This window comes from Lepisma saccharinum, chromosome 2 (assembly GCF_977018435.1).
Source record: "Lepisma saccharinum chromosome 2, izLepSacc3.1, whole genome shotgun sequence".
NCBI classification, from domain to species: Eukaryota; Metazoa; Arthropoda; class Insecta; order Zygentoma; family Lepismatidae; genus Lepisma; species Lepisma saccharinum.
In genome coordinates, this window is record NC_139230.1 from 167,236,394 (window position 1) to 167,380,572 (window position 144,179).

Genomic DNA, 144,179 nt, shown 5'->3' on the forward strand with positions numbered 1-144,179 from the left:
CATTTCCGCGCCGAGAAAGGGACAAGCAATGGAATTCTGTTTTTGGAATTTGAAATGCATGGGGATATTTTTTCTGAACCATATTAACCCAGAAAGTTCTAGCCACCCTTAGCTAAATCTTCCTGTTTGTGTTGTCTTTTCGGCGCCCATTGTGCCAGTGCAGGGCCAGATGAAGAGAAAGTGCGGGTTTTGGGGGGATCCTGGATCTGGTGTGCAGCAGGGAGGAAAAGTGCATTTTCAATAGGTCTCAGACTTCCCTGACCTGGGCGGACCACAAAACCATTAACTGCATCCCCTCCCAATACATCTGTTTGTGTTCAACAAGCAAGAAACAGGGAAATAGGAAAGAAATGTCTTGCTTGGGTTCGTGCTACTGAAAATTGAAGAAGTGTTTCAAACTGAAAGCAAAATTTACTGAATAAATATTTTGCAATATTTGTCATCAAAGTAAAATTTCCAGCAAATACAGAACAGTTTCCCAAGGCCACGTGGACGTTTGCCGGGGCCAGTGCCCCCGCGTGCCCCCCCTAATGACGTCCCTGCGAACAGGAAAATATATATAGAGATAAGACTTGTAGTAGGTAGGAGACAGCCTAATTTCTTTCCAGGGGCGAATCCTCCATGTAGGAAGTGAGGAACTTCCTACAGTTCGTTTATTCTTGCTTCCAGTTCTCTACTCTTTATGGGTTTAATAAGTATATAGATATATGGGGGGAAAGGTTGTAAAAACTGGTTGATGGATTTGAAAACCTGCCCCCCCCCCACTCCAAAATAAGTTCCGACGTCCCTGTCCGCTGGGGAAGTAGAAATAAGATTTGGACATAATTTTATTTTCCTGAAAACATATTCCTTTGATTTCGATTTCCCTCTCCCAGGGATTGGCGTTTGCAGATTATGCTAGAAACGGTGCTAAGTGCCAACAAAGATCAAATTGTGCTTGGTTTAGTAACATTTTGTTGAGGTTGGCATCGCTGATTGAGGAAAATCTTGGTGGTTCCTCGATTCTCGCCAATCTTCGTAACCTTTCCCCACTCCCTTGCACTGCCCCTTCCACCCCCCCCCCCCACATCTGTCTGTAGGATGACCGCGGAGGTTCCTCAGCGAGCGGCCGAAAAGACTGTGCGTCCATCGTCTTTGGACTGTTACTGGGGGAGCGAGAGCAGTAAACTCTTGACACTGACAGTAGCTAACCTAGGGAATTGTACGTACATTGCGCTCATAATTTTATAACACGCATTAAACCATATGATTAAACTCCTACAAAATAGAGAACTGGAAATAAGTAAAAAATGGACGGTAGGAAGTTCATGGAGGTTCACTTCCTACATGGAGGAGTCGACCTTGTCTGAAAAATGAGCATCGATTGCTATGCGAAGTGCTGACGCCACTGCACGTCACTGTTTGCGTATTTGCAGACGTGAATACAAATAAGTAAAAACAGGATTCTTGGTTGAAATAAATATATTATATCGTCTGTATTGAAACAAAATTGCAATCTATGCATTTGAATGTTTGGGGTCAGGTTGCAAGAGCACCCGCAGATGGGGCCAGGGGGCACTTGCCTCGCCCTTGAGACATCTGCAAAACTTTAAATATGAAAGTGTAGCGTGAAACATAGACGAGTGGTGCCACAAAAGACAGCAGATTAAGTGGTCTCAGATATCTGTGCATCGTGAAAAAGTACAAAAGACAAAGAATTGTTAATCAAAAAAGTGATTGATGTTTATGGAAGGGAAGCAATGCGATCCTGTTTCTATTTTAATGGTGGACTCAAGTCTCAACGTAACAACAACGCCAAGGTTTTTGAATTCTTGTTTTAAGTCCACTTTGTGCACTGATAGACTCATCGGGACTGGACCTACAATTTAAAGTGGGATCCAAACCACTGTGCAATGTGCCTCCATCGGGTATCGAACCCGGGATCCCTTGATTAGAAGGCGACGATGTTAACAATACTAAGCAATTTTCAATTTTTAATTGTAAATAATAATAATAAATTATAAAATATGAGTTCTATGATTGGAGCGCAAGATTAGAAATCTCACTTATTCCTTAAAAAAAAAAAAGTCATTTGGGTGCCTGACTACCATGCGAGAGACTCCGGGTTCGATCCTCGGTGGGGGAGAACCGAGATTTTTCCCACCTGTTGAAGCGGCTCTAGCGCCCACCCAGCGTCGTATAAAGTGGGTATCTGGAGGACACTTTGGGGTAAAGGATGCCAGGGATGTGGTGCTCATCACATCAACCACACCTTCGGCCATGATGAAGAAAGGGTGGGGCTCTAACTTCACACCCCTATACGCCTTCATGGCGTGGCGCTAAGCACAGGAGAGCACTTTAGTTTGTAATAAATATAAATATACGAAAACTTATAATATGTACCAGTAACGTAAGTAAATGACATGTTAGTCTTCACAAAATATTTTATTACAATTAATGATCGATTTGTGTAATTTGGTTGCAAGAAAATTTTCAGCAGAAAGTAACTGCAGATGTAACTTACATTTACTATTGAAATACATGTAACTGTAACTGAGTTACTTTTTGAAACGAGTAACTGTAACTGTTACTTTTTTTAAGGAAGTAACTATAACTGTAACTAGTTACCTTTTTAAAAGTAACTTTCCGAACACTGGCAGCTTCCAAATGCTGACAAGTCTCTACATAGTGCTCAAGTTTGCTGCGACAACACTGAAAGCTCAAGAAAAGTTTACGTGCAATATTATCAACAACAGGGTTATAGAACATTCTCCGTCTTCCTTTGATAAATATTTCTCTCCTTAAATTATCGTCACATTATTCAAGAAAGTGAAAATCCTAATTTTATCTCACCTTGGATAGGCGCTTTTAACAATAACAGGTTTATAGAACATTCTCCGTCTTGCCTCGATAATTATTTCTCCTTAAATTATCGCCACATTATTCAAGAAGACAAAAACCTAATTTTATCTAGTATAAACTGATAAAAATTCTGGACTGCTCGAGCCACCTGATCCCACCTTGGATACGCCGTAGTAACAGTAACAGGTTTATAGAACATTATCCGTCTTTTCTAGATAATTATTTCTCTCAAGTTATGTTCACTATATTCAAGAAGCCTAAAGCCTAATTTTATCTAGTGTAAACAGAAAACATTCCTGAAGTGGGGGGGGGGGGGTGCTCGAGGTCCCCTGATTCCCACCTTCGATGCGTTATATTAACAATAACAGGGTTTCAGAACATTCTCCGTATTGCCTCGATAATTATTTATCTCCTTAAATTATCGTCACATTATCTTATTTCACACCACAAGAAACAAAAAACCCAATTTTATCTAGTGTAAACCGAAAACTTTCGGGAGGGCTCGAGCCCCCTAAGCCCCCCTGGATATGTGCCTGGCGTCATGTTGCCATCTTTTCCTGTCTTTGACGATTTTTTTTAGGCCGAGTTTGCTGACACGCGCGTGGCAGCAGTAAGAATAAGCGTCAAATTTGCTCCTGCCACGTAATTCGTCTGCTAAGAGGATGTTACAAATCTTAAGAACAGATTAAGACGAGAGAAATGCAAGTTTATGATTAGTGGGAATGAATGTGCAGGTAATTTAAAACCTTTTTCTTTAGAAAGCATTTAGCGATATTATTTTAATGCTAACAGAACCTAACTACGAGAGCATTTAGGTTTATTATTAGAAGAATGCTAAGGGACCTAATCTTAAAACATTTTTGTGTAAGTAATATGCTAAAACTTAACACTATGTGTTACAGACGTAATTGCATACTTAGCATGATGAAATCACGATAAAACAAAGACCGAGTCTGCTGCCACGCGCATCTTTTTTGAGGTTCCAGCAGAAAAAGAACGTGGCAGCAGACACTACCCTTTTTTTTATAGGAATGCTAGGCTAAAATTCAGTTTATGACCTCTACCACTTCTACCAACCCCTCTTTGGTACGCCACTGCACAAACAGTAGATAAGATTCTAAAGTACACTCCGGAAACAATATCATGCCTGCCAGCTGAGAAGTCACTCTTCTTCACATTCTCCTCCTTCATATTAAACATTATTTATTTTATGGTAATATCCATATAAAAAAGAAGAAAAATAAACTAGGATTTACAAGAGTGAATTACTCGATCATGGTTGGCAACGCTGAGTAACTATGATGACTTGACCAATGTGACGTAATAACCGGCATATGATTAACCAATGAATAAAGCAATAAAGCCGTTCATGTGTATTCCATGCAAATATTTATATCAGAAGCATTAGGTGGAGCAGGACGTTCCGTCACCACGAGCTTGAAGGCCGGTAATTTCGTCTGAAGTTGCTTGTTTAAACGTAGAGAAACATTAGGGACGGAAAATTGATAAATCTTGATTAATTTTTTCATCGCAATAATAGTGAAGTAGCTGGCGAAAGTTCACTCAACTCAACTACCATGGGAAAAATAACAGGTTTGTTACTGTATGCTTACTGGTGTTTCTTAACCATATATTGCATCCCGAATTAAGAAAAAATAACTTTTTGTGCTATTTTGGTTGCTGCTTATATGTAGACTTAGTTAAAAACATAGTTTCATTTATTATTTTGAACCTGCCATTTAAAACTACAGAATGTTCTTCGTGTGTAATATTTCCTGTTTTTCTCTTAATTTAAACCTAACGAACTAATAATATTAACTTCTTATTTATAATCGTTGATAGAAACAGTGCAGAATTTCCTTTGCACTAATCCAACTTCGGCTATGCCGAGTCATTAAAATTTATGTGAAGTGGAACGAACAATACTTCCGCAATGACGAGACATTTTTTAGATTTCAGTGTAATAGGGCCCACAGTAGTTTGAAATATATATACATGTCAATAAAACTTGCAGAGAAATCCGACCTCAAACACCCATGCATGGAAAGAAATAAAATACACTGATCATGACTATGCAACTTTTTTTTTCTGTTAATGGCACTGTGCTCACCACATAGGTGTAAATTCTTTAATGTGTATTCACGTTTTTTTGATCCAAGTAATTGCAATTTTTTTTTTAAAAGTTTTTTTTGTAACTGAAGAACGTACGTTTCCGCAAATGGTTTGTGGGGCTATGTGTCAATGGTTCGTGGGGCTCTACGAGAATGGTGTGTGGTGCTACACATATTTTTTTCGAAACCAATTTTTAACTATTGTAACCTATATGTGACCCTACCTAACCTAACCTTACCGAAAATGGTTTGTGTGGCTATGCGTCAATGGTTGAATTTCTGCTATGAAACATTCCCATATCACACAAAACACCTTCCAGATGTTAGACAATGCTACAGGAACTTATTACCGTAAGTAGTTTCTTTTGTAAAAATGAAGAAATCTGTCCGGGGAATATCAGATTAGTACCCTGAATAAATCATAGGTTATGCAAAATGTTTGCTTAATTGGTACGCTGTGTGTAAATAAAGTAAGGTATGTGTATGTTACGTGGATAAATTTACGATCTTAAGTGTTGAGCACCTTACGGGCCCAACTTCCGATTGCTGGATGCTTTTGTGATGAAGTTTGGATAGTTAGTTTACTCTTAGCCTTTAAGTTGGGCGAGTCGATTTTCATTAGGTTTGATTGTCTTAATATTTCAGATTGACCTTTCCACTTCTTTAGATACAGTTTTTAATGTGCAAAAAATTATGTCAACATCTGCAATTAATGTGTGCAATAGCTTCTATAATCCACTTTTCAGGAGTAAATGTCTTCGAAAGTAACAATTTCCTTGGGCCCAAGTTCCTTTTGTTTTATTGCAATTTCATCATGCTATGAATGCAATTTTTACATGGTTCGATTTCGATGTACATACTGCGGAGTTTTAGCATTTACTTAAGGTTTTGTGCAATATATGCTTTCGTGGTTAGGTTCCCTTAGCATTAAAATAAAGTCCCTAAATGCATTCTACGAAGGTTTTGATTTACTTCTACATTCATTCCCACACTTCTACGATATTTACTGTCGCTTGTCGACTGAGAATATCTTGTCCATGAGAAGTGCGTAAGGTGATTTTCAAGTTGTTTTTTTCAACATAAATAACTCATTACTTTAAGGAAGGATCAAATTTCGTGTGACAATGATTTCCAAAATTCTACGATAATTAGTCTTTGTGCTAGGAGAAATCATAAAAGAATCGGAACTGTTACAGTTTAATGATTTTTTTTTTGAAGTCTCCTAGGACAAATAGTAATTATTGCAGAATTGTGGCAATGATTGTCACACTAAATCTGAACCTTCCTGAAACTAATTAGCACTGTTTAGGGGTACTATTATAGTATAAGGGAAACACCTATAAATCATATTTTTTACATTGCTAACATACTATTTTGGAATGTGGAACATTTCCTAAGGTGAAATAATGCATTTCTAACTAAGATAATGTATATTTCTTACATTTACGAGTACTTACTGTTACTTGTTATTTCGATTCTGTAACACATTATGGTGGGCGACAGCGTACTAGTTCAGGATGCGTTGTGAGAGTGTTTTGTCGATTTATGCAGTGTTGCAACCTCGTTCACTGTAAAATACCTACATTCTAGCCTGGATTTGAAATTATGCTAATACGTCTCAAACCATTGACGTTAGCCCCAAAAACCATTTTCCATAAGGTTAGGTGAAGTTAGGTTAGGCAAGCATAGTTAAAAAAAAAATACTCGACACGTCATGTTCTAGTGAAAACACGGTGAGGCTGAAACACTGGTGTTGCATCATCTTAACACACGGAACATTGTACTCTCGTGCAGAAAGCAAATGGTGGCAGCAAAAATAGCGTGTTTGACAGATTTTCTCAGAAAATGACATTTTTTCGCATTAAAATGGATCACAACTAGATTCACAAACTTCCACAACGCTACAGAAAATGATTTCCGTAAGTACTTTCTCCTGTAAATTTGAAGAAATCCGTTTCCCTTATACTATAATGTTACCCTGTTTGGGTTTCTGGGAATAGGTATTTATGGTCGAAAAAAAAAAGAAACAACTTAAAAATTACCTTATGCATGGCTCCATGCTTCCCATGGACGAGGCAGTCTCCATTCATAGAAGATAGATGAAGTAGCGTAGACTAGTAGGAATGATTGTGGATGTAAATTGGAAGCTTCCTGAAAGTAATTAGCACAGTTGGCTGTTCGAAGAAGTCCAAGTTATAAGCAAAAAGAAGACATAAGAGGTACCTTGCTCAAAGATTGAAATTCAAATTTTCTTTATTAAAGGGCGAGGTTCAGCCTGTGGCTGTTCTCCCACAGTTTCGCATCTGCATGCTACTGCTGTTATTCACTTGTTCCTGGGGTCTTTCTTATCGCATGTAGGTCAAACACCTTCACAGTTATGTGAGGTTAAATTCTTTCATTGTTAGGCTAAACGTAGTGTATTTATGCCAAGAGATTTATACCTAACAATCCTAACCTAACGTTAAGTCATTCTGCACTTGCATGAAGACGTAAAATACGGTGGTTAACCAAGATGATATTTAACTTACGTGCGATGAATCATACCCGTAACTACGTACAGTAGACGAATTGCTGGTGGCAAGTTAATAATTGTATAGGAGTACATGAAAACCATTCTCAAGGAATCACTGGAACTCCACAGTATGTGTTAATGGACATTATTCTGGTTCTAACCACAAAATAATGTGTTTGTAGCATTGTAGTGTTTGCAATTAAACAAAAGGAACTAGGGCCACTGTAAGTTATTGCAGACATTTAACCATGCATAACTGATTTCAAATTACATCCCAACTTTGAAATGTTCGATGGTGATCTGATTCTTGTACATGCTTAAGTTCTACATAAACCAAGTTTTTCAGCATGCTTGTATGTACTTATTGAACAGGTATGATAAATCCTTACTAGAGTGCGCGTCAAATCTCCTGCATATGACCTTGAACGACTGAACAGCACCAGCGAATCACGGATGTGCAGCGTTGCCTAGTTCAGAAGCTGTTTCACCTCGCTACTAAATCGTGTACCTGGCGCTCGGATATAAATAGATTATTTCAAGTGTCAGTAGTTCAACAGATGGAAAGATAATGAATTCGCGAGTATGTACGAAAAACAAACGTGATTGTAGCTTATACCGTTCCCTCTGTAGAAGCAATGTTATTATAAACGTATTTGCATTGTATCCTTTTTGCTCTCCCTTCGTTCCTGTTGCATTCTGAAACTTTCCGATTAGCTAAGGGAACAGGGCACGTTCATTCCCAGTGATGGCAGAAGAAGTTGATGAAGAGGATACCGTCATTGTTCGTTTTTTTTTTCATGCGTTTAGTGGGTGTGTGCAGCATGTCGTTGAGTAAACCAAGTGGTAGTGATGGCGAGAGAAGAGGGAAAAATACAGTGTTGTACGAAGCCTGGCACGACAGGTGATTTTTCAGGTGTACATTTTTTTTTTAAAAAAAAAGTGTTCGAGTGACGAACAAATAAGTAAAATTGACTTTAAGAAGTGCCAGGATGTAACAGCTCAAGCGTGTGGTGTGAATCAAGCTACCGTTTCTCGGATATGTTCGGGGGCAAAACAATGTGGATCGGGGCCTGCTCCAATGTTTCAATAACCTAGACTAGAAAGCACATTAATATACCGAAAAGAACGACAAATTTAGATGACTTTGAAAAAAGACGTAGTTCGTAGAACAGTCTTTGAAATTTACGATCGTGGCGAATTTTCTACTACCAAAAAGATAACGTACTCTTTACGGGACAAAATATCTTACAAAGGCTCTACAACTTCCACCTTGAGAATATTGAAAGAATTATGCAGTCCCTAATCAGGTATGTTCTTTTCTCCCATTATGTTTATTATATGTTATATTATCTAATGTTCCGTGCTCTCCGTGACAAGGCGTTTCGCTCGACGACGCTGTCTCTTTCCGTGTGAGATTTCGACATGGCACCGCTGCAGTGCGCTGCTATTGGCTATCGCCATATGCAGGAGATTTGACGCGCACTATAGCTACAATTTCCGTGCAGAAGTCTTTCTGTCCTATACATTTCCACTTAAATGTTGGCCCAAGTTCTGATTTTATCATGGTACACAGCCAGTTTTTTCATGGTTCAATTTCTATTTTTGTGATATTACTTTTAGAATGCTTCAAATTTACTTAGCACCATTTACAGTTCTGAAAAGTCTTGTTTTTTTGGCAAAAACAAGATTTAAGAGGTACATTACAAAATATCGGCACTTCCATTGACAAGGCATTACACAATACTACTGGTAACAAGAGGATTGAAAGGTTGTCGTGCTTGAGAACAGCACCATCATGATGAAATATTGGAAGCATTTGGGGAAATGGTAACACTTTCATATAGGTGAGACGGATTTCTTACTTTTTACAGGAGAAAGTACTTACACAAATCATTTTCTGTAGCATTGTGGAAGTTTGTGAATGTAGTTTTGATCCATTTTAATGCGAATGCATATTGTTGTCTGCGAAAATCTCTGTCCGACATGCTGTTGCTGCTGCCGCCATTTGCTTTCTGCATGAGAGCACAATGTTCCTTGTGTTAGATGACGCAAACCCCGTAGTCAGTGTTTCAAACCTCACAGTGTTTTCACTATAACATGATGTGCCTAGTTTTTAAAATTTTTTAAACTATGCTTGCCTAACCTAACCCAACCTTACAGGAAATGGTTTGTGGGGCTAACCTAACCCAACCTTACAGGAAATGGTTTGTGGGGCTAACGTCAATGGTTTGTGGGGCTAATGTGAATGGTTTTTGGTGCTAACATGTATTTGTAGGACTACCCAATACTAAAAACAAGTTGTTTCGCAAAATTGATGATGATGGTTTGTCGACAAATTTTAGAAATCTGAAAGTTAAGAATTGTGTGTAAAACCTTTCTGCCCTCACCCTACTAAAATTTCATCACGATCGAACAACTTGTTTTTGATTTTTAGAATTTCAGAGAAAGTGATAGTTTGCAATGCTAAAAAAAGGCACTTTTATTGTTCTCACCACGATAAAAAATAGAAGGCATACTCAAAAAAGATTTGATTAGCATAGATTAATGCAGAATTGAGTAAGATAAATTTTGATGTAACCCATTTTTATGTAGGTCTACTGGTTAATTTTTAATTGGAGTCCAAACTTTGAGTACCTATAATTTTTAGTCTGACAGTAGTCGAATGCTTTTGTATTTTTGCACCTTTCTTTCCTCTACATGAATGCAGTGCTTTGTAAGTGAAATAAAAAATATTCAGAGAACCGTGATCTATGATCCACTTTTAGGGTTGAAAGTTCTCCAACCCTATTATTAGTTGCCACAACTTACAAATTCAACACTATTTTCAACATAACTTAATTGAATGTTCTTGTGGCATCCTAGTCTTTAGCAAGTGCAGCACTAATATTTTTTTTCTTTTCTTTCGCACAGCTGGACCTGTTGTAGATATTCTGGGAGATGAAATGACAAGGTATGTATGAGTATTGATACATCAAATTTAAGATTGTTGCTTGACTTATTACAGTGAATATTGCTGCTGTTGCTGGACTGTTTAGTACTGAAAAAAATGGGGGGGGGGGGTGAGAGGCTGCTAAAAAAATTAAGTGTAAAGTGCAGGATGCAGGCCTGAACTTCATGTGTTCATATTGTACCATTTAATTCAGGAAAAAAATGGTTCGACAAGTTTTCAGACTTTAAAAATTGCAATTTTTATTTGATAACAAATTGGAGTAGCTATGCAGTTCAGTATACAATTAGCAGTGTGATACGAGACAAGTTCACAACCAAATAGTTACTGTTGCCAAATTTTAAGCATTGCTTTCATGGCATTACTACACCTACATTTATTTATTTAGGAGTGTAAAATGACTTTTGAACCATCTTGTATATAGAACTTTGTATAATCCTGTTTGAATTCAAATGATTTCAACTAGGATGACAACATTATTAGGGTTTAGTTCTGTTTTTGTACTACTAATTGGCATCTCCCCTGAAGAACAAGACAGCATTTTACAGAAATTCCTTCATGGTTACTGCTACCAGGGCGTGGAACCTCCCAAATAACTTAAGAAACTCTGCTTCTCTCAGCCAATTTAAATCAAAATTAAGAAATCATCTTCTGTTGGAGTTAGGAGTACTGGAAATAAAATAAAATTAAACCTTTTCGTGTAAACTTGTAGGACCAACACCTACTGACTTTTTCTGTAATTCGAGTATGTTTGTTATGTGTGTGTGTGTTTGTTTTACATGTATTTTTTTTACTTTTCTTACAGTGTATATGTATTTTTCTGTTTTTTCATTTTCTTTTTTGTGTTTTTCTTTTCTCTTTTTGAGTGTTTCTCTTCTTTTGGTATTTTAATGTTTTTTAGTTTTTATATATTTTGCAAACAGTTGGCTATTATAATCAATTTATAAAATGTAAAGTAGAGATGGTTAAGTGGAAGGCATAGGCGTAGCTGCGGGGTGTGCCGGATGTGCCTAGGCACACCCTAATGGGTTGATTTATCAAAGAAAATTAAAGACAGATATTTCAATAAGAGAGAAAATAAGCGGCAGTTTGTAAGAAGTTGAAAATGTCATTACTTGGTACAAATGTGTGCATTATCGCTGATGAAACGAGTGTGTATAGATTTTCGATTTTTTTATGTCATTGGAGAAAAAAAGATATTTACTGCATTCTACTCTGTACTGCAGTGCCTTTCTTCTATACCTGTCGCAAGCTGCACGTGTGAGAGAGAGCTTTCTCCAAGCTTACCAAAGTTAAAACTAAATTAAGAGCAACTCAGAAGCAGGATAGATTGGAAGCCCTGCTCTTGCTATTTGTGGAACAGGAAAAAGCTTTGTCTATTGATATAAATGAAGTTATTGATGAGTTTAAGAACATTGTATCTTTTGCCAGACGTCTCTTGTTATATGTGATGTGTATTTTGATGTATTTGTTTGTAACATTTATGAACATTTTGTGTGTGTGTAATTTCTATGCAATTTGATTTTTTCTACTACATATATTCAGAAATTTTCAACACTGTCATTTAGTGAATTTATATTCCTTTACAAACATCAGTGCAGTTAAAGAACCAAGTGATTGTGTTGCAAAATATGCTATTAAATAGGTACAAGACCTTATTTTTTAATTTGTGCACACCCAAATATAAAGTTCTAGCTATGCCTATGGTGGAAGGCCTTAACTTTGCCATCCAAAACAAGAAATAAATAAAATAAATAAGAGTTTAGATCAGGGCATGAAATTTCAAGTTTGAAGTCAGTCGCCGGACTAAAATCTTTGGTTGCCACTATTTTATATTGATAAATAATAAAAATATGAGCAATTATTAAAAAGAACATACCTTAGGAATTAATGTTAGTGTAGTTCTGTTATTCTGCAGCTGCTGGGTCAAACTCTGATGGTGGGGGAGGGGGGTCCATTTACAGAAACTCAGAGCAAATCATCCAGTGTCTCAGTCTTCAGAGAGTTCCTGTAAGTAGTCTTGAATCAGTTGTGACAGCTGAAACCTCTCTCACATGAAGCTGTTCTCACTGATAGAACAGCACAAAATGTCAAAATCTGGAGCAAATTGGGGAATCTTGTTGAACACTCCTCACTGTGAATCATCTCCAGCATCTGATTCAAAGTCAGAGAAGGAAACAAAAGTTTGTATTCTGTCCACTCTGCTAACAGAACATCCATTTTCTCATTATAAAGGCTCGGGTTCAAGTACATGTAGAGCTTCTTTATTTCTTCTATCTCAAACTGAAGAATATTTTGTATGGGAGGCCAACCCAAAGTGTCGAGAACATGCAGAGATGCAATCACATCTGTTGATATAGATTGCAATCTTTCTGTGATGTACACCTTTGCATTGTTAATTAAGTTTCCTCTAACAGTCTGAAACTCTTGCTCTCCATTTTGAATGTTTGTGAGCTGCGCATCCCTGTTCTTCCCTGAAATGGATACATGGTCCAAGAAATCTTGTTTGCTTGGTCCAACATTAGATTCTATGTCATCCAATGTTCAATTCTTATTTTCAGAGATGCAATCAAAAGATTCTTATTTTGTAGTGCCACGCTTAAAGGGTTCAATTTCCTGTAGAAATCCAAAAGGAAGTACAGAAGCTTAACAAATTTAAATTGCTTCAAACTTTTCAGTAAACCCTTAGGTTTAGTGCCATCATTATCTTTTCCATGGGCCACCTGTTCAAGATGGGTCACAACAGCTTTCCATGATTGCAAGAGAGCTCTTACAGCACTTTCTTTGCTGGCTAACCAACTATTAGTGTGGATATCATTCAGTTTTAGAATTTCTTCTATAACTTCTGTTATTTCTCAAGAGGTGAAGTCTTTTAGCAGAGCCATGGTAATACTGAAAAATATTCCTAATCACAGAATCAAATGCTCTAAGATATTCAACTTCACACGCATCCAGCTAACTGGAAATGGTGTGCAAGACAGTGAATATTTATCATTTTATTACAAATAGCTTTCATTTGCACAGCCAATCCTAATTTGTGCCCGACCATATTTGCTGCAGTACCCAAGCCTACAATGTAACACTTGTTTCTGTATTTACTTGAACCTATTGCCTTATCTAAATAATCAGTTATGGCTGTGAAGTAACCAGCAGAAGTAGAGTTTGGAAGCTCTATTACTCCTAAAATGTCCTCCTTGATGTGACCAATCATTTGCATCCACATATCAAACATACACATCCATCAATCAGAAGGCTGATGTATGTATTTCTCTGGAACCACTTCACTCACAGGCAACTACCACCAAACAAAAAAAAAAAGAGATAAACAGAACGAACGTTACTGCCACATCAACCAACGTTCACGAGTGCATTTATCACATTCTTTTGTCAACAAAGACTGGACACTGGTGCGCGCAAGAGCAGTTCACAACTGTGAAAACAAGATTTTTCCATGCACAAGCAAGGAGTCTCGGTTGGGCCACGGTCTGCTCCACTCTACCCCTCCCCTCCCTACCTCAAGTCCGCGTGGTCTACGTTGCACACATACTTTCTGCAGTGTCATCAATTGGAATAACAGAGTGGAGGAAAAGCAAAGCAGGGAAAATGGGTGGGATTGGGTTGCATGTGCATTCAAAGTGGTAGCATCCCAACAGTTGCAGAAATATTGTGCCGATTATATGCTGTCGGCGTTGAGTGGACATGGGGGTTTTCAATTGGCTCGCTTTCCAAAACCCTGTACAAACGTTGGATTGAGATGTTCGGGCGTGTTTGACACACATTTGAAACAACGAAAATTTTAGTCGCCAGCCACAAACGTTTGGTCGCCAATGGCGACCTGGTGACTGGAAATTTCGTGCCCTGGTTTAGATGATGTGATGTATGTCATAAAGTATGCCTCTTCAATAATTCAGTTCCATATCCACCTTGTATTCAAGGGGTCCTGGGTTTGGTCTCCAGTGGAAGAATGTTACATAGTGATTCAGATATCATTTTAAGCTGTAGGCCCTGTACCAATTAGCCTATCTGAGCTAAACTCTGTACATCATTACATAAAGAAATAGAAAAAGAAGTAATTTCTCAACCTCCAAGTATGAGGGATTTAACTTTTTGATTATGTGTTAGTGTTAAGGCCAAACATCTATGTAAGTGGAATAGGGTGGCTACTTGCTGGGAATTCCGGGAATTATGCATGAATTCTACTTGAATGTTTCTCCGTAGACATGAAAATTTACAACTTTTATTAATCCAAACCCTATTCAAGTTATACATGCCTGAGGCAAGTTTTTCAAAGTTTAGATTTCATTTTTATCTAGGAAGGCAACGAAAGCTGTGTGAAAAATAAAACAATCCATTTACTTTGTTACTGTCCTTTCCAGAACAATCTGACAGATGAAAGATTAATTGCAAGATATCTTGAGGTTGCTTAGGTAAATTTGAGTTTGACAATTAACACTTTTTTGTAGATTAGTACGTCTCGTAACATCTGTGACTTGTGTTTGTAGATGTATTTCGAGTCTGATCATGTGAAATTTCAAACAGTGGCGCAACTACAGGGGGCATTGTCTCCCCCAACCTTGGATGGAAATGAGTTCTGGGGGGGCAAGGGAGACAAACATTGATGGCCAAGTGTACCTGCAGGGGGCAATTACCGCCCACAACTTCACTTTTTTCATGCAAATAAAAATTATTTTCATAAAATTTTCTTGCTTGATTCGCTCGCATTTCCTGCTTTTCTTAGTCTTATCAAGTTTATAAACATAGCTAGGGGGTGGACGGAGTTGGTCCTGGGTGCCGATCGATCTAAATGAAAAAAGTTATAAAATTGATGATTGATTGATTTGTGGTTTTAAGTTCACTTTATACACAGAAAGGCTAATCGAGACTGGACCTACATTTTAAAGTGGGATCCGAACCACTGTGTATTTGCCTCCACCGAGTATCGAGCCCCAGGACCCCTTGATCACAAGGTGACGATGTTACCGCTACACCATCGGGAAGGCACAAAAAAGAGAGAATGCATTGGCATCCCGTGAAATTATTTATGCCCTATTAAATCAATATTGATTTCAGCCTTCCAAAGTTTAGATCCAAAAATTTTCTTCCTCACTTCACTCGCATTATTTCATTGTTCTCCATAATGCATTGTATTGTAAATTATCAGACAGAGAAATAAGACTTGTCTTAATTGATTCTGTTTTAAATGCATGAACAATTGTTTTGAGGAAAGGAGAGTGCACATTTGAGAAACAATTTATGTTGGTTGGTTGGTTTATTGTGAGATGGATGAATTGGTTGTGCAATGTAAAAAAAGAGGTAAAGTGTTCCCCTGTGCTTAGCACCATGCCATGAAGGCGTATAGGGGGTGTGGGGGTAACACCCCACACTTTCTTGATCCGGTCGTGAGTGAGGGTGATGTGATCAGCATCATGCCCCTGACTGCCTTTACCCCCCAGGGTTTTCCCCAGGTACCCATGTTATTCGACACTGGGTGGGCGCCGGGGTCGCATCCAATGTTAGAAAAGTTCCCGAATTTGAACCGGCCAGGGATCGAACCCGGGACCTTTAGCATGGTAGTCAGACACGTTACCGACTGAGCCACCGTGGCCACAATGTATTTAAATAATACAAAGGCTGTATGGTTTCGGCACTAGTCGCGTCGTGTGGGATGACTCATTCTGTTTCCGTACCACATGTTGCAAAACGACGTTAGTGAGCAGCCGTGTTGATTTACGTGGAACGTGTTTCCTTTACCCCTCCAGGTTTTTGTGTATAACATTCCTTTTCATGATGAGTATTCAAGATGAACAGCAACATGCCATAAAATTTTGTTGGCGTGTAGGGAAAAGTGCTGCGGAAACATATGCAATGTTTCAACAGGCATATGCCGACAGACTGAGTAGAGCCACAGTATTACCAAGGAGTCATTGACACACTGCGCCAGTACGTAGCAAAAAAGAGGCCGCATTTGAAGAACTCCTTCATATTGCACCATGATAATGCACACCCGCATACGGCGTGGGCTTTTCAGGATTACACGACAAAGAGAAAAATAGAAATTTTCCCACATCCAGCATACAGCCCTGTGACTTTTGGCTATTTCCACTTTTAAAGGCTGCTTTACTTGGTCGTTATTTCATGACGAACAAAGAAGTGATCACTGCAGCGCAAGTTTCTTCAGTTCGTTACCTGACGACAAATTTTCAGACATTCACAAAGTGGCAGGAGCGTTTGGACGCTTGCTTAGCTGTCAATGGTGCCTATTTTGACAAAGATGTACGTCTACTCGATATGGCTGATTCTGAATAAAAATTTTGTGGTTTGTAATTTTTTGTTTCATTTTAATGATTGTTGGAGGGTTCCATGTACATGCTTGTCTTTTAACTGCTATGCAGTCACGACTTTTTGACCTATTGCGCTCATTTTGGTCTCAATCGGCAGCTACTGAACCAAATTTTCACCCTAGTACATTTGCTAGCCAATGGAGATCACTGTTTTCCTATACATGAATTAGTCTCACCTTCTCTGAGACAGCCTTTGTATATGTTGTATATAACATGTATTATAGAAACTTTGAATATGTACACAATTTAGTGTCCACATCTCTCCATGTTAAATATATGTGAAACGTATATCGTGCATGAAAGTTATACATGTTAATGTAAAAAATAATTAAATTTGGAATGCATTTAGCACTTTCTGTCTCAAAAATAGTTTGTGTGCTTGTTTTCCATTATTAATGTGAAATTGAACGTGTTAAAAAAATAATTCAAGTTGTTTGTTCGAACACAAATGCTTTAGCATCAACTTCTACCCCTTTTTGCATAATTTATGATGGTAATAATGTCTTTGATGATGATGATACTACTACTACTATGACTACGACGACAACGACTACTACTACTACTACTACCACCACCACCACCACCACTACTACCACCACCACCTCCACCACCACTACTACTAATAATAATAATGTTGGTCTTGGGTTCTAATCCCAGCTTGGGGTTGGATGTTTGAGTGTGTCCATTCATCAATTTCATTATATCATCACTCATCCCTATTTTTAGCCAAAAGTGGCAAAAGAAATGAAGTAAAATATAGCAAATCAATAATAATGTTATAATAATAGCATTATTATGAACACTAATATTAGTAGTAGTACGTTTATCCTGGCACTTCCCCCCCCCCTGCCATACAAAAATTTGTGGTTGCACCTCTGATTGTAAATAGAAACTCAGCACCTTAAACATGTATTACATGTACTGTTTAATTGAATTAGAATTTTTGGATGTTGGAATCACATAGACCCTTTATATTATTAAGATATTTGTGTGTCGATGTTGAGAGGCGGTAATACGTAAGGTCGAAATAGAGAAAACATCTGCTTGAATCTTTGAAAACTGGGAATTATACTTGAATTTTATCATGGTCCTGGAGTAGCCACCCTGAATTGTCCAAAAGTTGAAACAAAACTTAACATATCATGATACAAAGATATTCAGTTTAAATGTTAGAGGGAGTAGATAGATTACATGTTTTGAAATAGTATATACACATTGCCATAGGAAGTTTCAATTTATTACAGGATTATTTGGGAATTAATCAAGGATAAATTGATATTACCCTTTCTTGATGTTGAGCTGCACACATTTGATCTAGGAATTGAGTCTAGGGACCGCACACAAGACAAAATAACTATCGAGTGTGCTGAAGCCATTAAGAAATACAATGTGGGTATAAAATGTGCCACTATTACTCCTGATGAGAAGAGGGTGGAAGGTAAGTGACTGAATGTTTTTAATTGTTGAGAAAATGTAACATAATCATACACTCCTCACAAAAAGTTTGGAATATTGTTATATTAGGCAGTAGGTGTTAGACACAGCCTTGGAATGCAACAACTCATGGTATCTGTCTTGTCTGCTAGACATTCTTGTGTTTTCGCCAACATATGCCACTGTGCCTACCTAATATAACAATATTCCAAACTTTTTGTGAGGAGTGTATAATTGAAGGGCTCTGGTGTAAAACATGGTGACATTTTGGTCATTTCTGAGTTCATTAAGAAAAAAGGTTATTAGAAGCTATACTGTAGATAAATTGTTTAGTGTTGTGTTCACCAATTTCAGAAAGCTTCACTGGGTCCAATGCAAATTGTGCAACAGGGCAATTTCACTTGAAAATTGAAGGATGGCACATTTTACGTCGTAACTCAAAAACAACCATATTGTCACTTACCTTCAATTATTATTTATCATGAATTCTGCAAAAGTCTATGTGCCAGTCTGTGGTATGACCTTGTAGTGGGACCACAGACAAAAGGACCTACGCAGAACCATGTCTCCTGTGCATCACATTTGTTCATGGAGGGGAAGGGTAGAGTGGAGAAGTCTTCCTTATGTCCTGAGTTGAGTGGATGGAGCGGAAGGTTTTTGGCTGAAGGATCTTTTGTATGTGGTCACTCTATACCTTTTCATTTGTGGAGAGCTATAATGGTTAAAATAGGACAAACATTCTTCACTTCTGACACAAACCTGTGTTGTTTTATAATTTTATAGTTACACTTATTGGTATTTTTGAAGATAAAGTTTTGATTTTAATGTTCTATTTTTCTGTTTATTTAACATTTATAAGTTTCTGTGGTGTAAACGAAGGCATATAATATTTTTTTCCAAATCTATAGGCTGTTCTATGTGAAACTAGGGATGGACAAATCCAGATGTTGAAATATCCTGGTCTCTGGTAGTAATGTATCCGAGTACCTGAAATTAAGGTATCAGATTCTTAAGTTTTGAATCTAGGCACCTGATTTTTGGTTCTCTATTCTGTTACTAGATTCTTGGTTCAATATCCTGGCATCCCGATTTTTGGTTCTGCCTCAGGGTGCATGATGCATTCCAGATCCAAGTACATGATTCTCGGTTCCAGATCCCAGTGTACGTGATTCTGAGATCTGAATATGCAGTTCTTGCTTCAGATCTGTATAATCATTCATTGCAGTATTTTTTCTGTTGCCAATGTTCAACTTGTTGGTTTAGTTTCTATTTGTGTGCATAATGTACTTTACTATTGAAGCCTGTTCAGTACAATATTAAATATGAATGGTGGCTGAACATAATTATAAAATGTTCACTTCTGAAATGGAAGTCTTCACAGATCTACTTATTCCTAGATCTGTTTATTCAATCCTTCTCTTGTTGAGATATCCTTTAAGTTTAGCTGACTTTCATAAGCATATTTTTTATTTTGTAATTCAAACCAGTGTTCTTGTGATATCATCCAGGTTAAGTATGCATTTATTTCTAACTTTTCAAGCTCAATCATTGCCCTCCCTCCATCAAAATCCTCTGCAGATGGATATGTAAATGAAGATTGGTTTTGACTTGGTATCAAACATCCAGTTGCAAGCAAGCAATGTGAATAAGCTGCACTCTGCAGTGTTAAATTTGACCCTAATGGTTTTCTTCTAAGTTATTCAATTTCTTGTGATATCATCCAGGTTAAGTCTGCATTTATTTCTAACTTTTCAAGCTCAATCATTGCCCTCACCAGGCATTGTAAGTGGAGACTGAGTGAAAGTATTAATATGATTGGGTAAACGTATTTATACTCACAAAACCATGCGTCCCTCATTGAACAAACAGGATACATTACAGAATAGTGTTCTACAGAACACCAAAGCTCCAGGAGACTGTTCCAATGGGTAAAGTCAGGATGAGCAGATCGCAGGATAACAAAGTGACAGGGTTTAATTTCAGACACCAAAATCATAGCCAAATATGCCAGTTACTGGAACAGAAGAGTAACCCCAACTCTTTGCAAAAGCCTGAAACCCATCTATGAAACATGGGAGCAGAGCAGTCGAACCACAGGTCACAACCTAATCTCCACTTTTATATTCCCTGAACATTTCCGAGAACATTTCTTTGTATCACATTGCCAGGAAAACTTCAGCTCCTACTGTTCTGGAATTTTTCTTACATGCCTCTGTTTGAGTCTTCAAATCCTTTTCTTGTACTTTTGCTATGTTGTAGTTTTCAATTAATTTGTTTCCTCTGCAGATGGATATGTAAATGAACATTGGTTTTGACTTGGTATCAAACATCCAGTTGCAAGCAAGCAATGTAAATAAGCTGCACTCTGCAGTGTTAAATTTGACCCTAATAGTTTTCTTCTAAGTTATTCAGGTTCTTATAAAGCACCATAAATAACACTGTTTGCATCTTAGTGCTCAACTCGGGGAAGGACAGGTTCATGGATATGCCATGCTGTCTCCTGGAGAATGTATTTGTTGTGGCATGTGTGCAGTGTGTTGTGATTGCTGATGAAATTCTTTATTACCAAAATAGTATAGATTTTTTTAATTTGCAGAATTGTGGAATCATTTTGTAATAGAAGTATTTTTATATAAGAAATGCACATATCATCATTGGTTCAACAAGGAAAACACACTAAAGCCATCATGCAAATGCTCACTGCACTGAATAGCTGATAATTCAGCTTGGTTATCATTGCTCACCAGGTCTCCAATTTTTGGTTCCAGATCCATGTACCGAAGTCACGGTTGCATATCCAAGTACCCAATTCTTTTGGACAGATCTGAGCATCCAGTTCTTGCTGGGTCCAGATATTTTTGGCTTTGGGTAATGTGGCTCCAAACATTTCTGTCCTGTCCATCCTTACATGTAATGAGATGATTTCATCCTTTTCAAATTTGTAGTGATATTGTTATGCATTTTTTCTTTATCTATCCAAAAAGCAGTATCCTTGAGCAGAACTGCCCCCTCCATGTAGGACTGCCTTGACGGGGCGAGGGGGCTTAGTAGGGAGGTCATTTTCATCTCATCATTTCACCCATTCTTCACATCCATATCTCACGCTTTCACCATTCCATCACGTCATTCATCTCCATATCTTTGACCTCCCTATAACTAAGGGTCCTGCTAGAGGAGACAACCTCGATAAAAAACCCCTATCCCAAGGTGTGAGTTGCACGTGCCGATGGGACAGTGTTGGCTGCAGGGGTAGGTGCAGTCGCGAACGTGGCCTCGGGGATTTCGGTTTGGTCCTCGAGTAGCCTCCATTTTTGGGGGTAGGCCTTCCTCGGCATAGAGGGCATGTCGAGGCGACATTTTATGGACCCTCCACTTAAAATATTCTTTGTATATGGGTACAAAAAACAACTCAAACGGGGGGAAACCCCCAAAACGAGCGCGGCCTTCGAGCCCGCTTCAGGTAATGGAAAAGACAAGTAACGTGCCACGTTATCTTGTAATTAGTATAGTGCAGAAGACCGATAGTAACGATGAATCTGCAACAACCAAGAAACATCCAGCAGCTACATTAAAGGACTTGTCACCATTTCTGATCAAGAAGCAGCTAGACTACGCCGCTGGTTCAGATGTACCAGAAATAAAAAAGCTAAGAAACGGGAGTCTACTGATCCAGACCAGCACAGATCGCCAGACAAACAACCTTTTAAAGCTAAGATCTTTGGGCGACTTCCCTGTTAATGTTGAACCTCACCGTCAACTTAACAGTAGTAGAGGTGTGATTCGCCACTGGGATCTGCTAAATGCTGAGGAGGAAGAGATTCTTGAAGCACTCTCAGACCAACATGTGACCGCAGTGCAGCGAATAAAGACGCGTAAGTCCGGAGAACTAGTACCAACTGCTTCACTCATAGTGACGTTTCAAACGACCACTCTCCCAGATATTGTACGGGCAGGATATTTGAGACTCAAAGTCCGTCCGTACATCCCTAACCCGATGCGGTGTTTCAAATGCCAGCACTTTGGGCACACTCAGCCTTCCTGCAAGGCCACTACCGCCCTTTGTGGTAAGTGTAGTAAGCCTGATCATGGGACCGAACCTTGTTCTTCAGGTCCCAAATGCATTAACTGCCAAGGCGAGCACCCAGTCTGGCATCGTGACTGCCCCTCTTTCCAACAAGAGAAGAAAATCAGAGAGTTGGTCGTCACAGAGAAAATCTCTGCTGGTGAAGCAAAACAACGTCTCCGTGACAGCATACGCACTAGTTTACCTGTGCCATTCGCTTCAGTTGCTGCAGCTGCTCTTAGCCGTCGCAGTGTAGGTGTACAAACCAGCGACGTGTCCACTCAAACAACAACGCTTCCTGTAGTAGCTCGTCCTGCTTCGAGGAAATCAGCAACCACTCCTCGCTCCACGGAGAAAAAGTTCAAGCAGGTACATAGTAAAGAATACTTCCTCAAGACCAGTAGCTCTCCAGTCAGGGTGGCAGCCACCACCCTGAAACTTAAGGCGCAGCTCAAAGCTGCCCGGCGGGCGCTCAAAGCACCCGCCCCCACTCCCCCTTCTTCATCCCCTTCGCCCTCTGTGTCCTTACCTGAGGACATGATACAAGACGAAGCCGCGGATGAAGAATTTATCAAGGTGACAGGGCCTAGAAACAGAGTACGCCTCAAAAGGTAACTATAATACCTCCCGCTATGGCTTATTGTCTCCAATGGAACCTTAACGGTTTCCGTACACATCTCGAGGAACTGCAAATCTTAATATCTGAATTTGACCCTGCCATCATATGTCTCCAAGAGACACATTTTCGTCCAAATGAATCAGTGATTCTCAACGGATACACACTTTACCGCACCGACAAGCTTCCTGAGGGTCGTCGTGCACACGGTGGTGTTGCAATCGGTGTTCGAGATAACATCCACTCAACGCCAATCTTTCTCACCACCCCCCTCCAAGCGGTCGCTGTGCGGGTCCATCTACCACAGCCAATATCTGTGTGCTGTGTCTACATCACAAGGGAGGAGCGATTCTCTCTTGACGACCTCCTTTCTATTTTCGACCAACTTCCGTCTCCTGTAGTTCTTTTGGGCGATTTTAATTCCTACAATCGTTTGTGGGGCTCCGTTCGTACAGAGCCCCGGGGTCAAATTGTAGATCAATTCCGTGAGGCATCAGCTTTAACGTTGCTGAATGATGGGACTCCCACATATTTCAGTCCTTCCTCAGGCACACACTCTGCGTTGGACTTGTCCTTCTGCAGTCCCAGCCTTGCTCCTACCACATCTTGGAGCGTTCACCCTGATCTCTGTGGGAGTGATCACTTCCCTCTCATTCTTACCTTCGAACATCTTCAGCACTCACGTGAACAACACCCTCACTGGCATCTCAGTCGGGCCGACTGGGATGCCTTCGAGCGTGCAGTGGACCTTGAAATCGATCTTGCGTCGACTCTACCACCAATCGACGCCTTAGATGTCTTTGTGTCACGAGTGCATGATGCTGCACGCGCCTCCATTCCACATCCATGTGGACCTGCGAGGCGACGACCAGTCCCATGGTGGACTGCGGAGATCAGTGCAGCCATCAAGGAACGCAATCATGCTCTCGATCGATTTAATAGAAACCACACTGCCGCAAACCTAGAGCAGTTCCGCATTAAGCGTGCCCGTGCCCGTCGGCTCATCCGAGCCAGTAAGAAGGCGTGCTGGGTCCAATACGTGTCTTCCCTGACGAAGCAGGCTTCGTCGAAAGCCGTTTGGACCAAAGTACGTCGCATCCAGGGGGGTGCATCTACTCCTCTGAGCGCTCTGCAGCACGACGGGACGTTGCACACCGATTCTGGAGACATAGCTAATATCTTGGCCACGCAGTTTTCTGATGCGTCTAGCTCTGAAAATTATGAACCACGTTTCCGCCGTGAGAAGGACCGTCAAGAACGACGCCCTCTAGTTTTTCGAAGTCATAACAACGAGCCATACAACTCTCGATTCACTGAACGGGAGTTCGATCAGGCGCTTCGAGATTCAAAGAATACAGCTCCTGGAGTGGACAAGATCCACTATGAGATGCTTCGTCATCTGCCCATTGGAGCAAGAAATTTCCTTCTGGCGGTATTTAACAGGCTTTGGTTGGAGGACTCTTTCCCCACTTCCTGGAAAGAAGCTATTATTGTTCCCATCCTGAAACCAGGTAAACAACGCACCGCAGCCTCGAGTTACAGGCCTATTGCCTTAACTAGCTGTGTATGCAAGTTGATGGAACGCATGATCAACAAGCGTCTCACCTGGTTTTTGGAGGAAAACTCATTGATAAGTAATTTTCAATGTGGTTTTCGCTCCAACCGTTCCACACTGGACCATCTGGTTCAGCTGGAAACACACATTCAGGATGCATTTCTCAACAAGGAACATTTAGTTGCAGTTTTCTTTGACCTCCAAAAAGCATATGACACCACGTGGCGCTTTGGCATCATAAAACAGCTCCATTCTTGGGGCGTGCGTGGCCATATGGCGTACTTTATTAAAAACTTTTTATCCGATCGTTTTTTCCGCGTACGTGTTGGGAACTCCTTTTCGGAGCTTCACGAACAACAGAACGGTGTTCCGCAGGGCAGCGTATTAAGTGTGACTCTGTTTGCCATAGCAGTGAACAGCGTTATGGCAAGCATTGTTGCCCCTGTACATGGTCTACTGTATGTAGATGACCTCACGATCTTTTGTCGCTCACGGAATCTCGCGTCAGCTTCTCGTCAACTCCAACTGACGATAAACCGTTTGGTTGAGTGGTCCTCCCAAACAGGTTTCACCTTCTCATCCGAGAAATCCGTGTGTGTTCACTTTTGTCGTCAGCGTACATGTCATTTCGATCCTGACCTGTACATGGGGAAATCTCCCCTGTGCTTCGTGAATGAGGTCCGCTTCCTGGGCCTCATTTTCGATAAGAAATTAACATGGCTCCCTCACCTTCGCCAGTTAAAATTCTCTTGTCTTCGAGTTCTCAACCTTCTACGCGTTTTATCTCATACTTCTTGGGGTGCTGATAGGACGGTATTGCTTCGCCTATACCGTGCACTCATCAGGTCGAAGCTAGATTATGGATGTGTTGTGTATTCTTCTGCCCGCCCATCTAGACTTCGCATCCTAGACACCGTCCACCATGCTGGTATACGTGTGTGCACTGGTGCCTTTCGGACCAGTCCAGTCGCCAGTTTGTATGTAGAGGCATCTGAGCCGTCGCTGTCTCTGCGAAGACAGCGGCTGGTAGTTAACTACTTCCTCCATCTTCGCTCGATGCCTTCACATCCTTCATTCCACACCATCTCAGACGAGGGTAGGCTGGCAAGGTATCGGCTCCACCCTAGTGTCACTAGACCATTTGGTGTTCGTGCAGACGAGATCCTGTCAGCACTTGGTGTTGACAGTGATCTTCCTGGCGTCTCTCCACTCATTTCGCCTCTCCCTACCTGGGAGTTTCCTGCACCTTCTATCGATTTTTCTCTGACTGCTCTTCCAAAGTCAGAGACACCAATGGTTGTATACCAGCAACGGTTTTTAGAACTTCGTGCCAAGCACCCCAATTTTAATGTGTTTTACACGGATGGGTCCAAGACATTCGAATCAGTTGGTTGCGCCTTCGTCCTAGACTCTCAAAGTTCCAGTTACTTGCTACATCCTGCCTGTTCCATCTATACGGCAGAGTTGTACGCCATTCTAAAGGCACTGGACTTTGCAGACGTCAATGGTCTGAAGAAAGTCTTTGTGTGCTGTGATTCGACCAGCGTGTTGCAGTCTCTGGATTCGCCGTATTCCCGGCATCCCGTAGCGCAACGCATATTCAGACGGCTTGTGTCCTTATCTGCCAGCACAGACGTACACTTCTGTTGGGTCCCTAGCCACGTGGGCATCCAGGGGAACGAAGCAGCTGATGCTGCCGCGAAGTCTGCTGATACAGATGGCGACGTTCTCGTCCACCTTTTGCCAGCTAGCGACCTGCAGAATGTGTTCCGTTCTCGCCTTCTTGACACTTGGCAGACCGAGTGGGATGTGGAAACGGGGAACAAGCTTCACGCTGTTAAGCCCACCATAGGTGTTTGGCGTTCCTCGTCTCGTCCCTCTCGGCGAGAAGACGTTATTCTTACCCGCCTGCGTATAGGACACAGCCGTCTCACGCATGGTCACCTACTGCAAGGGCTGGACCCTCCGTTGTGTCGTACTTGTAATGTTATTTTAAGCATCCGACACATTCTCGTTGAATGTGTCGATCTTGCTTACCTCCGGCAGACTTTTAACCTTTCCGGCTGTCTGTCATCCCTCTTGGGTGATGACAGCAATATTTTATCAAATGTTTTTAGTTTTTTACGAAGAGCTGGACTCTTCCACCGTCTGTAAGGAGGTTTTTAGTTTGTTTGTTCTGACTTTTTAATGTGTTGTGTTTGTATCGTGCAGGTCTTTTTACAACCTGCACTTTTATTTTTTCCTAAGGGGCTATTTACACCCCCTTTTTTAAAATCAAGTCAGAATTTTAGATAAGGGGCTATTTCCCCGTATACATAGAAGGGTGCAAAATGGCCTTAAGTGCCGACGCACCCAAACAATTTTAAATCAATCAATCAATCAATTGAGCAGAACTGTTGTCTAGTCCCAAATAGGACATGGATGTCGAATTGTGTATGATCTTTCTTCTATATATTAATATCCAGTTAACGTAGAGGTAGAAAAGTGATACTAAATAACTGTAATAATGCAAAGAATACAACAAATGAAACTGTGGCTTAGAACTTCATTATTGAAGCTCTCCAATGAATGTATGTTCTCACTGTGAATATTTTTGTGTGACTAGTTGTTTTTCATGCCCATATTTGGCTTTTACAAATGACTGTTACACTTGGTCTCCACTCACACTATTCATTAACTAGGCCGGGTGTCTTTTGGGTGTTGCAAATGGTGGTGGTGCAATCTTAGGATGCAGGAACAACAGACCAAGGCAACCTGATCCATGCCATAGAGAAAATTGCTCACATGTAAGTGACATATGCAGCTAGCCATGATGCTTCAGATCGAAAGGATGCATTGATTACTGAGAATCAGTTTCGAAGAGGCGTGTGTCACTTGTCGGCTTTGGTCTGAAAGCCCCGTGAAGCTTCAGCCATGATGGTCCAGTTGGTGAGAGACTTGGATGCAATTCTTGAAGTGAATAATCTCAGGTGGAATCTTTTCTGACAGTGTTTCTTTATAAAACACCTCATGGGACCCACCCAGCCTCTCATCAATATATACAAGGGGTCAATCCTGAGAGGGGGGTGGGGGGGGTGGAGGCAGCATGGAGGCATGGTATTGATCACATTATCTGTACTATTCGCCTTCATGGCATGGTGCAATGCATGGAGGATAACGAAAGAGAGTTCTGGTTACTGTTCAAAGGCACCCTAGTTTGGTGGCAACTATTTTGTTAACTTGCTCTCTGGAGGAACATTGGTCTTTCACTGTCCTCTTTCATACTGTGTGTTTAGTGTAACACATATTTCATTTTTTGTAAAGCACTTTTTTCTTTGCCTTTTTTTTCATGGCAAGAGAAAGTTTGGATTTTGACCGCCATTTAGACAATGTATTTGTTAAGCTTCCAGTTGTATGAAATAGCCCTTTGGAAAATGTACTAATATATATATATATACTACACACACACACACACACACACATATATATATATATATATATATTACTAATAGTGACAAAATTCTCCCTCAAGGGGAAAGATGAATAATATTGTAGGTTTTCTCATATCTACTCTTCAGCATTTACAGAAAATGCCTCAGTACATATTACACATATTGGATTTGCATTTGTACACTCCTATTCAATAAAGTGGCACATTTTATTAGGTTGGACAGTTGAAGCTTGTGCCACTTTTTATGAACATGAGTGTACAAAAAATAATGTTGTTGACTGTAAGATAATTAATAATTGAAAAAAATAACTAATATGTTTTTACCAATAATGCTAAAGGACATTCTTCAGTTTAAAATGTTGCATGCCACCATGAAGTCACTACTCTTGAAAGCTTCTTGCTGTAGTATTTTTGATAGCTGGTTAGCTTTTGTTTCTGTTGTAGGTTCAGATTAATGGAAATGTTGTAGCTTATGTGAAATTTTGAGATTTAAAAATAAATTTCAGTAATCAGTTGTTATTCTTTCACATTTGAATTCTGTAAGAAATATTTTTTCTTAGAATTTCAGAAGTGTGTAAGTTGTGCGCTTGAGTACTGCACTTCTGTATAGTCATGACCTCAGAATTAATAGCAGTGTCTGAGAATCTGACTCCTCCTTGTCAATACATAATGTCAGACTTAATCAATTATGAAGGCACATTTTATTGCACACTAAACTTTTATATGCTAGGCAATTATTGGAAAGTACACCATGGAATCACATTTTTTGAAAAAAATATTTTTGTGTGTTTATTTTGTCCATTTTAGTATAAACCTATATTATATATACTGTAATCCTTAATGTATGTGACAAAATGCCTGAGAGTTTTTTTTTTTAAAAAAAAAAGAGATAGAAACTGTTTAGATAGTTATTCAACAATAAATTTGCAGAAAGTAATTATGGAAGCAAGTTGATTGAAGCTTAGTATTGAAAAATGAATTTTGAACATTTTGATTAAGAACCAGAGAACAGTTATACTTATTTGTTAGTGAAGCTGAAATTGGTTATATTTTGTATTATCTTTGCATTAGATTTGAAAAATTTAGTTTATATTTTCCAAATTTGTACATATATTAGGTTTTGGCTCATATTTTACATAGTTTAGTTATTTTTACCCATTGTTTCCATATTTCAGAATTTTTCTCAATTGGGTGAAGTTCTTACAAATAACTGGCAAAGTCCAAAGTGACGTTAAACCAGCAAAAGTTTATGACCTTTTTTATATGCTCCAATTGTGTTAATTACAAGTTTTCTGTCATCCAAACAATGTTTTTTTTTTACTCCTGTTTATTTACAATTGTCAATAATAGAGAATTAGGGCTTAAGCATCGGCTCCTGGTTGTTACAAATGTTATTTTGGCAACGTTGGAAGAGAATCCCAAGTTAGCCCATTGCTAACTCCACCCTCGCTACTAGTTGTGTGCCTAACAGCAGTGCCAGAAGCAACAATTGTGTGGCACACGTACAGGATTCGCTTCTGGTTTCTCTTCAAGACAGTCACGGTAATAGTTACAATGATGAGACTGTATTTTATGTAGCTCATGTAGTGTCTTTTATTATTAAAATGATAAATTTTACAGTTTTAAGTCCATATTTGACTCCTTACATATTTAGCACATTTTTACTACATTGAAATCCACTCCTTGTTCTTAACAAATATATACCATTAACTCCTTGAATCCCAGCCTGTAGATAGAGAGCAGGATCCCACGACCATGATAATTTAATAAGTCTCGTAAATGTTTCTCACATTAAAGTAATGGATAACATGATGGTCACTTAGTATTTATTTCTTTTTAATGCTGACCTCCACTGCGGGTTTGTTATAACAGCATGCTATGATGACCAGGGCCCCAGGTTCGTATCCCTCCCTGGGCTGTGGTGGCAATTAGGGGGGTGAGGGGGTAGTTGCCTCCCCCGAAACACACTTTCACCACTTTTTCCACCGCACTATGCTAAATCTTATATACAAAGGGAAATATACTGTCTTTGCCCCCTCCAGTTTTGCCTTCGTCAATATCATCATATCATCGCTCCTCCTCATCTTCTCAATTGGCCAGAAATGGCAGAAAAGCCAAGTAAAATAACTAAATCTATCAATCAATATTTCTTTTTAACTCTATTATTCACATAATTATTCTTTTTGAAAAAAGAAAAATACGCAGAATTCTAACGTGCATCACTGAAAGGATCGTTCACGTATGTCCAATCTCAGACAGACTTTGCCTAGTCTTCCACATCGGATATATCTGAATATTCAGACTCACTACAGTCACTTTGTTCTTCTTCCAGAACATAATCCGATGAACTACTATCCTACACTTCCATATTTTTCTGCTTTTGTTTAACAAAATATGTAACAAAACAAAAACACACAGGTTTCCTCAATAGCACTGTTATGTACTTTCAGCAACAGATGGTGTAACGAGAGTGCTTTGCTCATTGCTTGCGATAATCGCATTCTCAAATGACTTACAGCAACACGTAGACTTCGGTCCTTCCCAACCAGAGGCATTCGTATGTTTTCTTGGTCATTGCCATGCAAGAATATTTCCTTGTCAGCCAATAGTACCAGCTACGTATGGGTCATATGTAGTGGTAGGAGAGCATGCAGGCTCGACTACATATACGGGCTGTACGTAGTGGTAGTCAAGAGGTTAATAAGATATGAAACAGTATGTGTAATAAGACTTGTACTTTTACTATCAATGCTTTCTGAATTCTAGATTTTCTGAGTGTAATTATTTTTATCCAATTAATGAATAAATACTTAGTGTTTTAACTTTATGATGATAAACTGCAGGCAGCAAGTATGCAATCATTAAAGCCTTGTTACATGATATTACTCACATTCTTCATTTCCCCTTGAATTTTTGTGGTAGAAATGTTATATGAATAAAGTCTAAAAATCCATATAATGACATCCATGTACAGTAAAAAGAAATACATATATGCTCCTGTTCAAGTGTGAATATATTCAATGTAATTGAGTTTTCCATCCATAACTAATCTCTATATAACCAATTATATTGAAGACTATCTGCGTTTGAACATTGTTTTTCTACTTATGCATTGTATTATACAGTTCATATTGTCTTTGCTTGGTATTTGTGTCCAGGTTTTATGTCATTCAATGTGCACAGAACAACAAATGCAAAGAAAAATCGTATGAGATGGTTTATATTGTTTCTAGATTGTGTACATACCAAATAGTAGGTTGATAAATCTTAATACTCTTATTAGTGGTACTGAATATGAAACTGTCTAGACATGATAAAATTACAAGATGAATTTATTTCATTTTTGCAGAATTCAATCTGAAAAAGATGTGGAAGTCACCTAATGGAACTATTCGTAATATCTTGGGTGGCACAGTCTTCCGTGAAGCTATAATATGCAAGAACATACCAAGACTTGTAGTGGGATGGAATAAGCCCATAATCATAGGAAGGCATGCCCATGCTGATCAGGTAAGAACATTGTATTCTCAGTATTATTAGATATCAGTGATAAAAGTAAAAATATCTTGTGAAGTGCAAAAATGCAAATTTGCATAAGAATGATTAAATATAGCAAAATTAATAATATTTTGACAATTTACATAAAGAGGGATTGGTATTTTAGTTCAAAACCTGGATACTCTGCAGTGTAGAATGTGATTGTTGTTTTGGGAAAAGAAAAATGTGGTAGCAAATTATTACTCGCTTATGTGCAAAACTGGATTTTAAAAAGTTTATTAATTTCGATGGTCACTGTCACCATCCTCTTGGGCAGTGTTGTGTTGTTTAGTGAGTGAGTTTGCCTTGTGTTTAGTTTTGTGTACTGTGTTGTGGGAAAGCATCGTTATTTGTTGTTGCCTATGCACATTGCTACCTTAGTTTTGGTAGACATTCGGTACAATTTACAGACAAATCATATCAAATTATTTTTTGTCATTTTTCATGGGAAGCACCACATGAAAACTAAAAAACACTCTGTTAGGTGTGGAAATTGTTATAAAGGCATTTTTTTTAAAAAAAAAGAAAATAAAACTAAAAACAATCAGAAAATATTGCACAACAAAGTTCTAGTATTTAGTGGAACCACCATTGTCCTTAATATCCTCAAAAATTCTCTTAGGCATGGACTGGATGAGTGTGTGTACGAGATTGCTGCCCACTCTGACCAAATCACATTTTTCAGCTCAGCCACAGTCTCAAACTCCTATCCATTGCTAGGATACCCCATAGATTCTTACTTAACTTTTTATCTGAACTTCTTGCTGGCCAACTCAGAACTTTCTTCTGAAACCACTGTTTTGACTTAGCAGACATGTAAATTGCAGCATTGAAAACTTGATTATCTTTGCCAAATTCTTCATACATCCAAATCAACTCGGCCTCGAGCATCTCCAAGTATACATCCGAATTCATCCTTGTGTGCAACCATGTTATGTTTGACTTATCTTTAGTGCAGAACACTGCCCAGATCATACCACTTGCCCCACCAAAATTTCTACTCCTCTGAACTTGGTCGTCTTTATGGAGATCGTGCCAATAACACTGAAAGCCATCTGGCCCATCCAAATTAAACTTCATTTCATCACTGAAAATCACTTTATTCCATTCTGAGGTCCAAGACACTTGTTCTTCAGCAAATGCCAAATATTATTCAGCCTTCTTATAGGCATCGCTTATAGGTGGTTTCCCCGAGTTGTTTCTTGAATGCAAGGTTATGGTCTCCTGCCAGAATTTGTCGCACTCTCCTGGCAGTGACCAGTAACTGCATATCGGCTACGATTTGAGAAGAAAACATGTTATTGACTTTTGCTTTATGCAAAATCAATAGTTTTGTGAACTCTGACAGTTTTCTTGTCTGACCATATTTTCCTTTTTGCCTATACTGTGTGCCCAGTTTTGACAAAATTGTCAATAACACAACTCGAAAACCCTAATTTCTTAGCAATTTGATGATTGGAGAGTTGCATCTCCTTGTAAGCAGTAATTCTTGCTTTCTCGTCACCTGACAGATGCTTGCCATGAGGCATGTTGCACTAGTTACTACCCGATGCTCACACACACTTCTCTGCCACTACCAACGTCAACACAGCCCACAAAGTACAGCAACCTGCATCAGCAGCAGTGTTGCCTTTATAGCAATTCCCACCCCAACAATGTTTAGTTCATTCTTATGCAGTACTGCCACCTACACACTGACACAATTGGTGTGATATGATATTCCTAAGAATTTTACAGAATACATGTCACTAATACGTTAGAGCCATTTGTATGAATGAATACCATATTTACGCGTGTATAATGCACACCTGGTTTTTGATAGGGAAAAGTGACGAACAATTATATCTCGTATATAATGCACAGTACAATCCAGGTTCAAGAAATTGCTTTCTTAGTTGTAGGTCGTAAAGCTGTTGCTATGCCGATCAGCAGTGAATGACATCATACCTATTCAATGAGTCACCTGTTGCTATGTGGACCAAGAGAACATTACATTACGAAGTGAAAAATTGTGGCACATGCCCTTTAAACTTTTATAAGTGGTTTTGCTAATTTCCTCTACTTTTTTTAAAAAAAGACTTCAAAATATATACTTTTTCTATGACTAACGAAACATTTATAGGAGGCACATTCAGGACCCTCAAACTAGCAGTTAGCAGCACAAGATTTCTTCCATTAAGGCATTTACACGCTCCATATATGTCATATTATTTGGCCAGTAATACATTTTAATTATTTTCTTTTTCCTTATCTTTTTTTCATACAAAGTACCATAAAAATCAGAATGTTCCTTCATTATGTAATGAGCTTATTTCAACCGCATTGCAAAAAAGTGTCACCATCTTGAATGGAATTCTATTGCCATATTCAGAAACTGCAGAATTCAAGCTTTACAACGATATATAACATGATAAGGTTCCATAAACATTAAAAAATTATTCCGTGCATAATACGTACCACACTTTTTGGGGGCAAAAATTTTGGAAAAAAGGATGCATTGTACATGAGTAAATACAGTAACTTAGTTTTCTTTTTCAAAAAATTGAAGTGCCTTTATACTAATTTCCACCCTAATTCTTAATACATGTAAGAAATGTTGCTACAAATGTTTAATATTGGAGTTTTCTTTTACTTTGTATGTATATCAGATTGTATAATTCACTTCTACTGAGAAGCTACACAATCAATCTAGGTGAGAAAATTTTATCAATAAAATTTCTTTTTACAGTATAAGGCAACAGATTTTGTTGTACCTGCAGCTGGAACACTTGAACTCAGCTTTAAGCCAAGTGGAGGAGGAGAAACTATTTCGTACACCGTTCATGAGTTCAAGGGAGCTGGTGTGGCCCTAGGCATGTTCAATACTGATGAATCCATAAGGTAATTCCTTATTTAGCAAAACATATTTCAAAAATCAATCTCTGTGCAAGATACTGTAGTTCATCTAATTACAAATTAAAACAAGCAAAAACTATACTTAACTGCATTGACCCTTTCATCAGGCTAAAGCATACTTTTGTGTTCATATGTAATTAGATTTAACAATATTGAGGTTGACAAACAATACACAAATTATCTAAATTTTCTGATTATTGCTTCAATAGATGATGCACACACATTTCCGTTCTGCTAAAGTAATAAAATATTTTGCATTTATAAAACTGCTCATTATTGAAACTTGGGATCATTTTGTTTAGATGTGTGCTAACATATACATGTTGTATGGGGGCTTCAGATGTCTACTAAACACTTGGCACTCATATTTCCATCTTTTATTTAACATATAAAAGTATTTGAATGTATGGTATCTTGCCCAGGGTGTGAAGGATGTTAAAAGTCCTGGTCGAGTGCCTTGCTTGACGGTTTTTAGCAATGATCAGTAATTGAAATGGAATCTTTTCTATTGTGTGCAAAATTACATTTCTGTTTTCCAAAACCATTGTAGACATTGTCACACACAAAATTATTAGGTGTTCACCTCAGGTGGTTTGTTTTCCCACTCTGTTGGAGCACGTATTTTGAAGAAATTTTTGCACGTGTGGTGGTGTTTTGGAGAAAGTATGTATAGCAGGTGTGGTTGGCCTTATAACACACACGAGCATTGAACATCCACTCATAATCATCCTTCGCCGTTTCCTGCCTCTTCCTGGGTTGGCATAAAAGTCAAGCCTCCATTTTTTCCTGGTCTTCCACCACTCCTCTCTTTCCACGGTGTCCTCATCTCCTAATAATCTCTGTTATCTGCTCTTTCCACTGACATCTTGGTCTCCCCTTGGCCTTATTTTCACTCCTTGTGCATGGTAAGCTCTTACTGGTAGTCTTTCTGCATCCATCCTCTCATGTGTCCAAAGCATCTCATCTGTACCTGTCCTGAAGCTTCACCACCCCCACTGTCTGTCGGATCTCCTCATTCCTTATTCTGTCCCTTCTAGTCTTCCCCAATGTACTCCTTACACATTTTGTCTCGCTCTGTCATTGTCCAAGTCTCTGCTCCATACATAATTATTGGCACATAGTATGTATTCATTTCTGTTCCATATTAATCTTTGAACTCTTCGATACAATCCACCACCCATTTGTCCTCTTCTGTTTACCTCCTCGTCTATTCTTCCACTCTCTCAATTATGCTTCCTAGATATTTGAAGCTCTCTGCTACCCTGAACTCTTCAGTGTCCATCTTTATTATTGGTTCATTTCTGGCTCTGTTTCTTGTTGTTATTAGCACCTTGCTGTTTTCTGCACTGAATTTCATTCCTGCTCTTCTGATTTCCTCATTCCAACTATCAAGCTGTCTGTACTTCTTCTTCCCAATTTCCCCATATTACCAAGTCATCAGCAATCAACAGGGCCTTCATCTCTTTGTCTCCTATCTTCTTCCCCAGCTCTGGTTGGCCTTGTATGTGCTGTTCACTCTACACACTATCTCTTCCTCGACTCCTTTCTATCTTAGAGCCTTCCAAATCTTTGTTCTGTCCATGCTATATCTATATCTAGGAATGCCATAATCAAATTATTTCCATACTCGTAGTGCCTTTCTTGCATTTGTCTAATGGTGAATATCAGATCTACTGTTGATCTGCCTCTTCTAAATCCATACTGTTCCTCTCTCATGTTCAGCTCTGTTACTTCCCTTATTCTTTTCTCTAATATTTTCTCATACACCTTTGCTGAGTGGCACATAAGTGTTATTCCTCTGAAGTTTTTACATTCATTTCTGTCCCCCTTCTTGAATATGGGAACTGTTATCTTTGTCCAATCTCTTGGCACTTCTCTCTCTTGCCACACAGTTTTCATCACTCTGTACAGCCTCTGCACACCAATCACTCCTGCTCCTAGTATAATTTTCACTGACACTTCATCTACTCCAGGTGCTCTACCTCCCTTCATTCTCTTCAGTGCTTCCTCCACTTCTTTCCATGTGAGATTCTTTTTTCTTCACTTCATGTTCAATTCCTTCTTTCATGTTCAGCAATTTCTCAATGTTTTCTACACATTCTCCTTATTTCTTCATTCTCTTCTACAATGTTTTCCCTTTCATCCCTTGGCTTACAACTGTCTTCTCTTTCTCTTCTTCTTTCTCTCACTAATCCATACAATACTTTCGTGTTCCCATCTACATCTTCTAGCACTTTAGCCCATTCTTTCCATCCACTTTCTACTTTTCCACATACTCTTTTCATGCATTTTGTGATTTAAGTTTAAACCATTTTCAAAATGCATCATTTTTGTTTTTCATTCTCTCTCTATTCTTTCATTCCACCATGGTGTTTCTTTTTTTTTCTTGCTTATCCTTCTCATACCTTTTCTGCTGCCTCTACTAATTCTGTTTTAAATCTTATCCATTCTGTTTCTACTCCTTTGGATTCATTTCTTGGCACTTTAATTTGCAATATTTCTTGATATTTCTATTATATCACCTTATCCTTCTCTCTTGTTCCTCCCATCTGTCTTTTATTTTCCATCTCCTCATATCTCCTACTAGTCGCCTTGTGGTCACTGTCTTAAGTTCTCACTGGGTATTACTTTAATATTCATTATCTTCTTTAATTCCTTGTTAACCAACATATAATTTATTACAGACTTTTGTTCATTATTTCAACTGTATCTTATAATTTTATGACTGTCCTATTTCTTCTTAAACCGGCTCTTACCTACTAACAGTCTGTTTTGCTTACAAAAGTCCAGTAGGGTCCACCCCTCTTCATTTCTCTGTCCCCATCCATCTGCTCCAAGTATTTTCATATACCCTTTCCTATCTCTTCCCACTTGTGCATTATAATCACCTATCACAATTTGCCATTCCTTTCCTACATGTTCTTCCAAGTCGTCTTCAAATTCTTCTTTCTCCTCCCTTGTACAGTTACGGAAACAGGGTTGTAATGATCCTGTTGAAAGTCAATGGGATTGTTACAACCCAGAAGTGTCCGTGACTGTACATGCTGTTTGTGGGGCATACACTTGACTTATTTCTATTACTTTCTCTTTTACATTCATTTTTATATATATTCAATGTCCCTATTCGTAGCCTGCGTCATCTCCAATTTCCAGTCCAGCTTGCTTCTTTCTTTTCTTGAATTTTTTATGTTTTTGGCTGTTGGCTAATCAGGCCTGTCACAGCCTACACCTGTGTGGTGGGGCTGCCACCTGTGGGTTCTCAGGTACACCCTTGTCTTTCTGTCAGGGTTCCAACTCCCTTAACCTTTCTGGATCCCTCCAGGCCCACAAGACATTGGGGCCAAACACTTTTATGGCTGTTTATTCGCCATGACACAAGGCTGTCGGTGGGTATCTGTGGTATTTGCTGAGTATGCCCATGTCACTGGACACCCTCGGCATCCTGATAGCCTTGCCACCTCGGTCTGGGACTGCTTATTTCGATTTCCCCTTATTCGCAACTTCACCTTGTATCTGAGGGAGGTTTCACTATCCGCCACCTGTGACCTGTCCAGTAGCTGAGGCTTGCACCCAGTAATATACAGTATTCACTTTGAGAATGAACAATAATCTTTACCTTTTTGCAATTTTTTGCTAAAATTTCGATGCAACAAGTAAGGTATTTGTGGCCATAACACAACAGAATTCTTTTGCTGAATAAAAGAAACCACGAGTCATCAGCTTGGGTGCAGTTTCTCAGTTGAACCCCCACAGGACAACCCCTGCCATGGTGGAAGCATTGTGTGGCAGGCAGAAGGTTGAGGTGGGTATACAGAAAAATACATGCAAACCAATAGTGCTGAACCTTCATCTCTAAAGAAACAGATGTGTGTCATTTGTGCTCTCACAAACACTGTAGAAGAATGCACCATCCTCACTGCTTTCTCCCATGCATTGTTGTCCTGTCCTGTCAGCTTCAATCTTACCTTTGTATCACGTTTGTCCCAAACTACTTAGAATAAATTTAAGAGTAATGCAGAGATACATGAGTAGCAATGAATGAAAGCTGGAATTCAGAGATGATGAATTAAAATCAAAGAGATACATTAACAAAATAACTCATTTCACCATGGTTTGGAGAAACTCAAATTGCTTAGGAAGTTTTCCTCTGTAAAAGTGCCAGTATAAAGTACATTGTCATCATATTTGCTGCATTAACCAAGGGATGTAACAGGTGACACAAAATAATCTACATTCAAACATTTATGGTTATTTATGGTGGATGCGGTAAACGTGGTTTAAAATTACTTACATGAAATTTTGAAATTTCATATTTCTGCCTTGCACAATTTAATGGTTAAATTCTATTAATTTCGAAGACTCTCTGTCTTCATTCACTAAGGGTATGGTGTTTGGAGCGGAAATGGTACCGCGTCACTGCTTTGTTTGTTCCTGGGTGGTGGTAGTTGAAATTTCTGAACCATCTCTGCTCCAGATGCCGTACCCTTAGTGAATGAAGCAGTCTACAAAATTAATAGGATTTAACCATTAAATTGTGCAACGTGGAAATACGAAATTTCAAAATTTCACATAAGTAATTTATGGTTATGTTTTCTCTCTTTTATTATTCATGTACCTTCTTCAGAACATGATTCTTTGATGATTTAATGATAATGATATATTTCAGCATATAATGTTTATATTTTTGTTTCAGGGCATTTGCTCATTCATCTTTCCAGTATGCTCTGCAAAGAGAATATCCACTATATTTAAGTACAAAGAATACTATTTTGAAGAAATATGATGGAAGATTCAAGGATATTTTCCAGGAAATCTATGACAAGTTTGTATACAATTATTTTCTCTAAATGAATGCCTTAAAATTTTGATTTTTTTAAAATATGAGATTGTCTTGAATATCCTACCTTGAGATTCAACAAAGGGCACACATTTTAAAATATACAGCATGTTAAAAGAAATAACACTGTTAAGCCTTGTTTCCATGCTTAACCTTTTGAGTCCCAAGTATCTCGATCGAGATACCCAAAAGTAAGCCTCACGGTCCCAAGTATCTCGATCGAGATACCCTGTGTCAAGGTCGTAGTTTTTACGTTATAACTTTTCTATTTTTGGCTAGAATTTCGATCTTTTTTTTTATATTGTTCCTAACACATGTATTTAACAGAAATGTTTATTGCACCTTTTTTTTTCTTCATGAAAATGGAGGTGAAAAGGTGGGAAAAGGGACTTCTCTTTTGCGTCTCTTTTCAAGGGAAAAGATAAATTTCAAACATTTCAACAATTTTTTAAAATCATTTTTGGGGGTTTTCTCCCTTCCCCCGTCATATGTACGCCGAATGTGCATAAATTATATATTGTCTGAATCTGTGATTCATTCTGCGTACAACGGTATATCTTTCATATCTCTAGGCCATTTAGTTTCTGAGCTATAGTCATTTCAAGGTACCGCTGCATTTTGAAGCTTGAATCAGTGGCCATTCCTTTTGGGGGTACAACTCAAGTTACATTGGTCATACGACAATGATGCAAATATTTTTCTGTTTCTTACATGCCAGCGATAATTTCTATGTGCATTTTGAACTTTTCATATCCTTTTTTTCGGGGGGGGGGGGGGGCGAAGGGGGGCGAAACCCCATTTTTAAAAAAAGTATTTTCAGGGGATTTCCCCCTTTCCCCCTCCATATCTACGCCGAATGTGCATGAATTTCTGGTTCATTCCGCGTACAACGGTATATCACTCATCTCTCTAGGGCAATTAGTCTCCGATCTACACTTATTTAATTGAAACTCTGCATTTTGCTCAAAATCGGCTCGGGACCGAGAGGCTTACATGTGAAAATGGCCTTGGGACTCAAAAGGTTAATAATGCTGACCAATGCAGAAATTTATTTAAAAAAAACACTATACAAATCAGATTTAAATGTTTGTTCTGAGTCTGAAGAAGACCTTCTAGAAGGATGAAACATCACGTGTATAGTGTGTTTTTTAAAATAAATTTCTGCTTTGGTCAGCATTTTTAGTGTGTTGTTAAAAGGAAACATTAAAACCTTTCTGGTGTTTTGCTGCTTTTCATTTGGCATCATCAGGGTGAGATGACAATAGCATGCAACAAAGGAGTGTTTTACCCAGATGTCAAAGTTCAGCTGATGCGATATTGTAATCAGTTGGATTTGGCAACTGCTCCATATCCCTTTTCTCCTGTATTATACCAATTTAAAAGCAGCAGAACATCACAATATGACTTTTAATGACAGCCAAGATGAAGAGATCAGCATAATGCATGCCAAATTTATCTAGTTAATTAAGGATTATACATAGAATTGTAAAACTGTAGTTTATAGTTTACAGAGTGTGATGTATGGGGTGCTCTTCAGAAATCAACCAAATGTCAACCTCTCTTCCACGTAGTACACTCTGACAGTTCTGTACTATCAGACACCAGGAAGCCAGGGTCTTGTTTACTTGCTTGTATTTCACATAGGTGGTTATGATTTTTGTGTACCAGATATAACTTAAATCAGTTTTGAGAGTTCATTAACAATTATAGTACTGAAATGTAGTTTTATACACTGCTTTTGAATATGAAATGTGCTCTGCTTTGTACTGAAAATTTCATCTTTGTTTCACCACAAATGTGTGCCTCTTAAATATGTGTAAATTAGTGAAATAAACATTTCATTCATGTTACTTCAGGATCTTTATTTATTTTATTATTATTTTTGTAGAGAATACAAGAAAGCATTCGAGGCCAAGAACTCGTGGTATGAACATCGATTGATTGATGATATGGTAGCATATGCTATGAAATCTGAAGGTGGTTTTGTTTGGGCCTGTAAGAACTATGATGGTGATGTACAGTCAGATTCAGTTGCTCAGGGATATGGTAAGTATGCTTTGTAAACTTGTCATATTTTATGTTTTATATGAAAAAATATGTTCCTTGATATTTAATTGTCCTAAGTAGGGACCTTGATTTTTTGGTGTAATATTTTTTTCTTCAAAAAGTGGCGTTATTTTTTCAGTTTTATTTTTACCAAAATTTGCTTTTTCACTTTAGCACACTTTTCTGCCAAATAAACCTAAAATTTTACCTTCAATACATTTTTAAGCTCTTCCCTAGGTGGCTAATTTTACTAACAAGACTCTCGTCAGTCTTCTTACACAAGTAACCCTGCAAAAAGGGAAACAAAGAACTATTAACTCTCCATGAGTTGATCAGAATATGTTCACCTACGACCAAGTCACCAAATTTAACTTTAAGCAGTGCCCTTTTTCTGAAAGACAAGATCTCTGTACTCTTCATAAGTAAAACTAATGGAAAAGCAACAAAAATGGAATAAAGTTTTGTGTATTCAATTTTTTAGTTTTATGAGGAAGAAGTAACCAGGGAAAAGTAGTTAATTTTAGATCACTTGGTTATAAAACATGTTTTGAGATTTTTGTTTTTGTTTTTTGGGATTTGACCTTTGGTGACCCGTTCTTTTCACAACCTGTCCTTATGCTACAAAGTGGTTTTTGGGATTTGGCCTTTGCCCACCTGTTTTTTTAGCAACCTGTCGTTATGCGACACCCATACTTTTTGGTGACCCATTCTTTTAGAATCCTGTCCTTATGCTTGTCTTTTTGTGTCATTTCCATATGCTTATACAGTCTTTCTTATACTCGTGCTTTGGAGACCTGTCCTTTTAACGATCTGTCCTTATGCTACTCAGTCTTTTTGCGGCCTTTCCATACGCTACACATTATTTTTGAGACTTGTCTTTTGGCGACCCATTCTTTTAGCGACCTGTCCTTATGCTACAAAGTGGTTTTTGGTGACCTTTGGTGACCCGTTCTTTTAACAACCTGTCCTTATGCTACAAAGTGGTTTTTGGTGACCTTTGGCGACCCATTCTTTTAGAATCCTGTCCTTGTGCTAGTGCTTATGCTAGTCTTTTTGTGTCATTTCCATATTCTTATACAGTCTTTCTTATACTCGTGCTTTGGAGACCTGTCCTTTTAACGATCTGTCCCTGTGCTACCCAGTCTTTTTGCAGCCTTTGAATATGCTACGCAGTATTTTTTAAACTTTTTCTTTGGCGACCCGTTCTTTTAGCGGTCTGTCTTTATGCTACGCGGTCCTTTTCCTGTCTATCCATATGGTACAAAGTGTTTGTGAAACTTGTCCTTTGGCGCCTGTTCTTTAGCAGCCTGTCCTTCTGCAACCCAGTCTTTTTGTGGCCTTTCCATACGCTACACAGTATTTTTGAGACTTGTCCTATGGTGACCCATTCCTTTAGCGAACTGTCCTTATGCTACAAAGTGGTTTTTGGGATTTGGCCTTTGCCCACCTGTTTTTTTAGCGACCTGTCGTTATGCGACTCCCATATGTTTTGAAACTTGTCCTTTGTCGAACCATTCTTTTAGAATCCTGTCCCTAAGCTACACAGTGTTTTTGAGACTTGTCCTTTGGCGACCTGTTATTTTAAGGACCAGTACTTATGCTACATTCTTTTTGAGACTTGTCTTTTGCCGACACGTTCTTTTAACGGTCCATCCTATGGTGACCATTCTTTTAACGGTCCATCCTATGGTGACCGTTCTTTTAACGGTCTGTTGTACGGTGACCATTCTTTTAACTGTCTGTTGTATGGTGACCGTTCTTTTAACGGTTTGTGCTATGGTGACGGTTCTTTTAACGGTCTGTCCTACGGCGACCGTTCTGTTAACGGTCTGTCCTACGGCGACCGTTCTGTTCACGGTCTGTCCTAAGGCGACCATTCTGTTAACGGTCTGTCCTAAGGGGACCGTTCTGTTAACGGCCTGTCGTACGGCGACCGTTCTGTTAACGGCCTGTCGTACGGCGACCGTTCTGTTAGCGGCCTGTCGTACGGCGACCGTTCTGTTAGCGGCCTGTCGTACGGCGACCGTTCTGTTAGCGGCCTGTCGTACGGCGACCGTTCTGTTAGCGGCCTGTCGTACGGCGACCGTTCTGTTAGCGGCCTGTCGTACGGCGACAGTTCTGTTAGCGGCCTGTCGTACGGCGACCGTTCTGTTAGCGGCCTGTCGTATGGCGACCGTTCTGTTAGCGGCCTGTCCTATGACGACAGTTCTTTTAGCAACCTGTCCTACGGTGACCATTCTATTAATGACCCAGTTTTTTTGCTACTTGTCGTTTGGCCACCAGTTATTTTATGGACCTATACTTATGCTACCCAGTCTTTTTGCGGCCTTTCCATATGCTAGGGAAGATTTTTGAGATGCCCTTTAGCGATCCATTCTTTTAGCAACATGTCCTTATTCTTCCAACTATTTTTACGATTGTCCTTATGGTAGAAAGTATTTTTGAAAGTCTTATTTTGGCGACCCGTTCTTTTAGTGACCTGTCTTTATGCTACTCGGTCTTTTTTTGGCTTTGTCATATGCTAAGCAGTGTTTCTGAGAGTTGTCCTTTGGTGACCCATTCTTTTAGGGACCTGTCCTTATGCACTACAGTATTTTTGAGACTAGTCTTTTGCCAAACCGTTCTTTTATTGACCTATACTTGTGCTACCCAGTTTTTTGCAGCCTTTCCATATGTTAGACAAAATTTTTGAGATGTCCTTTGGCGACCCGTTCTTTTAGCGATCTGTCCTTATGCTACAAAGTGGTTTTTGGGATTTGACCTTTGGTGACCCATTCTTTTAACAACCTGTCCTTATGCTACACACTCTTTTTGAGACTTGTCCTTTGCCCACCCATTTTTTTGCGACCTGTCGGTATGCAACTCCCATACTTTTTTAATCTTGTCCTTTAGCGACCCATTCTTTTAGAATCCTTTCCTTATGCTAGCGCTTATGCTGTTCTTTTTGTGTCATTTCCATATGCTTACACAGTCTTTCTTATACTCGTGCTTTGGAGACCTGTCCTTGTGCTACCCAGTCTTTTTGCGGCCTTTGAATATGCTACGCAGTATTTTTTAAACTTTTTCTTTGGCGACCCGTTCTTTTAGCGGCCTGTCTTTATGCTACACGGTCCTTTTGCTGTATCCATATGGTACAAAGTGTTTGTGAAACTTGTCCTTTGGCGCCTGTTCTTTAGTGGCAGCGGCCTGTCCTTCTGCGACCCAGTCTTTTTGTGGCCTTTCCATACGCTACACAGTATTTTTGTGACTTGTCCTATGCTGACCCAGTCCTTTAGCGATGGTGGTTTTTGGGATTTGGCCTTTGCCCACCTGTTTTTTTAGCGACCTGTCGTTATGCGACTGCCATACTTTTTATACTTTTTGAAACTTGTCCTTTGGCGACCCATTCTTTTAGAATCCTGTCCTGATGCTAGTGCTTAAGCTAGTCTTTTTGTGTCATTTCCATATGCTTATAGTCTTTCTTATACTCGTGCTTGGGAGACCTGTCCTTTTAACGATCTGTCCTTATGCGACCTAGTCTTTTTGTGTCCTTTCCATACGCTACACATTATTTTTGAGTCTTGTCTTTTGGTGACCCATTCTTTTAGCGACCTGTCCTTATGCTACAAAGTGGTTTTTGGGATTTGACCTTTGGTAACCCATTATTTTAACAACCTGTCCTTATGCTACACACACTTTCTGTTAACGTTCTGTCCTACGGCGACCGTTCTTTTAACGGTCTGTCCTACGGCGACCGTTCTTTTTACGATCTGTCCTACGGCGACCGTTCTTTTAACGATCTGTCCTACGGCGACCATTCTTTTAACGGTCTGTCCTATGGCGACCATTCTTTTAACGGTCTGTCCTACGGCGACCATCCTGTTAACGGCCTGTCCTATGGCGACCGTTCTTTTAGCGGCCTGTCCTACTATGACAGTTCTTTTAACGGTCTGTCCTACGATGACAGTTCTTTTAGCAGCCTGTCATACGGTGACAGTTCTTTTAGCAGCCTGTCATACGGTGACCATTCTATTAATGACCCAGTTTTTTTGCGAATTGTCGTTTAGCGACCAGTTATTTTATGGACCTATACTTATGCTACCCAGTCTTTTTGCGGCCTTTCCATATGCTTGGGAAGATTTTTGAGATGTCCTTTAGCGATCGATTCTTTTAGCAACATGTCCTTATGCTTCAGACTATTTTTACGATTGTCCGTATGGTAGAAAGTATTTTTGAAAGTCTTATTTTGGCGACCCGTTCTTTTAGTGACCTGTCTTTATGCTACTCGGTCTTTTTTTGGCTTTGTCATATGCTAAGCAGTGTTTCTGAGGGTTGTCCTTTAGTGACCTATTCTTTTAGGGACCTTCCTTATGCACTACAGTATTTTTGAGACTAGTCTTTTGCCAACCCGTTCTTTTATTGACCTATACTTATGCTACCCAGTTTTTTGCGGCCTTTCCATATGTTAGACAAAATTTTTGAGATGTCCTTTGGCGACCCGTTCTTTTAGCGATCTGTCCTTATGCTACAAAGTGGTTTTTGGGTGACCCATTCTTTTAACAACCTGTCCTTATGCTACACACTCTTTTTGAGACTTGTCCTTTGCCCATCCATTTTTTTGCGACCTGTTGGTATGCAACTCCCATACATTTTAACCTTGTCCTTTAGCGAGCCATTCTTTTAGAATCCTTTCCTTATGCTAGTGCTTATGCTGTTCTTTTTGTGTCATTTCCATATGCTTACACAGTCTTTCTTATACTCGTGCTTTGGAGACCTGTCCTTTTAACGATCTGTCCTTGTGCTACCCAGTCTTTTTGCGGCCTTTGAATATGCCACGCAGTATTTTTTAAACTTTTTCTTTGGCGACCCGTTCTTTTAGCGGCCTATCTTTATGCTACACGGTCCTTTTGCTGTCTATCCATAAGGTACAAAGTGTTTGTGAAACTTGTCCTTTGGCGCCTGTTCTTTAGTGGCAGCGGCCTGCTCTTCTGCGACCCAGTCTTTTTGTGGCCTTTCCATACGCTACACAGTATTTTTGAGACTTGTCCTATGGTGACCCATTCCTTTAGCGACCTGTCCTTATGCTACAAAGTGGTTTTTGGGATTTGGCCTTTGCCCACCTGTTTTTTTAGCGACCTGTCGTTATGCGACTGCCATACTTTTTATACTTTTTGAAACTTGTCCTTTGGCGACACATTCTTTTGGAATCCTGTCCTGATGCCAGTGCTTAAGCTAGTCTTTTTGTCATTTCCGTATTCTTATAGTCTTTCTTATACTCCTGGTTTGGAGACCTGTCCTTTTAACGATCTGTCCTTATGCGACCCAGTCTTTTTGTGTCCTTTCCATACGCTACACATTATTTTTGAGTCTTGTCTTTTGGTGACCCATTCTTTTAGCGACCTGTCCTTATGCTACAAAGTGGTTTTTGGGATTTGACCTTTGGTGACCCATTCTTTTAACAACCTGTCCTTATGCTACACACACGTTCTGTTAACGGTCTGTCCAACGGCGACCGTTCTGTTAACGGTCTGTCCTACGGCGACCGTTCTGTTAACGGTCTGTCCTACGGCAACCGTTCTTTTAGCGGCCTGTCCTACGGCGACCATTCTTTTAGCGGCCTGTCCTTCTCCAACCGTTCTTTTAGCGGCCTGTCCTACGATGACAGTTCTTTTAACGGTCTGTCCTACGATGACAGTTCTTTTAGCAGCCTGTCATACGGTGACCATTCTATTAATGACCCAGTTTTTTTGCGAATTGTCGTTTAGCGACCAGTTATTTTATGGACCTATACTTATGCTACCCAGTCTTTTTGCGGCCTTTCCATATGCTTGGGAAGATTTTTGAGATGTCCTTTAGCGATCGATTCTTTTAGCAACATGTCCTTAAGCTTCAGACTATTTTTACGATTGTCCGTATGGTAGAAAGTATTTTTGAAAGTCTTCTTTTGGCGACCCGTTCTTTTAGTGAGCTGTCTTTATGCTACTCGGTCTTTTTTTGGCTTTGTTATATACTACACAGTGTTTCTGAGAGTTGTCCTTTGGTTTACCCTCACACCCCCTATACGCCTTCATGGCGTGGTGCTATGCACAGGGGAACACTTTACTTTTTTTTTTTGTCCTTTGGTGACCCATTCTTTTAGGGACCTGTCCTTAGCACTACAGTATTTTTTAGACTAGTCTTTTGCCAACCCGTTCTTTTATTGACCTATACTTATGCTACCCAGTTTTTTGCAGCCTTTCCATATGCTAGACAAAATTTTTGAGATGTCCTTTGGCGACCCGTTCTTTTAGCGATCTGTCCTTATGCTACAAAGTGGTTTTTGGGATTTGACCTTTGGTGACCCATTCTTTTAACAACCTGTCCTTATGCTACACACTCTTTTTGAGAATTGTCCTTTGCCCACCCATTTTTTTAGCGACCTGTCGGTATGCAACTCCCATACTTTGTTAATCTTGTCCTTTAGCGACCCATTCTTTTAGAATCCTTTCCTTATGCTAGTGCTTATTCTGGTCTTTTTGTGTCATTTCCATATGCTTACACAGTCTTTCTTATACTCGTGCTTTGGAGACCTGTCCTTTTAACGATCTGTCCCTGTGCAACCCAGTGTTTTTGCAGCCTTTGAATATGCTACGCAGTATTTTTTAAACTTTTTCTTTGGCGACCCGTTCTTTTAGCGACCTGTCTTTATGCTACATGGTCCTTTTGCTGTCTATCCATATGGTACAAAGTGTTTGTGAAACTTGTCCTTTGGCACCTGTTCTTTAGCGGCCTGTCCTTCTGCGACCCAGTCTTTTTGTGGCCTTTCCATATGCTATACAGTATTTTTGAGACTTGTCCTATGGTGACCCATTCTTTTAGCGACCTGTCCTTATGCTACAAAGTGGTTTTTGGGATTTGACCTTTGGTGACCCATTCTTTGAACAACCTTTCCTTATGCTACACACACTTTTTGAGACATGTCCTTTGGCCACCAGTTTTTTTATCAACCTGTCGTTATGCGACTCCCATACTTTTTGAAACTTGTCCTTTGGCGACCCATTCTTATAGAATCCTGTCCTTAAGCTACACAGTGTTTTTGAGACTTGTCCTTTGACGACCTGTTATTTTAAGGACCAGTCCTTATGCTAATCTTTTTGTGAATTGTCTTTTGCCGACACGTTCTTTTAACGGTCTGTCTTCCGGCCACCGCTTGTTTTAACGGGCCATCCTTGGTGACCTTTCTTTTAACGGTCTGTCCTTTGGCGACCGTTCTTTTAACGGTCTGTCCTATGGTGACCGTTCTTTTAATGGTCTGTCCTATGGTGACCGTTCTTTTAATGGTCTGTCCTATGGTGACCGTTCTTTTAACGGTGTGTCCTACGGCAACCGTTCTTTTAACGGTATGTCCTACAGCGACCGTTCTGTTAACGGTATGTCCTACGGCGACCGTTCTCTTAACGGTCTGTCCTACGTCGACCATTCTGTTAACGGTCTGTCCTACGTCGACCATTCTGTTAACGGTCTGTCCTACGTCGACCGTTCTGTTAACGGTCTGTCCTACGTCGACCATTCTGTTAACTGTCTGTCCTACGTTGACCGTTCTGTTAACTGTCTGTCCTACGTTGACCGTTCTGTTAACGGTCTGTCCTATGGCGATCGTTCTTTTATCGGTCTGTCCTACGGCGACCATTCTATTAATGACCCAGTTTTTTTGCGACTTGTCGTTTGGCGACCAGTTATTTTATAAACCTATACTTATGCTACCCAGTCTTTTTGCGGCCTTTCCATATGCTAGAGAAGATTTTTGAGATATGTCCTTTAGCGATCCATTCTTTTAGCAACGTGTCCTTATGCTTCAGACTATTTTTACGATTGTCCGTATGGTAGAAAATATTTTTGAAAGTCTTTTGGCGACCCGTTCTTTTAGTGACCTGTCTTTATGCTACTCGGTATTTTTTTTTGGCTTTGTCATATGCTGCACAGTGTTTCTGAGAGTTGTCCTTTAGAGACCCATTTTTTTAGAGACCTGTCCTTATGCACTACAGTATTTTTGAGACTTGTCCTTTGCCCACCCGTTTTTTTAGCAACCTGTCGTTATGCAACTCCCATACTTTTTTAACCTTGTCCTTTGGCGACCCATTCTTTTAGAATCCTGTCCTTATGCTAGTGCTTATGCTAGTCTTTTTGTGTCATTTGCATATGCTTACACAGTCTTATACTCGTGCTTTGGAGACCTGTCCTTTTAACGATCTGTCCTTGTGCTACCCAGTCTTTTTGCGGCCTTTGAATATGCTACACAGTATTTTTTAAACTTTTTCTTTGGCGACCCGTTCTTTTAGCGCCTGTCTTTATGCTACACGGTCCTTTTGCTGTCTATCCATATGGTACAAAGTCTTTGTGAAACTTGTCCTTTGGCGCCTGTTCTTTAGTGGCAGCAGCCTGTCCTTCTGCGACCCAGTCTTTTTGTGGCCTTTCCATATGCTACACATTATTTTTGAGACTTGTCCTATTCCTTTAGCAACCTGTCCTTATGCTACAAAGTGGTTTTTGGGATTTGGCCTTTGCCCACCTGTTTTTTTAGCGACCTGTCGTTATGCGACTCCCATACTTTTTGAAACTTGTCCTTTGTCGACCCATTCTTTTAGAATCCTGTCCCTAAGCTACACAGTGTTTTTGAGACTTGTCCTTTGGCGACCTGTTATTTTAAGGACCAGTACTTATGCTACATTCTTTTTCAGACTTGTCTTTTGCCGACACGTTCTTTTAACGGTCCATCCTATGCTGACCATTCTTTTAACGGTCTGTTGTACGGTGACTGTTCTTTTCACTGTTTGTCGTACGGCAACCGTTCTTTTAACGGTCTGTCCTACGGCGACCGTTCTTTTAACGGTCTGTCCTACGGCGACCTTTCTTTTAATGGTCTCTCCTACGGCGACCATTCTTTTAGCGGTTTGTCCTATGGCGACCCATTCTTTTATGGACCTATACTTATGCTACCCAGTCTTTTTGCAGCCTTTCTATATGCTAGACAAGATTTTTGAGATGTCATCTGGCGACCCATTCTTTTAGCAACATGTCCTTATTCTTCAGACTATTTTTACGATTGGTAGAGAGTATTTTTGCAGCCTTTCCATATGCTACACAGGATTTTTGAGATTTGTGCTTTGGCGACACATTGTTTTAGCGATCTCTCTCTATGCTACCCAGTCTTTTTTCGACCTACGCATATGGTGCTCATTGTTTTTTAGACTTGTTCTTTGCAACCCATTCTTTTAGCAATGTGTCCTTATGCTACAGATTTTTTTATGACTTGTCCATATGGTACAAAGTGTTTTTGAGACTTGTAGTTTGGCCACCCGCTGTCTTAGCAATGTTTCCATATGCTACCGACTACTTTTACGAATTTCCATGTGGTAGAAAGTATCTTTGAGACTTGTCTTTTGGCGAACCGTTCTTTTAGCGACCTGTGTTTATGCTACCTGGTCTTTTCAAGACTTTTCCTTTGGATACTCCTTCTTTTAGTGCCCTGTCCATTTGCCACCCAGTCTTTTTGCGGCCTTTCGATATGCAACACAGACTTTCTTCGACTTGTCCTTTGTCGACCTATCTTAGTGACCTATCCTTATGCTACACAGTCTTTTTGAGACTTGTCCTTTAGAAACTTAGCAGACTATTTTTATGACCTGTTTATATGTAAAAATGTTTTTTCAGACTTTTGCTTTGGCCACCCGTTCTTTTAGCGATCTGTCCATATGCTACCCAATCTTTTTACGACCGTCGATATAGTACAAAATATTTTTGAGACTTGTCCTTCGCAGCCTTCTGTTTTAGCAACATGTCCTTATGCTATACAGTGTTTTTGACACTTTTCTTTGGCGACATGTTCTTGTAGCGGCTCGTCTGTCCTAGTACGACCCGTTATTTTAATGGTCTGTCCTAGTATGACCTGTTATTTTAACGGTTTGTCTGAGTGTGACCCGTTTATTTTAATGGTCGATCCTTATGCTACACTGTGTTTTTGAGACTTGTACTTTGGCTACCAGTTCTTTTAGCGATTAGTCCTTATGCTACCTGGTATTTTTGCAGCCTTTCCATATGCTACACAGTCTTTCTGAGAATTGTCCTTTGGCAACACGTTCTTTTAGCAACATGTCCTTATGCTACCAACAATTTTTACGACCTGTCCATATGTTACAAAGTTTTTTTGTGACTTTTACTTTGGTCACCCGTTGTTTTAGCGATCTGTCCATATGCTACCCAGTCTTTTTACGACCTGTCCATGTGGTACGAAGTATTTTTGAGACTTGTCTTTTAGCGACCTGTCTTGATGCTACATAGTATTTTTGTGACTACCGTTTTGTTGGCTACCCGTTCTTTTATCGACCTGTCCTTATGCTATTCAGTATTTTTCAGACTTGTCCATTGGCGACCCATTGTTTTAGCAACCTGTCCTTATGCTACTGACTATTTTTAAGATTGTCCATATGGTAGAAAGTGTTTTTCAGACTTGTCCATTGGCGACCCATTATTTTAGCAATTGTCCTTATGCTAGAGACTATTTTTATGAGGCCTGCCCGATGGCACAGTTGTACAGTCGTCGCCTCGTAACCAAGGGGTCCCAGGTTCGATTCCCGGTGGAGGCACATAGTGGTTCGGATCCCACTTTAAACTGTAGATCCAGTCCCAATTAGCCTTACTGTGCATGAAGTGGACTTAAAACAACAAAGCAAAGCAAAACTATTTTTATGACCTGTCCATATGGTACAAAGTGTTTTTGAGACTTGAACTTTGTCCACCCATTGTCTTAGCAATCTGTCCACATGCTATCCAGTCTTTTTACGACCTGTCCATATGGTACAAAGTGTTTTTGAGTCTTTAACTTTGGCCACCCATTGTGTTAGCAATCTGTCCACATGCTATTCAGTCTTTTTACGACCTGTCCATATGGTACAAAGTGTTTTTGAGACTTATCCTTTGGTAACACGTTCTTTTAGGAACCTGTCCTTATGCTACCCGATCTATTTGCAGCCTTTCCATATGCTACACATTCTTTCTGAGAATTGTCCTTTGGCGACCCATTTTTTTAGCAACATGTCTTTATACTACCGACAATTTTTATGATCCATCCATAAGCTACAACATGGTTTTGGAGACTTGTGCTTTGGCGACCCATTCTTTTAGCTACCTGTCCTTATGCTACACAGTCTTCTTGAGACTTTTCTTTTGCCGACATGTTCTTGTAGCGTCTCGTCCTACGGTGACCCATTATTTTAACTGTCCTACGGCGAACTTTTATTTTAATGGTCCTACGGCGACCCGTTATTTTAATGGTCTGTCCTAGTGCAACCTGTTATTTTAACGGTATGTCCTACTGCGACCCGTTCTTTTAACGGTATGTCCTACTGCGACCCGTTCTTTTAACGGTATGTCCCACTGCGACCCGTTCTATTAATGGTATGTCCTAAGGCAACCTGTTTTTTAACGGTATGTCCTACGGCGACCTGTTCTTTTTACGGCCTGTCCTCCGGCGACCCGTTCTTTTATTGGCCTGTCCTACTATGACATGTTCTTTTATCGGCCTGTCCTATGGCGACCAGTTGTTTTAAAGGTCTGTCCTATTATGACCCATTCTTTTAATGGCCTGTCTTTCGGTGACCCAGTTTCTTTGCAACCTGTCTATATGGTACAAAGTCTTTTTTACTTTACCTTTACCTTTGGCGACCCGTTCTTTTAGTAACGTGTCTTTATTCTACCGACTATTTTTATGACCTGTCCATATGGTACAAAGTGTTTTTGAGATTTGTCCTTTGGCCACCCATTCTTTTAGCGATCTGTCCATATGCTACATAGTATTTTTAGACTTTTCTTTTGGCATCTCGTTCGTTTAGTGACCTGTCCCTATGCTAGAAAGTGGTTTTTGGGACTTGTCCATTCAGGACCCATTCTTTTAGCAACCTGTCCTTGTGTTACAGTCTTTTTGAGACTTGTCCTTTGGCGTCCCATTCTTTTAGCAACCTGTTCTTATTCTACACAGTATTTTTGCAATCTGTCCATAAGCTACAACATTGTTTTGGAGACTTGTCTTCTGGCGACACATTCTTGTAGTGGCCTGTTCTAGTGCTTCCCTTTTTGTTAAGAGCCCTTTCTTTTAAGGGCCTGTCCTATGGCGACCCTTTCTTTTAATGGCCTGTCATTTGGCGACCCTTTCTTTTATTGACCTATCCTTATGCTACACAGCTTTTTTGAGACCCGTTCTTTTAGCAACCTGACCTTATGATCTACAACCTTTTTGAGACTTGTCCTTTGGAGTTTTGCGACAGACCTGGAAATCTGGAAGAGGTCAGGGAATTTTTGTGTTCATTGACATTTTTTTTCAGATGTCGTTATGAAGTACTGCATTGGAACAGGAAATCTTGTCAAGTCTTGTCATCAACTTTTAAGTCTCTTTTATGCACAGCACAACCACGGTGCCAAACACCAGTGATGGTAATGGGGAAGGGGGGAGGGAGAAATTTCCAGAGGGGCAGAGAAAAATTGATAAGCCTCAAAATATTACATGAAAAACATTGAATTTTTATGTTTTTGTTGTATGTATGGGAGTAGTAAGGGGACAGAGCTGTCAACAGATGGAGAGTATTGTGGGTTAGGTGCACACCACCACTGTGCCCCTGTCTTATAGTTGTCGGACATTCTGAGGGACCATGGAAACAAATAAGGAAATGTTGCAACCCTAAAATTTGTTGAATGTCGTGGTACAGCATTTGTCAGACAAACATTTAGTCTGCATTGATGCTTGCAATTTTTTTTGCGGATATCGCTGTCCGATTAATGTCGAACTTTGACAAAATGTTTCACTACAGCATATGACAAAAATCACATGCATGCACTCTTATGGAATTATTTTTTTGTTGAATGTCTTCAGACTGCGACATCTGACAAAAATCACATGCCTAAACGGAGCCGGCTAGGACTTGGATGTTTGTGTTCATCTGTCCTGATGATAAATGAGAATTAAGAGAAATTGATATGTATGATATGATAGTGTAGGGAAGGCTGTCACATAGTGGTCTTTCTTTTAGAAAAAAATATAATAAAATGTGGTAGCGTCGTTGACTTGAAGGCAAATCAAGGTGTCCCGAGTTTGATACTGTGTGGAGGCACATAGTTGTTCGGATCCCACTTTAAACTGTAGGTTCAGTCCCGGTTAGCCTTATTTATTTATTTATTTCGAACACACAGGCACATGCCCAATTACAGTGTTCACAGAGTATTATGTAAACAAGAAAGTAATACAAAAAGAATATTAAATCTAGTGAGAGATACGACATTTCAATCTACAACATACTTATAAACATGACTGATTTCATACACTTATATTTGTAATAAGTTATACAGAGATAATCAGATTATATACATGTAAATAGTAGTAGTGTAATAAATATATTGAGTAATAAATTGCACATATAAGACACAGAGATAAACATACGACAGTGAAATTATGAACATAACCTTCATTATGTCCTGTTTATATACAGTGTTCACAGAATATAATGACTTTTAAATCTGGAAAAATGGATACTAGGGTTATTACTAGACATTTCTGCCATGTTGGCTCTTCCATGTGAGATTTTAAAGAAATTATTCTGGGTCTTAAAATAGCGTTTGGAACATAAAAGTTTAGTTGTGAGAGTAGATCTATTTTTCCGTTGACAAGTTTGGATAAGAAAGTCTGTCGATGCATGTTGTCTTCTTTTTTCGAGTGGTGGAACACTCAACATTTCACGCAACATGTTACCCGAGGTGAACTTTGGAATATTCACCACTGAGTTTAAGTAACAGATACCTCAAAAATTTATTTTCAAGTTTCTCTATTTTGTCTATTTCTTTCTTGACTAGAGGGTCCCAAACAACTGAGGCATATTCAAGTTTCGATCTCACAAACGCATAGTGGCTCTATGCTGATGTCCCGCTTCTGAGCATGCAAAAATCTGATTACCGTACATACCATCTTTCTCCTAGCACTGACCTAATGTGACTGTGCTGCGATTGCAGCAGATTCTTGCCTATAGATTTCTTGCCTTAAATTTTTAATACAATACGTAAATACCCTTTTCGCCAGCAATAATGGTATAGCTGTGTGTTGTCAATTTCACAGTACATGGATATACTGTATGCTGTGAATGTTTGCACTGAAGGAGAAGTTCCATTGATAATGTAAGGAAACATAACACTTTGTTTTGTACAATTCCATTGTTTCACTTTCAGAACATTTACTCCCGAGAATCAGGTTTAAGGGATTTTAGGAGATTTGGTGCCAAGCAGATACTATGTGTTGCCATGTGTGCATCGAATAAGTCACGAATTTGCCCCATCTAAATCTCGCTCATATGTGCAAAGGTTAAGTTGTTTCATTTACAGAGAAAAGAGAAGTATGATACAAGTGTTAATGCATCGAGAAATGAGTCTGCACTAATGGGTCTTGCAAACAGAGGGATCTGAATCTCAGTGGAAATATCAACATATAATAATGAGAAAGTCTAATGAGATTGATAAATTACTAAATTTCTTTTTTCATTGATAAATTACTAAATTTCTTTTTTCATTGATAAATTACTAAATTTCTTTTTTCATCAATGGCACTTCACTCAAATCTCATTTAGTCACAACTTTTAAAATAATCAATTTTCTTTTGTTGAAAACTGCCTGCATGTGAAAAAAATCCTGTAATAAATTCTCCCTAGCTTGTGAATTGTAATAATTTTCCAACTCCACTATTTTGCAGTTTCAAATCATAGAGAAATGAACTCTGTTTCTCTCAAAATAATATTGGTACTTAACACAATCCATACCTGGATCTGTATGTGAGTTTGTTATTTCCATTTGTAAAACCATGGATTTAGTTTACAATTGTCGGAAAAATATAAAATTTGTCCTGGAAAACCTGGAAAAGTCAGGGAATTTCATTTATGCTTGTCTGTAGCCACCCTGATGTTCATTTTGGGTCATTGTAGGCCAGAAAAAGGTGCGTTTTATTTGTCCTTTTTTGCCTTTTTCGGCATTTTTTGGCTTATTGGTCCTTTTTTAGGTCTTAACGGTTTTCTTTTGAAACTTCACCTTCTTTCGACTACGCTTTTACTGCCTATTCTCACTTCGAATCATCATCAGTTCATCACCTCTTAAACATCCCTTCTGTAGTATAGAAATAAAAAAAGAGAGAAATTAATATATTTGAACCAATCCCTGAAACGAGAGAAAAACATTTTTGGACGACTGAAGCAGGTACGGTACAAGATCCTTTAACCATAACTTGTCTGGAAGGTTGTGCTGAAAGTGGCAACTTTCTCTTGTTTTGAAGCTTTCAGCACGGTGTATACGACCAGACAGCACACGCCTGCAAAGATCTCAAGGTGCCGTGCAGAGGGAGAGGCTGGAGAGGTTAAAACTGAAGTTATTAACTAATTTGGATCACATTTATACGTCCTTTTTTTCATTTTTAGGTCCTTTTTTTATATTTTTTGGTATTTTTATAGGTCTTTTTTTGGCAATTTATAGGTCTTCAACTTCCGAGCCCTAGTGATTATATTTGCTTGTATTTGTCCATGTCCCAATTATTTATTTTGCGTTTGTCAACTGTATGATTTGTGGAAATAACTCATTGCCATGTGAGAGATTGTAAACCGGCTGAGCAGCAAAAATTATTTCGATTCCCAACAGATCCATATATATGCATAAATCATTCATACTCCCTAAATAAATAAACAAATGGTGGGTTAAATATAACTAAAATATGCTAAAATATCAGTATATTTGGCCTTATAGATCGAATAAAAATTCACATTTTAAATCCTGTTTGTGGTTTTTTAACAGACTGCCATTTAGCGTTGAAAAAGAGAAACAGTGGGATACAAGTAACTCTTGTTCTAATGGATAGATGTCGCTAGTGGACAAAGACCCAGTGAGGACCACATAATTTAACTAAGAGAGAAGGAATCTCCTATTGGTTATTTTATCTATGGGTCCAGTCCTGATTAGCTTTACTGTGCATAAAGTAGACTTAAAACACCAAATCAATCAATTGTAATTTTCTCAACTGTTGTTGACTAACCAACTGGATTCAATGTTCTTGGAGTCTTCCTGGATGATTCAAAAGGAATGTGCTTTCCTTCATAAGAAAATCGATGTATTTTTGCACAATACCATTATATACTTTCTGTTCTTTTTATTAATGTTTTCATTAATTGTTTTTCAGGTTCACTGGGGTTAATGACCTCTGTTCTTATTTGTCCAGATGGAAAGACTGTAGAAGCTGAAGCAGCTCATGGAACCGTAACACGACACTATCGTATGCATCAGCAGGGCAAGGAGACTTCTACAAACCCAATAGGTAGGGACATTGAATTTTCGCGATGCGCGAAATGTGAAGGAAAAAAAATGCAATTTTGAACATTCTGCACGTAACTACACCCCCAATGATGAAATATGCATGAGTTTTATTCGCAAAGTAATGCGAAATGTGTGCTTTATAATGAAATGAACGCTTTTTTGCGAAATAACAGTGAAATATCATCAAATTAAGTAGAAAACACGCAAAAACCGGCAATCGAGGTTGTGCGCGCAAACTGTCGATTTGTAACGAAACGTTTCCTACCACTTGCAGCTGAGGAACGTTTTTTCTTCGATCACATCAGGAAGATACTGCAAATTGGTATTTCCCATGCACATAATCTCAGTTCGAAAACTTCACTCCCTGTCAAGCTGCATTCCTTTCTTCCCCCGAATATGTAATTTAGAAATGAAGTGATTTTGTGTTGATGTTTTCTTTTTGGTTCGACAGCTAAGTACTTGTGTATGTGTACAGTATATAAATATGAAGTAGTTTATCAATTTATAGCTCTTGCTGGCTCCAAAGGTTTTCCCCTTTTGTATTTTTTAATCGGTCTCAGCGTACATTCCTACATTGATCACACCTCCCCCCCCCCCCACCCCGCTACGAATGTTTCTTAAGAAAAGCGGCGATTATATTGTGTGCATTTCCTTCCAACATTGCTCTGAGTGTTGAGGAAGTTTATTCTTGTCAGATGCAAATTAAAATTTACAGTTTTGCTTATCAGAAGGTGCAGAACATGACGTTGTTTTAACTCTTGTTTTTATTTCTGGAGATCTAATTTCGTTATCATCAAATCAAAACAGCTTTGCGAGATTCAAAAGAATGACTTTTTCCTTTGCGCTGGATGAGTCATTGCTGTTATCTGCAAGGGACAGCTTTGCAGGCACTAGACGAAACACTGGCGCCAGCTGCAGTGTAAGAACAATGAGACCGGCTGAAAGTTCGAGTAACAGGTGGCGGAAGAAAAAAAAATCCCCGTTATTTTAAAGATAACGCAACTGTCAAAGATGGAACTTATATCAGCAGTGTAAAGAAGAAAGAAATTACCCTTGTTTTACCATGCAACAGACAATAATACGGGCAATATTTCCTATGCAGACAACAGTATTAAAAAAAAAAATAGGACCTGAATTCTGCAATTATTACATTGCCATGCACACCAGTGGCAAGAGAATGGGCTGGGAAAAGGGTGGGTCACTTTTTTTTTTACTTGTTCTATAGTTTTTGTTCATTTTCAAGAATATATCCAGAACTGGTTGCCCCACCCTCGCCTGTAATCAGCCCATTTGCACACACAAGCAAGAAAACAGTGGCTGAAACAATCGGCATGGTGCCCCCCCCCCCCATACACACACACAGGTTTGCTGACAGGAAAAGAGGGAGAAGTCACTCAGCCAACGGAAAAACTTTTTTGGCAAATATTGTGACATCGACACAGGAAAAACTGGAGTTATGATGCACGTAAGATCGAAGTAAACTTTTGCAGAAACCTGGATGACAATGCATTAAGTGGGTTGACATGTGTGGCCTATGTGGCTTTGATTATCTCTAACAGTTTCCCTTTTGTATGAAGTGTTACAAGGAACAAAGAACACATTTTGAATGACACTATTATCTCGCTCTTGGCTTACCTTTAATATTCATCGCCCCATGTAATAACTAGCCTTTGTTTAAAATGGAATTATACAAGTATTGGTATCGGTATCGGTGAGAGTATCGGCATCAGTATTGGTTCAGAGTGGTATCGGCTCAGCCCTAATAAATATCTGATCAGAGGTTGAACCTGGGAATTTTTGGCTACAAGCACATTAAGCTGGCCAGTCTGCCATGGAGACTGGCTTGTTATTAATTACCAAAATTACTGTTATTACACTTTAGGATCACTCTGTGGTACTTTGGAAAATACACCACCATGAGTATTCAGAATCACAGCTGTGTTTCCTTCATCCATCCCATGTTATTTGTGATAGGTGATTCTCTAACGCTGCAACTCTTTATCATAGGTGGCCATCTTTTTTGGTATTGTTTAAATCATAAAATACCTTTTATGCTTATCATAGCATGGCTGTGAAGCTAGGGGTCCTAGGTTCCAATCCTTGCGAAGCTATTAATGTTGCTTTGTGTTTCTTCCTTCATTTATTGTGTCAGTTCACCATTCATCAATGTTACCTTAAGAATGGAACTTGTTTGAAAAAATGTTGTAATCCAGGTTTTGGAATTGGTAATTGTAAATTGTAAAATTGTGTATCAGTCTGTAATTTCCTTGCTTAGCATTTTGTAGGTTTGGTGTGTATTACTCACAATTCCAGAATATAAAAAAGGACGTTAAAAATTGTACTTATGTATGTGAGTATGTTGTTCCAATATTTCTTACTGTAGAACGACGTTTCGGAGATTAACTATCCCCTTCTTCAGGTTCGTATGAAAAAACTAGGTACATGCAGGGTTTTTAGTTTTTTAACATGAGAATAGGTTTATTGTGCAAGTTTTTTTAGTGAACGACGAGCATTTTATATACCTCTAGTGCGAGGATATAATATTTTAAATGTATCCACACTTACCCTTGTCCACAATCCTTATATTACATTTAGACATGGTACTATGCTAAGTACCTAGTTTTTTCATACGAACCTGAAGAAGGGGATAGTTAATCTCCGAAATGTCGTTCTACAGTAAGAAATATTGGAACAACATACTCGCTTACATAAGTACTGTTTTTAATGTCCTTTTTTATATTTCCTTGCTTAGTTCTCATTGTTTTTATGTTTTTTTAATTTTAATTATAGCATCAATTTTTGCCTGGACACGGGGCTTGCTTCACCGTGCTAAGTTGGATAGCAATGCACCATTGGATGATTTCTGCAAGAAGTTGGAGGCAGTTTGCATTGAGACTGTGGAAGCTGGCTTTATGACGAAGGACCTTGCAATATGCATTAAGGGAATGTCAAAGTATGTACAAGATTTTTATTATCCCCTTAATTAATGTTTACAAGAGTTTGACTTATTTTAATTGTTTTAAGGCTCTGTAAACTACCAATTTACAAGTTATATTTAGAATGAAGCCTGCTTTTTGCTTTTCTGAATTAGGTTAATTGCTGACATTTTGAACCTCCATTTCTCTATCTTCTGTGTTGGCTGTGTCCTGTCCTTCATTACCACACACTATTTGTCTGAAGAATTAGTAAACAGACATTCCATTTCATTTTTTGTACACATTGGGGATTGGGCAGATTAATCAGTACTCTTATCAGTATTGGTCAGTATAGGCACGTCAATTTCTGTCACTCTCACAAAAGATGCCCCCAGCATATTGACATTCCTCACCCCAAACCACCCACTGACTGCACCTCCATCTTGAACCTCTCCAACCACAACCTCACAACCACCGAAATTGACATTCTTTCCAAAGGTCTTACCTTCTCCCCAGCCTCCACCCCTAACAATTTCCGGCTACTATTTGACATACAAACTTTCGCCCGCAGACTTAGGTGGACATATTTTTGGGCCAAGAATCCCCCCTCCAATGCTAATCCTCCAGACATACACCCCAGTCTCCTCCAATTCTGTGCCCCCATCCCCCCATGATCCCCCCTCCCTTTCCAACAACCACCCCCTCGAAAGATACATCACTTCTGTTGTCAACAATGTTTCCGACAGTACATACCTCCAAAACTCCTCTTTCCACCACAATCTAACCCCAGCCCAGCACCAAGCCCTCCGATCCCTCTGCAACAACCCGGATATCAAAATCCTTCCTGCCGATAAAGGGCCCACCACAGTAGTCATGAACTCCTCTGACTACGTGGCGGAAGCCTCCCGCCAACTCTGATTCATCGACCTACAAGCCCACCACGGTTGATTCATCTACCACACACCTAGATAAAATTCGGGATTTTGTCCTCCCCTGAGGACCCCCTGAAGGCCTATCCAATTCCACCATCTCCTCACTCATACCTGACAACCCCCGCACCCCCAATTTCTACCTCCTCCCGAAAATCACAAACCGAACAACCCCAGGAGACCCATTGTGTCCAGCTACAATTCACCCACTGAATGCATATCAGCCTTTCTAGACTCTCACCTCCAACCCCCCGTCCAAGCCTTGCCCTCCTACCTCCGTGACACCAACCACTTCCGTAACATCACCCAAAACGTACCATCCCTACCACCTAACACCACCTAACACCATCCTCACAACAGTTGATGTCACATCCCTCTACACTAATATTCTCCATGCCCATGGCCTCCGTACCACAGAATCATTCCTTAACAGCCGACCCAAACCCCACAATCTCAGCACTCACTTCTTGATACAAGTAGCCAACCTTGTGCTTACCTGCAACAACTTCTGCTTTGGTGACCAACATTACCTGCAGATACGTGGCACAGCTATGGGTACCCGCATGGCCTTCTCTTATGTCAACCTGTTCATGGGCAGGCTGGAACAGGAATTCCTTGACTCCCAGCAACTGAAACCACTCCTCTGCCGAAGATTCATAGATGACATTTTCCTCCTCTGGACACCTGGCGAACCTTCCCTCACTACATTCCTCAACCAACTGAAGGACTTCACTACCCTCAAATTCACCTGGTTCCACTCCAAAGACCAAGTGACCTTCAAAGACCAAGTGACCTTCCTAGATGTGGACATCCACATTGCGGGAGACCACGAGGAAACTTCCGTACATATCAAACCGACCAACCACCTCCAGTATCTCCACTACTCCAGCTCACACCCCTACCACACCAAGAAAGCCATCCCATTTTCCCTTGCTCTCAGAGGCCAGCGTCTCAACTCATCCCGCCAAAACTACAACCTATGCCTGCATCAAGCCCTAACCAACCGTGGCTTCCACTTCACCCTAATCAACAAACAAATCACTAGAGGCACCTCCCCCAAGTGCACCAAACAACCCAAAACCAACCCTCCACTCTCTCCTCCCCATCCTGCACAGTGATCCTGACACCAGGGACATCTTTCGGGATAAACCAAGGGTCGTCTTCCATCGCCCCCCCCCCCCCAACCTTCAAAACATCTTGGTCTGAAACACTCCCACCCCTTCCACACCACTCCCCCCAGCTCACAGGTGCAACAAACCCAGATGCAAGACCTGCCCCATACTTATCACCTCCCCCACCCTCCTGATCCCCACAGTGGCAGGTGAGTTCACCCTTCACCCTAAGAGCACCTGCCAATCATCCAACCTAATTTACACCCTCATCTGCCAAATCTGCGGCAACTTCTACTTAGGCGAAACCTCCACCCCCTTGAACCTAAGGATCAATAATCACCATTCCTCCACCCAAAACTCCGATTTCACAGTTGCCATCCACACCAACAGCCATAACACCACCTTCAATAACTGCTTCCGTGTTGCCATCATCCATCTTTTACCCCCCCCCCCCCCCCCGACATCTTTCCGCAGGCTATGGGAAAGGGCCTATATAGCAGGCATGCACGCCACTATACCCCCCGGACTCAACCTAGCCAACCAGTAACTCTTTCCTCTCCTCCCCGAAACTACCCACCCACCTTACAGTAAACACTGGCTAAAGGAATTTCTTGCATAAATTACCCTTTTCTTTTAATTATGCCGATATCGAGATTTCATGTCAAAATTTTACTTTCTCTGAAAACCCTCGCCATGCTGTTCAGAATAAAATGAACATTAACTCTACAACTATTGGTTATTCAATGATTTTTTTTAAAAGTTGATATCCACATTTGAAAAGCCCATTCTTTAAAATTCAAATCGATTATAAAGTAAATACAGCTTTTGACAAACATACAATACTTGTAGTGCATTACAATTTGAGTATGTCATACTTTAATATGTAAGAGACAGAACTGAAGTATCACCTCTAGTACTGGGGAAAATGACATTTTAATTGCTGTCACTTGGTGTAATCACAGACACTTCTGGGTTGTAATGATTCCATTGGAAGTTAATAGCAATGTTACAACCCAGAAGCATCCGTGACTGTACCGGTACACATATGTATCAGGCTATCTTCAGCAGTTACATATGTGTGCCGGGTATCTGCTAAAGGTTAAGTTGGTTTTTGTTTTATGTTTACTAATATATACATTTGTTTACAGTGTTCAGCGTTCTGACTATCTAGACACATTTGCATTCTTGGATAAATTGGCAGAAAACTTAAAGAAGAAACTAGGACAGTGACTATCTACAAGCTCATTTTCAAAGTTATAAATGGTGATATTGTACGGTGAATGAAAACTTGAACTTGCTTAGTTTTTGTTGTGAAGGTGCAGGGGTTGGAATTGTTGACGTTTTTTTCATAACCGTATACCATTTTTAAAAAGTGAATTCTGTTAAGTACTGGTGAAATTTTAGTATTTATAAATTACTGGTTTTGTTCATTAGTATCTAAAAATGTTAAATATTTTTACTATTTGCTACTTTTCTATTTCTAATTGTCTCATTCATAAAATATCAGTATCTGTGTCACTTTTCTTTTCTTGGAATAATTGTTACTGGAATTGAATGGTGTCATACACATACAATCATATTTACGCATTTGGTATTTGGGGAAAAGGTAGAAAAAGTAGAAAATTTAAATTGGTTAAACTTCTTGAATTTTCATTGCCATTCTGAAAGTGCATACTGAAAGTAAAATTTCCTAATATTATTTCTTAGTTTCTTATTATAGATATGTTATCATTTTTAAGTTTATTTTTCATACATGCTCATACTTATTTGTTGTTCCTAATTGTGTTTGGTAAAAAAATAAATCCTATGACCACTTTTCACTTATTAATCATACCAGTTACATGATTTAGATGGATGATGATGTACTATATGCATCTATTCAAGACTGAACATTTGAAATTTAAATTCCATTCATTGCTATGAAAACAAAGTGAAATAAGTGAAGAGGCCTTAAAGCTTGGAATAAGCTGCTTTAATTATAATTGTGTTAAGGTCAAAATTGTTAAAAAAAATTAATTGCATTCATTCTAAAAGTACGTTCTGTTCTTGTGTTAAAGTTCATGTCTTATAATTTACAAATTTTGTTCACTTGTATCTCAAAATAAAATGGTTCTTGTTTTTATATGTCTGTCTTATATACTGCTTACTAAAGGTCTTTTCTACTGTTACAGCGACCGATCCTAATGCTGGCAAGGGAAGCGACTAATCCAGCATGATAAGAAACATAGCAGCCAGTAGAACGAGGTGCACATAGTACTTCCTGTTGCCACTTCAGAACTATTGGCACCACTGCTGTTGCCTGGTTGATCTGTGGCGTATTTCCCATTTCCCTTGCCAGAACAAGAACCGGTCGCCATAAGAGTGGAAAGGACCTATAGTTTAGGGTGACCAGATGCATACATTAAAAAAGGAGGACAGACATGGTGAAAAAGGAGGACAAATCACAAAAAAAGAGGACACCACAAAAAATGCAAAGATATTTGTCATTAATCTTAATTTAATCACTATAAAAATCTTACCTACAGTTTGCTTACACATACTTATCAGATGATCTGATTTTAACTGCAGATTCGTGATTAGGAGAGCAAAAGTAGTGAGTATGTCGAATTTGAAACAAATTGGAGGAACTCCCGGTATTGTAAAATCGCTTCACAATCATGGCCTAAAAATAATAGTGCCCTCTTGAATTGACCATATTTGTGATTAATGGCATACTTGCTAATAAGATGACCATGTGTGGTAATTTGGTACTAGTTAGATATAGCAAAAACACATTTAAATTGTTTATTTTCAAATTAATTTCATTTGTACTTACCTCATATGCATAGTGAAACATTTTTCAACTTGGGATTACTTTTTTTTTCAAATCTTGATTCACGCTGTCTATCGTCAGCTGATATGCAGTGTTACCAAACTAATGAACCGATAATTGCAGCACAAACTATTCACAAAGGTTTTTTAAGCGAAAATTGATCCACAAACCATTCACGGAAGGTTAGGTAAGGCAAACATAGAAAATTGAATTTAAAAAAAAACAAAAAAAAACTCGCACGTTATCTTGTAAAACTACTGTGTGGTTGCTACACTAACACTTATTAACTGAAAAATGATGGTTTTTAGGCTAAAATTGATCCACAAACCATTCACGGAAGGTTAGGTTAGGTTTAGTTAGGTTAGGCAAACAGAAAATTAAATTGAAAAAAAAAAATGCTCACACGTCATCTTGTAAAACTACCGCGTGGTTGCTACACTGACAGGGGGTTACATAATCGAAGGCACGGAACATTTGATTCACGTATTCCACGGTAATGGTGGCACAAGCTATCATGCAACGGAGATACATGAATGTCGAAAATTACATTATTTACCGGCCGAATAAATTGCAGGAATGGAGAAAACACTATTTCCAGCTTCCAAAAGTGCACAGGAACTCAATTCCATAAGTACTTTCCCGTCTTTTCTCCTGTAAATTTCAAGAAATGTATTTTTGCTATATCTAACTGTTACCGGTAATTTATGTAAGGTATGCTAGCAAATGCATTTAAAATTCTTGAAACAACTGGGAGAAAAAAATGATACTAAAAATGCAACAAAAACAGGAATAATACTGCAAAAATGGACTAAAAACCAAAAGGGCAGAAAATGCAAAATAAAAACAATATTTTCTGGTTCTGACTGAAGTGAAACAGACTAGTTTCACGTTTAGTATTCTATTCAACGCCCAGAAAAAAGATGATTTGTCAATTCCCTGACCCTATTTATGATAGCTACTCAATGAAGTACTATGTAATGCATAGTGTTGTGATTAATAATAATTGCAATTTCGTTCCATCACTATTTTTTTAGCATTAAAAGTGGCATTCGATCGATTTCAATGCTTTTTGCAATATGAAATGTATCTCAGTGTATGAAAACAACAAACAAAAGATATAGGCTATTTCATCCTAAAGTACTTCCACCATTTATTCTTAAAATTTGGCTGTATGCACAGACTATAGAAAAAAAACGAAAAAACCTTGCAAATGATTTATCACACCTAACACTCCAAACCCAACAATCTACAATTATAAACACTACTAAATTTCAAACAATCTAAAATTGTAAACACTACTAAATCTAGCCCTTGTAACGATAATTTTAAATTTTGGTATCGTTGTCAGTACGTCGTGTTTAATTTGCTTTATTTGATAATACATTTTAATGTAATGAATGGTTGCAATGTTGGAAACATGACTATTACTTTCCATATGCAAACATGTGTTCTTACTACGTATTTATCTACTTGAATTATTACATGTACCTACCTTTGTTTGCTACTGAGACGTAAGTTCCAGCAGTGCATATCTTACATTCAGCTTCATATTTGTTTCTTCCTTCCTTAAAAGCAGGATATTTTCTTCCGAGATCGTTAGTGAATTTACACTTTCGCTTCGGCATTTCATGAAAAGAAAATTCTCACCACATTTTTCTGTATCGCTCGTATGACCCACGTGTATCACAGATAAAACTTGCGGCGAATGAAAAACTGCACTCTTAAACAAGGTTAATGCACAGACTAAATGCACACACGCTATATGCGCACAGATTAGAAATAGGCTATATACGTTTCCGCTTGCATCTGGGACGCATCCAGTATCTACGCGTTCAGCGGGCAAAGCAACGAGGAGTTGGAATCTGATGACTGATTCGTGTAAAGTGTTCGTGGTTCGGATCGCAGATGATGATCAGTGAGCATTGCTTGAATACTTAACACGCCAAGTGAGGTTTTTGGACGTAAAATAACAAGTGGTGATCGTTATGCGTGGAACAATTTCATGAGCAGTATATTGACAATGGTCCAAAAAGGAGGACATTTTCCGATTTTTCAGAAATCCGCCCGGACGCCGGACAGACACCGAAAAAGGAGGACATGTCCGGATAAAAGAGGACGTCTGGTCACCCTACTATAGTTATTAATTTTCTAGTCCTAATTACATTCTTCATAAAAAGAAATTATCTCCGGAGATAATGTTACATTTTATATTTGTCTCATTTAAGGTAATTAGATAAATGGTATGATATGGCACTATTTTTTTTGCAATTGTGATGACCAAAAATGTTTAATGTCTTGATCAAGCAAATAAAACTCTTCAGATCTGTTGTAATATCATGTATACCGTATTTACTCATGTATAATGCATGCTTTTTTCCAAAATTTTTAGCCCCAGAAACTGTGGTGCATATTATGCACTGAATAATTCAGACAGGCATCATGAAACCATGCATGTTTTCACTATGTCACATTGTATAACACGTATATATCAACAGGCACAAATACGAATTACCAAGTTGGATTTCTTTAGTAATACTATTTTTTTAAAGAACACTATAAAAGTGAAATGGCCATTTTCCATGATTTTTTACTTTGTAACTGAATGTTTTGTGAGACCGAGAAAAGCTGCGCAGTTCTGGCAGAATTCAAGCATGCACCTCCCATCACACGGGATGTGTATCAGTGCTATTTCTTGGGCAAGACACAATGGAAAATAACTTCCTGTGTGCTCCAAATCCATAACATAATTCTGATAATTCTTCTACTACAGAATAAACAAGGTGGATGTAGAAGTGAAAGCTTTGGGATGCTAAACACAGTGAGATAAGGTGGCATGGGTTGGTGACTCATTGAATATTCTCCTCTTGGTCCACGTAGCAACAAGTGACTCATTGAATAGGTATGATATCATTCACTCTTGATCAGCACAGTAACAGGTTTATGACCTTCAACTAAGAAAGCCATTTCTGAACCTGAATTGTACTGTGCATTATATATGAGATATAATTGTTTGTCCCTTTCCCCATAAGAAACAAGGGTGCTCATTATACTTGTGTAAATATGATGTACACCATATTTAATTAGTGTACGATGTGCAGTTTTTTCCAAAAACTTTTCCCCCAAAACTGTGGTGCTTGTTATACACACAATAATTGGACAACCAATATGAAACCACTTGTTAAATTACCATTTCCCATTATTTTTCACTTTGTATCGACATTTTGCGACACCGAGAAAAGCAGCGCCATTCTGACTGAATTCGAGCATGCACCTTCCATTACACCTTCCATTACAATGCCCATAGATTTTTCAATGTTCACAGGAAATCATTGTAGGCTTTGTCATGAAAATGTTTTCACTGTCACTGCATATAACTAAACCTCAGATTTTAGGTTTTTAACCTAGTTTTTCCTTTGCAGGTAAATAAGAAATATTAAGTTACGTCAACTTTTCATTAAAAAATTCAACAACCAATTAAGATTTATAGTGCCTAAAATAACCTATTTTGCTTGTTGGATCCTATTTTAAGATTTACGCACCTAAATTAAACCTTATTTTAGATCTTATTATATTTTTTAAGGTTTTACAGGATTTTTTTATCACACAGAGGCATTTGTGCTGTTTGATAATGAAAGACTTCAATAACTACAGTGTATGAAACATACACTTTCTGTTGATTTTCCTCCCTCCAAGTCCATGATGTTTTTTCAAAGCTCTAAATAAATCAAAATGTGTGTCACCACTGTTACCTGCACAGTCCAAATTGCAAACTTCTGATCCACTTTCGCATCAGTTCAGTGCTTTGTGGCATTCACGCCTTGCGAATTATCATTTCAGCATTCAAATTTGCACCACCGACTGTTTCTGTTGAAATATTATTTTCAGCATGTAACATAATCCTCATAGACAAAAGGCAGAGTTTGACTTAGGATAACATGAAAAAGATTGTTATGTGTTCATGGTGGCCACTCTAGGACCATGATAAATATTAAAGTACAAGGTGGCGCAGGGAAACTGGAAAATTTCAATTGACGTAAATGCATGAATAAACACAGGAAAAAACACATTTAATGCATGCAGGGTGGTGACAGACCTGGAAAACCGGGAAATGTCAGGGAATTTTGTCTTGATTGGCCATGATTGATTGATTCCATCATTATGGAATTCTGCATGGGAACAGGAAATCTTGTTGCAAAGTCTCCGCATCAACTTTTAGGCCCCTTTTATGCACAACACAACTACGGCACGTTTGGGGCCTCCCAGATGGCACATTGGTAGTGTCGTCACCTTGTAATCAAGGGGTCCCAGGTTCAATACTTAGCGTGGAGGCACATAGGGGTTCGGATTCCACTTTAAACTGTAGGTCCAGTCCCGATTAGCCTTCATGTGCATAAAGTGGACTTGAAACACCAACTCGAACAACCATGGTGCCAGAAACCAGCGATGGCGAATATTATATATATATACCGTGCGTTCATTTCGATCTTCGGCCGAGAGATCGGGAGAAGCGTGGCGGGCGGCGCTGACGGAGATGCCGACATTTGCGGCCTGTAATGCCCGCTTATTTTTATGGACATATGCAGACATTTATATAAATATTGCAAAATGAGCACTAACCTTTGTTATAAGAGTACGGTTTTAATTTTTGTACCTTAGTGGCTGTATGTGCTGATGATTTTGACACGCCTATCTCCTGTGAAACACGGCGTAGAGGTTTGTTTGGAGAACGTTCTAACGCTGCACCAATTTCATCGAGTTTTGCTTCGGTTAGAATCACTCGTTTTTGCTTAGGTGTTTTAAAATTTAACGATCCAGTTTATCGTAATTTGAGGAGAAGATGTCTAACCGTATCTCTATGTGGAGGTGAAACGCATGGGAATTTATGTACAAATTGCCTACACACTTCCCGACACGAGTCTGTTTTCACGTAAGTGTCATACATAAAAATTCTTTGTTCTAAAGTGAAACTTGAGCTGGCATTCCAATTGTCTCACTGACACAACACACACACACACACACTGCAATAACACAAGTAACCAAGAATAACACACTCGCGCACAGTACGAAATTAACACGCTCTTGGTATAGATCTGCTCGCCACTATATTCACAGCTCTGTCTTAATCTAGTCGTGAAGGAACAAAAACTCGAGCTCGGAGATTTCGGATTGCAAGGAAGCTCATGAAAACCATTGACTTTTGACGGTTTCGTCTGCAGCGTAATCTTGATACAGTGTTGCACATTCGAAACCTCCAAACGATCCCCATCGATACAAAACTTTTTCAAGGATATAAACTTAAGCAGGATGTTACTGGTCAAAACTATGATTAAAATGTTTTATTATCTGTGGCTCTTAACATCGTTTCTAAAGCGTATTTATTTGTGTGATGAATTACAGAAGAACTTTTGCGTGTTATAACACAGGTTAGTGCTCATTTTGCAATATTTATATAAATGTCTGCATTAGTCCATAAAAATAAGCAGGCATTACAGGCCGCAAATGTCGGCATCTCCGTGAGCGCCGCCCGCCACGCTTCTCCCGATCTCTCGGCTGCAGATCGAAATGAACGCACGGTATATATATATATAACAGTTGGGCTGAAAAGTTCATAGGCTAACATAGTAAAAAATATTTTTTTTGACAAAATTCGATTTTATTATTCAATATAGTTGCGTTTGAGGGCGATACAACGATTATAGCGGTCATACAATTTTTCGATGCCATTTTTATAGTATGATTTCTCTTTAGCCTCAAAATAGGCCTCAGTTTCGGCAATTACCTCTTCATCAGTGCTAAAATTCTTTCCAGCGAGCATTCTTTTAAGGTCTGCAAACAGGAAAAAGTCACTGGGGGCCAGATCTGGAGAATATGGTGGATGGGGAAGCAATTCGTAGTCTAATTCATATAATTTTGCCATCGTTTTCATTGATTTGTGACACGGTGCATTGTCTTGATGAAACAGCACTTTTTTCTTCTTCAAATGGGGCCGTTTTTTCATGATTTCATCCTTTAAATGCTCCAAAAACGCTATGTAATAATCGCTGTTGATGGTCTGGCTCTTTTTGAGGTAATCGATGAATATAATACCATGCGCATCCCAGAATACTGATGCCATAACCTTGCCAGCCGACTGTTGCGTCTTTCCACGCTTTGGATTCGGTTCATCACGTGCAGTCCACTCGGCTGACTGTCGATTGGACTCTGGAGTGTAGTTATGGAGCCATGTTTCATCCATTGTAATATCTCGATGGAAAAATTCGTGTTTATTACGGTTGAATATCGCTAAACATTGCTCCGAATCATCAAAACGTTGTTGCTTTTGATCGATTGTGAGCACGCGCGGCACCCATTTTGCACACAGCTATCGCATGTTCAAATATTCATGCACAATATGTCCAACACGTTCCTTTGATATTTTTAAAGTCTCAGCTATCTCAATCAACTTCACTTTACGATCATTTAAAATTATTTTGTGGACTTTTTTGATGTTTTCATCGGTAACAGCCTCTTTGGGGCATCCACTGCGTGCATCGTCTTCGATGCTCATTTCGCCTCGTTTAAATTTAGCAAACCACTTCTCAACGGTTGATTTTCCTGGTGCAGAGTCCGAATAATGTTTATCAAGCCAAGCGTTGGCTTCAACAGTATTTTTTTTCGCCAAAAAGCATTGCTTTATTAACACGAAATTCTTTTTTATCCATTTTTTCACAATAACAAAAGCTGCTTCACTCACAATGCTATATCTCACGAACTAATTATCCGGCAGCTGTGAAATTTATACACGTATCTTTTGAAGGTTAGTACTAAGTAAAAATCACATGGATTTAATTCTAGTAACGCCATCTATGAGTCAGCCTGTGAACTTTTCAGCCCAACTGTTATACATATATATATAATTAATTAATTTCCAGAGGGGCTGAAAAATGTGTTAAGCCTCTAAATATAACGTGGAAAATGCATTGAATTATCATTTTTTCTTGTCCGTATGGGAGTAGTAAGGGGAGAGAACTGTCAACAGAAGGAGGGGATGGGAGCACGTGGCGCCGTCCGATATTGTAGTAAGGCATTTTGTTGGACAAGCTGAAGGAACATGGAAACAAATAGGCTTCATTGATACATACGATTTTTGTCTAATATCGCCACCCGACAAAGTATCTCACTACAACATGCGACAGAAATTGCATGCATGGCAGTCGTATGGAATTGATTTTTGTTGGATGTCTTTGGACTGCAACATCCAACAAAAAATCACATGGATAGACAAGAGCTTTAGACTGCAAATATCCTGCTGGAATTTTATTACTCTTCTGGCTCACTTCACCTTATTTCATGTAACAGTACTCACGCAGGTTTTCTTTCATCATCCTGACGTATTACTGGTTTCGCACAAGTTAACATACGTTTACAATGACATTGCACTATTCTTAGATATCAAGAAGAATCGAACAAAACGGAATAGGGGAGAGTTGCCGAAATTGGACCATTGCCTAAGTTGGACCACCTTTGTTTTTGCCTATAAACGAGTATTTGAAACAGGTGAGTTGGCACTACTGGTTGGCATCAGTGCCATGTACAAATGACTGAATGGTAAGTCAACTAGAGACATTCGACGAAGTAGGAGTGTTTCCATTGTTCGTGTTGCAATTATTGTGCTTCGGATCTTAAGCTCTTGTGTAGACTAGGGGTAAGTAATCAAATGTCCTGTAGTATATTATAAAAGTGCCATTCATTAACCACTAACTACATGTGGTAAAACTACGGTTTAGTTGTGTATGTTCGTGTAGCGTCATATTTTTATTAACGGGGTATAATTGCATAAGATGGACCACCACGTGTTTCCCAAATTGGACCAGGGAATGTATGGGCTGTAGACAGATATGAAATTGCAAATGGCTATAGCAGCATACAATAATTGGGACTATGGCTTGAACCAGTGTAGTAGAAGGTATGGTTTTTTTTTGTTTTACAGGTGACCGAATATTCAACATGGATGAGTCAGGTTTCACCACAGTCCAGAAACGTCCACAAAAAATTGTACAAAGAAATGAGAATCACAGGTAGGTGCTGTTACAAGCAGCGAACATGGAATACCACAATGGTGTGTGCAGCGAGTGTTGCAGGTGTGTAGATACGGTAGACATACATATGTACATGCCTTTTGTGAGTGGTCCAACCTAAGCAACCTGTGGTCCAAGCTAGGAAACCAGTTGCCTATAATGGACGGATTGAAATTGAAATTGAATTTAAAATTTTGGGTGCATCAGCACTAAGGCTATTTTGCACCAGTCACATTATATGGGGTCCAGCCCCTTATCGTTACACATAACAACTCTAATGTTGCATAGCTAAAATCTTAAAATCTTCTGACTTTCGTTAAAAACTGAGGTTGTAAAGGGGTACTCAGCACGCGCACACAAGGATAAAAACAGGACAACACAAACAAAATTATACTGGCCATGGAGCCAGTCGCCAGAGCCTCGTTAGTCTGCAGTCCAGGGTGTACTATGTGGAAGTGAGTTTGACTATTGGGTGCACTACGTGGAAGGAGCACCCTTACACCCCTATAATGGACGGATGTCACTACTTTCGTTTATGCACCCTATTATATTGGTTCCTGCATTTTTTGTTGAAATACATACACGAAATGAAAGCTAATAGTTTGTGCTTCTCATACCTACAATTTTGTTCTTTTTCTGTGTTTGGTTTTTGATGCAGAAGCAAAATAGTACCAACTGGTCCAATTTCGGCAACTCTCCCCTATATATTGAATACTATCACGAAAAAGTGAAACATAAATCTGCATTTGTGAACATTATAAAAATTGGCAAGTGCAGGCTCTCAACCTCAAATTTACTGCAACACTAGTATTGCAATGAAATTAACGCCACTCTCTATCCTGTCTGTTTAAACTCGTGAGACATGGTCATTAATCTCTCAATGTCCAATATTATGAAATAAAATACTAGTAATAAATGCGTAAATATTTTAATATCATATTTACTCGAATCATTCAATCATAAAAGCATATCAGTTTCTTCAAGAATTGACTTTTCTCTGCCAGCCCTACTAAATTTTCACTTTCCATCTACTGATTTATACAAGGAGTAACCAGAAAATAATTTCCAATTAGTAGGGACACTGGTTTTTCACAAACTAGAAAACAGTGAAAAATGGTAATTGCTGTGAAGTTGTGTATATGAATGTGCAGTGATGTTTGGACACATTTTTCGCCCATTCGAAATATCAAAATAATGCGAATTATTGGCTTTTTTAGCGATTTTTTTTATAAGTTGTCCTAAAATATCAAAAAATTCCATGAAATCCAACATTCTTGTCTTTTCTAGGCCATGTTTGTGTACATAGAACGTGCAAGTTTTCCAACATTTTATTCAAGAGTAAACTATAATTCTTGTTATCAATGGAATAATTCCGACAGCCACATTAAATCATGTATTTCCTACGATTTTTTCAACTTCTAGCAAGACCAGTTGCATTACAGAGCAAAGTGGCAGGGTTCTAACAGGAGATCAAGTGCATATCTACAGTCACACTGGAGCCACATCTTCAGTATTTGTCGTGCAAGATGTGTTTTGAATTACCAAGCTAAGTGCGCACCATCGGCATTTGATTTGGTTTGATTTGGTGTTTTAAGTCCACTTTATGCGCAGTAAGGCTAATCGGGACTGGACCTACAGTTTAAAGTGGAATCCGAACCACTTGTGCCTCCACCGGGTATCGAACCCGGGATCCCTTGATTACAAGGCAATGACGCATCGGCATTTGATGAGCGAGAAATAATGGAGCTCAGTCGGTAGGGCATCTCATTACCAAGCGAGATGCCTGGTTTTGATCCCCTGCGGGGGAGAACCGAGATCTTTTCCACCTATTCAAACTGCTCCGGTGCCCACCCAGCGTCATATCAAGCAGGTACGTGGAAGAAACTTTGAGGGATAAAGGTAACCAGGAGTGTGGTGCTGATCACATCAGCCATGATCAAGAAAGTGTGGGGCCTTAACTCCACACCCCTATACAACTTCATGGCAAAGTGCAGGGGAGCACTTTACTTTTACTTCCTCAAAAATCTGTTCCAACATATGAAACTGTCACAAAAATATGTAGACCATGTGACCTACAATTTAAAATAATAGTTTAAAAGCACAATGAGTATTAAGTTTTGGTATATTTGGCAGAAAAATGCTCTAAACCAAAAACGCGAATGTTGGGAAACGTAACACTAACAAGTCAAAAGAAAGGTACTGCCAATTTTTGGTGCCATAATATATCGGTATCTGTCACGTGAGATTGATTGATTTAATTTTTTTGGGTGCATCACCACTTATGGTCATTATGCACCCTTCAGTATATATGGGGAAAATTCCATTATCTAAAACCCTTACCTTAAAATTAAAAAGGGGGGAATGGAAAATAACTTTCATGATATCAAGGTCTCATGAAGACGTGTAGGTCATGTGACTTACAATTTGAAACAGTAGTTTAAAAACACCATGATGGTATAATTTCAGATATTTGCCAGAAAATGCGCTAAAATGAAAATGTGAATTTTCGGAAAAATAACACCGAATAGTAAAAAATAAATAAAATACACAAATTTTAAAAAAATAACAAAACATCAAGGTCCCTAGCAATTAGCATTAATATAACAAGAATATCAGTTGTCATTTATTGCATTAGTAACAGTGAATCCTAACCTACTTTTCAGCATAATCACCACCGTTGTTCTGGCATTTGTCGTAGCATGGCACCAAAATTTTGTATGCCCATGGCATATGTGTCTGACAGCAAAGACTGGAACTATCTCTACCACAGTGTAGCCGTCAAATCCTTGCCCTGCCAGAAACCTCTTCAGTTAAACAAAGAGATGAAAGTTGGTACATGCAAGGCCAGGGCTGTACAGAGAGTTGTCCAAGATATCTCACCTGAAGTGATGCAAAGGGCCCACGTGTACTCAGCTGTATAGGGTTGTGCAATTTCGATTGCCCTTCTGTGAATTGTCTGCACCATCGTCTGACCATACTATCACTCATGACATCTGGTCTGCATACCTCATACGATTGCTGGTGTGTCTGTGCCAAATTCTTGAGAGTACAAAAATCTGATTACTACATCGCAGTCGGTGGGTGACTGTATGAGAGCTGCAATCTTTAACCTAGAACTGTCCTAAAATGACTGCATTGCAACTGTACCAGATTACAGATACATGCCACTTCTTCCTGCCTGCATGTGTGTGTGTTGCTCTCCGACCACTAGTGCTGCGTATAGGCACCATTGGAGCTTTTTTCAGGAGGCCCCTCATATATGAACTTTCAGAAGCTCTTATTAAGAGATTGTTTCTGTTTTAATGTGTGGTTAGCTAAATCAGGTATCTATACAATGCAATTCTATAAATTCCTTGTGTTAAATTTCTAATACCTACATACCCTTTTCATCAGCAAAAAGGTATAGCTGCATGTTGTCAGTTTCACAGTACTTCACTTGGATATACTGTTCTGAAGCAGAAATCCCATTGATAATGTAAGGAAATATGACACTTTCTTTTGAACAATTCAATTGTTTCACTTATATGCAAGAGTTAAGTTGTTTGCTTTACAGAGAAGAGAGAAGTAGCTTTATGCATTGAAAAATGAGTCTGCACTCGTGGTTCTTGCAAGCAGAGGGTTCCAAACCTCAGTGGAAATATCAACATATAATACCGAAAATGTATAAGGAGACTGATACAGTGGTGTACGCAAGGGGGGGATTACGGGGTTTAACCCCCCCCCCCTTGAACTTGTGAAATATTACGAAAAATGCTGTGGAAAAAAAATGGCCAATTTTGCAGTCAAAGATCTGGGACAATAATATTACTATTACTACTTCTACTACTACTAATAATAATAATGATAATATAATAATAATTTGAATTATTATTTCCATGCAGCATGGAGAAAAGCACAGCATTCCAAACACATGCGTCTTTCAGAGTGAAGCCTTGAAAATAACCACGAGTTTATGAGGTTAGGTTAGGGTAACTATGATTTAAAAGAGAAAAAAGTTGCTTTGTATCTCAGTTGCAACAATGTTCAACACACTGGCATACGCAGGATTTTTTTTTCGGGAGGGGCTGGAATAGTAAATGTGGATAGCAAATGGTTTCGATTTGGAGGACAGGATGCATAATAAAATATTTTGTATTTTTGGAGCTTTTCAGTCTTATTAAAATTGTATTCGAAGACAAAAATGGTAATCGGGATTCACTTTAAAAGAGGTTTCGCATTTACACATTTTGATTTTTTAAAGTTCTTAACGGATTTTTATTTGAAAATTCTGATTTTATGAAAATTTTGGTAGGGGCTGGAACACCATTGGCCATCCCTCTACGTACGCCAGTGTTCAACGAACATGTATTTTTTTGTGTGTGAACAATGAGAATTAACTAAATAAAGTTATTGGTACATTGTAAGAGGCTAATGTATAGACAAAGGCTAGGCGGACAAGAATGCAGTCACCAGTTCGCCTTCCCATTATATTGCTTACCACAGCTCGTTTGAATGTCTCTCTTTAAAATGTCTCACCTTGTTAATTATTAAAATGACAATAAGCTTAAGTATTGTAAAATGTTTTGTTGGTAAGAACAGCGAGATAATCCAGATGTGAATTATCGGGGACATTTATGCGGGGAAAAAGCCCGAAAAATTCCAACCAATTTTGGGAATCGAATCCGGATCTCCCACGTGATTGTCACTTGTCAGACGCTCTACCGACCAGATCACCACAGCTCCTTGGTTGAGTTCCATACTTTGATTATTTCAATTTATTTTAATATATTTTCATGTATTTATGGATCTTTTACAACCTTGGAATGTCTCTCCTCGTTGACCAGACAATTATTTCGTAACAAAGAAACAAAGCAATGCTCCCAGGATTTGATAAAAATCAAATGACTAGAAACTAATTTCATTCTATTGTTTTCATAAATACTATATTTATGTAGATCTCTACTACTTAATAGTAGTAGTAGTGATATTTGTAGTATTATTATTAATTCAGCTAATTAATTAATTATAAGTATTATTAATTAATTGTGATTATTATTATTTAATTAAAGTATAATAAAACAATGGTAATGTGAATTTGGAAAAAAGTTTTAGAAATAACACCTCCCTTGATGAAATCCTGCGTATGCTACTGGACTGATAAATTACAAATTGTATTTCTTTATCAATCACTCTTATCTCATTTAGTCGTAACTTTAAAAATAATTAAGTATTTTATATTAAACTTACTGCATATGATGAAATTCCGTAATCCTTCCCTAGCTTGTGAATTGTAATAATTTTCCAAATTCACTATTTTGCTGTTTGAATTCAAATCATATAGAATAGAGAAATTAAGTCAATTTCATAGAAGATAATATTGGTACTTAACAAATCCATACCTAAGGGTCCCAGGTTTGAATCCCGCTTGGGCTTGGTTGTTTGTGAATGTCCATTCATCAATTTCATCACTCATCCCCATCTTCACAAATTAGCCAAGAGGCACAAAACGCGAAGTAAAATAAAGTACAGGGTGGCTCAAAAAGTCACTTAACACCCCCGGTACAAGGCGACTGCAGCGTGCAACATGGAAATGGTGATGACCAATCGTTATCAGGCCAAGGGAGAACCACATTGACGCCACCAGCGTGGTCGGCGGCCATCTTGATGTCCGCCATATTGAATTCAACTTCAGGATTTTAAATGGGAAGGGGGTGATATATCAAATCAGGCTAGAATTTCATGAGAAATGCAACGGTGAAGTTTTTTTTTGACGTATCTTTAACCAGTAAAAAGTTATGACTGAATTCTTGTACCAATTTGCTCCTTTTCGAGGTGTTAGAAAAATGCCTTAAAATTTGTTTAGCGCATCGGTAACACGTGGAGATCAATGTGATGTCACACTGTAAATTGTTCGCGACAACCATTCATAATGTGAGTGTATCCGATTAAAATCTTGTGCAATGGCATGTAAAATTCTCTCTCTAGACATCACTTTGATCTCGATGCGTTACCGATGCGCTAAACAAATTTGAAGAGATTTTTCTAATGATTTGATATATCATATCACCCCGTTCCCATTTAAAATTCTGAAGTTGAATTAAATATGGTGGACATCAAGATGGCCGCCGACCGTGCAGGTGGCATCAATGTGGTTCCCCCTTGGCCTGGCAACGATTGGTCATCACCATTTCCACGTTGCAGCCTGCAGTGGCCTTGTACCGAGGGTGTTAAGTGACTTTTTGAGCCACCCTGTAAATCAATCAATCAATCAAATCCATACCTAGATTTGTATGAGTTTATTATATCCATTTGCAAAAACATCGATTTAGTTTAGTTTGTAATTGTCAGGGAAAAATGTAACTTTTGTCCTGGAAAACCTGGAAAAGTCAGGGAATTTAATTTCTGCTTGTTTGTAGCCACCCTGTGCATGGAAATGCATGTATAGAGTATGTATGATTGAAATGCACTAACAATAGCACTTAATTTCACTTTACCTCTTGAAGATGACATCGGAAAGATGGTGTTCCATCTCGGCGTGCACATTCTGCTGATTCTGATAGTCTGCTGTGGAAACTCTGGAATGTTCGGTGTATCATGTCTCGATGAATGCCAGTGATTTCTTCTTCAATCTTCTGTTTCAGTTCAGCGATGGTTGCAGGACGCGTGCTGAACACTTTGCTTTTGAGATTCCCCACAAAAAGAAATCGCAAACACTGAGATCAGGGGATTTCAGAGGCCATGGAATATCACTGCTATGTGAAATGACCCGACTTGCAAACAATTTATGAATAGCCTCCATCGACTGTAGCAGTATGTGACATGACTCCATTTTGCTGAAACCACATGTTTTCGATATCAAGATGTGTGTCATGCAACTTCGGTGCATAGAATGTTTCAAGCATAGCAACATACAGAGCTGATGCCACTGTCGTTGCAATGCCTTCCTCACTTTGAAAAAAATAAGTACCGATGACACCATGACATGACACTGCACACCATACTGTTGCTATGTAATGGACTCTCATGAAGCTGACAAGAATTTTCTTTTGCCCAGTAATGGAAATTCTGCTTGTTAACGTAGCCGCTAAGGTGGAAATTGGCTTCATCTGACATTTCACAAATTGATAAGGAAATTGGCATCCTCATTAACCTCAGCCAACACCAGTTTGCAAAAACCCTTATGCAACACAGGATCATGAGGATGTAATTGCTGTGCAATCTGTAACTTATAAGGGTGGAACTGTAATTCATGCGTATTTGTATTCTTCTTCGACTCAACTGTAGGGCTGATGCATGTTGTCAAATGCGACAATTATCAGAAATTAAGATGCATTTGCTTTTTCAGGTGCTGAGGAAGGAAACAGACTGACTGGAAAAAAGAAAATATAGTTCTATTGATAGTGTGTTGGTTAGTGTGCAGAGCCTTCATAAGTGAGATCTGGGTTCAATCCCTGCCATGGGCAATTTTTTTTTATTATTTTCTAGCAGTGAACAAGTATATTATATTGTTTTCTAGGCATTTTGACGAAAGGATACACATCAAATTTAATATTTTAATCTGTCCTTTCACAAGGGATATAGAGATTCTCTATCTTGGCGAAGGATGTCTTCTCAGTGGTTCCGTAGCTACGATTCTCCAGTACCTTCCACCAACTTGTCTTATTTATTTACTTTCTTCACGTCTACTCAACATGAATTATTTGTTTATATAATTTTAAAGTATGGCAATATCACGAAAAAACATCTCAACATACTTGTTTTTTTCATGGCATCAATGAAAGTGAGGGTGAAAAGTGTGAAGTGATTGCTTCAAAAATCATCAATGAGCAGGTGAAAGTGAAAGTGCCACAAGATGTATTTCATCGTGTTCAGCGACTGGGAGCACCGTGATGTGATGGCAAACCCCGGCCGATCATTGCACGCTTTGTCACCTATGCCCAGAGAGACTTGGTCTACAAGAACAAGAAGAACCTCAAGGCTACAGGGACAGGTATTTTCATAACTGAAAACCTCACAAAAGCAAATTTGGACCTTTTTCACAAGGTAAGGCTGAGTAAAATATTTGAACGAGTATGGACAACCGATGGGAATGTACTTGACCTACGCAACGGAAACGTGGTTAGGATTAGTGATCCGGAGGACATCGCAAAGTTCAGCAGAAAGTAATGCTGTCCCGCCACACTCCCCTCCTAACGGTGGTTGTGTTTATTTTTCGAACTGCTTCCCCCATCAAAGACGTAAGGGCAAACCAAAGGTGACCAGTCAAAAGTAGAGGGGAGGAGAATGCAGGAGAACATTCCGCGCCAAACCATACAAAGCTTGCAATACTCTCTGCATTCCTCGATGGTGGTGAAAGGAGGGCATGAACCTGTCACATAATAGACTGTTATATAAATGTAAACAACCCTCAGCTAGTATTCTAACTCTCGCAGAATATGTCGGCAAGCTCAAAAATCTATATTTCTCCCATTTTTAGTTAATCAACAAATATTTACATTTTTTAATTTTTTTAATTTTTCTTCTTTTGTGTCAGTATTCACATTTTTATACTAATTTTTACTTTTTTTTTATTCTTAAATTTTTCATTTATTTTTTACATTTTTAAAAATTTGATTGTAGTAATAAGTCACTATGATAACTAGCACCTGTTTTTTTTTTTTATTAAGTGTTATGCGCATGCACATTTTCATTGTTATTGCCATATGCAATTCACACTCGGGACAGAATATATACTTCATGACCAACAGTGGAGGAAACGATAAATCTAAATGACCCCACCAATGTAGTCAATGGTGCAGAAACGCCACTCCCAATCAGAATTCACTCCAGTTACTTTGATGAGTCGCCCATTAATATCCGCCACCAGTGACGTGCACTGAGGAGTAGCTAGTCTAGCAGAGATAGATCAATCAATCTCACATCTCGAATTATATTCAAATCACAATATTTATTGTCTTGTTAAAGCCACCACAGCTCATACGTAACACTTTCTTTTCCACGCACTTCTCGTCCATGGGTGTTCTCCGCGGGCAAAGCAGGCTGGATACCCTAGCTCGCTCTTCTTCAGCCAGGCCAGTTTCCAGGTAGAAACGGCCGGCCCAAGGAAAAGGAAGATTTCTACCTCTAGTTCCCTTGCCCCCACGCCCCCCGCTGCAATGGTTGAAAGCCCAGGCTTTCAGGTCCCCCAGTCTATCTCCTATAGGACAGATAGGGGATTGGTTTCTCATAATTTTTTTGTAAATCCTCTAAAGAACACAGGGTAAAATTTTCTGCAGTACTTATGTTCTCTGTATTTACACAACCTTTTACACGTTGTACAATATGTGTGTATGTATAATATGGGATGTAGTTTTATTATTTATAAAATAGGAACGTGTTATGTGGAGACAATAATGTTATGCTTTCTTTCTTTTTCTTTTTCAAATATGGAATATATAATGATTAAATTACAAATATGTGCTCAGGCTCTCTCTGACTCTCGTTTTAGTAGTGTTTTATTTAAATATACTAATATATTGGCCTGTAACAATCATAAATACGGCTGTATTTATTTGGGCAAGAGAACGCGTGTTCATATTGTTGTTGGTTTGGTTTATTTTACTTCGCTTTTCTGCCACATTTGGTTATCGCGAAACTGAGGATTGAGTGATGATATGATGAAATTGGTGAAGGGACCTCATATGAACAATCCAGGCCAGGATTCGAACCCGTGATGAGTGCGCATTCTTGTCCTGTGTGTTGCAGTGAATAATGAAATAATTTGGAATGAAAAATGTATCTCAGAACTCAAAAAGTCAAATGAATATCATTGAAGAAACTACCAAAAAGTGTGTTGTGTTTTGTTTCATGTCACCAAATCAACCAAGCGCGGGGGAGTGGTTATCACAGCGCGCTACGACACCAGGCGTTCCGGGTTCGAACCCCGACCCTGGCATGGGTGTTCCCTGTGCTCGTCCCTTAATCAGTTTCATCGTATCATCTTCACAATTAACCAAATGTGACAAAAAAGCGACGCTAAGTAACAAAAATGAAATCAAATCATTGATTGATTGCTCAAATTGGTTTATTTTACTTCGCTTTTCCGCCACCTTTGGCACAACAAAATAGATGAAGGAACACACACAAAGAACACAAATGGCCAATCCGAGATTCGAACCCAGGATCTCTGGCTTAGAGTCAAATCAAATAGTTTTTTATTTTCGAATGTGGGTGGGGGTTACGTGTACTTTTTTCTAGTACTCATTCATAATTTTGCAATCTTTTCCTGTTATTGACATTCTTCTTTTTTGAAGGAATACTGGCCCTAAAGGGAGGAGGGGTGTGACTCACACCAACCCCCCCTTGAGCACACCACTGACTGCTACCCCAAGTGTCGACGTCACCGCACGTCACTGTCCGCCACATCAATTAGAATATAAAAGAACAGCTCGAAGCTGAAATAAATAGATCTGAAAATGGCTTTAAATTATGTCATCTAAACATTTAAGGTTTACTCAACTCTAGACGAATTTAAAGAAATGATATCGAACTTAAACTTTGACCTGATAGCCATTACAGAAAGCTGGTTAAAACCGAATATTAGTAATAAAATAGTACACATCGAAAATTACACATTAGTTCGACAAGATAGATTAAACAAATCTAGAGGTGGTGTGTGCTTATACATATCTAAATCGCTTAAATGGAAACTTTTAGATGGGTTCATTAATAATGATATTGGCGTAGAGTTCCTTGTAATCGAATTAACTATCGATAGAAAAAAAAATGGAATTATGGTAGTATATAAACCCCCAAATGTCAGCTATACTCACATCAGTCATGTAGCAGATATCCTCCAACACCTATACTTAAATTACGATTACTTCATTGCGTTAGGCGACATGTTAAGAAAAAACGAAAGCAGTACTAGACTCCTTCAGAGTATAATAATCAAGGAAGTTCACGGGAAACAATTAATTACCAAACCAACCAGAGTGACAGCGACGTCAAAGTCATTAATTGATTTAATCATTTGTTCACAAGATTTAATTTAATTGTAAAGCAAATTGGGCAGAGCGAGTTACCTGGAATTACAGATCACCATATAACATACTCCATATTTGACCTGTACACACCAAAACAATTTAAAAAATTATCAAAATTAGAAATTACAAAACCATGGACTTGGACAAGTTTTGTAAAGACGTGGAAAATGTGGAATGGTGTAAATTCGAAAGAAACAAGGACGTAGATGCAGCGGTGGACGTAGATGCAGCGGGGCCTTGAATGATAACATTATCAGATTAATAGATAAGCATGCCCCCCCAGCGAAAAAATTGTGTAACCAAACCTCCCCCCCCCCCTGGATTTCAAATCATGTAAGAGAATTCTGGAAGTTGCGCGACTTCTTTCATCTGAGATATGTAAATACAGGAGACCCAGATGCTCTCCTATCGTACAAATACTTTAGAAACAGAGCCAAAAAGGCAGTCAGAAATGCAAAATTTAAGCACTATAACGAAACGGTAAATATGAATGTAAAAAAATGCTAAAAATGTATGGTCTAACCTCAGAAGCCAGGGACTTTTACCAAATAAAAAGAGTAATGTGCTCTCCTCAGATACATTTTGCCCGAATGCGGTAAACGAGTTCTTTGTTAAGCTGAGTGCACCCTCAGATAGCAATGTAGTGGTGATTGATGAAACTAACACTTATCTTGAGCAACCCAACAATGACACATTCTTTTTTACCCCAGTAAGTAGCGAACAAGTACGTAAATTTTTAACAAAATGAAATCGAAAGCTTGCGGTTATGATGGCATAAACCTAACTGTTTTACAATATTGCATCCCCTTTTGCTTAGAAGCTCTTACTCACATTTTAATATTTTCCTTTCCAAAGGTTGGTTCCCTCAAGAGTGGAAAAAATGTGAAGTAGCACCTATACCTAAAAAATCCAACCCCACAGAAATAAAAGATCTACAACCTATTAGCATTCTATCCACAATGTCCAAAATACTTGAAAAAGTAATTTATGAACAAATACTTCCACATATTCAAGGTTTCCTACCACACTTTCAATCTGGTTTCAGAAAAATGCATAGTACTTGCACTGCGCTGTCCAATATTGTCACTACCATCAGTATGCTGACGATTCGCAAATCTATATTCAGTGTAATACAGAAAACTACGATAATGCGATGACCAAACTTCAATTCGATCTTGATGCTATAACAAATTGGTCACGGAGAAACTCCCTTCAATTAAATCCATCAAAATCTTGCTTCATGATCATAGGAACTCATGGTACCCTTAAGAAACTTCACAAAAACGCACCTTCTCCTCCAACACTTGGCTAAGCGAAGTGGATACAAGCAAAAACTTGGGGATTGTGTTCGATAGATACTTAAATTGGGAGGCACAAGTCGAATTTATTGTGAAAAACTGTATGGGGAAACTTACATCTTTGTATCATTTAAAACATACTCTGGACGCTAATGTTAAAGATCGTCTTATGCAAGCACTCGTCCTATCCACATTAGACTATTGCGCTCCAGTGTACAGTAATATGTCCCAGGGCCTAAACTATAAACTTCAAAAAATTCAGAATTGTTGTATACGTTTCATATTTAACCTAAACAGAAAGGAACATGTATCCCCCTATTTAAAGAAACTTTCTTGGCTAAACATTATCAATAGAAGAAAATACTTAAAACTCACCTTGATGCACAAAATTCTTAAGAGTGGCTTCCCAAAATACTTATCCGATAAGATCTGTTCTCGTAGAACATCAGCCAAACATAATATCTGCAAGAAGCACAATCTAAAAATCCCCAAACATAAAACCGCCACATATAACAAGTCCTTCATTGTTACAGGGATCAGGGAATGGAACAAACTGCCTGCACCATTGACTAACATTATTTGCCATCAAAGTTCTAAGAAAAATCTGAAGAACTTACTATTGTCCCAACAACTTTATTAACCTTCATATGTTAACAATTGCACCTGCACTTATACATCATATAATGCATACCTAAACTCCTCCCCCTCCCCCCCGCACACACATTGAACTACTGAAAACTTATTACTTATCTTTACTCAACAGTATATATACTATTCTATTCAATGTATTATTTTATCATTGCATAATCTTTATATTATCTTTATTGTATTATCATGATCATTATGTGTTTTTTTTCTTTCTCTTTGTTTTTATTCATTTATTGTATCTTTGACAAAGGTTGGTTGTAAGAACGGCCCATGAGGCTGAAACACGCCTGCTTAAATAAAGACCATTCTATTCTATTCTATTCTATACGATACGTTAACTATCTGTCCACATTATACTTTACTGCATACAACTAAAGGAAAGGGGTGGCTCATTTTCTAACTGATGCTTACATTGATTCTTCGTTTCTAGTTTGCAACTTTCAAAATGTTCTCAAGAACATTTTGCAATGTACAAAATTGATAGCTATATGTATTTTCCATCGTTCTGTTTTATGAGTATGAGTATGATGAGGACTAGAGGAAGGGAGGGCTTGTTGCACACCATATTGAGCACCTTTGTCTACTGATGGTGCGGATTGGGGTAACACTTTACTATACCGGAGACGGATTTCTTCAAATTTACAGGAGAAAGTACTTACACAAATCATTTTGTGTAGCGTTGTTGATGTTTGGGAATGTAGTTTTGATCCATTTTAATGTGAATGCATGTGGTTTTCTACGAAAATCTATTTCCGGTGTGCTATTGCTGCTGCCGCCATTTGCTTTCTGCACGAGAGCACAATACACTTTCGTATTGTCTGTATATGCTAAATTGAACGAAAGGAATGCTAATGGAACCTAACCTAACAGGTCTAACCTAACCTAGTAGGCATACCTCGTCCCCGTGATGGTTCGTGGGGCTATCGTGAATTTTTGGGCTAATGTCAATGGTTTTTTGGGCTACCCATGGATGGTTTGTGGGAAATAAGGAACAACAGTAAGTACTCGTTAATGTAAGAAATATACATTATTTTCGTTAAAAATTCATTATTTCACCTAAAGAAATGTTCCGCAATGCAGAATAGTATGTTAGCAATGTAAAAAATTGCGAAATAAATCATTGATAGGTGTCTCCGTTATAGTAAAGTAGTACCTGGATTGGCTTTGTTGTTAGGTTAGGCATGTCACGTTTAGGACTCTTAGCATAAATACATGATAAATACACTGCAGTTTTAGGGTTGACCAAAATGGCATTATTTATGCTAAGAGCCCTAAACGTAACATGACTAACCTAACAACGAGAACTTTATTGTGACGTCAATAGATGGTGCTCAATATTGTCTGTGATAAGTGAGACAATCTGCTTCAACTTCTATGAGCACTAACTGCACATGTAAATTTCTTGGATATGAAGGTTCAGCAGTAGCATTTTCTATGTATTTTGCTGTATACCCACTTCGAGCTTCTCTGCCTGCCTCTTCATACTTTCACCATGGTAGGAACTGCCCTGTGGAGGTTCAACTGAGGAACTGCACCAGCATGACTGATTTTCTGAGCAAAATAATTCACCATGTTACAGCAACAAATACATTACTTGTGCAGAAATTTTAGCGAAAAATCAAGTTATTCTTGATCATTCATTCCAGATTTGGCCATAGTTACCATGCATTTACAATCCGGACTTATAATACATGAATATAACAAATCCTGGCACTTTCAGACTTCGCAACAGCCGCAAATGAATGAGCATCTCCAAGAACAATTTTTTGTGCTTTGACCCCTGCTCGACTGTACTTCCCACTCCATGAACAGCACCCTTACCATGGTTTGTTCCAAGTGCACTTGAAACCTTACATTTCTTCCACAAAATTCAGGTTGATAAACTTGTAATGTTGTTATTTTAAAATTTCAGTAGGCTACGTTGAGGTAAATGTTATTCATGGCCTACCGTTTAACAAAAAAAATGTTTCTGCCATATATTTCTTGAAAAAGCTATGATAGTTGGTAACAGATGGAAAACACTCCATTTGTCTCATCCCTTATCATAACACTGTCCCATCTGTTAGCAGATTTATTGTTAAACTAAAGCTAGCATCAGCATTTTTGATTTTTGTAGTATGGTTCAATGACTTCTCGGACAATATAAGCTATTATTATTATTCATTGAATTCATAAGAAAATTCAACTTGTAGATATATGAAATTGGTAATGAATGGGACACTGAACACTCAATAATTTAACTAATAATAATAGTTGCAATAACTAACCTGTCTTTGCAGACATGGGCGTCCAGAAGGGGTGGGGGGCGTGGCCCTCTCTGGAAAATGAAAGTCAACCCGCATATAATTTTATTTTAGTCACAATAATATGTATTAATTATTGCATGAACACCATACATTCAAATTTAAGCAATGTTTTTTAAGGGAACAACACTATTTTGGGGGGAAATGTGCCTTGTTTGCAGCCCCCCTTGGAAAAAAATACCTTCCTTGCCCCTCCCTGGGAAAAATCCTGTGGACGTCCATGTTTGCAGTGATTATTCCACACATTTATCAGCTGTAACAAACTCACAGTAACATTTTTTTCTTTGCTATCTTGTTCAGTCCTGCTTGTGCAGAATTGGGTGAGGTTTATGACATTGTACATATTGTAAAGTGTAGAATTTCTCCTCCAAATGTGATAAATTCAGGTCTTCTACAATCCTTACAAAATAAAATATTGGTTTTCAATTCTTTTAAATTTTAATGAAAATGTTCCTCTCACTGTGAAGTGACCCATATATTACTTCAACTTCTTCAGGCTAAATATGTGACAAAGATTGTACTTGACCTTGATGCAATGAAAATACTCTCTCTATGTGATACTATATTCTTCTTTAATCAAACATATCAATCCATTTTATATTCTTAGGCTAAAATGGGAACAGCATAAAAAATTCCTTTAATTTCAGGAAAATCAGAACTCCGACCAACATACTCACAACAAACAAGACAACATAACATACTTTAAAATTAAAAGCAGAATCGAACACATCGCAATAGAGAAACAAAAAAAAAAAATACAGAATGTCAAGCTCTCCTTACAATCAGGTACGTGTAAAACAACAATTTGAATGTGAACTTCACAGTGGCAGCTGCTGGGGGAAGAAATCCTGCATAAGTTATCATTTTGTTTATTCCTGAGGTTCTGTTACCTCTGCTGGCATCTTCATGCGTACGGATTCTTCCGAACATCCATGCTACACCGCCGATGGCACAAGCAAATGGGTGTTCAATTCCGCCTACACCAACAAATGCCATCATGTACACGATTGCTCTTCTGGTCATTTCATGTTCTTTTTTTGACCGAAACCAAATTCTTCTGCTTTCTTCACCGCCTGGTAGCGAACAACTCCTGCATTGTCCTTTGAATCTTCCCAGCTGGATTTGTTGATATTGCATCATCAACCAAAGCAACATGAATACAATGGCACATAATTTGTATTTGTTAACGTCCTGGACGAGAAATATACCTGGCATATTTATCGCCTTCTAGCTTGGCTAGCCTATTATGCTACAGAAAATGAGTAGAGCTGAATTCTACACTGAGGAATATGATTCTGCGACAAATTTTCATAGTGAAGAACAGGTTTGTACATACAGGTCGTTCTATTAAACTCGTGAATGTTTTTTTTTAGTTGAGAAGTGATGACGTCATGGTTGATAACTTACACATAAAGCAAAACCGTAAACTTAACTGTTCTCTACTTTCGTATAGTTAATCACAATTTCGAAATATACAAGCAATTTGACAACGTGAAAAATAGGACTCTGCCCCCGTGGCGGAGTGGTTAGCACATCGCGCTACGACGCCAGGGGTCCCGGGTTCGAATCCCGGCCTGGGCATGGATATTTGTGATTGTCCATTCATCAATTTCATCATACCATCACTCATCCCCATCTTCGCAATTAGCCAAAAGTGGCATAAAAGGGAAGTAAAATAAAGCAAATAGAAAAATGAAAAATAGGAATAAGTCTCGTGATCTGTAACTTTATTTAAAGGAAATTCGTCGTTCTCCTGACATCGTAACTGCTTTTTTGTAATATTTACTATGTTTCGTTATTATTATTGAACAACTCATTTTTAAAAACATTACAATTGCAATGTTAAACTTAAGAAAAGTTGATATTAGAGCCTCTTATAACTAGAGGAGTGAATATTCCATGACCTTGGCGTACTCGTATTGTGCGATCGTAAGAAATCGAACAAAACGCCACATTTAAAATGACATCAAAACCAGTGGCGGATTAAAGACGTTTTCTCGGAGAAGGGCTGATGCCCATTACCCCCCCCCCCCCGAAGTTTCGGATCCCAGCACACTTCCCTCTCAATTACTACGGTCCTACCATGCATGTCATAAAATTACTGTCATGATTTACCCCCCCCCTTTTCCCTTAGTACGTTTTGCGCTATTAGGACAGTTACAATTATGTATTGCATGCTTATAATATTTTTAAGTTGGAAAATCCGCCATAGGCGTGCGCAGACCCTCTGATTAGGTTGGGGGGGGGGGGGGAAGCCTTGATGAAAGTTCAGTCGGGAAAGAAAAACCTCATTTAATTTCACTGTTTTAGTTTCATTGCATTGATTGGTATATGTGTATGTGTGTGTGTGTGTAAAATATATATTGGAATGCAGCAACATAGAGGCACAATAACGAATAATAATTAAATTGTCTCTGAAATGTGCCACGCTCCTTTTCCTCCAAACAATTGTGTTCATGCATTTAAGACAAAACTGTTTTGCAGCAAGAGTCTCAAGTACTTAGTAGTTATAACTTCTCTCTATGGTAATTTCCAATGCATTAGAGAAAATAACAAGCAAAGCGAGCAAGAAAATTTTCAGATCCAATTTTTTGCAAACTGGAAATAATGTTGATTTAATATGGCACCAAAAAAATCATTGGAGCGCATTCTCTTTTACATTTTTCTATAATTTAGACCGTTCGGCGCCCAGGGCCAACTCCCACCTCCCCCTAGCTACGTGTCTGAACTTAACAAGACCGTGAGAAAGGCAGAAATTGCGAGCGAAGCGAGCAAGAAAATTTTACGAAATGTATTTTTATTTGTATAAAATTTGATATCGAGGGTGGCAGTTGCCCCTTTGTGTCCCCCTGCAGGTGCCTTTGGCCGTCTGGAAGAAATAATGCAAGAAAGACGTGAAAACTAATTCCATCTTGAGATTCCTTTTGTCCTGCTACTCTTAGATTCTGCTAGTCTTGCTTTCTTTTACTTCAATGTTTGCCCCTCTTGCCACACTAGAATTGATTTCCGTCCAAAGTTGGGGACGAGCAATGCCCATTTCCCCCCTGTGGTTGCGCCACTGAACGCGTAGTTGCTTTGAACTACTTGATTTTCTTTAAACAGTATAATATATTTTATAAACGGCGATAAGATTCCTCTACACTAAATTTCTAGGTGAAAGTATAATAATGGGACATGGACCTCTGGAAGGGGGGAGGGGCAAGGATGGCCATACTTCCCCCTTAGAAATCGAATGTCAACCTAAAAGTGTATATTTCACACGAATAATTTGATTTCAGTCATAGTAATTTACATTAACGCGATAATTTCAAATTCAAGTGGTGTTTTTTGAGGTGGCCACACTATTATCGGGGTAATATACTGCATGGAAAAACTCCGGGGAAAAAAATCGGCGGACGTCCATGATTAGGGGGAGGCAATTGGCCCCCCGTGAGCACGCCTATGCATGTGGCTGACTTTCATTGAAAGAAGTTCGTATTTTACGAGAAAACAAGTAATGAATGTGCATTTAACACATATCGAACAATCAAGACCCAAAGAGATAAGTAACGATATTAAATTCAGCGTAAAATAATTATTTGCAAAAACTGAAACTTTCGCGTGCAAAGTGTTTCACAGTGTGTTCAACGCAGGCACGTATCCAAGGGTGGACTTAGGGAGCCCGAGCCCCCCGGAAGTTTTCGGTTTACACGAGATAAAATGAGATTTTTGGTTTCTTGTGGTGTGAAATAAAATAATGTGACGATAATTTAAGGAGATAAATAATTATCGAGGCAAGGCAGAGAATCTTCTGTAACCCTGTTATTGATAATAGCACGTATCCAAGGTGGGGTACAGGGGGCTCGACCCATCCCAGGATTATTTTTTTTCAGTTTTCGCTAAATATAATTAGATTTTTGGCTTTATGAATAATGTGACAAAAATTTAAGGAGAAAAATAATTATCAAGGCAAGACGGAGAATGTTCTATAAACCTGTTATTGTTAATAGCTTGTATCCAAGGTGGGGATCAGGGGGCTCGAACCCCCCAGGAAATTTTTCAGTTTACACTAGATGAAATTAGGTTTTTGACCTCTTGAATAATATGACGATAATTTCAGGCGATAAATAATTATCGAGGCACAGGCACGTATCCAAAGGGGGGCTTAGGGGGCTCGAGCTCCCCTGAAAGTTTTAGGTTTACACTAGATAAAATGAGGTTTTTGTTTTCTTGTGGTGTGAAATAAAATAATGTGACAATAATTTAACGAGAGAAATAATTATCGAGGCAAGACGGAGAAAGTTCTATAACATTGTTATTGTAACTAGCACGCAGAGACGTCGTTAGGGGGCGCACGCGGGGGCACTGGCCCCGGCAAACGTCCACGTGGTCCCGGGAAACTGTTCTGTATTTGCTGGAAAATTTACTTTGATGACAAATATTGCAAAATAATTCTTCAGTAAAATTTGCTTGCAGTTTGAAACACTTCTTCAATTTTCAGTAGCACGAACCCAAGCAAGGCATTTCTTTCTTATTTCCCTGTTTCTTGCTTGTTGAACACAAACAGATATATTGGGAGGGGACGCAGTTAATGGTTTTGTGGTCCGCCCAGTTCAGGGAAGTCTGAGACCTATTGAAAATGCACTTTTCCTCCCTGCTGCACACCAAATCCAGGATCCCCCCAAAACCCGCACTTTCTCTTCATCTGGCCCTGCACTGGCGCCATGGGCGCCGAAAGGACGACACAAACAGGAAGATTTAGCTACGGGTGGCTAGAACTTTCTGGGTTAATTATTTTATGGTTCAGAAAAGATATCCCCCATGCGTTTCAAATTCCAACAACAGAATTCTATTGCTTGTCCCTTTTTCGGCGCGGGAATGAATGACATAGTGGTTCTTCTCACATGCACTCAACCCTCCTGCTAATGAGCTGCCCTGCAAGGGAGGGGAAAGGCCACTTTCTGAAAATCCGGAGAAACATCGAAGCGGTCGGTTAATCTGTTGATTTGGTGGACAGTTGATATCTGTCAGATAGTTTGAAGTAGGATTTGTGGTCCGAGCTGTGTAAACTTCTGTAAACGCGAGAAGATAGCACCACGAAGTGCTTGTGATCTCGTTTTCCTACATCGCGAGTAAAATATCGAATGAGAAGCTGCCAGATTGTCTTCCTCTGGAAACAATGGATCAGGATCGACTGATCGACCAAATATCCAACATATTGGCCTTCTAAAAGAGAGTCTGACTACCACACAAGATCCTGGGTTCGACTTCCAGGGTGGTTGATGTCATGTATAATGAAGAATAAACCACGTTTTAATTAAGGAAGGAAACTATGTATGTAGCAATTGTTTTTACAGCCGTCTGCATGCTCTATAAATATTATGTTACAAAATTTTATATCTTTCTGACTTTCTGTGATTTTTCTTCATTTAGCCTCCACCTGCAAATGCTGAAGCTGCTGCTGTTTAGGTGGCTAGGTTGGCTAGACATACAAATATAATTAATCCCTAGTCATGCAGCGAATAATACCTATAATTAGGGCTCGGATGTTGAAGACCTATAAATTGCCAAAAAAAGACCTAAAATATACAAAAAAGGACCTACAAACGGATAAAAGGACCTATAAATGTGATCCAAATTAATTAATAACTTCAGTTTTAATTCCATATTTAATTAATAAAAAAATAAAAAATTCTGGTGGTATGGAACTCACAGTTCGAAAAAACATGAAAGCTTCAAAACAAGAGAAAGTTGTCACTTACAGCGCGAACTTCCAGACAAGTTAGGGTTAAAGGGCCTTGTACCGTACCTGCTTCAGTTGTCCAAAAATGTTTTTCTCTCCTTTCAGGGATGGTTCAAATATATATATATATATATACATATATATATTATTTCTTTACTACAGAAAGGATGTTTAAGAGGTGATGAACTGATGATGATTCGAATTGAGAATGGGCAGTAAAAACATAGTCGAAAGAAGGTGAAGTTGCAATAAAAGCCGTTAAAACCTTTTATAAAGGCTAAAAAGGACCAATAGGCCAAAAACACCGAAAAAGGCAAAAAAGGACAATAAAACCCACCTTTTTCTGGCCTACAATGACCCAAAATGAACATATATTATGTTGGGCCTCGTCCTCGGGATACTAGAAAAAAAAGATTTTTCCTCATCTTCCGAGCCCTACTTATAATATAATCATGAATTATGGAGAAGCAAATAACTTATCAAGCATTTTCTGTTTCTATTTGTTGTGCAGTGGTTAACAAGGTGCATTACGATGCCAGGGGTCCTGGGTTCGATTCCCGGACTTGGTGTGTGTGTTCTTTATGAAGGTCCTCTCATCAATTTCACACCACTCATTTTCATCTTCATCTTCAGGATTAGCCAAAAAGTGTCAGAAAAGCGAAGTAAAGTAAACCAAATCAATCATTTATATATTTCTATATTACGCCGCTTTTCTTCCTCTTGGGTTAAATGCGACGATGAGGATGAATGATGAGCCGAAGGAATGGCGATGGGACAAACATGATACAACCATACCTGTGCAATGTCCGAACCTTGGACCTCTGGTTTCGTAGCGTGTTATACTCAGTGGAATTCTTAGGAAGAAAAATTCTAAAAGTAGGGTGAAGAGAAGCAAAGTTGTACGATGCATAAAAAGCCATGTTTAGTTCTTCTAAAACCTTCCAATTATCGAGTTCGTGTTTTAAGTCCACTGTATGCACAGTAAGGCTAATCGGGGATGCGAACCTCTTTGTGCCTCCACCGGATATCGAACCCGGGACCCCTTGATTGCAAGGCGGCGACTCTACCACTGCGTCATCGAGGAGGCCCAGAAAAACTTACAATTAGTCAGTAAAATTAATATTGAGGGACAAGGCCTGTGAAGAGTTCTTTCATTCGGTTGCGCGTGGTCATCACATCGAGTCCCATAGTTTCGAGAGCAGAATTTGCTTCCATATCGCTTTCAAGTACTTCCCAAATTGTCCTCACGATGTTGGAACAGCACAGGAATTTTGGAACTAATACAAGCAGGCACATACCCAGGGAAGGGGCTCGGGGGCTGCAGTCCTTTCCCGAAATCCTACAAATATCTGATTTTAATAATGTGTAGTAGTAATTAAATTTACTTCATTAACAGGATTAAACATATTGTATATGGTAAGTTGCAATATACCAAGAAATTCATCTTCAGCGCATTTACTTCTCCCCCAACCTTTTCGTCTTTAGATGGCGGCTGCCGATAAGATATAAGCCCCTTCCGAAATCATATTCTGGCTACCGGCCTGACCACCAGCGATCGAACCTTGAACCTTTCGATTGATTGATTAATTGAACTGGTGCTTTAAGTGCTCTTTATGCACAGTAAGGCTAATCGGGAGTGGACCTACAGTTTAAAGTGAGATCCGAATAACTATGTGCCTCCATCGGGAATCGAACCCGGGCAGGTAATCATTTGAGCGTGTGGGAACTTTGTTTTATCCAGTGCCATCATATATTCAGTTTTCCACACACAAATAGGATGAATTTTAAGAAATTAGACGTGTGCATATAATTTCTTATCATCATAATTTCCCAAGTGAACAATCAAATGCCATTGAAGACTTGGGCCAGACCTTTAGAATAGTGCTTAACGCAGTCGCCTTGAACTAAGAGAAACGGAATTCGATTCCGGTATGAACTGTAAACATGAGATGCCTAGCTTGAACTCATTACGCACACATTTCATATTTGCACTGTTGCCAATACTTGTAAACCTGGTTCCAGCACTTTATATCTAAAACCACGGAAAAGGGTTTGAGGCTATCTACTTCTCAATTTTCTTCCAGCAAATTTACAAATCTAAAGACTAACAACATTGTTCTTGGTGTATCAGCCATAAAGCTAATGAGTTCATTCTGCATTTAGTTTCCCGAATAATGGCTGTGGATTTCGCGAGAGTATATCCGTAGACTGTCTTGGTCCCGGGTTCGATTCCCGGTGGAGTCTCATAGTGGTTCGGATCCCACTTTAAACTGTAGGTCCAGTCCCGATTAGCCTTCCTGTGCATGAAGTGGACTTAAAAACACCAAATCAAACCGTAGACTGTTGGGAGCTACAGAAGAAAATGATGTTCCTTTCCATTTTATTGATTGATTGAGTTGGTGTTTTAAGTCCACTTTATACAGTGAGTAAGGCTAATCAGGACTGGTTCTACAGTGTACAGTGGGATCCGAACCACTATGAGCATCCACCGGGTATCGAACCCGGAACCCCTTGATTACAAGGCGAAGATGCTACCATGCGCCACCGAAGAGGCCCTTTCCAAGACTATATATACACACACACACACACACATACAATACAATATAGGCCTATATGGTGTATATATAGTTTGTTAATTTATAATAGTTTGATAGAAAAAATCGTACGTTTGGGCCCCCCCAAACTGATCAACCTAGCTACGTCCCTGCTAGCACGTATCCAAGGTGGGGATTAGGGGGCTCGACCACACAGAAAATGTTCAGTTTGCAATAGACATAATTAGATTTTTGGCTTCTTGAATAATGTGACAATAATTTGAGGAGAGAGATAATTATCGAGGCAAGACGGAGAATGTAATATAACCCTGTTATTGTTAATAGCGCGCATCCAAGGTGGAATCTGGGTTCTCGAGCCCCCCTAGGATTTTTTTTAGTTTACACTACATAAAATCAGGCTTTTGTCTTCTTGAATATTGTGACGATAATTTAAGGAGATAGATAAATATCAAGACCAGACGGAGAATTGTTCTATAACCCTGTTGTTGATAATATTGCACGCAAACTTTTCTTGCGCTTTCGGTGTTGTCGCAGAGAACGCGAGCACTATATAAAGACTTGTCAGCATTTGGAAGCTGCACAACAAAGGTAGCGCCACAAGTAGGACGATTCGTTGTAATTTCTAATCTTTGGAAAGAGGGAGAGGGAACGTTCTTGAATAAGAGAAGGAGTCGAACTACTGGCAATATTTACGAATCGTTTCATCTGCGGAACGTCCTAGGATATAATGAGGTTATGAATACGTGGCTTCAACTTCCCGGTTGATCTGTACAACAGAATCACTTAATGAGACTTGAGGTAAATGTGACAGTTTGTGCAGTCGATTACTGACCAGTCAGTGTATGTTGGCAGTTTTATAAGATCTAGAGATTCTAAAATGAAAAGAACTGTAAAGTATCGAAGTCTGCTACTAGTTCCAGTTCGGTTCCAAAGCTGAAGACATTAACGACAGCGGAACTTCCGGAGCCTCGATGTAGTGTTAGTTCAGGTCGAGGGCCGAAGAGATCGAAGGTCTCTCTCTCTCTCGTGAATATTTCAGCAGTACCGTGTATTGGATCGTTTTATTAAAAAACAAATATGGTGCACAGATCAACTGAAAATCAAAGTTTTGAGTGAAGATTTATTTAGTTGTGCCAGGACTAAATTTCGTGTACGCAGTCCGAGAAATTCATGGCATAAAAAAATACTTTTCTTTAAGCCTACTGGGTTCGACACACAGCCGAAAATTTTATGAATGTTGAGAAGAGACAGCAAGAAGATGTTGCATATGTAGACATTTTAGCGGAAATTGCAGGCTGTACCAGGACCCGAATCAAGGCTCTGGCATACCGTGCCATTGCTCTACTAACTGAGCCACCGAGCCACCCTTGTACATATCCTGTGTATTTCAAATCTTACGATGTTGCCTGTATAACGAAGAAGCACAGAAAATAAAGGAGAAATAAGAAAACTGAGTGGCATTCCCACCGGTCGAGGAGACAGTTTACTTCTGTAGTCAACACGACCTTCCGCTTCGAGGTGACGATGACATTAGCCTAATAAGGGAGATTTCACACCGTGCCGCCTGAGGATTTCACAATCTAACATAGGTTTGCGCCGCCATTTGTGTCGCTACGGTGCGATACGTTACTTTTGATTGGCTCATTCCAAACGACATGTATCGCTTGTCTCTTCGATCTGAAATCTTCCTAAGTATTGAAGATCCAAATCACAAGCATGGAAAATTAGTTCTTTGTTAAGGTTAGGTGCGAAGGCAGACGACAGCACCCTAAAGGATAATATCCAAACCTGTAGGAAGAACGCATCTTACTTCAGTCTCCAATACGAAATGATAAAAACTTGTGGTGAGTTAATTTTAGCTAATGTGTCCGAGATAAAGAGTGGCGTGCAAAGGATTTTCGGAAGGGAGAGAGGTTAAGCGTACTATTTTTTGTGCCCAGTCCTCATTTTGCCATCTTTTCCCGTCTATGATGTTCTTTTTTTAAGGAATACTTGGTCAAATGGTATTGTGACCCCACTAACCCTCCATTGTGCATGTCACTGGAGATTCATGAGTAAGCATTTGATTATATTGGGAGACGAAACATTAGATGTGTTGAGAACGGAAGGATTTTCACTGTGCATTAATTGCTTCGGGATCCAAAAGTATTCGAGAAATATTCCTTTCTTTCTACCGATATATGAAAAGGCAAGACTGCGGAAACTGTAACAGACAATTTTGTACACTTGCGAGTGCTTAGGCTTGAATATGAACAATTTGGTGGGTTTCGGCTTTTATAAGAGCTGCAAACATGGGAGAACAAGAGATGTCAGTCTCGAATCAGAGAGAAATATTCGAAAACTGTCTGCGTCCAGTTCGCAGCCCACAGTTTGAATCTCGCGTTGTGGAGTGGATTGTCCATCCCGTGGACAGCTTCGTAAAACCACCCAAAGACACCATAAATGTTTTGATGCCCGATGAGAAGAAATGGACAAACACACATACTAAGATGGTTCCGGCACGCAATGTTAATGCATTGCAACAGAGGAGTCGAGTGCAAAAGAAACGTTCGATGAAGATTTAGGGGATAGTTGATCCCCATTTTTCTGCCTTCACACTATGGCCTCTTAATGCTAAGCCTTATCTACCAAGAAAAATTAAACTTTCCTTGCACCCCCCTGTTTTCGAACAACTGGCCTTCAACATACAATCGTGAGGTTCTATCTATACTAGGGTGTGTCGAAAAAAAACTTTTTTTTTCGAAATGTTAAGGTGGCGTGCAAAGGATTTTCGGAAGCGAGAGGGGTTAAGCATACTATTTTTGTGTCCTTATTTTGCGGAAAAGTGCGGAAAAGTGGCCATTTGTGACCAAAAACACGTCTGATTTTTTTCAGATTTTTTGGAGGTCGTTAGGTGGCGCGCATCGACCTTGAAGTTTTGATAGTGATTTGGTTATGCAACACGCACAACAATTTCACAAAAATGTCATTATTTGGCTATTTCATGTGTTTTTTTCTGCATTATGGTCATTTATTGTTTTGTTTATGGCAAATATGTTACAATCGTGCCACTAGGGGTGGTTTCCTATGCTGTTTACGTATGCGTTTGGTCAAAAATTGTCAATTTGAGGCTAAAAACTCCATTTTTTCTATTGATGGTTTCCAATTGGTTTCGACTGTGTTTTATTCGAAGGTTTTCCGATATAAAAGACTAAATAAAATATTTTGGCTTTCTAATTGCTAACAGTTCCTCAATTACTGTCCAGCGCTTCGCTTATTTTCATAGCTTATTATGCTTTGAAAATAACCCAGAGCTCACCACGAGGAGGTGGCTGGACTGCGAGCTCCACCCACCCAAATGATGTTGGCAAACATAATTTTACTAAGGGGCAGGCCAAGATTTTCTTCTAGTTTTCTCCTTGAACTTTATAGTCACTTTTTGTTCGAAATGTCGGCATATGTTCTCTAGATTCCAATTTCGCTTTGATGTAGCCATCAAGTGCGTTGGCGCCGAAAACGGAAGAAGCAGCCTATGTGATAATTTTCACAAGTCGCTCCACTCCTTGCGTGTGGCAGGGGAAGTCTTGAATTTCCGCTATATTTTTGTTTTTAATGTAGTCATCTACTTCTTCATTTGTAATATTATTGGCCAACGTAGGCTCGTAGAGGGAGCATGAAGCCCAATCAACCATGTCATAGGATTGGTCTGCATTAAAATTGATGGTTGGTAAAACAAAAGTGCGAATTATTTTGCCTTTTTTCAATCCTCTTGCTTTCTTAATTCTTTGCCAACCAAAACTTCTTATTTCTGGGATTTTGTCGGTTATTAAAGCCAGCAGGAGATTTTCAGGATGGGCCAAGAATGCGTTTTGTTGAATGACCCTATTAATCAGATCTCTCAAGTGGTGTGGGAGAAATCGGGACAAGTAGATCAAATTCCACATACTACATAATGAAGGTGTACGCACCGGTGTGGTTTGGGATCAAGAAGGAACCATCGATAACTGACGGAGCCCGACACCTCTGAAATTTGATCCACTTGTCCCGATTTCTCCCACACCACTTGAGAGATCTGATTAATAGGGTCATTCAACAAAACACATTCTTGGCCCATCCTGAAAATCTCCTGCTGGCTTTAATAACCGACAAAATCCCAGAAATAAGAAGTTTTGGTTGGCAAAGAATTAAGAAAGCAAGAGGATTGAAAAAAGGCAAAATAATTCGCACTTTTGTTTTACCAACCATCAATTTTAATGCAGACCAATACTATGACATGGTTGATTGGGCTTCATGCTCCCTCCACGAGCCTACGTTGGCCAATAATATTACAAATGAAGAAGTAGATGACTACATTAAAAACAAAAATATAGCGGAAATTCAAGACTTCCCCTGCCACACGCAAGGAGTGGAGCGACTTGTGAAAATTATCACATAGGCTGCTTCTTCCGTTTTCGGCGCCAACGCACTTGATGGCTACATCAAAGCGAAATTGGAATCTAGAGAACATATGCCGACATTTCGAACAAAAAGTGACTATAAAGTTCAAGGAGAAAACTAGAAGAAAATCTTGGCCTGCCCCTTAGTAAAATTATGTTTGCCAACATCATTTGGGTGGGTGGAGCTCGCAGTCCAGCCACCTCCTCGTGGTGAGCTCTGGGTTATTTTCAAAGCATAATAAGCTATGAAAATAAGCGAAGCGCTGGACAGTAATTGAGGAACTGTTAGCAATTAGAAAGCCAAAATATTTTATTTAGTCTTTTATATCGGAAAACCTTCGAATAAAACACAGTCGAAACCAATTGGAAACCATCAATAGAAAAAATGGAGTTTTTAGCCTCAAATTGACAATTTTTGACCAAAAGCATACGTAAACAGCATAGGAAACCACCCCTAGTGGCACGAATGTAACATATTTGCCATAAACAAAACAATAAATGACCATAATGCAGAAAAAAAACACATGAAATAGCCAAATAATGACATTTTTGTGAAATTGTTGTGCGTGTTGCATAACCAAATCACTATCAAAACTTCAAGGTCGATGCGCGCCGGCTAAACGACCTCCAAAAAATCTGAAAAAAATCAGACGTGTTTTTGATCACAAATGGCCACTTTTCCGCACTAGCCACCTTAACATTTCGAAAAAAAGTTTTTTTCGATGCACCCTAATCTATACCCCTTAAAAAGATGGTGTTCAGCCCCCCCCCCCTTCCAGAAAGGAATTCCTGGATACGTGCCTGTCGAGGCAAGACGGAGAATGTTCTATAACTGTTATTGTTCATAGCACGTATCCAAGGTGGGGATAAGGGGGCTCGAACCCGCATTCGGAAAAATTAATCTACGTTAGATAAAATTATGTTATTGGCTTCTTGAATAATACGATGATAATTTGAGAGAAATATTTATCGGGACAAGGCGGAAAATGTTCTATAACCCCGTTACTGTTAATAATACGTATCTATGGTGGGGATCAGGGGGCTGGAGCCCCCCAGGAATGTTTTCAGTTTACACTACATAAATTTGGTTTTTTGTCTTCTTGAATAATGTGATGATAATTTAAGGAGAGAAATAATTATCAAGGCAAGACGGAGAATGTTTTATAACCCCTTTTTTGATAGTATTTCACGTAAACTTTTCTTGCGCTTTCGATGTTGTCGCAGCGAACTTGAGAACTATGTAAAGATTGGAAGCTGCACAACAAAGGTTGCGATTCAATGTAACTTTTAATCTCTGGAAAGGGCGAGAGGGAACGTTCTTGAATAAGAGAAAAAGTCGAACTACTGGCAATAACGAATAGTTTTATCTGCGGAACGTTCTAGAATATAATGAGGATATAAATACGCGGCTTCAATTTCCCGGTTGATTTGTACAACAGAACCGGTTAATGAGACTTCAGAGGTAAGTGTGACAGTTCATACAGTCGAATAGTGATCAGTCAGTGTCCATTGGTAGATTTATAAGATCTCTCTCTCCCTCTCTCTCTCTCTCTCTTTTTTTTCTTTTTCTGGCTCTACAGCCCTTGGTGGGCCTTGGCCTTGGCCTCCTCCACAACCAGCCTCCATTCCAATCTGTCATCAATTCTTCTCCTCCATCCTTTAATTTTCATCGTCCGCAAGTTTGCAACGACGTCGTCTATCCATCGAAGCCGTGGTCTGTCCTTTCTTCTTGCTTGGTGATGCTTTTCTCTCAACATTCTTGGCATCCGGTCTTCCATCATTCTCTCCACATGCCCCAACCTCTGGGCTTTGACAAATCTCACTATATCCTGGCCTTTTATTAAATCATCTAGCTATGGATTATATCTTATTCTCCAGTCGTCATCTTCCTTTACAGGTCCATATATATTTCTTAATATGCTTCTCTCAGATATTCTGAGGGCATTTTCATCTGACAATTTCAAAGTTCAATTCCCTGATCCATAAGTGACAACTGGTCGTACCTGTATCTTATAAATTTTAAGCTCTGTATTTCTTGTGATCAGTCTATTTCTGAACAACTGCTTATTTGCAAAACATGCACGATTGCCTGCCTGTATTCTATCCTTTATTACTTTACCCATATCATTATCATTATATACCATTGTCAACAGATATTTAAAACAAGGGCCTCCCTCTAACTTGTTCTCTCCAATTGTCAGAACTTGAGATGCTCTTCTGATCTCAGAGTCAGACATTCTCATGTACTTTGTCCTTTTTCATTTACAGTAAGCCCCATTTTTATTGCTTCTCTTTCCATTTGCTCATAAATTTGTTTAAGTGTACTTATTGTTCTATAAATCAGTGACGTGCAGTGATGTCGACACATGGGGTAGCAATCAGTGGCGTGCCCAAGGGAGTTTGGTGTGGGTCATAATCCCCCTCCCCCCTTTAGGCCCCAGTATTCCTAAAAATAGAACGTCAAAGAAAGGAAAAGATTACAAAATGAGGAAGGACTACTGAAAAGAAGTACACTTTAATCCCAACCCCTTTCAAAAATCCAAAACATGTTGATTTGACTACTAAGTCAGAGATCCCGGGTTCGAACCCCGACCTGGGCATGGGTGTTATTTGTTTGTCCCTTCATCAATGTTATCCTATCCTCTTCACGATTAGCCAAAATTGACAATTAGAACGCACGTTCTCTTGCCAAAATGAATACATCCGTATTTATGACTGTTTAACTTACCCAGTTTTTTTTATTGGAGGCCAAAATATTATTATATTTAAATAAAACACTACTAAAACGAGAGCAAGAGAGAGCATGAGCAATATTTGTTATTTAATCATTATATGTTCCATATAAGAAAAAGGAGAAACCATAAATATTTTTGTCTGCACATAATACAAGTACGATCCCATTTCATAAATAATAAAACTACATCCGATATTATACATACATATTGTACAACGTGTAAATGTTTGTGGTATAAATACAGAGGACAAAATTACTGCAGAAAATTTTCCCCTAAGTTCTTTAGAGAATTTACAAAGAAATCGAAGAGAAACCAATCCCCTATCTGTCCTATAGGAGATAGACTGGAGGGCCTGAAACCACGAGCTTTCAACCATTGAAGCGGGGGGCGAGGGGGCAAGGGAAGTACAGAAATCTTTCCTTTCGCTTCGGGCGGTTGTCTATACCTAGAACTGGTAAGGCGGATGAAGAGCCAGCTAGGGTATCCAGCCTTGCCCGCTGATGACATCGAGGGACGAGAAGCGAGTGGAAAAAGTGTTGAACTGTGACTTCAAGACAATAAATATTGCCATTTGAAAATAATTCGAGATGTGAGATTGATTAATCTACCTCTGCTAGACTAGCTACTCCTCAGTGCACGTCACTGCTATAAATGATTGTAATATCATCTGCATATGCGCAGATTTGACTGGACTTTCCAAATATTGTTCCCTTTCGGTTGTCACGGTATCTAGTGACATGTGAAATGCAGTTCGATATAAATTATTTTTGTTTATTGATTCATTTTATGTTCAAATATAAAAGTGTGAGGTTCTTTATTTTGTGGATAAATTTGTATCCGAGCCAGACGTCGGGAGTTGGGGACGGGTTTTTCTTGAGTGACAGCGGAACTGTCTTTTCGGCTTAGAACATGACATATTTGCACCAACACGGAGAAATGGAAAGATTATTTTCGTCGAGACCGGGCTTCAAATCACAGCGGGGAGCAAACCCATTCTTCACGGATGACCAGAAAAATCAGCTGGAGCCCAAGCCTGCAAGGATCGAAGACGCGTCGTTGACCGCGTTTCAAGACAATGGACACAGGTCATTCGCATCTCCTCCGAAAGCGAAGCCAAGCTACTTGAGCGTGCTTTTCAACGGACGAATTTGAATCGCTTATAAATATACGGTACTACCATTCCAGACACAGTTTTTACCCGGATTTCATAGAGAGAGCATCCCCGCGCTACACTCTCGCGTGATTATTGTTTTGTGTCCGTGAACTTTGTTTCCTTCCGTACCGTGAGCGAATTGCAGATAGAGAGTTACCAGTGTGCGCCTTATTTTGGTGAAGATTACGCGGTGATTTGTTTTTGCCAAGCGTGGACTACATAATGATGGAGGGCTAAAGAAGATAGAAAAGGGGGGGTCGTCGCTTCCCCTGACGCCTGCAACGATGCAGAAGCCAGCCAGACGACGCCAAAACCAACCACTGCCCAAAGCCCGAAGGACGTTTCCAGATTTCCAGATCGACGTTCCAACTGAAGCCCGTTACCAGAGAGAGAGAGAGAGAGAGAGAAGGACGTTCCCAGATCGACGTCCCAATCGAAGCCCGTTACCAGAGAGAGATGATTGCAGATCGACGCCCAATTTATGCCCGACACTAGAGAGATTCCGGACCGGCGCGTGACCACGTACACCCGACGCTAGTGACGAGAGGAACGCCCGAAGTACTGAGGAGGTGCAAGTACACCATACCGTCGCAATTATTCTTCGTCGCGATCGACCTCGGAGAACAATTTCGCCACAAAGGAACCGTGTGCAAGTCCCGCGTCCAGGAGAGATGAATGACCACGCAATGTAGCAGAGTCCGGTAGAGTATACTTCAGAGGATCTATGTCCATGTAAACGTGCATTGTTAGTATCAACACCGTACTGTTAACGCCGAAGTCTCACTTATTTGCAAAGTTACTCAGGAAACCCCGAACCTAATTTCCGTGTCTGATAATTTTTGGTATTGTTGTAAAAAAGGGTTCTTTCATGTTCAGATGTTCTAATTTAATTGTCTGCATTCAGCGTTAGAAGCTCCATTTCATTTCTTTAATATTTAGTGTAAATTGTCAAAGTGTGCTCCATTTTTTGTGTAACCGACCGCCCCGTCGCGCCATTTAACTTGTCAATAGTTGACTGATGAGTCATTTTTAATTGTGGAAAGCGTAATTTTTATTGCAAGGTCGTGAGCATGAAGTAGTATTATTTGGTGCATAGTGGTTATTGATGTAATTTTTGTTCGCGCCGACGATTAATTTGTGTATTTCCGGCAGCTGGGGCCAATTAAGTTTTTTGCATCCCTCTGTAATTGTGTAGTTGTTCTCATTGGACGAGAGAGGCTTATGTGTATTACCCCCGTCCGAGAAACTCGTATAATGTCGTGCTTACGACTGGATGCATACGTTCATTCGAACGAAAGATTTAACCACGCCGACCCAATTGTTAACCGCTTTCCGAGGGCTGGCACTTAAGTTAATTTAAAGGAGCACAGGAGCTGGCAGACAAATGCCCTAAATTCACATAAAGGTTTAAAAATTAAAAGGAATGATATGTTAATGAAATCCATGATTTGTATCCATACTTCACATGTAAAAATACCTCAGAGGTGTGAAAGAGAGAAGAGTGAATGAGTGAGCGTTTGAGGAGGCTTTGTAAAGAGTTGTTGATTGCAATGTTTTTTTTTTTGTTGTTACAATATATATTCACTTTTTTACCGTTCGTCAGTGTTGTTATTTGACGTTTTTCAGGTACCAGATATTATGCTATTAGTGTGTTATGATTGTCCGAATCTACATATCCAAGGTAAACAAAACAGTGTAACATTTCAAGGTATTAATCTCCGCCTCGCAATAGTATGACAATAAACGACCGTCTCAGTACCGAACTTGAAAACTGGACCGTACTCTTACGTAAGAGTCACGACCGGTTTCCCGTACACATAACGACGTTTGGCCCCGTGCCGGGGTATGATTGACACGTCATTTCGGGGACCGTGAGTGCGCTCGTTACACGGTCAACTACATTTATTACTTTGTGCAATGCTAGATTAAATAATACTGCCGAAATATTATCCCCCCAATCCCTCCTAACAAAATTCAGCACCTATGGTTCGTAGTTGTAGACCTACCATGCGTGTCGTAAAATGTCACAGTATTTGCTATTATTCAATCTAGCTGAGCAAATTATTTATCAATATCAAGAGAAATTTGAATTAGCCGCCCCTGTGTATGAGATCCACGCAAATACACAACACATACACAAGATCCTCAGGTGAAAGTTGACGTCCAACAAGCTGCCCCAATCTGCTCTTGTAGGAATTTTGCCAATAACTTCTCTCGAAATTACTATCTTTCAGCCACAGTCGTAGTCAAGCCAGGGTTCCCCGACCAACGCTTCTCCGAAAATTTTGAGTGTTATCTGGAAATTGCGATCGATGCATTGAGGATAATTTAAATGCGTCTTAAAAGGTGTAACGTTGCATTTCATTTCCCGTGCGTATAGCACATGCCATGTAGGCACATTTAGGGGGTCTCTGCCATTTTAGAGGTGATGCGATCAGCCCCACGTCCCGGTCGGCTTTACTCCTCCCCCCGCACAGGGTTGTCCGTAGTGTAACCTGCTGGTTGAGTACGTGGAAAAAGGGGGACAAAATAGCCTCGTGGAAAGCGTAGGAAGGTCCGGGATCAATTTAGTGTACGCGCTTAAGATTAAGCTACAACCAACAGTTACAAATTCGAATTGTTGAGGGTCATGGCCTGCGTTTAGCGCTGCCGCCTCAGTCTCAAAAAGAGAACCAATAATTATTGTTGTGCAAACTTGAGGAGAATAAGATGGCTATTGTCCGCAATTCGCACAATCAAGGGGAATTATATACAAAAATATGTGGTCACGAAATATCGTGGAAAATTTCACTCAGGCTTGATCAATTCTTAAGAGATCCTGCAATTTAGAAAAATATGCACAATAATCCAATATAAACACATGTATAAATCTACATCACTCCATATACTTCGTCACTAGTTTTTTTCTTACCAATAATAATTTTGTTCCTTCTCCTTTTCCTTTGCGCGAAGTTTATAAACAAAAGGGTGGCACAAAATAGTACGCAACTATCGAAGATTGTTTTGAGTCACAAATTTATTATATTCAATCTTGAAACAAGAACAATTAACTTCTCAAATAACAACAACGTGAAGAATATTCTTATCGTGTACAAATCTAGTTTTACGTATCATTTAAGAATTCATCTCAATTGCAAAATTAACAACTCCCACCGTCGTTCTTTCATTTATCATTTGGCATGACGATAATATATACATACATTTATGCACGTTACAAAATTCTAACAAGTACTAGAACACGCACGAGTTCCAATTGAACCCTCTTAATTGACCACTTTAAAACTTAACATGCCAAGAATTCAAACATTTACAATTTATCAATAAATGATCTGGTTTTGCCACATATCCATTCTTTTGACAATAAGTAATACTACATTCCCTACTCCTATTTGATGCTCCCAGTATTTTAATTTTAACTTGTGCCAGCCTTGTTATTATTAGTATTTCAATATTTAAAAAGTCGCAATGGTGCAATTCAAGTGTCTCGCGTACGCCTTGGGAAACATTAATAATTCAGACAAACTCCGCAAGTTCATTCGCGTTATTATTGACACGCAATCAGTATGGCTACTTGTTGCTATTTAATTAGATAAAGTACGTTAATAGCAATTTAGAACAACTAGTGTTTTCGTCGGTTCCACTTTTAGTACTTTTATACTCATTTAAACCTTTGACTCAATTAAGTTAAAGATATGCCAATCTATCACAGTTCACGATCTTTGGATTTTTGCAGAAATAGAGGGGGAGAAGACGACACTGTACATACCTCCATTAAGTTGCACATGAAGTACCAGACACGCCAATTCAACACTGCTAAGGTCGATTGGTCAAAAGAAGTCCTGCCTTCCTTCACGTTCCATCATCAGAACATTGGCGTCACGTCTAGAAACGTCCATGGATTCATTCTCAGTCACAAATCTGGATCCTGATTCGGGTTATGGGAAAAATACCCAAATCAAACTGGACGGCGATAAAGTTCATGCATTCGTCAAATGCAACTTTCCATTTACGCGTATAAAGTTAATCAGGGAAAATGAGTTCTGCTTCGCGTGAATCGTCCAAAACTCGGAGAGAGAATATATCGTAAAGTGCGTGCTAAAAATGAAGTCAGAAAAAGAGGTTAAGTCTCGCCCGCGAGGCAACTTGCACACTTAACCATGCAACGCACTGAAAGGCTCTCTCACACCCGTGACTCAAGTCACGTCGTTGTTATCGCGAAGCTTGTGGAATCGGAACTGCTGTAGCCTTCTGCTCGAGAAGCGAGCACGGAGCGAGAGGTCGGAGGAGACCTCTAGCGGAGACTATTATAAACAACCAAACAAACAAGACGCAAGGCGTACGAAGAAATGAGGAATTGTGATGCTTTTCCACGCAAAAATACAAAAGCGTAGGAAAAACGTCAGAGTAGGTACCCGTTGATTTGAGGTTGGACGAGCCCCGGAGCCGCTTTATGCGGAAACAAGACCGGAAAAATTCCCACCCTAGGAATCGAACTCGGGTCTCCTGCGTGGCAGTCAGACTAGAGCACCGCGGCTCCGGGAAGTTGGCTTTTCATTTTAACTGTGCAAATTATTTTTCAAAATATGAGAAAGATAAAATTAGGTTATCGGCGGAAGACGCTCACGATGCCTCTCAACTAGCTTCAGAGGGAAGTGGTTAGTCTATTTTGAAACATACAGCAATGAGAAAGTGATTATCCCACCTTTTTTTTTTTAAAAAAAAAAATCGTGTTCAGTTTCTTGACATCAACCAATATTCCAAGCTGAAGCAAGAGGCGACGTAGGTCAGGAAACCGCATTCACTTTGCCAACACAGTAGCCAACGAGTCGTTCAGGAACAGAGCGGTTTCGGATCAAGATTAATTTGCATATCCTGACCGCTACTTTGGTCTTTGTGTAAATAATCCCTCGTTAGGAACCCCCGCAGTCAAGAAGGTAATTGGCCATGCGAGAAAGAGTGCCCACCTCAGACATAGTGCATTGAAATTCCAGTCCCTTCCCCCCTTCATTTTTGGTCAGGTGGTACCCTAGCTATGGGTGGTACACTGACTACTGCATTTTGAATGGCCGAAAGTACAGGAATAGTCACGTCGGAAGATCACTGTACTGAAGTCAGTCGCCTGATATAGAAACATTAGACTGGTAAGTTGTATTTCTCTCCTTGCATTTTATTGACTAATTTGTTTTTTGTGTTGATGAACAGATAAGGACGAGACGAAGTACCGTCTCAATATATCATCCCTTCTTCGCGCTCTCGGTTTTTAGTGCTGCAATCTTTGAAGTATATATTTTGTTTATAGTCCAACCTATAATAATGAGAAATAGAAAATTCGGATATGAAAAATCTTGTCATTCAGTTGTTGTTTTTTTCACATATTTTTTAGTTCTCGCCTGCTAGGTTCGTTTAAGCTTTACTGTTAGTTTTGAACGGCGTGTCTAAACGTGGCTGACTGATCACTTAGTTTTAGAAGTATCGTCATTTATTCTTATGTTCACGGGTCATTTAATTTTACTTCGAGAGGTTGATTTTGTTTTAGATGTCGACAAGGCATGATCTACTTCTTTATCTCAGTTTGGGGGGGGGGGGTCCGCCTTCCATATGATTTTCATGAAAAAAAATATTTCAAATCTGAAACATCTGTTATTGATTTGTCAAGACTTGTGAAGTTGAGAGGGATGAAAAATACTACCTTCTGGAGCAATTTATTTTTTCACACTGAGCAATGTGTTTGATAGCTAAAATACATACTACATATTGCTAATATTTTATATTATTTTGTGTGGACAAATTGGAGAAGTGATGTAAATATATGACCTATGAAAGCGAAATGTGACTGGAAATAATGCGACTACCAGAGATAGTTGAAAATATATGGAGTTTGATAGTGATTCATTTCATATTATTAGATCGTTATCATGGCACCTTCACGACGACGACAGATTTTTGAGTGCATATGTTTTCATCAACGTACGTATATAGTAGTATTAAAATATTTATATGCTCAGCATTTCCATGTGTGAAGAAACACCACAGTGTCACTCCTGTAACTGTTCGTTACGATAATCTACCCCATAGATCCAGCTTTGTTGAGCACCTGTGTATAAGGTTGACTTCTAATCAAATTTTTGTCACTTTATTTATTTTTTCTAACAGTACCACATGCAATATCTACCATATTCTCTTCGGTTTTCTGTTCGGACAGAAAATTTCATCGGAACTCCTAATTTTATCTAAATTTATGGCAGTTGAGGTCTTCACACACTTTGTGATAAAAATAATTGATTTATTGATTGATTGATTTAGTTTATTTTACGTCGCTTTTCTGCCACTTTTGGCTAATCGCGCAGATGAGATTGGGTGATGACACGATGAAATTGATGATAGGACACTCACAAATAACACCTATGCCCAGGCCGGGATTCAAACTCGGGACCCCAGGCTTCGTAGCGTGCTGCGATAACCACTACGCCACGGAGGTCGGCATGACTAGAAGAAGTAAGATTTCTTAGGGGCGGATGAAATTTCTTTCTCTACAGCCTACCCCTTGCTACGAAAATGTATGGTCAACATGGACACTTTCTCGACACAGTTATAGTACCTACGGAAGGAGAGATTTATTTATCCTCCCCTCGTCTCCCCGTTTGTGGTTTGTCAGAAACGCATACGTAATAAATAGCTATATAAAAATAAATGACAATATAATATATATTAATAATTATATATATAATTATATATATATTATTATAAATATGTGTATATAATTATGTAGTAATGTAATTATGTGAATATATAATACATATAGCCTACTTATGTATATACATATGTACTCTCCCCACCCTATATATATATACAGTGGCGAAGCGTAGAGTTGCTAGCAGGGTAGGCACAAAAGTGCGATAATATCCATTACTTGCTTAAATGTCTAAAAAGAAAGGGAGGGGGCTATGTCATGGAGAGAGGTTCAATGTTCTGCTTCTCTACTTGCCAGTGGCGTGACGTTTTCAAAAGTGTTGTTACCGGCCATCAGTACGATAATTATGTCTTAGACGTTCTCCTCCCGCCCACCAGATGTAATCGATCTGGATTTTTGTTCATTTCGTTTTTGTTTTTTTGTTTGTATTTTTCAACCCGTGATTTATGAACGCACTTCCAGAAAGAACTACCAATCATGAGACATCGCAAAGAATAGTGTTCGAGCCCTGTTGTCAATTGTTCATCACTTTTTTTCTAATTTCTTTATTTATTTTGCAATGATGTGAAAAGGGCTAGAAGAACCCCATGATTTTCGGGTCAGTATGACGTTTGTGCCGTAGCAGACGACAGAATTCCGCACTTTCAGCGACTGTCAGTTTGGTACGTTCTACTGTTGCCAACTTAGGTTTTTTTTTTTTTTTAGCAAGACTTCCTCGCATCGACGAAAACACCATTGTTATCTGCTGTCTAACTAAAGGAATGGTTGTAGTTAATTCCAGTCTTGGCTTTCTAGATGTACATAATTTAAATTTTGGATATTTTCGTCTCATTTGTTCTGATCTATGTTAATCGTGACGATGAGAATGTATGGAGAATGAATTAAAGAGGATCAGGAAACATTGACATGACCACAATTAGGTCACCTGGCTTCGTAAGGTGTTAGGATGACCACTACGGGGCTTTCAAGAAAAACGTAGGTAAAGGTGACCTATCTCATTCAGTGTGAATACTTCGTATCCTAGTTTTCTCTACCCACCTTTACGTGATAATAGAACATATGATCCTTGTTTGGGACCCTTCTATGATGGCAACACGAAAGGTTACTATGTAACATATAAACAGGTTATAATAAATGTAGTTGCTTGAGAGAATAGAATCCCAATTTTTAAGCGCAATTTATCTCTTTTCTGCCAATCCAAAACAACACTGGCCTGTTCCGCCAGACCTCACACAGACATGTTCCCCCCCCCCCCAATAACTCCATAATGCTCTTTGTCCTAAACCCCAAAAAAAGTCTTCCCTTGCATTGTACTCTCATTGCCCGCCCTTTCTCTTGTTATCCCTTCAGGGTAAACGAAACTGCCTACCTCTTCGGCTGCACAAAAAATGTCTGCTTGTAATATCTATTCGACGACAGTGTTAACACATTAAATAACGTTTCAACAACTTTTTTTTTTTTTTAATTTTGCTGTCACTTGCCACTGCTACTTGTAAAGGAAAATAGAGTTGAAAACATTTGAGAAATTATTGTTATAGGAAGGAAACATGAAAGACCAAAATTGGGTCCTACCTTACCGATGATTACATCTTCACTCAATTAAGAACTCAATTGTTCTTACATTTTAGTCCAGCACACGACACGAATCACAAACAAAGCTCTACCGCCACGAACCTCGAGCTCCGAGCCACGCTCCCTTGTAGCGTCCTGAGCAAAAGGCAGGTTTTCACAGAGAGGGAACAAGCGAGAGAATCCCCGTTTACGATAACAATAAATTATTCTATTTCCAGTTAAAGTAAAACTACTTTGTAAATATAAGGCGTAACTAGCATTTAAATTTTCATAATTTCGTATGAAGACTTACAAATATAAGTTCTTTAAACTTTCTGTTTACGCTACGGTGTTGGGTGAATCGACAAGACCATCAGCACTCTGACCAGAAAACGAAGGCAGAACTACACTACTCCGTAATTTTCAATTTCACTTACACTTGTCAATGAAAGGAAGGAAAACCTAAGTTTTGTACAAAATATGGAGAATGTACAGTCTTGGACACTTGTGGTTTGTAACGACCCAATTGAAAGTAAATAGAGTTGTTACAACCCAGAAGTGTCCATGAGTGTACAATGAAATAGAAATCTCTCTGCACGAACACGGGCTAATGTTTATAAAAAATGCTGGTACACCACAAATTTCCAACCCTGGCGGAAATGCAGTGTTGCTGATATTCTGTTCGTCCTAGTGGGTAACACCGCGAGGCCGGCCTCACGACCACGTTATAAGCATACGTACAGTACTCGTAAGATTATGTTTCCCGCCAGGCGCGTGCCCAGGATTTTCGTAAGGGGGGGGGGGTTATGAATCTAACTCATTTTCCAGTTCACAGGTCAAATTTCTTGTAATAAATTAGATAATTAATATACTTGGATTTTACCCCAATGAACGCAATCAATGTATTTGCTATGGATGCTTCATGTTTTTATTGCATCATATAAAAGCACCTGCTTCAATATTTCCAAATTATTAATATTTTATATTTAATTGCTCAAATATAATTTTTAAACAAAAAAATATGTACACTCAACATTGTAACAACATTAAAGAGATTAAGACTACTTGATGTCTTAAAGACAGTAATAAATAAGGTACCACAGTTCAACAATTTAAATTCTGAAATTTAGGCATCGAGGTTTCTGTGCGAGTTCTGACAGTATGTCGTCACAAGTAACTTTTATATCCCGGTGAATGTTCAGAGCAGCTAACCCATTTAATCTTTCTTCGCAAATGGTATTTCGAAGATAGGTCTTCAAGTTCCTCAAAGTTGTGAATGATTTCTCATTTGATGTTGTTGTTACCGGGATTGTACATAATATGAGCAAACGTGTGTTTACCCAGGGAAATATTACTTCACTGCATATATCAATTGCTTCAAGAGCATTTACTGGACGTCTTTGCATTGCTGCAACATGACGATACCACAGTTTCATTTCAGTTTGAGCGTCGTCGTCTTGTAATCAAGGTGTCCCGGGTTCAATACCCGGTGGAGGCTAATAGTGGTTCGGATCTCACTTTAAACTTTAGGCCCAGTCCCGATTAGCCTTACTGTGCATAAAGTGGATTTAAAACATCAAATCAATCAACATTGTACTTGTTGTGGAGATGGTTTTGCTAAATATTGTGTACATTTTTGGCATTGTATTATTATATTATTGGTCAAAACATTTGTTTGACAGTCGACAAACAAATACGAACCGCTTCAGTAATTAACATTTTCTACTACAGTGTCATTAATGTGTCATATTCATTTTCATATTAGGTCTATGGAGAGGAATTTTGTATAATGTTAACGTTATGGAACTGCGAAACCAACTGTTGAAGGGGCCACTCCCCCCTTCCCCTCCGAAGCCCAGTACCGCACCACAGGATCTGTCACTGAGCCCGACAAAATCTTGCCAGACAGTGCTCGAAATGCAAATTCGTAGCCGAAAAGGGAGGGGATGTTTGATCGATTTTGGAAATACGAGGGGGTACATCCTTGTATGGATCAACATGGAGACAATACAGTAGGTGGAGGATGCTCAATATGAAAATTATTCTAATTGGGGGTATGATTTGTGAAACTTTCTTAACTGAAGGCAGCATCCCCTACTTCGACCACTGATGCCAGAAAAGATGCTTTCAGAAAATGAATTTATTACTGCACACGTATATTACTTATTGTATTTGTTGCGTATGTACAAGAGAAATATTCAGAAGATTTGTAAGGAATATTTACAGTTAATAGGATGCCTATCTAGTCTATCCCGTGTCGTAATACAAACTTTATCCCTTTCCTACAAAATAATAAAACTGTCCATGCCAACCGTGATTTTATAATGTGGTTGCATACATATACACTAGCGACATTAGTGCCACTGCTCCGACGCCAGGGTTTCAAATACCTTGGTGGATCTATAAGATAGGTAATATCGTTTTTCGAGGGTTTGTGAACAAAACAAATAGTAAATGATTTTAAAGTCCATTTTATATTCAGATACGTTAATCGGGACTGGTCTTAAAGTTTAAATCGGGATACGTACCACTGTGCAATGCACCTTCACAGGGGATCAAACCCAGGACCTCTTTGATTACACCACCATCGGTGAGACCCCTGAAATCATTGAGGAAACTTGTTCATCATAATGTTCTCTCGCCCTGCGAAAGTTTATTGGTGATATAGGGTGACATCCTACACACGTCTTCCAGACATACACACGCGGGCACACCCCTCCCCTGCACACACACGATTGTATGCTTACAGCACATGCTGTGCCCTCCCAGAAAAACAATTCTAAATCCGCCTATGGATATATCTGCTATCAAATAATGAACGTCACTTACCTCGACAGTTCCTTGACATAATTTTGCAACAAGGTTTGCAATATCTTCTGTTATGCCTTCTTGTTGAATATCAAGAGTCTGAAAGTTCGCACGTTTCACTCTCGCAATTCGGATGGAATTCCTCTGAACTTAAATCGACCTTTTCTGACGTTCTATTTGTGGAAGGTGAAGCTTCAACTTCCATTTTTTGTTTCTTTTTGAAATAATCTAATAATGTATTTCTCCTCTTTTTTCTATCCATCTTTAGTTCCACGTCAAAAATCTATTACACACGCAGAAACGTAACACACAACACGACCACTTCGACTTGGTACCTTGCAGACTGCAACTCGCTACAACCCCAGTGAACACCAGGACTTGGGACAAAGATCTATGCATCCAGCTTGGTCCAGCTCAAATTACGTCACCAGTGTTGACAGCAACCAGTAGTGTCAGTGTCAGTAGTGTTGGCAACTGCTAAATTATTTACGCACAAATTCAAGCGAGATCTTTCACACATGTTACAAGAAAATTCAATAAACTGAAGGCTGGAAATTGGTTGCGAAAAAAATATCTAATTTGTAAAGAGCACAAGAGTAAAACGTATAATATTTTGGCATATTAATTGCTTTTATTTTGTTTATGAAACTGACTGGGCCAGTTGCGCTATATAACGCATCCCTCCCTTCCTCCCGGCATGCTATTGTACAAAACATCGCTTGCCTCCTTCGTAAAACCATGCCTCGCTACTGCCTGTAACAATTATTATTATTATTATAATTATTGATATTTTGAAATAAATATGCATCCAGGTGCGAAATAAGATTTTGACTTACTTTGCCTACTAATTGTAGTGATTCAAATCTCACAGAACTTTGCTCTGCTGGCATAAATGGTATAAGAAGGGGAAAGAAAGAAAAGGGAAGTTAGCAGGACTGTCGTAACAGGAAAGGGAGGGTCATTCTCCTAAGAGGGTCATCGTGGGTGAAAGAAAGGGGAGGAGGGATTCCTTCAGTTCGCATTCCAAGGGTTGCGGCTCTTTTCTTGACCATACTGGGAAGGAAATTCTCCTTCCTTTTCAGTGACTAAGGAATGAATGAATGCTTGTGCATTGCTGTAACTCAACTCCAGTATTATCAAAAGTAATTGAAGAAGCAATACATTTCTCATTGCCAAATGTAAACATTTTACAATATTGGCAATTTATGAAATAAAATGTATTTCTGCTTTGAATGTTTTTAAATGACGAAACCAATGGGGGGGGTTAACCCCCACCAACCCCCCCCCCTGGGCACGCCACTGTTTCCCGCATATACGACCGTACGACAGAATGTGAAGAGAAGAGGCCCCAGCAAATGTGCCTCACTCCGTGGAAAGTTCGTATACTAGACAGGGTTAGATTTTTTTGTAATTATCATGAATGAAAATTCCAAACTTTAGCATTGCATTACATATGTTTTGACGAAATAAGTAAATACACCTTTAAAAGAGTAATGGCGTGGGTAGGCCCGGCCTCCTGGCCTCATAGGACGCTGCCAATGTATTTTATATATATATATATATATATATATATATATATATATATATATATATATATATATTGAAGTGTGACTCAAATTAAGCTTGGGATCTTTGAGTCATAAGGGATGTAACAAATTATGCAATGCGAGAGGTTTCATTTCAATGTTGATTTGCCTTATTTTGTCAAGGAGAAGAAAGAAGAGGAATGACAGAGCTGATTTCTCTACACACTTACCTAGATCTGACCGAGATGTTAATCCATGTAATGTCCTTGGTTCGAGGTGCAACCTACTGAGGTGTCTCGCACCTTAAGTTATACGCGCCTCGAACTATTACTATCCCGCACTCACTATACTCGACGAATTCTTAATACCAACTGAGGCTGAGTATTCCCTTGCAGGATCTTTTATACTCATTCCATAACCGTTGTTCTTACCTCTCGATGACAGGACAAAGCCTCTATCCTGCACGGAAACGAAGCTGGAATTACATACACAGCGCTCCAGGGACGTCGAAACCGAGGGGGGGCAGGGGGGTCATCATACTTTTATCCAATCATCGTCGAGGGGAGCAATATGGTATTTCCCCCCCCCCCAGTCGCGCCATAAAAATTGTACTTTTTTTCTGATCATTTTTTGTTCTGAATAAAATTCAAGAAAATATTTTTGCATTCGTTAAATGAACATGGGCTGAATGAAGTTTCCGCTAACAGCAAGAACAAGAAAAGAAGTACTTGATTGACAGATCCCTGAACAGATTTGGAATGGCATTTTCGTCTTTTCAAAGCAAGTGCAAACGTGAATTGTCCCTCATAGGAATTCCCTCTTCCTGTTTCCAGTTCCAGCAGGTTTTCTACAGATGCCCTCGCTCGTAGTCTAACAATGTTCCAGGGAGGAATGGAGGGGGGGAAGAGGTCGGTGCACTCAGATAGGAACGGTCTGCAGTTCCGAAATAGATCCAAGCCGACATATTTCCGCGAAACAGGCAGTGACGTGCGCTGAGGAGTAGCTAGTCTAGCAGAGATAGATCAAACAATCTCAAATCTCTAATTATTTTCAAATCACAATATTTATTGTATTGTTGAAGCCACAGTTCATATGCAACACTTTTTTTCACGCGCTTCTCGTCCCTCGGTGTGTTCAGCAGGGCAAAGCTGGCCTAAAGTTCATGTCAAGGTAGCATCCGAGCACTTCGAGTTCTGTCGGTCGCGGGCTTGTCGAGTCAGTTTTGAACAGAGTGCCAATCAGAGCTCCTTCCTGCCAAGGTCATTCCTGCCTGTAAGTGTTGCAACCTATGAATCGGAACTTTGTCCACGTAATCAGTCTCTTCAGCCTGAGTGGCAACAGACATGTTGCACCGGAAAATTACCATCTTAAATACGATGAAACCTGTAAAACATCCACATTTCATCGGTTGTGGTCCCTTTGATAAAACATACAATATTCTCAAAATTCTTCGAACAAATTGTGTAAAGCATTGTTATACTGTAAAAATTGAACAAGAAAAATGCCTCATTAAGCAATCAATGTGCCTTTGTTAAGTGGTTAAGTTCAGCAGGGCACAATATTTTCAATAATGCTTATAGAATAAATCAATAAAGTTCGTTAAATGACAACGACTCCTTACCACAAGAATATAATTATTCTTTAGATGCTTAAATATATGTATAACCACACGTATGTCTTTCCAGTGACTCATTGTAAGAGTTGGGTATTGCGCTTGGTTCAATAAAATAAACTTATTGAGCGAGGCAGATTCATAATAATAATAATAATAATAATAATAAAAAATAATAATAATAATAGTAACCCGTGGCTCGACAGCCCTTGAGGCCGCAAGGCCCTTGGCCTATCTCCCAACTATCAGTCTCCCTCCTACAATCCTACCCAGAGGCGTGGAGATATTCAACCGGTAATGGGGTGACGTGGGGTCAGTACGTCGAATCCCCCCGTCGTTATACGAGATTTTTATGACCGGTTAACGCTACTCAATAGTAGCTCCCCAATTTCCTCAAGATCGTGGGTTGCCACCAGCCCATATAGAGGCCGAGCAAGGACGTATTTAGGGGGTTCAGGGGGTTCGGACCCCCCCCCCCCCGAAAGACTTATCAAGTACTAAAATTAAATAATAATAAATGTATTCGTTTGCCCTTGTCGTATAATTTTCTCTGAACTTATTGGAAGACAAGGGTTATATCGAGATCATACTGCTTTGAAGGACAGGAAGGACGTATTTAGGGGGGGGGCAGGGGTTCGGACTACCCGAAAGACTTACCAAGTACTACAATTAAGTAATGAAAGTATTAACATTTGTTGCATAATCGATGGTTATGAATTTTTTCTGAACTTTTAGAAGACAAGGATTATATTGGAATCATACGGATTTGAGTGACATTACAAATAAGATTTATGTACACTACTACTCAAAATAATATACATAAAATATTAAATAGAAATTACTTTCTCTAACTACATGTAACGTCATTTTTTGTTATTCTATAAATATTCAATTATTCATTTATTTGACATTAATTTCATTGACACGCATTTGTTTTTATGTAAATTATTCCGATCTTAAATACATGTAAGCTACGTAATGAATATGCTCTGTTATATCTCTATTCTTATACAGTCTTTTTACCTATTCGTGTAATAATATAATATTAATTTATGTATTTTAATTAGTATTAATTTGATTTAATATAATTATTTTAATTTAATTATTATTATTCCTGAGACACTTGGTTCGGACCCCCCCCCCCCAAACATATTTCTAGATACGTGCCTGAGGCCGAGAACCCAGAGTCAACCCAGGTGGACTCGAACTCATGCCGTCCCGCAGTCGGAGCCCAAAGCACAGCACCTTAGACCGCACAGCCACGGAGGAGGACGAGGCAGATTCATATGAACCAAAAATAGCCAAAAATGATAATTTTCCTCAAAATGACAAAAATATATTTACCTGTTTAAATTCTTGATTCTTCGAAAGGTTTGTTAAGGAGTTGAGACAGGGTTTAAGTCCACTTTATGCACAGTAATGCTAATCGGGACTAGATCTACGGTTTAAAGTGGGATCCGAATCACTATGTGCATTTCACCGGTATCGAACCCACCATCGCGGAGACATCGTTTGCTAAGGAGGATTCTCAAAATCGCACTTCAAGAAATCGAGAGAAATAATGTGCTACTCAAGAAATTGCACAGTTTGTGAAGATTTTTAACACGTTCCGTGTTTTAGGCTCTTTCAATAGTAGAATAGTTACCTATTTGGTGCGAATACTACTACTACTACTATGATAACATACATAGGCATCCTGCCACCATTATACTTATTTTAGCGTGTGTTGCCCTCTGATTCGAGACCACTTGTAACTGTTTGCATATATGCGGTTTACCGCCGTACAAGCGGTACAAGCGGCCATTCTTCATTCTGGTCACAAACTACTCGAGCTGGAAACATTGTTTGGACGCAACGGCAATACCCAACCCTGCCGGTTGATGGCCTGCGAGGGGTGGAAAGGTCGCTCCCTCAAAATTCCGAGAAACATCGAAGTGCTCGGATCCTACACTGACACCCAGTTTAGCTCGCTCTTCTTCCACCTCACAGTTCCAGGTAGAAACGGGTTTCCGAAGGGAATGGGAAGATTTCTGCCTCTACCTCCCTTGCCCCTCGCCCCCACTCCAATGGTTGAAAGCCCGTGCTATCAGGTCCTCCAGTATATCTCCTATAGGACAGATAGGGGATTGGATTCCCTTCGCTTCATTTGTAAATCCTCTAAAGAACTAAGGGGAAATTTTTCTGCAGTACTTATGTTCTCTGTATTTACACTACTTTTTACACGTTGTACAATATGTATGTATAATATTATGGGATGTACTTTTATTATTTATGCAATTGGAACGTCTTATGTGCAGACAAAAATTTTATGCCTTTTTTTTTCAAATATGGAATATATAATGATTAAATAAGAAATATTTTCTCCCGCTCTCTCTTGCTCTCGTTTTAGTAGTGTTTTATTTAAATATACTAATCTCGGCCTCCAATAAAAAAAATGGTTGATTGATTGATTTGGTTTATTTTATTTCGCTTTTGTGCCTCTTGGCTAATTTGCGAAGATGGGGATGAGGGATGAAATGATGAAATTGATGAATGGACATTTACAAACAACCAAGCCCGAGCGGGATTCGAACCCGGAACCCCTAGCGTCGCAGCGCGATGTGCTAACCACTCCGCCACGGGGGCCGCCACCACTCGGCCACGGGGTCCGGTTAAAAAAAATGGATAAGCTAAACAATCATAAATACGGATGTACTTACTTGGACAAGAGAACGGGCGTTCTAATTCTTATTGTTGGTTTGGTTTATTTTACTTCGCCTTTCTGCCACATTTGGTTATCGCGAAAATGAGGATGAGTGATGATATGATCAAACTGATAAAGGGACCTCACAAGGAACAATTCAGGCCGGAATTCGTGACGAGCGTGCATTCTTGTTTCTATGTGTTGTACTCTGCCTGCAGTGAATAATGAAAAAATCAGAAGTGAAAAATGTATCCGAGAACTCAAAAAGCCAAATGAACATCATTCAAGAAACAGAAAGTAGGAAAAGGTGTGTTTAAAGGTCTGTTTTGTTACCTGTTTATCCCCCATCGCTTTTTATAGCTGTATAGTACCTAAGAGCTTATGAAAGTCGTGAGGGACGATCATAAACAGAGAATTCTAGGCTCCTGATTTCACAGTGCACTGGGAGGGAATTATTTGTATTTTCTTCTCTCTTCCATCGCTTTATCTAATTTCTGCCATGACGATGAACGTTGATTAAATTAAACGGGTGAAGAGTGGTTGCAAAGAAACACTCATGCAATGGCCAGGGTTCGAGCCCGGATCCTTCAGTAACGAGATCGTGAGATGGGGAAATTAGGGGAATCAAGCAATGCATTTTTTTAAAAAAAAAAACTCATGAAAATTACTACTCAGGAAAAATGCAGTTTGCTTTACCGATACCCACGTATCCGAATGGTTAGCGTCTTCCTCTCATCTTTGTTGTCGGCCGACCTCCTTGGGGGAGTGCAAGTGGTCCCGGATCGGAGCCCGGTGGAGGCACATAGTTGTTCGGATCCCACATTAAACTATAGGTCTAGTCCCGATTAGCCTTTCTGTGTATAAATTGGACTTAAAACATCAAATCAACCAACCGTGGGAGAGTGGTTACCACAGCGCGCTACGACACCAGGAGTTCCGGGTTCGAACCCCTACCTGGACATGGGTGTTCCTTGTGTTTGTCCCTTCATTAATTTTGTCGTATCATCTTCGCGATTAACCAAATGTATCAAAAAAAGCGAATCAAATCAAATCATTCATTGATTGATTGGGTTTAATTTAGTTCGCTTTCCGTCATTTTTGGCTAATCGCGAATACGATACGATAAAATTGATGAAGGGACACACGAAGAGCACCCATTGTCAAGCCGAGATTCGAACCCCGCATCTCTGGCTTAGTAGTCAAATGAAATAGTTTTTGATTTTCGAAAGTGGTGGGAGTTACGTGTACAATTTTTTGTAGTCATTCCTAACTTTGCAATTTTTCCTGCCTTTGACGTTCTTCTTTTAAGAAAACTGGGCCCTAAAAGTGGGGGGGGGATATGACCCACACCAACTCTCGTTGGGCACGCCACTCATTGCTACCCCAAGTGTGGACATCACCGCACGTCACTGGAAACAGGTGTTGTGGAGGAGCCAAACATCCTATGAAGAATTCCTGGCCTCACTCTCTCTGTATCCCTCCTGCTGTTGCATGTCCACAACACCCTTGTGCGGAAAGCTTTGTCCAGATGGGCGATTGAGTTTTCCCTCGCTTTTTCTTGAACTTTTCAATTGAAGTTTGGTGTTGGTCAGTAGTCAGTTATCGGGTGCATCGGAAACTTGTGAATAACAATGAGTCCGTCGACCACCGAATCGTATCATTATTAACATATCAAATGTGCTGAAAATGTAGTTGCAGGGGAAGAGTGAAGGAACGACCTGCACAAAAGACGTCTTTTTGGAGGTAAGCAGTAGAATAAAATTATTCTTGATCATTTACATAAGATGAAGTTATTGTGGAATGGTAAAGCCGCCAAAATTAAAAGCTTAACAACAAGGCGTTCTATTTTCAATGAAGCACATACATGATTCCTTCGTTCATGACTATCATCATCTTATCCTTTAGCCATTGCGCAAAAATCTGTTACATGTTCAACGGTAATTGCCTCTGTTTGAATGTATACATTTACAACTGAACATAAATATTGATCGCACGGTAACACATCGCACCACATTTCGTCTCACATTGGCTTTTCTTGGGGGGGATGGGGGCGCGGGGTGCAGAGCCGACCGGGGAGGGGCAACTCGGACACTCTCTCCAGGCCCAGCAGTTCAGGGTGTCCCGTGCCAGTTAAAAATAATTGATTGTGCACAGTTTATTGTGGGTTTATATGTTCCTGGCGGTTCCAATGAAGCAACTAATCGGACTTTTCATAACTACATTGATTCTATTGACACACTTAAAAATATCCCAAATTATAGAAATCATATTTTAAACAAGTGCTAAATAAAATTCGTGTTCAAACATTTCAATCACAAATAGCTCATATGCACTATTAATGTAATTATAAAATCAAGACGTGGTAATATTATTTTACATGAAACAATGTAAATTCACCACAGCGTGTCAAAATTAAATATAATGAACGTCTAACCATGAAAAGAAACACTAATTTAGAACCTCACATATTTCTTGGCTTGTTCTGCCAGCTTATTGCTCTTACGTAATAGTAGAAAAATTGCGATTATATAGAACACTATACTTGAAACTAAGGAACAAAAATTTTCGATTTTTTTCAGACTTCTGAAAATATTTTGGTTACAGGCCCTGAGTATATTGTATGGCCCCCACATAGGGCCAGCCAGGGGGATGGGGTAATATTTTCTTTGTCTGCCTTTCCAAGTATCATCTCGCTATTTTAAATTCTGAAAACAAAAATTGTTCTAAGGAGCATTAAGAATATTTTTAATGGCTTGTATGATATTTAAACTGTTCTTTTGCTATCATTTAGTTACGATTCCGAGAATAACTTAACATTACAAAAACTGGCTGTTCACCGATGATAGCGTAGTGGCTAACGCAGTCGTCCTATCAATAAAGGGACAGGGTTCGATTCCTAGGGAGGGGACAATTTCAGTTCTTCGGAACTATGTATCCCGCTTGAAATAGCACATGAAGTTGATTATAATTGACAATAGTAGAAAGTGACATTGTTGAAAATTCATGACAGTTTTGAAAAGTTATCCCTAACGTCACATATTTATAAAGTTAGATTAAACGCAACGATGATTGGAAAGCAGTAACGCCCCAATACGAGTGAGGAGGTGATAGGAGACGAGCGAGACTATTTTGAGGGTGGAGATTCCAATTTTACGTAGTCCATATTCCTACATATAATATGCAAGTTTCTCTTTTACAGACAAAAGTTCACTACTAGGTTATTTACTACTGGAGTTTTCACTGTTGAAAAACGGACAATAAAATGCTGTCTATTAATGCTACATCGCACTAACCTTACAAGAATTAGAACTCTAGAAAATGTGATAGGATGGCTGGTTACTAGGTTTGAATCTGCGACCTCGAGATTTTTTGTTCCCCGTTATGTTACAACATAAAATGTTTAAAAGATACAATGTCCCTTACCTTGTTTTAATTAATTAGTTCACGGCTACCCAAACTACTGTCCGCGTTCACATCTGGTTCGTCTTTGTTCATAATAAAAATTAATTAGTACATAATGCAATCAATCGCTCAAATAGTTACTGTCTCTGCTCATAAAAAGTTTGGGTGTCAGTGGATACGTCTGGGATACCCCTATTTCTGGATGTATGCATAGTATGCATGTGTGATCCCCCGAAACATCAGGGGTGAGGGGACACTCAACCCTAATCCCTCGCAAGGGCGTATCCAGGTTATGGGTCCAGGGTCCAGAGCCCTTCAAAATTCCTTATTTTTTTGTGTATTCTGAAAATAACATCCACTAAATTTTATTTAAAAAAAAAAAACAGTTTTGGTACAGTAAGTAAACTTGATGGTTTTTTTTAATAATATATGCAGAGGTGAAATACTAAAAGCAAATACATTGCATTATGTACCAAACATTAAAAAGAAAACTATTGTCAATGTGTGAAACTCGATTTCTAGAAAAAACATGATTCACTTCATGTTTTTGTTAAATTTGTTCAAGCTTGTCAGTTAAGCAGAGCTGTCCAAGTGAACCATCCCTAGCAAGTGACCGTCTAGCCGCAGTTGAAAAGAGGACTTTCTTAATTGTACTCTTTTTCTGGGAAAGTTTTTCAGTTTTACTGAACAGTTGTCAAAGCATGCTTCACTCTGCCCCTCCCCTCCACGCGGGAGTACGATGCGCAGGACTGTTTTGACTGTGGTTCTACTGTACGTTTCCCATCAGGGCTCTGGCGCCTGGACCCACAGCCAGTATAATCCTCTGTGGGGTTATGTGTTGTTCTTACGTCCTTAGCTTCAGCTTTAAGCAAGTGTCAATACACAATAGACAATGCCTCACTTGCATGACCTGAGCAATTTAACATACGTAGGCTATTCAACAAAATAAAAGACTAAACAGTCAACCTTCGATAAGTTATTGAAACGACTGGGCGGTTAGTTACACTACAATGGAGCACACTTTAAGAAGTTACAATGGAATTTAACGCAATAAAGGAGCTTTATCATAAAATACTGACATTTAAAAGATTAAAAATTATAAACATGAAACAACCTATTATATAACAATTACTTAAAATACAAGACACGAAAGTTAGGTTCGGAATTCCTGAGTCACGTTGAGAATCGCGCGAATCAATGTGATTTCGGCTTTTGTGGTAGGGCGTTGACAGAAAACAATACATTCGTACGTGGATGTGAATCGACAGAAGGCGGGCAGAAGTTGACGTCACGTCTTACAGAGTGAGAGCGTCCGGCCATTCAGACGGCTTACAGCCATCTTGCAGCCGGAGGAAGTCAAGGAAAAGTTGACTCGTTTCGTCTGCACAAGATCTTGCAAGATTGCGGCGTCCGTGGAGATATATGCGATTTGGGATAATGTTATTGTGGGGATGGCTATAGTTATACATGGCGATGTCTGACAACATTATTTGTACTCAAGATGAATAAGTGATCTTGAAAATGTTGAAATATTGGTTTGAAGTGAGAGAAGTTCATTGTTTTATATGAAGACCACGTTCACTGAATATCTTGTCTTGTCTGCTTCAAAGAACGAAGAGCGTGACTTCGACACAAGATTTGAACAATACAATCTACTTTAATGAATGCTAAGTGTATATCCATAATGAGACAAGGTGGTAACATTTTTTTTCTATTCAGAACAAATATTTTGATTGAACTCGGAATATTATGAAACTGGATATGAAAGTTAACTCAAAATTGATTTTAATTACTTAAATACAATTAATCGTATGACCAAAGATGATATACCATATTTACCCCCTTCCGAGAATAGTAGCTACTTTTTTTAATTCTTTCCTAAATATATTTATTCTTCGTAATTTGCCCCTTTGCAGTTTGTATGCTAGTTGTTGCGCTGACTAGTTTCATCCACAAACCGCGTACAACTGTCCGGCGATTCAGCTATGATGATCTTAAGCCTGAAGTTGGTAGTCACGTGTTTCTTCTCAGATGCATCTTGCAGTTGTCGGGCTCGCCGAATGGGGCTAATATTTGGCACTTTCATTTCTTCTCGACGTCGCGTATCTCTCCTTCTCTCAAACGTCGGCTGGACATTCTCATCTCAACGTTGGCTGTACATTCTCATCTCGGGCGTCGCTGGACATTCGCTGGTTGGGCGATCGCAACGGATGGTGTTGGAGGCGTCGCTGGCCGGTTTCCACGGCATGGTACGTCGATGATGTTGTTGTCGGCTGGCTCGGCTGTAGCTTCGCAACAGATGGTAGTGGCAGCGTCGTTGGGGAACTCGGGAACCCGACGTCCCTCTCTCTTCTTATCCTCTTAGCCTGCCATAGTTCTTGATTGTCCTTGTTTCGCAAAACAATTCACTGCGTATGATCTCACAGAATCAAGCACACGCGAAATCAGCTCACTGGCAGTTACTCGCTGACGGTTCGCAAAAGAACTAAGTCCACGAAAACGATAAGTATACGGAGGTCTAGCGGACGGGTGCTCTCACTACAAAAATCCTGACAAACTGTATTGAAAATGGATAATAAACCTTTTCGAGCAAGGCCTCATCTCCAGGAAGCTATCAACTCGCGGCAAGCCACGGCACCTAGCGACCTGTTGAGTGAGATGAGTCAAGGCAAAATGGATAATAAACCTTTTCCTGGTCCCACAAAAATAGGCAATAATTAGGCTGGAGAGTTCAATGAACTAACCGATCTCTAACTACGCACTGGTAATGATCAGGCTGGAAAGTTCATACCAACTAACCGATCACTGTGACAAACTGTATTGAAAATGGATAATAAACCTTTTAATAAGGCTAATCACTGTATTGAAAACTCGAAGCCTCGCAGTTTTATACCAGATTCAAAAATGTCAGTTGGGAAGACGCTAAAAGGAGCGTCGCTTGTGTTCCAATGGGGTTCTATTGTGTTTCAACACGGTCAAGGGCGTGTCTTCAGGTAGGTGCAGGGGATTAAGTCCTCGCCTCACTGGCGTCTGTCTTGGGAATCCGTAGTTGGCACACGAATCGCCTATAAAAAACCAATTCGCCCTTACGTCGTGGATACTCAGTTGATCTGCTTGAAATTAAATCCAGATATCATTTATAACGTGCCGCTTCGGTTGTCCAAATTTCGTATAGATCTGCCGACGGGAAACGGAGATATTTCATAACGTCGATATTCGTACAGGTGCAACGTAAGGAATGAACCTTGTTGACGATCGTTGTCGTGACTCAGAGAACCTGTCCCCCAACTCTCGTTGTCTTGCTCGAATGTTACTTTCACATACTTTATGAACTATTCAAATAACAAAGCCAAATCTCACGCCTTACATAAGTCATATTACGGTTAATTATACATAATGAAAAATATTGAAGTGTGATTTACATGTCACTGAATACCGTGACAGTGAGATTAAAGCCTGGTTTACATTGGTCGACTAGACGGGAGAGAAGCTGGAGTGAGTAGGGTAAACAACTGGGGAGAGCACTGGAGCCAGTACTCGCTCCAGTAGCCAGGACAGTCGAGTGGCTGTCCAAAGAGGACAGCTACTCGACCGATTAGCTTCCTCCCCCATCTATTTTTTTCACTCGATCGTAGACTCCACAGACCACTCAATAAACGCTTTCTGAGAACAGTAGAGTCTGTAATGTAGTGTAGAGGCAACTTTGTTGCGAGTTCTCTTATTAATTATATATTTTTATAAATCAACCATGAATAGGAGGTGCTCCGAGTCCGACACAATAAAGTTTGGAACTGTACTACGGGGAATTTAGGAACAAACATTGCCGTAAACCAATTTCGGCGATACCCCGTTGTTGCTTTCATGATATTTGAGCTCCAATTACCATTTGAAACCTTCGTTTTAAAATTTATTCAAAGACAAAAATGGTTATCGGCGAGTCATTTTTAAGGGGGATTTGCACTTAACACTTTGGATTTTCCCGACTTCTTTACTGCCTTCATTTTTATTTTGTGAAAATTTCGGGGGACTGTACTCCCTTTCAGAATCACCTATGCGTACGCCAATGATTGCCAATGCACAGGTTCTGACTGGCAAGAAATTATTGAAATTATTGTTACAAGATTACAGTTTCTGGAATTATAATTATTTTCGTCATAATATTATATTCACAATTTTTAAAATAACGATACGAGAAATCTCGAGTTTACACATCAATTTCTCAGTGACGTGCACTGAGGAGTAGCTAGTCTAGCAGAGATAGATTAATCAATCTCACATCTCTAATTATTTTCAAATCACAATATTTATTGTCTTGTTAAAGCCACAGTTCACATACAACACTTTCTTTTTCACGCCCTTCTCGTCCCCCGGTGTGATCCGCGGACAAAACTGGCCTAGCTCGCTCTTCTTCGGCCTTAGCAGTTCCAGGTAGAAACGGGTTGCCGAAGGAAAAGGGAAGATTTCTGCTTCTACCTCCCTTGCCCCTCGCACCCGTTGAAATGGTTGAAAGCCCGTGCTTTCAGGTCCCTCAGTCCATCTCCTATAGGACAGATAGGGGATTGGTTTCCATTCGATTCCTTTATAAATCCTCTAAAGAACTCAAGGGAAAATTTTCTGCAGTACTTATGTTCTCTGTATTTACACAACATTTTACACGTTGTACAATATGTGTGTATAATATGGGATGTCGTTTTATTATTTATGAAATTGGAACGTGTTATGTGCAGACAATAATGTTATGCTTTCTTTATATTTTTATTTTTTAAATTTTTTTTTAAATATGGAATATATAATGATTAAATTACAAATATTTGCTTACGCTCTCTCTCGCTCTCGTTTTAGTAGTTTTTTTTTAAAAAAATATACTAATCTCTTGGCCTCCAACGGATGTATTTATTTGGGCAAGAGAACACACATTCATATTGTTGTTGGTTTGGTTTATTTTACTTCGCTTTTGTGCCACATTTGATTATCGCGAAAATGAGGATGATGTGATGAAATTAATGAAGGGACCTCGAACAATCCAGGCCGGGATTCGAACCCGTGATGAGCGTGCATTCTTGTTCCTGTGTTGTACTCTGCAGTGAATAATGAAATAATTTGGAATGAAAAATGTATCTCAGAACTCAAGAAGCCAAATGAATATTATTGAAGAAACTACAAAAAAGTGTGTTTTGTTACCTGTTTTGTATCTGTGCATAAAGTGGACTTAAAACACCAAATCAACCAACCGTGGGGGAGTGGTTATCACAGCGCGCTAGGACACCAGGAGTTCCGGGTTCGATCTCCGACCTGGGCATGGGTGTTCTTTGTGTTTGCACCTTCATTAATTTATCGTATCATCTTTGCAATTAACCAAATTGATTGCTTGATTTGGTTTATTTTACTTCGCTTTTCCGCCACTTTTGGCTAATCGCGAAGATAATACAATATAATTGATGAAGAGACACACTCAAAGAATACCCTTGGCCAAGCCGAGATTCGAACCCAGGATCTCTCGCTTAGTAGTCAAATCAATTTTTTTATTTTGAAATGGGGGTGGGGGTTACGTGTATTTTTTTTTGTACTCATTCATCATTTTGCAATCTTTTCCTGTTATTGACGTTCTATTTTTAGGAATACTGGGCCCTAAATGGGGGAGGGGTATTAGCCACACCAACCCCCCCCCTGAGAACGCCATTGATTGCTACCCCAAGTGTCGACGTCACCGCACGTCACTGCAATTTCTTCAATATAAGTGGTGATAAGGCCAGGGGCGATTCCTCCATGTAGGAAGTGAGGAACTTCCTACAGTTCATTTATACTTATTTCAAGTTCTCTACTTTTTAGGAGTTTAATGCTCGTTATAAAATTATGAGCGCAATATACGTACAATTGACAAGAGTTGACTGCTGTCGCTCTATCCAGCAGCAGCCCAAAGACGATGGTCACAAGCTTTGCTGAAGAACATCGGCGGTCATCTTACAGACAGATGTGTGAGGAGTGGAAGTGGCAGTGAAGGGAGGGGGGGAGGTTGCGAAGATCGGCGAGAGCCGAAGAACCAGCAAGACTTTCCTCAATCAGCGATGCCAACCCCAGCAAAATGGTACTAAACCAAGCACAGTTTGATCTTCGTTGACACTTAGCACCCTGCTTTTGGTATAATGGTAAAATCTAGCATAATCCCTGGGAGAGGAAAATCGAATTCAAAGGAATATGTTTTCAGGAAATAAGAATAAAATTATATCCAAATCTAATTTCTGCTTCACCATGTTTCAAAAGAAAGGGAGTATCCGACCAAGCGGCATGCTTTTTTAAAACCATGTCACGATCCAGGAGATTTTATGGTAGGAAATCGGTAGAAAGTTCAGGGTAAACAATTTTGTCAAACCTTTGTAAGTTCTATTTTGAACCCATGTCGTTTGTTGCACCATTTGAAACATTTTGGGGAGGGGGGATTTACAGTATTACATAGCTGTTAATGATAAGTAACGCAAGTTCAAAACTCTAGAAAAGTAGATGCAGAATTACATTTATACGAAAAAAAATAATTAATCTTAGCACAAGTTAGAAGCATTAAGCATAATTTCGAAGTTTAAGCAGAACTTTTTATTATCGTCAATCCACACGACGACGGGGAGGGGGGAAGAAAATCGAAAATCTTGCAAAATCTGAAATATCGTGAATGTTATTCTCGTCTGTTTTTATAGGTTCACATTTAAATATTTCATAGTTCAAAGTGAGGAGCAAGGGCCCCTTGCCATACCTTGAGCATGGGCCTGCAGCTAACATTCTAAATGCAATGGATAGTACAAGCAATATATGTGAATGTAATTGAACGCGTTTTTCAAACCTTCCTCGGTTAACCATAACTTCCTCCAACACTCCGAAAATGCCACGAGTCGCCACTGGATAAGGCAAAACAAGTAGGCTATGGAGCTTCTAAATTTCTTGCAGGAAACGACGGTTTTCTTCAGTTACCAAATATTTTTTTTAAAAAAATGTATATACTTATCCTACTTTTACGTCGCTTTCCTGTCACTTTGTCTGTATTTTTCTTCTCCTGTGTCACTTTTGGCTAATCGCGACAATGAGGATGATTGACGATAAGCAGTGTTCGAAGTCGGGGTGTAGAAGGATACTAACCCCCCCCCACCAAACCTCCACCACCATCACCACCAACAACAACCAGCACAACTTAACTAATGAATCACCCAACCTGTATCTCATTTCCTGCCGGCCCCCATGGCACAGTGGTACGCTAATCGCGCTACGACGCCAGGGGTCCTGGGTGTTTGTGAGTGTCCATTCATCAATTTCATCACATCATCATTCATCCCCATCTTCGCAATCACCCAAGAGTGGCACAAAAGGCGAAGTAAAAAAAAAGCAAATGAGTCAGTCAATGTCTCTCATTTCCACCATGTTAAACATAGAAGCATCACCCAGCTACAGCGCCTTGAATAACGTAGTGTGGAAAACGACCCAAGAAACTGGTTCCCCGAGACGATGACAAGTAGATGGCAGTGCGATCGAACCAGGTGCTAATTTTGTTATGAAAGTAATGCGGCTTAGTTAATTTTTGGAATATATTGTGTAGATTTGTTTCTCTAGAAAGGCGGTAAGTGAATTGATGGAAACAGTTATATTTGTGGAGTGATTTGCAGTCACGAAATGGCATTAATTTGGAAAGAAAAGTAAAATAAAATTCATAAATAAATAGGATGCGTAACACAAGAAGAAACATCGCAATGTGATTCCGGACGTCAGGTCTTGGACTGTGTATTACAGTTTACTTTTCTATGTTATTAGAATATAAATAGTATCCTGAGAGATATTTCATACCGAGGCGACAAACCTCAAATGTCGCTTGAAAGCGAGCAGTCGGAAATCAATGCAGCCTTTCGAACCGTAGGGACAAAAGCTCTGACTGCACCGTTTCCTCAAGGAGATTTTACACCAAAGCGACACGCGACAAACGATACGAGGATTTCACACCAAAGCGACACGGGTCATTCGGTCCAAGGGAACTTTCACACCGAAGCGACACATGTTGCTTGGAAAGGAGCCAGTCAAGAGCAACATTTCACATCGTAGCGGCATGACGGGAAGCACAGGCCAGCGTTCGGTTGGTGAAATCCTCAAGCGATAAGTGTCGCGTGCCGCTTGTCGCTTTGGTGCGCAATCTCACTAAAGCAAGACACTGATTGCATCGCGTATGCGCGAACAACAAACCACGGCAACATGTTGCAAGCTATTGAGGAAATGGCCCAGTTTGAGCGACGCAGAAGCGACAAAGCGACACGTGTGGCTTATCGTGTCGCCTAGACCTGTTGTTGTATTGTGCGGTTTATCGTGTCGCCTATCTGTTGTTCGCAAGCAACGCTTGCTAATAGACTGAAGGCACCATGTCGCTTGTCACTTAGTTGGGAACTCCCCTTGTAGCGCGTCGCTTCGGTCTCAGCCCCCTTCCTTTAAGGAGCTTTCCGACCGAAGTAACAAGTAGCACGCGAATACGCCATATGAACGTGTCGTTTGCTGTTTGGACCCTCATGTGCAATGAATGCTATTTTACAGTCTGGAAGTGTGTGTCACTAGTGTGACAGTGTGAACATTAGGGTGATGACTTTTTCATTTTTTTTCTCAAAAAATATTTCCTGTAGCACAAATGGATGAACTTTTGCCTATTAATGACTAAAATGAAATATTGAAAAAGGTCACGCACAAACCATTTTTAAATTTTATGTATGCCATTTTACCATTTCATAAAATTGTATTAACAATATTTATATATAATATAATTCAGCAAACAGAGTTGTGCAATAATTTATGCACCAGAGAATTGTATGGAATATTCCAGAAAATCATAGAACGCTGTGCGCCGTCTGGCCGGATTGCGACGTCACGTTGACGTAATTACATGGAAAGCTTCTGCACAGTACTAAAATTTTCTTCAGCTGTTTCGCAGTGTGGTATAAACTGCTATATAAGCGAAGTGTTCAAAGCGGGTAGTTGAGTTTTGATTAGATTAATTTGGTGTCAATATTATTATTGCCTTATAACTATTGCGCAATGTGCAATTTTGCATTATCCAGAGTATATTATAAAGAAATCCTTGTATTATTTGGTGAGCTACATTGAACTCTCTCGCTAATTATAATTGAGCATCTAATATATTATTAGTGTCTGTGTTTTTTTATTTTCTATAATTGTTTTTTGCTTGTTTTTAAATAAAATATATGGAAACTCAATAACAGTTTCTTTAATTTGTTAGGTATTTAATATTTACGTTAAGGCCTTTTCTATTTCTGTTGCTGAGTAGAAGACAACATGTCGTTCAAGAAGACCTCTTCTAACACGGAGAAGAACAAGGAAACCTGGACAAAGAACTTAGTCCGGTTTCAAGCGCCATCAAGAAGAGGCAACGTGGCAATTTATGAAGCACCCTTGAGTGAACGGAGTCGCATGCCCCTGAAAAGCCACGTCATTGGACGCTTCAAATTTCTTGAATCCACTGCCAAAGAATGGAGAGAGAGGATCAGTTTAATTGCTGTGGAGCTTAAAGCCCTATGGAGCAAAACATTGAACTTCCCGCATGTATCTGATCAAGCCATTTGTGCAAAACTAGCAAACCTTCTGAAAGACTATGAGCGATGCAGAAAGAAACAAAACTTTGATTCATTGAATGAACTGTTTGACGTGACCAAGGTGAAAGGCGAATGGATGTGCAAAGAGGATGAGAAAACCTCTACAAACTGCAAATTGAGAACAAGGGCCAGGTTGGTTATTCCAGTTGCAAACATGCTAGTGCCAAGACCATCCACCCATCCAAGCGAAAGAAGGCAATGGAAGCGACTGTGTCAACACTTACCAGCTCAGCGTCATCTGATTGTTCCGACAGTTACACGGACTCATCCGACAACAGCAAAGACTTGGTGAGCATGCTTCATCTGGATTAGTGGAGCATACACTTTGACGGCAAACACATTGATGGCTTTGAATATCAGGCTGTGATCCTTAAGAATGAAGCAAAAGAAATTAAGTTGTCTGTACTCAAATTGAAAGATGGGAAAGCTCAAACAATCGCAGAAGGACTCCATGATGTGTTAGAGGAGTTCAACCTGTGGGGATCAAGTGTTATGATTGTTGCTGACACATCAAGCGTGAATACCGGCAAGAATACGGGCGTTGTTGTTCGGCTGCAGAAAATTTTTGAAGAGAAAGGTCACCCCAAACCAGAGTTCATCAGTTGCCAGCACCATGTGCTGGATCAAGTTCTTCGCGTTGTCATGGACGATGAGCTCCATGGTTCGACTAAATCACCAAACATCGAGTACTTCTTTGTGCAGGATTTGATGAGCAATTATGATAAATTGAAAGCAGCCTTCAGCAACGGTAAAACTGAGATAAAGGAAACAGGCAGCTGGAGAGACGACATGAAGTTTTTCTACCACCTCACTCGTGTCTTCCGTCATTTCACTGACAGGAATGAGATCCCCTTCATGAAGTTTCAACAGATCCCAAACATCAGCAATGCACGATGGAACTCTCGTGCCATTCTAGCCCTTCTTGAGTTTATTCTGATGCCTGAAACCCGGAACAGGCTGCGTGAAATTTGTTCATTCATTTCCTACTCATGGGCTGAACATTGGTTCAGCAGTCAATTGTTCAGCGCTGAAGATTTTGATGAACTATCTGCAGTTCTGAATGACTACCCAACAGGTCTCAAATGCTTGAAAACCCACTGGAAAACAGATGAATCTCCAATCAACATTGCCCAAACCAACCAGTGCTGTGAGCGTGCGATCAAAGTTATGCAAGACTTGCACAACTCCTGCCGCAACAAGGACAACCTCCCACTGAGATTCATCCTGTCCAATGACATTATCGTGAATAATTAACTTCCTTGTGTGCTTGATGACCCTATATAATGTTGTATATATGTGACTCTAAAGCTTGTGTTCAATGTTATATCTGCTTACAGTGACTTCAAAAAATGACCAAAAAAACTGATAAATAAAATTTTTAAAATCATTTTGTGCGTGAGGTTTTTTTATCTAATCATTTTGAAAGAAAGATTTTATGTAATCTTTAATGAAAGCTCATCAAATTATGATACAGGGAAATGAGGTTGTAAAAAAGTCATCACCCTAGTGAACATCCCGTGTCGCTTGTCCCATTGGTTTGAAAGTTGCCTTACACTCATGTCGATGGCACTAAGAAAGTTTTGTGGGGTTCCCCTTGTCGTTTCATGCAATCATCATTATCATCATCGCCGCGATTAGTTTAAAGCGGAAGAAAAGAGACAGTAAATATCCAAAATACAAATGCTTCAGTGTGTATATCTTTAAAAGAAATGATGATGATGATAATAATAATGAACCTAATTCATACACAAAAATTTAGTTGCCAAGAACATTCCACGCGTATTTTTTCTCCCGTATTATTAACGAAAGTATGACGATAACAGGACGTGGTCGACTGTCTAGAATGTTCGTTAATATCTTCGCGACCACTGTACCAAATATCATAGCAATTATCGCATTCATAGAAATGCTTCATGTAAAAGAATCAGACGTTGCAGCGAAAACTGCATTTACTTCCATTATAAGCAGTCGAACACCAAGCACCGGGGTCAACACCAGCGCCTCTAGCGGATCATTTTCGAGTGGAACCAGCCCGAGAGCGCAGAAGCATGCCGTTTTCCACACTTAAAGGCCTGCACAAGACCTGGAGCAGACCCGTTCGCGAGACATCGCTCCTGAAATGCCATGCAACCTGCGCAACACCCTCGCTTGAGCAGCTTGTATGCCCACCTGCACAGATCGTTCCTGGCAGGCATTGTAGACCCGCCGGGTACCCGCAGTCTTACGATACCTAGTAGGTCTCAGTTCGTTCTTTCCATCAACTGCAGACCCCTCCCTCTGCATGACGTAGTTGCTTCGAGTAGAAACTGCACCTGGCCCACACCGTTCTGCAGTGTTGCCAACTGCAATAGATTTTCACTACTTAAAAAAGGGAACTCGAAGCTTCGTAAGCCACATCACCAATGAAATGAGATTTACGAATGTTGCTACCCCCCCCCACACACACACACATTGAAATAGGTTTTCCGTGGCACAGGATCCATAAGTATATGTCGTAAACAACCAATATATAGTGATATATATATAGTGATATAGGACAGGACTGAAACATGTCACGTTCGACGCTGAGGTCGCGAGTCGAACAACACACTGTTCTACTGCGAACACCAGGGCCATTGCCGTTACCCTCGTTTGGGGGGTAGGGCCAAGTACTTGGATAAACGTGCCAACAAGAACAATCACAATAATAGTAATAAAGTAGCATGAAAGGCATTATAATCCTCATAAATCACGCAAAAAGGGGGTAGAAGTCGGTTCTCACGCGCATTTGTGTTGAAACAGAGGATTAGAAATATTTTTTTTCAACACGTCAATTTCACATTAGCTAATAATGGAAAACAAGCACACAAACTGTTTTTGAAAGAAAGAAAGTGCATGATAAATGCATTCCGAATGTACAGACATATGGCATGTAAAATTTCCATCTACAATATTTTCTTTTCACATGGAGCGACGTATTACATAATCAATTCATCCAACTCGTAACAAACCAACATTAATAGCAAATAATATCACGGGCCGCCATAGCATTCTCTGTTTTAAAACTTTTCTCACTTAGATCGTTCGGCGCTCAGGGCCGACTCCCGCTACCCCTTTGCTACGGCATTGAACTTGATGAGACTGGATAATATTTTATAATATATTTCTACTTTCATAAAATTTGAAATCAAGGGGTTGCAATTACCCCTCCATTCCCCCTCTGCAGGTGCCCTTGGCCGTCTGGAAGGAAAATGCAAGAAAAATATGAAAATTAATTCCATCTTGAGTACCCTTTAGCCCTGCTACTCTTAAATTCTGCTAGTCTGTTTTTTCTTGTATGTTTGACCCCCACCCTGACCCTCCGCTAGACTTAATTTCCGTCCAAGCTTGTGAGCAATGCACCCTACCCCCTCTGGTTGCGCCACTGCGTGCCTGGTTAAGGCACCATGCAATGAAAAGCAATTAGTTTTCAGTGAGGAGATTTTTGTTTGCTCGATCATTCATTTAAATAAATGAAGCTGTAATACTGCGTGCATTTCCTGGCAATAAGATAAAAACTGCTTACGCTGAACTGAAATCGCTAAGTATATAAATTCTCCTTGGAGGAGAGAGCTCCTCCTAGGACCTCGTAGGATTTACGAGTTACGTAAGTAGGCAACACTGGCTGAAGCTGTCCACGTGGTGATGAAACACCTGGAGCGACACGCTGCCAGCAGGTTTTGCAGGCGCCCGGGTCTTGTTGAATGCCCAGTTACCTTGTAAGCGCAGAGCGCCTGGAAGACGAAGAACCCGGGTAAAGACGCAAGTCGACTCGTTGCCGTGGGCAGGCTAGCAGGTATACCTGTCCTCACGGGCAAGCGGGCAGTGGGTAGGTAAAATGCAGACTATGCTGGCCTCTAACCTAGCTCGCTCTTCTTCCGCCAGACCAGTTTTCAGGTAGAAACGGCCGGCCCAAGGAAAAGGAAGATTTCTACCTCTACCTCTCTTGTCCCCTCGCCCCCCGCTGCAATGGTTGAAAGCCCAGGCTTTCAGGTCCCCCAGTCTATCTCCTATAGGACAGATAGGGGATTGGTTTCTCATAGATTTTTTGTAAATCCTGTAAAGAACTCAGGGTAAAATTTTCTGCAGTACTTATGTTCTCTGTATTTACACAACCTTTTACACGTTGTACAATATGTGCGTATGTATAATATGGGATGTAGTTTTATTATTTATGAAATGGGAACGTGTTATGTGCAGACAATGATGTTATGCTTTCTTTCTTTTTTTCTTTTACAAATATGGAATATATAATGATTAAATTACAAATATATGCTCAGGCTCTATCTGACTCTCGTTTTAGTAGTGTTTTATTTAAATATACTACTCTTGGTCTCTAACAGTCATAAATACGGATGTATTTATTTGGGCAAGAGAACGCGTGTTCATATTGTTGTTGGTTTCGTTTATTTTACTTCGCTTTTCTGCCACATTTGGTTATCGCGAAAATGAGGATTGAGTGATAATATGATGAAATTGGTTAAGGGACCTGATATGAACAATCCAGGCCAGGATTCGAACCCGTGATGAGTGCGGATTCTTGTCCTATGTGTTGCAGTGAATAATGAAATAATTTGGAATAAAAAATGTATCTCAGAACTCAAAAAGTCAAATGAATATCATTTAAGAAACTACAAAAAAGTGTGTTGTGTTTTCTTGCCTGTCACCAAATCAACCAAGCGTGGAGGACTGGTTATCATAGCGCGCTACGACACCAGGATTTCCGGGTTCGAACCCCGACCCAGGCATGGGCGTTCCCTGTGCTCGTCCCTTCATCAATTTCATCGTATCTTCGCAATTAATCAAATGTGACAAAAAAGCGACGCTAAGTAACAAAAATGAAATCAAATCATTGATTGATTGCTCAATTTGGTTCATTTTACTTCGCTTTTCCGCCACCTTTGGTACAACAAAATAGATGAAGGAACACACACAAAGAACACAAATGGCCAATCCGAGATTCGAACCCAGGATCTCTGGCTTAGAGTCAAATCAAATAGTTTTTTACTTTCGAATGTGGGTGGAGGTTACGTGTACTTTTTTCTGGTACTCATTCATAATTTTGCAATCTTTTCCTGTAATTGACATTCTTCTTTTTTGTAGGAATACTGGCCCTAAAAGGAGGAAAGGTGTGACCCACACCAACCCCCCCCCCTTGAGCACGCCACTGACTGCTACCCCAAGTGTCGACGTCACCGCACGTCACTGGTTAATAATCTTCCAGTTAATGCTGTGTTTTCTTTTATTGAAACAGTTTTCTTGTATTGGGCATTTTACCCTGAACACGGGGTGATTTGCTCAAATTGACGTTCATCTGTTTATTTCTCTCTGGTTCTTTTGCTATAAGACTTACAGTAAAAAAAACTTATAGGTAACAATAACAAAACATGTAGCTTTCATTTGACACTCCTTCATTTAGCGAAGCTATAAACCGCCAAAAAAAAAGTTGGGCGTATTCAGAGGCCTGCACAAGACTAAAGGCCTGCACAAGACCTGGAGCAGACCCGTTCGCGAGACATCGCTCCTGAAATGCCATGCAACCTGCGCAACACCCTCGCTTGAGCAGCTTGTATGCCCACCTGCACAGATCGTTCCTGGCAGGCATTGTAGACCCGCCGGGTACCCGCAGTCTTACGATACCTAGTAGGTCTCAGTTCGTTCTTTCCATCAACTGCAGACCCCTCCCTCTGCATGACGTAGTTGCTTCGAGTAGAAACTGCACCTGGCCCACACCGTTCTGCAGTGTTGCCAACTGCAATAGATTTTCACTACTTAAAAAAGGGAACTCGAAGCTTCGTAAGCCACATCACCAATGAAATGAGATTTACGAATGTTGCTACCCCCCCCCCACACACACACACATTGAAATAGGTTTTCCGTGGCACAGGATCCATAAGTATATGTCGTAAACAACCAATATATAGTGATATATATATAGTGATATAGGACAGGACTGAAACATGTCACGTTCGACGCTGAGGTCGCGAGTCGAACAACACACTGTTCTACTGCGAACACCAGGGCCATTGCCGTTACCCTCGTTTGGGGGGTAGGGCCAAGTACTTGGATAAACGTGCCAACAAGAACAATCACAATAATAGTAATAAAGTAGCATGAAAGACATTATAATCCTCATAAATCACGCAAAAAGGGGGTAGAAGTCGGTTCTCACGCGCATTTGTGTTGAAACAGAGGATTAGAAATATTTTTTTTCAACACGTCAATTTCACATTAGCTAATAATGGAAAACAAGCACACAAACTGTTTTTGAAAGAAAGAAAGTGCATGATAAATGCATTCCGAATGTACAGACATATGGCATGTAAAATTTCCATCTACAATATTTTCTTTTCACATGGAGCGACGTATTACATAATCAATTCATCCAACTCGTAACAAACCAACATTAATAGCAAATAATATCACGGGCCGCCATAGCATTCTCTGTTTTAAAACTTTTCTCACTTAGATCGTTCGGCGCTCAGGGCCGACTCCCGCTACCCCTTTGCTACGGCATTGAACTTGATGAGACTGGATAATATTTTATAATATATTTCTACTTTCATAAAATTTGAAATCAAGGGGTTGCAATTACCCCTCCATTCCCCCTCTGCAGGTGCCCTTGGCCGTCTGGAAGGAAAATGCAAGAAAAATATGAAAATTAATTCCATCTTGAGTACCCTTTAGCCCTGCTACTCTTAAATTCTGCTAGTCTGTTTTTTCTTGTATGTTTGACCCCCACCCTGACCCTCCGCTAGACTTAATTTCCGTCCAAGCTTGTGAGCAATGCACCCTACCCCCTCTGGTTGCGCCACTGCGTGCCTGGTTAAGGCACCATGCAATGAAAAGCAATTAGTTTTCAGTGAGGAGATTTTTGTTTGCTCGATCATTCATTTAAATAAATGAAGCTGTAATACTGCGTGCATTTCCTGGCAATAAGATAAAAACTGCTTACGCTGAACTGAAATCGCTAAGTATATAAATTCTCCTTGGAGGAGAGAGCTCCTCCTAGGACCTCGTAGGATTTACGAGTTACGTAAGTAGGCAACACTGGCTGAAGCTGTCCACGTGGTGATGAAACACCTGGAGCGACACGCTGCCAGCAGGTTTTGCAGGCGCCCGGGTCTTGTTGAATGCCCAGTTACCTTGTAAGCGCAGAGCGCCTGGAAGACGAAGAACCCGGGTAAAGACGCAAGTCGACTCGTTGCCGTGGGCAGGCTAGCAGGTATACCTGTCCTCACGGGCAAGCGGGCAGTGGGTAGGTAAAATGCAGACTATGCTGGCCTCTACACAAGACCCGGAGAAAACCCGTCTGCGAGGAGGCGCGCCTACAATAATATGCAACACGCACATCAAGCCCAGGTGTTCGACATCGCGCAAGCGAGCTTCACGTCACAGTGTTGCACAGGCATCGATGCCTGCCAGGTTTTTCTATTACCCGGGTCTTAAGAAGACCCGTGAGACTCGATGTAGTTCTTGCAGGTAGACGGCGAGCACTACTGTCAGTGTTGCCATCGGCCATTATATTTCACTACGCATGGAAATATTTGAATTTCTGCTAGGCGCAGGTGCCTTGAGGTTGTAGAATCATTGGCGTAGCAAGGGGTGAGCGAAGTGGGCGACCACCCTGGGCCTCGCGCATATAGGGGCCTCGCGTCCTATGAGGTTGATACGAAAAACGTAATAAATGGAAGTGAGAAAGATAGAAAAGGCTAATTTTTGTGGGCAATAAAATTAAGACATTTTTAACTGGCTTTATATTCTAGTTTAACGTTATAATTTGAATGAATACGTCAAATCAGAGGCGGGCGGGAGCTCTAAGCCTAAGGGGCCCCGAAAAAGTCAAAATAATTCTAATTTCTCATGTGAAACATCAACGCAAAAATTGCTTGGACAATTTTATCCATTTTTCTTCTGTGTCGTGACCTTGCATAGCCTACCCGATTTTAATATGTTAATGGTAAAGTACCTCAAACTGCCACGGAGCAAAGTATGGGGCATTTAAATGCTTCTGGTATTTTAAACTCAAGAAAGGTATGGATGATATTAGCAGTTCTTCCTTCGTTCCTACAACTTCAGACGCAGCTATTGCCCTCTGTAACGGGCACGAAGATGATTTATCTTCCGAATTTCCTGATCAAGTTCTATGTTTCAGGAATGTGCTTAAATCTGAAATCAAGTGCTTTAGGAAAGTTTCTTCTCCTTGATAGCTCTACACTAACTTCCAGTGTTCTCTGTATCCTGTACCGCTTTCTGTTTGGAGGAAGGGATAAGTAAGTATTTGTATTTTCTTCTTTTGAATACATAAATGTCAAAGAAAGATATGTTGTAATATGTGAAAATTCAGAGTTAGAGCATCGATTTGTATAGTTATTAATGTAAGTGCAGCCACAACCAGCCATTCTAAGTAATTACGTAAATTTCCTGGAAGAAGCTGACTGTACTTGAGGGACCCAAGTTTATTTCTTGCGGACGCGTACTTTACGATTTTATTACGCCACTGCGTCAAATATTTAATATTACAAGAACATTAAGACGTAACAACAAAATGAGATTCACAGTTATTATTATCATCTAAGTCCTAAAATTCAAAGTTAACTGGTACAATTTATGTGCAACAAAGTCAAAATTGCTAATTAAAAAAAGTCAAAATTGCTAATTTAAAAAAAAGGTCAAATTAGCTGTATCAGTTGATTACACCAAACATTTCACATTTATTGTGCAAATGACTATAGTTTTAAGATTTGCTGATGTTGACACCGATTGTGTAGAAGAGCTTGTAGGTAGATACATTGGGCCTCTAGACAGGATTGTGATTTAGCGCACTCCCTTCCCCCCGCTCTATCAAGCACTGACATTTTATGTGCGTCCTTCCATATTTTCTACTTAAGCCATGGTTTGTGACATTTACATCCTACAAACTTCGAAATGAGGAAACAAAGAACGACTCATTAAATAATATATAGGTTATATTTCAAGATTCTTACTTTGTATTTCTGATTTTTTTAAAAAAAAGTTTAGCACACTTAAGGATATTTCAGTTATCTTAATTGGCCGCGGTGGCTCAGTCGGTAACGCGTCTGACTGCCATGCTCAAGG

General features: G+C 39.4%; 1 protein-coding gene across 1 annotated transcript; it reads left to right on the top strand.

Moving 5' to 3' along the window:
- The first annotated feature begins 4,172 nt into the window (after positions 1-4,172).
- On the top strand, positions 4,173-64,584 carry Idh (isocitrate dehydrogenase [NADP] cytoplasmic). Its single transcript, XM_083117671.1, has 10 exons — positions 4,173-4,434; positions 10,375-10,414; positions 17,997-18,190; positions 31,200-31,360; positions 34,116-34,267; positions 38,976-39,104; positions 41,008-41,165; positions 57,373-57,507; positions 60,297-60,459; positions 63,611-64,584. Exons 1-10 carry the CDS (start codon positions 4,419-4,421, stop codon positions 63,690-63,692), a joined length of 1,230 nt encoding a protein of 409 aa, XP_082973797.1. The 5' UTR covers positions 4,173-4,418; the 3' UTR covers positions 63,693-64,584.
- Positions 64,585-144,179: the final 79,595 nt, after the last annotated feature.

Bases quoted from the DNA above. Each gene is read 5' to 3' on its own strand.
- Idh (XM_083117671.1), top strand. The intron at 39,105-41,007 runs GTTTGTATACAA...TTATTTTTGTAG, and splicing joins TTCCAGGAAATCTATGACAA to AGAATACAAGAAAGCATTCG. The intron at 60,460-63,610 runs GTATGTACAAGA...ATTTGTTTACAG, and splicing joins TGCATTAAGGGAATGTCAAA to TGTTCAGCGTTCTGACTATC.